General features: G+C 60.3%; 5 protein-coding genes and 1 long non-coding RNA gene across 35 annotated transcripts; 3 read left to right on the top strand and 3 right to left on the bottom strand.

The window, feature by feature from the left end:
• Positions 1 to 12,120: 12,120 nt before the first annotated feature.
• On the bottom strand, positions 12,121 to 27,728 carry IDUA (alpha-L-iduronidase). 6 transcript variants are annotated; one of them, XM_086404424.1, is made up of 16 exons: positions 27,473 to 27,728; positions 26,623 to 26,763; positions 21,496 to 21,642; positions 20,776 to 20,927; positions 16,574 to 16,659; positions 16,312 to 16,419; positions 15,942 to 16,037; positions 15,640 to 15,842; positions 15,374 to 15,520; positions 15,079 to 15,295; positions 14,624 to 14,836; positions 14,412 to 14,533; positions 14,195 to 14,320; positions 14,036 to 14,112; positions 13,571 to 13,671; positions 13,185 to 13,449 (listed from the first exon to the last, which is right to left on the bottom strand). In XM_086404424.1, the coding sequence occupies exons 6-16, from the start codon at positions 16,406 to 16,408 to the stop codon at positions 13,343 to 13,345; spliced, it is 1,506 nt and encodes a 501-aa protein (XP_086260550.1). In that variant the 5' UTR covers positions 16,409 to 16,419; positions 16,574 to 16,659; positions 20,776 to 20,927; positions 21,496 to 21,642; positions 26,623 to 26,763; positions 27,473 to 27,728; the 3' UTR covers positions 13,185 to 13,342. The 6 variants fall into 6 exon arrangements, with proteins under 6 accessions (XP_086260544.1, XP_086260550.1, XP_086260549.1 ...); XM_086404423.1 differs by lacking the exons at positions 26,623 to 26,763; positions 27,473 to 27,728 and adding an exon at positions 22,040 to 22,081 and having other exon boundaries at positions 15,374 to 15,553; XM_086404418.1 differs by lacking the exons at positions 20,776 to 20,927; positions 21,496 to 21,642 and having other exon boundaries at positions 12,121 to 13,449; positions 15,374 to 15,553.
• Positions 18,956 to 26,927, top strand: SLC26A1 (solute carrier family 26 member 1). Of its 3 annotated transcripts, XM_086404417.1 has the most exons (4): positions 18,956 to 19,038; positions 19,565 to 19,647; positions 23,269 to 23,887; positions 24,311 to 26,927. In XM_086404417.1, the coding sequence occupies exons 3-4, from the start codon at positions 23,297 to 23,299 to the stop codon at positions 25,838 to 25,840; spliced, it is 2,121 nt and encodes a 706-aa protein (XP_086260543.1). In that variant the 5' UTR covers positions 18,956 to 19,038; positions 19,565 to 19,647; positions 23,269 to 23,296; the 3' UTR covers positions 25,841 to 26,927. The 3 variants fall into 3 exon arrangements, with proteins under 3 accessions (XP_086260543.1, XP_086260541.1, XP_086260542.1); XM_086404415.1 differs by having other exon boundaries at positions 18,977 to 19,647; XM_086404416.1 differs by lacking the exons at positions 18,956 to 19,038; positions 19,565 to 19,647 and adding an exon at positions 22,219 to 22,377.
• Positions 27,729 to 29,415: 1,687 nt separating the features above from the next.
• Positions 29,416 to 39,896, bottom strand: LOC147370132 (uncharacterized). 2 transcript variants are annotated; one of them, XR_015165047.1, is made up of 4 exons: positions 38,539 to 38,778; positions 38,142 to 38,338; positions 37,217 to 37,309; positions 29,416 to 30,409 (listed from the first exon to the last, which is right to left on the bottom strand). It is a non-coding gene; the product is annotated as an uncharacterized LOC147370132 (long non-coding RNA). The 2 variants fall into 2 exon arrangements; XR_015165048.1 differs by lacking the exons at positions 37,217 to 37,309; positions 38,142 to 38,338; positions 38,539 to 38,778 and adding an exon at positions 39,639 to 39,896.
• On the top strand, positions 39,001 to 51,588 carry DGKQ (diacylglycerol kinase theta). 6 transcript variants are annotated; one of them, XM_086404411.1, is made up of 23 exons: positions 39,001 to 39,413; positions 41,053 to 41,132; positions 41,714 to 41,813; positions 42,165 to 42,250; positions 42,320 to 42,445; positions 42,648 to 42,801; positions 42,877 to 42,948; positions 43,047 to 43,147; positions 43,231 to 43,451; positions 43,540 to 43,630; positions 43,730 to 43,784; positions 43,884 to 43,945; positions 44,224 to 44,374; positions 44,689 to 44,727; positions 45,305 to 45,420; positions 48,247 to 48,398; positions 48,499 to 48,647; positions 48,727 to 48,905; positions 49,102 to 49,202; positions 49,301 to 49,447; positions 49,584 to 49,695; positions 50,058 to 50,135; positions 50,356 to 51,588. In XM_086404411.1, the coding sequence occupies exons 1-23, from the start codon at positions 39,140 to 39,142 to the stop codon at positions 50,455 to 50,457; spliced, it is 2,748 nt and encodes a 915-aa protein (XP_086260537.1). In that variant the 5' UTR covers positions 39,001 to 39,139; the 3' UTR covers positions 50,458 to 51,588. The 6 variants fall into 6 exon arrangements, with proteins under 6 accessions (XP_086260537.1, XP_086260536.1, XP_086260539.1 ...); XM_086404410.1 differs by having other exon boundaries at positions 49,983 to 50,135; XM_086404414.1 differs by having other exon boundaries at positions 39,005 to 39,413; positions 42,211 to 42,250; positions 49,983 to 50,135.
• Positions 50,936 to 72,297, bottom strand: TMEM175 (transmembrane protein 175). Of its 10 annotated transcripts, XM_086404427.1 has the most exons (11): positions 71,952 to 72,297; positions 60,577 to 60,737; positions 60,410 to 60,448; positions 58,889 to 58,986; positions 57,074 to 57,125; positions 56,916 to 56,951; positions 56,339 to 56,422; positions 55,601 to 55,765; positions 53,883 to 53,961; positions 53,608 to 53,743; positions 50,936 to 52,570 (listed from the first exon to the last, which is right to left on the bottom strand). In XM_086404427.1, exons 2-11 carry the CDS (start codon positions 60,727 to 60,729, stop codon positions 51,898 to 51,900), a joined length of 1,515 nt encoding a protein of 504 aa, XP_086260553.1. In that variant the 5' UTR covers positions 60,730 to 60,737; positions 71,952 to 72,297; the 3' UTR covers positions 50,936 to 51,897. The 10 variants fall into 10 exon arrangements, with proteins under 10 accessions (XP_086260553.1, XP_086260559.1, XP_086260554.1 ...); XM_086404433.1 differs by lacking the exon at positions 53,883 to 53,961; XM_086404428.1 differs by lacking the exon at positions 56,916 to 56,951.
• A 129-nt stretch (positions 72,298 to 72,426) lies between these two features.
• Positions 72,427 to 120,423, top strand: GAK (cyclin G associated kinase). Of its 8 annotated transcripts, XM_086404404.1 has the most exons (29): positions 72,427 to 72,666; positions 83,050 to 83,111; positions 83,784 to 84,025; positions 84,361 to 84,508; positions 84,714 to 84,862; positions 86,860 to 87,002; positions 89,557 to 89,682; positions 90,574 to 90,663; positions 91,823 to 91,958; positions 92,176 to 92,288; positions 93,828 to 93,885; positions 95,209 to 95,332; positions 101,774 to 101,823; positions 102,293 to 102,441; positions 102,763 to 102,885; positions 103,681 to 103,814; positions 106,594 to 106,788; positions 107,141 to 107,258; positions 107,581 to 107,660; positions 110,813 to 111,006; positions 111,440 to 111,583; positions 111,671 to 112,063; positions 112,293 to 112,466; positions 112,921 to 113,031; positions 114,058 to 114,174; positions 118,202 to 118,426; positions 118,876 to 119,024; positions 119,643 to 119,819; positions 119,924 to 120,423. In XM_086404404.1, the coding sequence occupies exons 5-29, from the start codon at positions 84,847 to 84,849 to the stop codon at positions 120,023 to 120,025; spliced, it is 3,441 nt and encodes a 1,146-aa protein (XP_086260530.1). In that variant the 5' UTR covers positions 72,427 to 72,666; positions 83,050 to 83,111; positions 83,784 to 84,025; positions 84,361 to 84,508; positions 84,714 to 84,846; the 3' UTR covers positions 120,026 to 120,423. The 8 variants fall into 8 exon arrangements, with proteins under 8 accessions (XP_086260530.1, XP_086260526.1, XP_086260528.1 ...); XM_086404400.1 differs by lacking the exon at positions 84,361 to 84,508 and having other exon boundaries at positions 83,784 to 83,843; positions 84,748 to 84,862; XM_086404402.1 differs by lacking the exon at positions 84,361 to 84,508.
• Positions 120,424 to 126,258: the final 5,835 nt, after the last annotated feature.

Raw genomic sequence — 126,258 nt, 5'->3', positions numbered from 1 at the left:
CAGACGTGTTCCCACCGCCCACCTGGCGGTTTGCGGCCTCCTATCCGCTAGCGATGGTGTGCGTGTGCGCTCAGTCGTGTCCGAGTCTGGATTGTAGCCCGCCAGACTTTTCTGTCCATGGGATTTCCCAGGCAAGAGGACAGGAGTGGGTTGCCCTTCATACTGCAGGGGATCTTCCCCACCTAAGGATCAAACCTGCCTCTCTTGGGTCTCCTGCGTTGGCAGGTGGATTCTTTACCTCTAGCACCAGGTGGGAAGCCCAGTGAGGGTAACACAAGGATATTAATAACTCAGCACCACCTTTAATCCTCATAATCAGTCAAACGTCTTGCTGTCACCGTGCAGATGAAGACATGCAGGCATGGAGAAAGCAAGTAGTTTACCCAAGATTCCCCGGCACTTGGGATGCCCGGGACTGGACCACGCACTGCAGCGTGCCCCTGCCCTGTGGCTCTTCTCCACCTTGCCCCACTGCCCTTCCCTTTCCTATTCAGCAACCGACATACACTGGCCCCCATGACTGCCCCCCTTCCGTCCATCACCTGACCACACCCAGGCTCACTGGCCTGAATCACTGGGCCAGTCTCCCCTGGCTTCCCCTTCACTGTCCCGTCACTGAAATTGAGAATCATCATTTTTAAAAAACATATTTTAAATTTATTAATTTCCTTTTTGGCTGTGCTGGGTCTTCATTGCTGTGCGAGGGCTTTTCTAGCCGTGGCTGGTGGGGGCTACTCTTCTGGGGGTGTGCAGACTTACTGTGGCGGCTTCTCTCGGGAGCACAGGCTCTAGGTGTGCAGGCTTCGGTAATCGCGGCACATGGGCTCAGTACTTGGGGCGCGTGGGCTTAGTTGCTCCACAGCATGTGGGGTCTTCCCAGATCAGTGATCCACGCACCCTACATTGGCAGGCAGATTTTCAACCACTGGACTCCAGGGACGTCCCAGACTCATCACTTAAAAACACAATCCTGATGCATCTCTGGCTCCCCAGTGCCCTCAACACAAACCCTACCAGCCCGGAGGCCCTGGATGCCTGGGCCCTGCCCAGTCCCACCCCCACTCCCCCGTAGCACTCCCCGAAGCCCCTCTGGGCCTCTGCTCCTGCTATTCCTCTGAGAACCCTTTCCGGAACAAGCGCTCTCCTCTTGGGGTTCCCTCTTCCAGGAAGCCTTCCAGGGAAAACTGGAACTGGAGAGGTCTTGCAGGTCAGCATCCCCAGGGCAGAGGAGAGCTGGATGAGGGGTATGAGCCATCAGGGTTTTAGCCCGTGGAGACCCAGGCTGCCCACTCCTTCCAAGCCAGCGATAGGCGGTTCCTCAATCCTGTCTCTGGGCCTGTAGGGCATCCACCTTGTGGGGGGGGTGGTGGTGGTGGTGAGCTGGGTGCTCACCATCCTGCCTGTATGCTGAGTGGAGGCCCAGATGCAGACCCGAGTAGTCCTCCTGCAAAGACCCATCTAGTCAAAGCTATGGTTTTTCCAGTAGTCATATATGGATGTGAGAGTTGGACTGTCAAGAAAGCTGAGCACCAAATAATTGATGCTTTTGAACTGTGGTGTTGGAGAAGACTCTTGAGAGTCCTTTGGACTGCAAGGAGATCCAACCAGTCCATCCTAAAGGAAATCAGTCCTGAGTATTCATTGGAAGGGCTGATGCTGAAGCTGAAACTCCAATACTTTGGCCACCCGATGTGAAGAACTGACTCATTGGAAAAGACCCTGATGCTGGGAAAGACTGAAGGTGGGAGGAGAGGGGGACGACAGAGGATGAGATGGTTGGACGGCATCACCGACTCAATGGATATGAGTTTGGGTAAACTCCGGGAGTTGGTGATGGACAGGGAGGCCTGGCATGCTGCAGTCCATGGAGTCCATGGTGTCACAGAACTTTGGACACGACCAAGCGACTGAACTCAGCTGAACTGGGATTCAGGCTCCGCAGCAGCGGGCAGGAAGCCAGGAGCGGGCTTTCAGCGCCTACCCGAGGATGGTGCGGCAGCGCGGTGGATCGCAGACAGGAGCCCTGGGACAAAGCGGGCAGGTGGGCCCTGGGGGCGCCGCGCAGGGCCGCGCGGGGAGGTTTGTGGGGAGACGTCACAGGGTGTGCAGAGCTGACACAGCGGGGAGGCTGCCTGCAGCAGGTGTGGGGAGGTGGGTGTCGGAAGCAGGAAGTGGCCGAGGCGGCCCCGTGCGCGGAGGGGATAAGGTGGGCGGGGGGAAAGGGTCTCGCCGGGGGAGCGGCCGCAGGTGCGGGCGAGGGTCCCGGCCGGGTAGGGCTTCTGCGCGGGGAGGCGCTGCCCCCTGGCGGAGGCTCGGGGCGCGGTGGGCCGCGAGGTCGCCCGAGTCCCTCCCCACCCCGGACCTTGGCCTCCCTCTCCGCCTGGGAGGCGGCGCTCCCCACGCGGCGCCAGACCGGCCTGCGCGCGCTGCCCGAGCTGCCGCCTCCACCGAGGCCTCCCACCAGCGGCCCCCGCTCCCCCTCCGTGAGACTGGCCCCGGAATATGAACACTTTTAAAACTGAGATCTGGGCAATTAGCTAAGCTCCTGGTCTCAGTCGTCTCATCTGCAATCCGAACTCGTTGAATGATCTTGGGGACTGCAAGTTTCCATATCCCACCTGCTGGACACAGCGAGCCCCAGGAGGTATTAATCTGCTGCTCTTCTTACCATCCTCTTTCCACCAGGACAAGCTGAGCCCTGGCTGTGTGCCAGAGGCTGGGACAGGTGAGGGTGGGCAGACAGGGCAGGTCCACAGCCTGGAGCAATGGCATCTCAGGAGCAGGTGTAGGGGCCGAGAATCACCTCTGAGGATGGGAAGTGCTCACCAGGGAGCTGAGGGCCCTGACACGAGCTTCTGCTCCCCATGAAGCAACAGGGACCAGAGTTACATGCTCTCTGCACGTTAAAAAATATTTAAACTTTAAAAATTCAGAATACTCCCCTGATGGCGCAGTGGATGAGAACCCACCTGCCAATGTAGGGGACACAGGTTCAATCCCTGGTCCCAGAAGATTCCACGGGCTGGAGCAGCTAGGCCCAGGCACCGCAACCACTGAGCCCTCTAGGGCCTGCGAGCTGCAGCTGCTGACTCCCCGCACCACAGCTGCTGGAGCCCGGAGCCTGTGCTCCACAGCAGGAGAGCCACCACAGGGAGAAGCCCGCTTGCCACAGCTAGAGAAGGCCCGTGGGACTCAACAAAGACCCAGTGCGGCCAAAAAGAAATAATTTTTAAAAATTCAGATATATATATGTGTGAGAGAGAAAGAGAGAGCGAGCCTGGATCTCTCTTGGCTGGGGACGGCAGCCAAGACGGGAGCAGACAACAGGAGATGGCCATCCTCGAGAGCTGGGTCACGAGTCACCGCTCCCTCCCTCCCTGCGGTTTCCAGAGCAGGCCAGGGGGCCCAGGCAGAGCCCAGAGGGAGGGCGGTTCCGGAGAACGTGATGGCTGGCATTCAAGGGCCAGAGTCATGGAGAGGAGAGAGCCGTGCAGACAGTGCCCCAGGGGCCCACAGAGGGTTGCCTGGAGGCTGCAGCTGAGGACCGATCAGCCCAGGAGTGGACAGGAAGCATTGGAGGCTGGGGAAGAGCCTCCCTGAAGGCTGGGAGCCCGCAGGCAGGAACAGCGCCTGCATCCAGCAGCCAGAGCAGAGACCCCCGCTCACTCTAGGAGAAATAGAAAATCTGAATATATTTATTAAATAATTTGAATTTTTAGTTGGAACCCTTCCCACAAGGAAAACACCAGGCCCACATGGCTTCACCAAGAAATTCTACAAAACATTTAAGAAGGAAATAACACCCATTCTATGAAAACACTCCCAAAAGGGGAGATGAGGGGCTACCTCCCAACTCAGTCCATGATGCTAAATCCAGAAATCCACAGAACACCATCAGGCATGAACACAGATGCAAAATATCTTAAATGTTGGTTAATCAAATCCAACAATATATATAAAAAAAGGATAATATATGATGATCAGGTGGGATTTATCCAAGGATGCAAAGTTGGTTTAACATTTGAAAATCAGTCACTGTAACATACCATATCAACAGAAAGAAAAAACATGATTATCTCAAGAGATGCAGAAAAAGCTCTGGACGGAATCCAGCACCTGGTCCTGATGTTATTTTAAAAAAAAACCTCTCAGCAAACTGGCAAAGACAAGGCCTTCCTCCACCTCACAAAAGGGATCTGCGGAAACATTCCAGCTACCATCACACTTGACTGTTAAAGAGTGATGTTCCCCACTTACGTCAGAGCCAGACCTGGGGTTTTCTCTTTCCCTGGCACTCAGCATCATGCTAGAGGGTCAAGTCAGTTCAGACTGGGAAGAAAGAAGTAAAGTCTTGATCTGTAAATGACACAATCACCTATGGGAACAAGTCTATGGAATTGACAAGACAAAGTCACCAAGATGAACAGTATTGGTGAACATAGCAAGGTGGTGAGACATCCCAGCACTCAACACCATTGGCCTTGGAGCAGTGAGCTGCACACACACAGCTGAATCAGCAAGGTTTTAAAGAGCCAAGCACACATCTAATCAGTCGTATGGCCCGCTTCCCAGTTCAGTTCAGTTGCTCAGTCGTGTCCTACTCTCTGCGACCCCACGGACTGCAGCACGCCAGGCCTCCCTGTCCATCATCAACTCCTGGAGTTTACCCAAAATCATGTCCATTGAGTCGGTGATGCCATCCAACCATCTCATCCTCTGTCGTCCCCTTCTCTTCCTGCCCTCAATCTTTCCCAGCATCAGGGTCTTTTCAAATGAGTCAGTTCTTCTCATCAGGTGGCCAAAGTATTGGTGTTTCAGCTTCAGCATCAGTCCTTCTAATGAACACTCAGGATTGATCTCCTTTAGGATGGACTCTTTTTTTTTTTTTTTTTTAGGATGGACTCTTAAACTTTAGGTTGGATCTCCTTGTAGTCCAAGGGACTCTTAAGAGTCTTCTCCAACACTACAGTTCAAAAGCATCAACTCTTTGGCACGCAGCTTTCTTTACAGTCCAACTCTCACATCCATACATGACCACTGGAAAAACCATAGCCTTGACTAGACAGACCTTTGTCAGCAAAATAATGTCTCTGCTTTTTAATATGCTGTCTAGGTTGGTCATAACTTTCCTTCCAAGGAATAAGTGTCTTTTAATTTCATGGCTGCAATCACCATCTCCAGTGATTTTGGAGCCCCCAAAAATAAAGTCAGCCACTGTTTCCCCATCTATTTCCCATGAAGTGATGGGACCAGATGCCATGATCTTAGTTTTCTGAATGTTGAACTTTAAGCCAACTTTTTCACTCTCCTCTTTCACTTTCATCAAGAGGCTTTTTAGTTCCTCTTCACTTTCTGCCATAAGGGTGGTGTCATCTGCATATCTGAGGTTATTGATACTTCTCCTGGCAATCTTGATTCCAGCTTGTGCTTTATCCAGCCCAGTGTTACTCATGATGTACTCTGCATATAAGTTAAATAAGCAGGGTGACAATATACAGCCTTGACATACTCCTTTCCTGATTTGGAACCAGTCTGTTGTTCCATGTCCAGTTCTAATTGCTGCTTCCTGACCTGCATACAGATTTCTCAAGAGGCAGGTCAGATGGTCTGGTATTCCCATCTTTCTCAGAGTTTTCCACAGATTATTGTGATCCACATAGTCAAAGGCTTTGGCATAGTCAATAAAGCAGAAATATGTTTTTCTGGAACTCTCTCATTTTTTTGATGATCCAGTGGATGTTGGCAATTTGATCTCCAGTTCCTCTGCCTTTTCTAAAACCAGCTTGAACATTTGGAAGTTCATGGTTCACGTATTGCTGAATCCTGGCTTGGAGAATTTTGAGCATTACTTTGTTAGTGTGTGAGATGAGTGCAATTGTGCAGTAGTTTGAGCATTCTCTGGCATTGCCTTTCTTTGGGACTGGAATGAAAACTGACCTTTTCCAGTCCTGTGGTCACTGCTGAGCTTTCCAAATTTGCTGACATGTTGAGTGCAGCACTTTCACAGCATCATCTTTTAGGATTTGAAATAGCTCAGCTGGAATTCCATCACCTCCACTAGCTTTGTTCGTAGTGATGCTTCTTAAGGCCCTCTTGACTTCACATTCCAGGATGTCTGGCTCGAGGTGAGTGATCACACCATCGTGGTTATCTGGGTCATGAAGATCTTTTTTGTATGGTTCTTCTGTGTATTCTTGCCACCTCTTCTTAACATCTTCTGCTTCTGTTAGGTCCATACCATTTCTGTCCTTTATTGAGACCATCTTTGCATGAAATGTTCCCTTGGTATCTCTAATTTTCTTGAAAAGACCTCTAGTCTTTCCCATTCTATTATTTTCCTCTATTTATTTGCACAGATCACTTAGGAAGGCTTTCTTCTCCTTGCTATTCTTTGGAATTCTGCATTCAAATGGGTATATCTTTCCTTTTCTCCTTTGCTTTTCGCTTCTCTTCTTTTCATAGCTATCTGTAGGGCCTCCTCAGGCAGCCATTTTGCTTTTTTGCATTTCTTTTTCTTTTTCATTTCTTTTTACCCCAGGTCCAAGGTAAGAGAAACCCCACTAAGACGGTAGGCGTTGAGAGAGGGCATCAGAGGGCAGACTGAAACCACAATCACAGAAAACTAACCAATCGAATCACATGGACCACAGCCTTGTCTAACACAATGAAACTAAGCCATGCGTGTAGGGCCACCCAAGACTGGTCATGGAGAGTTCTGACAAAACATGGTCCACTGGAGAAGGCAATGGCAAACCACTTCAGCATTCTTGCCTTGAGCACCCCATGAACAATATGAAAAGGCAAAAAGATAGGACACTGAGAGATGACCTCCCCAGCTCGGTAGGTGCCCAATATGCTACTGGAGATCAGTGGAAAGTAACTCCAGAAAGAATAAAGGGACGGAGCGAAAGTGAAAACAACACCCAGTTGTGGATGAGACTGGTGATAGAAGCAAAGTCCGATGCTATAAAGAGCTATTGCATAGGAACCTGGAATGTCAGGTCCATGAATCAAGGGAAATTGGAAGTGGTCAAACAGGAGATGGCAAGAGTGAACATCGACATTCTAGGAACCAGCGAACTAAGATGGACTGGAATGGGTGAATTTAACTCAGATGACCATTATATCTACTACTGCGGGCAGGAATCCCTCAGAAGAAATGGAGTGGCCGTCATGGTCAACAAAAGAGTCCAAAATGCAGTACTTGGATGCAATCTCAAAAACGACAGAATGATCTCTGTTCGTTTCCAAGGCAAACCATTCAATATCACAGTAATCCAAGTCTATGCCCCAACCAGTAATGCTGAAGAAGCTGAACGGTTCTACGAAGACCTACAAGACCTTTCAGAACTAACACCCAAAAAAGATGTCCTTTTCATTATAGGGGACTGGAATGCAAAAGTAGGAAGTCAAGAAACACCTGGAGTAACAGGCAAATTTGGCCTTGGAATACAGAATGAAGCAGGGCAAACGCTAACAGAGTTTTGCCATGAGAACACACTGGTCATAGCAAACACCCTCTTCCAACAACACAAGAGAAGACTCTACACATGGACATCACCAGATGGCCAACACCTAAATCAGATTGATTATATCCTTTGCAGCCAAAGATGGAGAAGCTCTATACAGTCAGCAAAAACAAGACCGGGAGCTGACTGTAGCTCTGATCATGAACTCCTTATTGCTAAATTCAGACTTAAATTGAAGAAAGTGGGGAAAACCACTAGACCATTCAGGTATGACCTAAATCAAATCCCTTATGATTATACAGTGGAAGTGAGAAATAGATTTAAGGAGCTAGATCTGCTAGACAGAATGCCTGATGAACTATAGACAGGCCTGCTTCCCACTCATAGGTATTTACCCAACAGGAAAGGACGTATTAATACGTGTCCACTCAAATATTTGCATGCAAATGTTCACAGCAGCTTTATTGGTAATACCCCCAAACTGGGAACCACCCAAATGTCCATCAACAGGCCACAGGGCCAACCATTCTAGGTCCCTACGAGGAGAGACACAGCAATAAAAACAAGAACCATCTGTCGACACAACGCAGGTGAGTCTCAAGGCAGTCATGCTGGTGGGAAAGATGTGGGTACCATGCAGTGGCGTCTGTACCACATTCTAGAAAGAGGTAGGGGTCCACAGTGATCGAGGCAGAGGTTGGGGCTGCCTGTGTGGGTGCTGGGAGGGGGCCTGAGATGACCCCTGGGGGTGAGGGAAACATCCAGTGTCCAGATTGTGGTCATAGTGTCAAGGACATAGGTCAAAAGTTACCAAATCATATGCTTTAAATAGTGTCAACTTTACCATAATAAAGGTATTAAAAAAAAAAAAAACAGGTTGACCTGCTGGACAGACTAGAGCCCTCCATGGAGGGCCCTGGGGGGTGGCCGAGGCCACAGGAGTCAACACGCGTGGCCCCTCTGACTGCAACTGCGGAGTGAGCATCACACCCAAATGGGGTGACATCAGCTAGACTTTGAAAGGCTCCAAAGACCTCTTTTTGGCTTCACCTTCTCTACTGAGACCCTCGTGGGAGGGACCCTCCATCCTGGGGGACACCGGTGTGTTGCTGGTGACTCAGATGGACACCGTAGGCGTGGGCAAGCTTGGAAGGGTGGCCCCTGGTCGAAGCTTTGACCTAAGGTCTGCCCAGAGGGTGAGCTGCCCCACAGGAGCTCACGGGGTATGGACATGACCCAGGCCTGCTTCACAGCGGGTGGTTATAGGACGGGACTGGAGTTGCTGGATGTGGCTGCTGGGCAGGACTGCAGGCCAAGCGAGTCCCGCCAGCCGGGCTGACCAGCGCCCCTGCCAAGATTGGGCCCCACTCCTGCAGATGGGCACCTCCGAACCCCCAAAGTCAGAGCAGGACACTGGTCATGCCAGCCCGTCCTGCCAGCTCTGTTGGGTGGAGCAGCCTCCCTGGTGGGGAAGCCTGGCCGGCCACCATCACTAGCCTGCCATGTGGCAGTCTGGGGGCGAGGGCTGAGTCAATGCTGGCATCCATGGCCTCTTCTTGCAGCAGGGGTGCCCGCCACTCGCTTTACCTTGGGCAAGGAGGGGCTGCTCCCAGCATCCTGTGCCGACCCAGGTGGGGCCCCTTGACCAGGAGGCTGCAGGGGGATTCTGCCCCGGTGCCCAGAAGACAGCTGGTCTCCCGCACGGTAATGTGTAGGCGGAGGTAGGCACATGAACCCCAGCCGCTGCGCTCAGGACTCTCATCCTGGGGAGGTCCCATCACAGCAAAGGGCTGGACCTCATCTATGCACCCCGCTGCCCACACAGCCCGGGGCCCTCTCAGGGTCATGGGCGAGGGCACCAGGCTGCCTCCCCTACAGCCCCTCATCCCCAGAGGCCCCAAGAAGGGCCCCAAACCCTGCTCGCAGGGGGCCCACTGCCCCCCTTCCTGTGCTGGGCCCAGGTCACCCCTGGGTGTCTGGTGGCACACCAGGAAGGTGCCTAAGGCTGGGGTCCGAGGTCGCAGGTCCGTGGGCAGCCCATTCTTCCTCTTTCGTGCCTGGGGGGGTAGTGCCCACCTCTGCAGGGGACCCTCTGGGGTCTCCTGCTCCCCAGGACGAAGAGCACCCAGGGTGGTTGGAAATGCAGTCTGGGACCCCATCCCAGACAGACCAGAGTCAGACCACCTTTGCCAAGCCCCCAGGTGACTCACACATGTGAGCGTGTGAGGCCGTGGGCTCCTGGGGCCCTTGGCAAAGGTGAGAAGGCCGATTACATGCAGAGCCCTGAGCAAAGAGACACACGGGCACCTTCTGAGGTGCTGCTTAAGGCACAGGCAGCAGGAGGCTGTAGGTCTGTGGGCGGGGCTCTGAAACTGCGTCCGGGACCCAGAGCCTCTATGGAGGGAAGGCTGGGTGCCCGTGCAGTCAGGAGCCTGCGCCCCCAGCTGTGGGAGGGGCACCCGAGGCACCCAGTGACCGTCCAACGGAGGGGAACCCTCAGACATCCTGGGGGCTCCCGGGTGACGGCTCTGACTAGAGGCAAAGCCACACTCCTGAAAACCGCCGGTGCCGGTCAGACGGGGCTCTGGCCTGAATCTCTGAGCCCATGGGGTGCAGCCCTTCCCTTGGGCATCCCCGTCTCCCCAGAACATAGGCTGGGGTGTCCATACTCAGCCAGCGGCAGTTCCCCCATGGCCCCCTGGCTGGAGGAGGGGGTGTACCGTGGAAGCCCCCAGGCCTGCCAGCCACGTTGGGAACAGTGATTAGGTGCCACATTAGAAACTGAGGACATGTGACTGAGGGACTCCTCTGGTCCCCGTGTCACTTGCCAGACAGGTGTGGGTAACCCATGATCACAGTGTAACCCGTGGCAACACCCATCAGCTGACACCTGGACATGCACCTTTACTGGACTAACTCACAGCCCGTGGCACTGATATGCAGCTGACTGGCAAGTGCTTGCTTCTCAGCCCTCGTGGACGAGACCAGCAAAGCCCTCAGGTGGCCAGCATGGTAACTCACCATCAGAGCTTACCTGCTGGCCCCACCTCTCCCAATGTCTTCATTCATTCAGTCCAGGGATCTCAATGGCATTATGCCCATCAGGGCGGCGGAGCGATGATACGCACCCTGGAGGCCGGTCCTCCCGAGGGAGGTGGAGGTAAGTGAGCCCCGTGAGAGTCCGGGTGACTCCAGGGGAGTCTGCAGTCCGAAGGCTGGCCGTGCCGGGGTGTCCTTGAAGGTGGGGTACTGGCAGTGTTGGGGTGTCCTGTGGAGGCAGGGTACTGGGAGTGTTGGGGTGTCCTGTAGAGGCGGGGGTGCTGGCAGTGTTGGGGTGTCCGTGAAGGTGGGGTACTGTCAGTGTTGCGGTGTCCCTGAATGTGGGGTACTGGCCGTGCCGGGGTGTCCTGTGTAAGTGGGGGTGCTCTCCTGCTCTAGGACCACTTCTGGGAGCCCAGCACTTGCTGGGGCTCGGGGTGGGGTGCAGCAGACACTGCATGTACACGTGCCGTTCTGACCCGTCCCCTGGCCCACAAGCCTGCTGGCCAGGGACGACACAGGTCCCGCCTGTGGGTGGACAGCCCGCAAGGGCCCTGCTGGCAGGAGCATCTGAGGCTGACCCCCCGCAAGTGCTCTCGTCCAGGACCCAGCATCCCGGAACACAGCTGCCTCCTCATCGGTCAGGACCGACTCTGCTCTCGAGAAGCCGCTCCGGGGCGGTTCCAGCCGCATTTACAGAGGAGCACGACCCCAAGGCCAGTGAGAAGCCAGTGCCCGCAGCATGCGTCCAGAGCCTGGGCCCCGTATGTCTGGAAGCAGGAAGTGTGACCCGGAGGCTCCCCGCCACGTGGGCCCGCTCTGGGAGCCTCCAGCGGCCCTGGAGGGTGGTCCGAGGGCACGCCCACCAGCAGCAGGACCGAGGCGCACGTCTGGCTCCAGCAGGCCACGCCCAGCGGGCCAGACTCAGGATGACGAAGACGAGACACCTGGGGACAAACGCCTGGGGAGGGGGGCAGAGAGGGCTCTGCGTCCTGCAGGAAGGCCGCACGGGTCCAGGGAGGGACCCCTGCCGCCGGACAGGGCAGCCTCTTGCCGTCGCGGGCCGTTCCACGGCACACATGCGCGACGGCCATGGCAGCAAGGATGATGAAGACTGTGCAGGGGCCCAGGACGTGGCCTTCCAGAACTCCCAGCCTGGCTCCCAGCCCAACCCCGAAGCAGCAAGGACCAAAACATGGTCAGAGGGCAAGGACATGCCCGCAGCTTGGGGCTGTTTGATGGCACCCCAGCCACGGTCCAAGTGGAGATGGTGACTTGCCCCTGGAGACAGCCAGGGCTTGACCATCCCAATGAGACCCAGGGGCCAGGGCCAAATCCCCACTGATGGCTGTGGAGCCACAACTGTCTCCGAAGGAGGTGCCCTCTTCCCGGCAGCCAGGCGGCAGCGGGCTCCTGCCGGGAGACTGAGGAGGAGCCTGGGCCATTGCTCTGGGCCTAGAAGGACGGGCAGGGGGTGATCTCTGCTCCCTGGAGGCTAGGTGGGGCGCACAGTGTCTGAGAAAGGAACCCGGGAGCCCGGTACCCCTCCCAGGATGCTGAGAGCTGAGATGGCCCCTGACAGTTGGGGTGCTCAGGCCACCGAGCCAGCAAGTGGAGAAGAGGCTGCTTTAATGCTGGGGTGAGGTGTTCCCACCACAGAGAACAGGGTCAGGGCTTGCTGCAGGTAAACTGCCTCCCCCAGTTCAAACACTGACATCCTTACCCCCAGGACCTTGGAATGTGAGTGCTGTTTGGAGTGGGGGCCTTTAAAAAGGCGACTGGTAACAGTGGGGCCCTGGGCACCAAGCCCTGAGGCAGGGGGATGGGCGCTGATCTTGGGGTTCACATGGAGAATGGCCAAACCAAAACCCTTGCCCAGGATAAGGCAACTGGTGGGCCCGGATACCTGTGTGCTTCATGTGGACGGGGCAGCAGGTTCAGGGCGGGTCGGGGGACGACCAGACCTTGCCTTCCATCTGCTCAGCCAGGCCTGCACTGCCCCCCGCCCCCCGAGCCGAGGCGGCTCTGGGAGGGCAGCAGATGGCGGGGGCAGGGGTCGGGCCCACTTCTGCTGGGGGCGCTCCTCTCCTCACCGGGGGCCTCTCCACACCTTGCTCTGCGGGCTCCATCCGTCCTGGGATGCAGGTGAGGTGGGGAGGAGCCCCAGGGTTCTGCACCACCCCTGTGGCTTCCCTGCCCTCTGCCCACACGTCCGTCCACGGCCCCTAGGGTGTCCTCGTCTGGACATGCCATCTGTTTCCTCTCGGGGCCAGATAAGCAGCCCAGATGGCCGTGGAGTGGACGCTGTCAGCCTCTCTCCGCTGGACAGTCTGGCCCAGGCAGCCTGGAAAGCCCCGCCGGCGGGTCCAGGGGGCAGTCTGGCTGGGCCTCAGGAAGAGTGACTCTTCTGGGCTCTGTCTGCCCCAGGCCACCCCCTCCGGCAGAGCCTCAGGTCCCGCCCTCCAGGGGACACGGTGGACCCACTACAGCCAGTGGTGACAGCGGAGACCCCAGACAGGCAGGGCAGGCACTCCAACTCAACACTTGTCTGCATCCCAGCCGAGCAGAGTCCTGCTCCCACGGGTGGGCAGAGGCCTCGGGTGGGCCGGCGGGGATGGCCGTGCTCCAGCCAGGCTGTGCGTCCCCAGTGCCCACCATGAAGGCTGTCCCCAAGACTGTGAGTCGTAAAGCACTTTAAGGGGTGAGTGAAGGGTGGGAGGAGACCAACAGAAGGGAGGACTGGCTGGCAGGCTGTTGGCAGTTGGGCCCAGCCTGGCTCCTGGCCGCCCAGGCTCATGGTCAGCACAGGCCCAGTCGCTGGGCAGCAGAGGCCCTCAAGAGGCAGGGGCCTCCAGGTACCGCATGGGGCTGGAGAAGGGGCCTGGCCGGGCCCAGTAGTCCACAGCACAAACCCGATAGGAGCCGGAGACCACAGCTGTGTCTGCAGACAGAGGTACATGCCTGTCTGTAGCCTGAACCCCTTATCCCCCCAAACTCCAGGTGTCAAAAGGCCCTGGACCACCCCACTCCCCCCAGGGATTGTGCTGAGGTGGCGGGCACACCTGGGCTGAACACGAACAGGTTAAAAGTCGAAGGCTTCCTGCTGATGGGAGCGAACACCCCACCCTCCGGGCAGAACTGGATCTCATAGGTCCACAGGCACCTGGGGAGGTCAGACCAGGGCTGGGGTCCAGGGAGGTGCAGAAAGGGCAGCCCCAGAGCCCTTCCCTCCCCCTCCCAGGCTCTGAACACTCTCCCTGCAGTGACGACGGCCACCCTGGCTGGGAGCAGAGAGCTGGAACACAAGTGTCACAGGCAGGTCCCCTGAAGGCGTCCCTACCCTACTACATCAGACAGGTGCAGAGCCATGGGCCTTGGTGCCAACAGTGGAGGCAGGTGAGTGTGGGGGACAGGGGCATATCCTGCCGGGAGCAGTCCGAGGGGCGCTGGGGCCCTGCAGCGGGGAGGACTTGGGGGCTGAGGCGGGGTGGAGGGCAGAGGTAGGGGCGGTGACCGCACTCACGCACTTGGAACCCACACGCTCATCCGACCAGACCAAAAGCAGCTGCCCGCGGGTCAGGGGCAGAGCACGGAGCCGAGTCACCTGGGGGAGCGAAGCACAGGGTTGGCGGAGCGGGGCGCCCGGGGCGTGCGGCGGGGTCGGGTGGAGGGGAGCGGCCGCTTGCCTGGCCCGGCGGCTCCTCGGGGCGCGCGCACACGTGCACCAGCAGCAGCGAGGGCAGAGCGAGCGGAGGGCGCAGCGTCAGGCGGCCGCTGCTGGGGAAGGAGCGCGGTTTCACGGCCGCAGGGTCCTGGGGACAGAGTCGGACGCTCGGGACCCTGGGACCTCAGGAGGCGCCCCCGCCCCCGCCCCGCCCCCCGCCCCGCCCCCGCCCCGCGGACCTCGGCCGCGCGCATGCGCCGGAGCTGCGCTGCAGAGGGGAAGACCGGCATGCCCAGGCGCCGCCACTCGCCGTAGGGGTTGCAGAGCCAGTTGTCCACGTAAAGCTCGACAAAGACGACCTCTGCGGAGCCAGATGCTGGGGCCGCGCCTCGCCTCCTCCAGGCCCCGCCCGCCCCAGGGCCGGGGTCTCCTCCCCGCGACCCCTACTCACCGGGGCCCGGGGGCACCCCGTGCAGGCTGAGAATCAAGGGGACCGTGCGGTTGGCGTGGGCGCGGGTGTCATCGCTTCCGTAGACCAGCACCGTGGCGCGCCAGGCGTCGGCCGGGCCAGTGGGGCGGTGAACGCTGGCCAGGACGCCCACCGTGTGGTTGCTGTCCAGCACCGTGCCGCCCCGCGACACCTCGGCCCAGAGCTGCTCGCCGTCTGCAGGCACGCGGGGGCGGTCAACACGGGGGTCTTGGCCGCTCTGCCCTCCCGGGCCGGGCTTCCCACCGTTCGCCCTCCGCGGGAGGTCCCCGGCCACGCCACAACCTCCTTGGCCCCGTGAGCTAGGAACAGGGCGCGGAGGGGCGAGAGAAGAGCTCCCCGCTCCGCAGCAGGGTCCGTCGGCCCTCGGGCCTTTGCACAGGCTACTCCTGGCCTAGAGAGAGCGGCCCGCCGCTCACCCAGCAGGGCCAGCAGCGCCATGGCGGTGAGCACCGGCTTGCGCAGCAGCTGCACGTGCGGCGGCCGCGTGTCGTTGACCTGGAAGCGCGCGGTGAGCGTGCGCTGGGAGAACTGGTGCGGGTGGTAGCTCAGGAAGGCGTTGTCGTTGCTCAGGAGCGCGTAGCGGACGGCGGAGCTGGTGTTCGCCAGCAGCAGGTTCTGGTGCTGCGCGACGACCTGCGGACGTCGGGCGTCTGGGACCACGCCGGTGGGGCGCCCACCCCTCCCACCCGGGGCTCCCGGGGGCGGGCCCACCTTCACGACCATGGCCGCGTAGGTCACGTCGGCCCTCCAGGGCTGCGGCAGGGACCAACCCACCAGCGGGTCGGCCTCGTCGTTGTAAATGGGGGTGTCAGCGAACTTGGGGAAGAGCCGCTGTATCTGCTGTACGACCGCCGCCTCCTGCTCTAGGATGAAGATGGAGCTGCCCGCGCCCTGCAAGCGGCCGCTTGAGCACCTCAGGAGGGCCGCCGGCGGGGCGCGGGGGAGGAGGGGGCGGAAGGGCGGGGTCCCCAGCCTACCTTCTTGTGCAGGGCGATGTAGTCCAGCCGCACGCCCACCTCCCCGGTGAAGAAGTTGCTGCCGTTGTTACAGTGCCCCAGGAGGCCCCAGCAGAGCGGCGAGCGGGGCGGCGCGTGGAAGGCGTCTCCAGGGCCGCCCAGGCGCAGAGCCGGGCTGGCTGCTCTCAGACCCTCGGAGCAGGCGTCGTAGTAGTTCAAGAAGCCTGGTTGGGAAGGACACAGAGTCCATACCGCGGGGCCAGAGGGGCCCGCTGCCAACCCCCTCGCAGATCCGCAGGACCCCAAGAGGCCGGCTCACCCACCTTGCAAGGTCATGGACACGTTGTCAAAGTCGTGGTGGTCTGGCTCGTTCCACGTCTCAAAATTCCACTTGGAAACATGCTCGAGGCCATACCTACCTGTAGAGGGTCCTCGCTGTGGCAAGAGGGCCCCTCCTCTGGGGCGGTGTCACCAGCCCATGGAGCCCTCCAGGGAGGGGCAACCATGGCTGGGAGGTTTGGATGTGATGGGATGGTCTGGGTTCCCGGGAGCTGGACCCCCCTGCCCTGTCCCTCGCCCATCAGGAGGCTTTGGTTTGGTGACTTCATGAGAAAACCAGGTGAGGGGGTGGGACGGAGGGCAGCCTGCCCAGGAGTGCCCGCCCCGTCCCTGCAGGGCATGGGCCCTGCCCACCGATGTATCTCCTGGCGAGGAGAGAGACCAGGTTCCTCCACTCGAACACCTGCTGCTTGTCCTCAAAGTTGGTGAAGCGTCCAGAGGGGCTGCCCATCAGCTCGAAGCCTGCAGCAACGAGGGTGGCGTCCCACCGCTCACCTGCCTGGTGCAGCCAGGCGGGCACAGAGGCAGCCCCAAGTGGGCAGCCAGGAGGACCCAGAAGAACCCGCCCAAGGAGAGATGGGGAGGCCAGTGGCACCAGGGCGATGTGGCAGCTTACCTGGGACGAGCTGGTTCTCCCTGAGAAGGTCCAGGTACCGATCCAGGTGGGTGAAGTTGTAGCGCAGGCCCTGCCCGACCAGCCCCCTGTGGAATGATGCTCAGTGTCAGGGTGGGGAGGTGGGCCGGGGGCTGAGACCGCGGCCACACTCAAGCAGCTCGGGAACCAGCAGGGCGCCCTGCAGGACTAGGCTCCAGACGCAGCTGGCCTTTCTCCTCTGAGAAGGTAACCGTGTGAGCCTAGTGGTCACTCACAGCCTAGTACGCACGGGTGTGTCTGTACTGGAAGCCCACCCTCAAGCCTTCAGGAACTCAGAACAGCCTGGGGCTCGGAGTAGGAGGGAGCAGGCATGTCTTTTGGAAAAGGTGCCACAGGATGGAGGCGGGGAGAGCAAGACAGCTCACAGCGAAGGGGGAGGCTGTGTGGTGGGCCTGGCAGGACACTGCACCACCAGATCCTGCACCTCCTGGGGCCAGGGGCCTGGATCTGGCTCCACAGGACCCCTGCACCCCCCTACTGTGAGATACTGTGGACACAGCACCCCTGCGCCCTCCCGCTCTGAGCGATACTGTGGACACAGCACCCCCCCCAACTGTGAGAGGTACTGTGGACACAGTACCCCATCCCTCCCACTGTGAGAGGTACTGTGGACACAGTACCCCACCCCTCCCACTGTGGGAGGTACTGTGGACAAAGCACCCCTGCACCCTCCCACTGAGAGGTACTGTGGACACAGTACCCCACCCCTCCCACTGTGAGAGGTACTGTGGACACAGTACCCCACCCCTCCCACTGTGAGAGGTACTGTGGACACAGTACCCCACCCCTCCCACTGTGGGAGGTACTGTGGACAAAGCACCCCTGCACCCTCCCACTGAGAGGTACTGTGGACACAGTACCCCACCCCTCCCACTGTGAGAGGTACTGTGGACACAGTACCACCCCCCTTCCCACTGAGAAGTACTGTGGACACAGTACCACCACCCCCTCCCACTGAGAAGTACTGTGGACACAGCACCCCTGAACCCTCCCACTGTGAGGTACTGTGAACACAGTATCCCACTCCTCCCACTGTGAGAGGTACTATGGACACGGTACCCCCACCCCCTCCCACTGTGAGAGGTACTGTGGACACAGTACCCCATGCCCTCCCACTCTGAGAGGTACCATGGACAGGTCCCCTGCCTGCTTCTACTTGGAGAGGTACTGTGGACACAGCACCCCTGCCCTTTCCCCATTCTGAGAGACAACCTGGCCACAGCACCCCAGCCCCATCCCCCTCTGCCAGGCACCCTGGATAGTATACCTGCCCCCTCCCCACTCTTCCAGGCACCATGGACAGTACCCCCGCATCCTCCCCCCTCTGAGAGGCACTGTGGACAGCACCCCTGCCTCTTCCTACTCTGAGAAGCAATGTGAGCCCCCTTTTTTTCCTTCATATGTTTTTGAGGCTTAATTTTTTTTAGCGCACTTTGGATTCACAGCAAAATGAGAGGGAAGTAGAGACTTTCCCATTTACCCTTGCCACCCTACAGGCAAAGCCCCCGCCCCCATAATCAACTCCCAGAGTGGGACATTTGTTACCATTTTTGAACCCACACTGACATAATCACCCCAAAACCACAGTTCTGGGTGGTGGTGTGGAGGTAATGCGAGGGAGCCGAGCGGATGGATTTAGGAGGAGGAGGGGCAGCACGCTCTGACTGAGGGCGAGCTAGGAGGGGAGTCCAGCCACCGGGGTTTTGCTTGAGGACCTGGGTGGGGGGCGGCTGCAGCAGGCAGGGGCAGGAAGGGGGAAGCTGAGTAAGATGGGCCTTGGCCATGCTGGTGTGGCGCGGCGGTGAGCATCCGAGGGGAACCCGGCTCGGGGGCTGGCAAAGGGAGCCGGTGCCCGCTGGTCACGCCGAGGCGTGCAGGGCGGGCGGAGCAGAGAGGGTCTGAGGCCCGCCGGTCCAGATCGTAGCGGGAGGTGCAGCTGCGCCCCCAGCGGCTCCCTCCCGCGCGCGGCGGCGGCGGCGGCGGCGGGCCGAGGATGAAGTCCTGGGAAATCCTGCCCTGCCCTGCTCTGTTCTGTCTCACACCGGTCTGGGCTGACCAGCGCTGAGCCCCGGACGGAGAGCGAGCGCTTGGGCAAGTCAGCACCTCCCTCCCGGGCCTCCGGCCCCCCACTCTTCTCTACACAAAGTCAAGGCCAAGCCACCACGCACCCAGGTGCCTCTGGCTCAGGCTCGGTCTTCCCGCCTCCGGGGGGGGGCCAGACCAACGGCACGTGCGCAGCGGTGATCCGCCCCCTCCCCCCTCCAAAGGTCACAATCAGCAGCAAACGGAAAAAACCTTAAGCAATAGGGTAAAAATTAAATGCGCGGCAGGGGGCAGGTTCCAAAGTCCCGCAGGTGGGGGTGGGTGACTCTGAGGAGCGGGTGCCAGGCTCTCTCTGCGGATCCCGCGAGCGAGGCAGGCTTCGGGTAAATGCTGTTCCCGCGTTCTGATCCCGGGCCAGCAGGGTGCCGCTAGGGGAGCCCCAGCCGCAGGGCCGATGCCAGCCCGTCACTCCGAGCGGACCTGAGAGTCCGCTGACCCGTCCGGCGTCGGCCCCCGGAAATGCCCTGGGGGTCGGGACACTTGCTCCTCGGGGACCAGAAGACCCAACATTGGGGGATCCCGGGCCCAGAATCCCGGAGGGGCGGCCCTTGGGCCCCACTGTTGGTACCCAGGTCTCCATCCGTCTCAGCCCCCACTGGCGAAGGAATGGGAGCGATCAAAGCCAGCGAGAGGGCTGAGGCAGCGCTGCAGTGCGCGGCCCAGCCCAGCGACCCCCTGCAGGGGCCGGGGTCACCGACGCAGTCGCCCCAGCTCCTCTCCACCCTGCCGCCCCGCAGGGGCCAATCCTGGGTGGGAGGCACAGGCGGGGTCGCCTTCCGCTCCTGCAAGGGGGCCGGGCCGCGGCGGGCGCACAGCGGCGGCTGCACAGCAGCTTCATTCATCGCGCAGGCGGCCAGCGGGACGGCGCCGAGCCCACCCCCGCCCCTCTGCCCGAGCGCGTGCGCCGCGAGGACCCGGCGGGCGGCGCGCAGGTGAGTGCTCGCGTCCGCCGGGCGGGGCCCAGGCCCCTCTTGTGGAAGAGTGGGGACGCCGGGTGGGGATGCCCCCCCCCCCCGCCCCCGGCTGGCGCGGGAAGGGATGCGCGGGCAGGCGGGGGCGCAGGGTGGGGCCGGGGTTGCTCGGCTTGGGGGGCGGTGCGGAGTGGGGGGCGCACTCGTGAGGGGGGCGACGGGCAGACCATGTGTGGAAATGCACGCGGCGGGAGCCCGGGCTGCTCCTGCTTGTTGCGGGTGGGACGCGCGGGATCGGCATGGGCGAGTGCGCAGGGCGGGGCCGAGAGCGCCGGTCGGAGCGCGCCCTACGGCCGGGCCTGCGTGCGACTGGGCAGTGGGGAGAGGAACCGCGAGCTGCGCCCTGGAGATGAGGATGGGCTGGCTCTTCTCACGTGCCGTGGGGATACAAAGCTCCTTTCCAAATACGTGAACTCAGCTATGGAGACGGTGATTTAAGGACCAGTATTAAACAACTGTGCACAGGATTGGAGGAGGCAAACGAAGGGCGGTCCACCCCCCGACCCCCGCCCTCCCCGTGCCCTCTGTGGTCCAGCCACGCGCCAGGTCCAGACACCCTGCTGTCTCCTGCCCACGCAGAAAAGTCTGCAGTGGGCTTCAGCCAGCAAGGCCCCGGGCCCCAAGGCAGTGCCTGTATTCCTGCTTAGACCACAGTGAAGAACACGGGCCTCAAAGCACAGGGGGCAGACGGGCTTGGCTCAGGCCCGGGGGGTCCTGCTGGTCTCGCCAAGGACAGGAGCGAAGCCTCAGCTGTATCTCCTCACTTGCTTAGAAGCAGGGGCTGGGGGAGTAGAAGGCCCAACCCCACCACCACGACAGCCAGGCCAGCCAGGAGGACAGCCCTCCCGGATCGTCTCCACCCACCCAGCCCCCAGCACGGTGCTCCGCACTGGTCGGTCCCCAGAACGCCCGCCCGCCTCCAGGCTCCCCTCCCCTCCCCACACCAGCTCCCGGGCCCATCACATCCCACCACTGCCACTCCACGCACTCAGGAACCCCCATGTGCACAGCCTGGGCCTTACCCCCACCCAAGGAGACTACCAGGGTGGGCAAAGCACCCCTTCCCCAGGCTGAGGCCCCCAGTTTCACCTCTGCCCACGTGGCAGTTCCCGCACTGCTGGTAGCGGGGTTGGAAGATAAGCACTGTGACCCGGAGGCTGCACTCTCTCCAGCCCAGAGAGGACTCTTATCTGCCCCTGGGCAGCTGTGACTCATCCTGCCTGCTTGTTGGCCAGTGGCTCCTGTAAATAAACCACATCCTTGGGCAAACAGCTCCCTGCTAGGGCCAAGTGGGCCCTGGGCAGGACTCTGGGCAGTGTGGGGGGGGGCATGCTGGGGTGGGAGGGGGCACACTGAGGGGGGGGGGTGCGCTGGGGTGGCCCAGGCTCTGGCGGAGTCCTCAAGGGCAAGGATTCTGTTGAGCTGAGCAGTGGGGCCTGGGCGCTGACCACACTGCCCGCTTCTGCAGATGTGGGGAGACCTCCCACTCTCGGGCGTTCCCCTGCCCATTCTGGGGTTCCACCCCCATCTTTGCCCCCAAATGGGGCCCCGGGCTTCCCCAGCCAGGCTGTGGATGTGAGAACAGGGCACACCTTTCAGGGGGTTCTGGGGGAAGGTCCCAGAGTGAGTGTTAGGAACCTGGAGAGATCTCTGCCCGCCCCCCATCACCCGGGCCTTGGAGGACAGCAGGCCCAGGCCAGCTCTGCCTTGCAGCCCCATCATAGCAACCCTGGCCCAGCGCCCAGGGTGGAGGACACTCACGGCCCAGGAGATGGGCTCCTCTCCCCACATTGCTCCTCAGACACCCACCTGTTCCTTTTCAAGGTGGGAGAACTGACGTTCCGAGTGACCTTTAGGGCAGCAGCACCCACAGTTCACTGTGTGTGGGACGTGAGGGTAGTTCTCCAAAGTGACTGTTTACCTTCCCACTGGCCTCGAGAGGCAGGTCCCACCACCCTGGAGGAGCGGACAGAGGTGTGGTGGGGCCAGACACCCGCCCTCAGGGTCAGCACCTGGCTGAGAGCCAGCCGGTTGGGCTCCAGAGGGCAGACCCAAGGCCCCCGCCCCCCCAGCAGAAAGGACACGCTCGGCTGGTCATCGGATCTCGATACCGGCAACCCTGGAGTCCGAGGGCCTGCACTCCACACAGACCCAGGGCAGGAGCCGGGCCGTGTCTGCCTGGGGCCCAGCCAGCTCCGGCACGGACCAGACCCACCTCTTGGAAGACGGGACGTCCAGGGATGGCGCTGGGAGACGCGTCCTCCCTGCAGACCCCCACCCTTGCCCACGCCCCGAGCTGAGGGCTCACCCTGCTGGCTGCCCCCCGCCCCTACCCCAGCCGCCCTGTCCGCACCTGGAGCCCCGCTCCTGGGAGGCTGGAAGCTTAGGAAAGGCCCACACAATTGTCACTCTCTGAGCCTCTGATTACAGAACTCCCCGGATTAGCCGCTCAGGTAACGCTCATCTTGGGGAAACCTGTGACTCAGCAGTCTCTGAAGTAAATGATTTAACTGCAAGCCCAGCAAGCTGGGCAGTCAGATGCTGAGCACAGACCACTGCCTGCTGGCCAGCGCGGGCCAGCTCAGCCTGAGCCCACCGCTGCACGCCCCACCTGCAGACTGAGCCAGAGGGTCCCCGGGACAGACGCGCCAGGCCTGAACTACCCGCCGAGCCTGGGAGGGGGTCCCTCAGGTAAGAGTCCCCCAGGGCCCGCTGCAGGACAGCGGGGCTCTGGACTACCTAGCCACAGCAGAGGTCAGCGCCCCCGTCTGCAGAGTGGCAAGGCCCGACCCCAAGGTTTCCTCTGTGGACTCCCAGGCGTTCAAACAGTCCTCAACCGACGCCTCTGGACCCCGGAATTCTGGCTGAGCTCAGGGGACCCCATGTGGTGTGCTCACCCAACAGAGCCCCCAGGGGCAGCGCCCGCCTCATGCAGGGCCGGACCTGAACCCACCCTCCTCACACAGGGCCGCCCCAGGCCCCAGGGCCCAGCCCCACGTGCACCTGCCGGGGTGACCAGGCTCTGAGCGGGCAGAGACCATCACGAGGGGGGCATCAAGAGCAGAAGGCCGGAGGGCCCTCAGGACAGCTGGGAACAGTGCCCCGGTGCTCGCTGAGCAGGCGGCAGGTCGGGCTGGGCCCGCGCGGCAGGCTGCCCTCTGGACGGTGAGGACAGTTGGCACACGCTTCCCAAGGTGCCCGTGGGGTCTGAGCCAGAACCCAGCTGCGTTAACTCGCGCTGGGAAAGGGGGCCTGCCATCCAGGACCCCCTGGCAGGCGACAGGCGTGTAGCCTCACTGCCCCCGCAGCTGCACCACACACACAGGAGGTCTGCCCGAGGAGCGGCCACGGCAGGCGCTGCTGCAGCATGGACTCGGGGCTCCGGCCTCTGCAGGGCCCCTCCTCTTGGCCTGGGCCAGGTGTCCGCATATCGGGTGGAGCGGCCTCTGCTGTGGGCGCGGGCCGCTGGGGCTGTGTGTGCACGGGAGCCCGGTCCGGCCGTGCGTCTGGCTCCCACGAGGCCCCCTGACCCTGACAGCTTGGCCACCCCGACGGCGACACCCACCTCCGCCCGCTTTGCAGGTTCTCCCAGGGGGCCCACTGCCCCACGATGGAAGCGTCCCCCGAGTACACGGAGTGGGGCGGGCAGCTGGTGCTGGTCCGACGGCGCCCCCCGCCGCCCCCAGGCCTGGGTGAGGCCCTGAAGGCTGGGCTGCGGCGGAGCTGCGCCTGCAGCCTGCAGGGCACCTGGGCGCAGCTGCAAGCCCTGTTCCCTGCAGTCCACTGGCTCCGCCAGTACCGGCCCCGGGAAGCGCTGGTGGGCGACGTCATGTCCGGGCTGGTCATCGGCATCATCCTGGTGCCACAGGCCATCGCCTACTCGCTGCTGGCTGGACTGCAGCCCATCTACAGCCTCTACACGTCCTTCTTCGCAAACCTCATCTACTTCCTCATGGGCACCTCACGCCACGTCTCCGTGGGCATCTTCAGCCTGCTCTGCCTCATGGTGGGCCAGGTGGTGGACCGCGAACTCCTGCTGGCTGGCTTCGACCCCGCCCAGGATGGCCTGGAGCCTGGGGCCAACCGCAGCAGCCTCAACGGCTCAGCCGCCGCGCTGGTGCTTGGGCTGCAGGACTGCGCGCGGGACTGCTACGCCATCCGCGTGGCCACCGCCCTCACGCTGGTGGCTGGGCTTTACCAGGTGAGGGGCTGCACCTGCGCCCACATGGGGAGCCTGTCCGGGCAGCCGTGGGCTGTGGCCCCGGGCCCAGGCATGCCCCACTGCCCCACCTGGCCCCAAGTCCCCCCTGGCTTCCTGTCCCAAGTGGGACCCTGGGGCCCACCTGCCTTCCCGAGGCCTCCCCGGACCAGGGCACCTACCTCTTCCCAAAGGTCACCCCAGTCCCTGCCCTCAGCTCTCCTGGGAGGGGAGTGGCGTGCCTTCAACGCCTGGAGTCCCTGTGCGTGAGGCCCTGCTGCGCCCCGCGGCCACGGCGTGTGCTCCAGCGTCTGCTGGGCCTGTGTGCGCGCACACGTGCGCAGGCCGCCTCGCGTGGGCCCCAGGGAGACAGGCAGTGTGAGGGCGGGGTGGGGCTGTCCACCTGCAGCTGCGGCTCGTCCACAGGTTCTCATGGGCATCCTCGGGCTGGGCTTCGTGTCCGCCTACCTCTCGCAGCCGCTGCTGGATGGCTTCGCCATGGGGGCCTCAGTGACCATCCTGACCTCCCAGCTCCGGCACCTGCTGGGCGTGCGGGTCCCGCGGCACCAGGGGCCAGGCCTGGTGGTCAGTACGTGGCTGAGCCTGCTGCGCAGCGCCGGGCAGGCCAACCTGTGTGACGTGCTCACCAGCGCCGTGTGCCTGGCCGTGCTGCTGGCCGCCAAGGAGCTCTCGGACCGCTTCCGGCACCGCCTGAGGGTGCCCCTGCCCGCCGAGCTGCTGGTCATCGTGGTGGCCACGATCGTGTCCCACCTCGGGCAGTTCCATGAGCGCTTTGGCTCTAGCGTGGCGGGCAACATCCCCACCGGCTTCATGGCCCCGCGGGTGCCAGACGCAGGGCTGATGTGGCGGGTGGCGCTGGACGCCGCCTCCCTGGCCCTAGTGGGCTCCGCTTTCTCCATCTCGCTGGCGGAGATGTTCGCCCGCAGCCACGGCTACGCTGTGCGTGCCAACCAGGAGCTCCTGGCCGTGGGCTGCTGCAACGTGCTGCCCGCCTTCTTCCAGGGCTTCGCCACGAGCGCCGCCCTGGCCAAGAGCCTGGTGAAGACGGCCACGGGCTGCCACACGCAGCTGTCCAGCGTGGTCAGCGCCGCCGTGGTGCTGATGGTGCTCCTGGTGCTGGCGCCGCTGTTCCGGGACTTGCAGCGGAGCGTGCTGGCCTGTGTCATCGTGATCAGCCTGCGTGGGGCCCTGCGCAAGGTGCGGGACGTCCCACGCCTGTGGCGGCTCAGCCCTGCCGACGCGCTGGTCTGGGTGGCCACGGCGGCCACCTGCGTGCTGGTCAGCACCGAGGCCGGGCTCCTGGCCGGCGTCCTGTTCTCGCTGCTCAGCCTGGCCGGCCGCACCCGCCACCCACGCACTGCCCTGCTCGCCCGCGCTGGGGGCTCCAGCTTCTACGGGGACCCGGCAGAATTCGAGGGCCTGGCCCCTGAGCCCGGCGTGCAGGTGTTCCGCTTCACAGGGCCGCTCTACTACGCCAACAAAGACTTCTTCCTACAGTCGCTGTACAGCCTCACGGGGCTGGACGTGGGCTACGCGGTCGCCAGGAGGAAAGAGAGGGGCCCTGGGGAGGGGGCCGGTGAGGGAGACCCTGTGGGGGGCAGGGACCCGGGCTCCGGGAGTGGTGCGGCCTCGCTGGTGCCCGCGGTGACCCACTTCCATGCGGTGGTCATCGACTGCGCCCCGCTGCTGTTCCTGGACGTGGCCGGCCTGGCCACGCTGCAGGAGCTGCATCGAGACTATGGGGCCCTGGGCATCAGCCTGCTCCTGGCCTGCTGCAACCCCTCAGTGACGGACACGCTGAGAAGAGGCGGCTTCCTCGGGGAGGACCAGGGGGATGTGGCCGAGGACGGGCAGCTGTTCCCCAGCGTGCACTGTGCCGTGCAGGCGGCCCGCGCCCGCCACCAGGAGCTGGCAGCCGCCAACTCCATCCTCTAGCGGAGCCAGCGCCCGCGGCCAGCCCCCACGCCCACGCCCGTCACGGCCCCCCTCCATCGCCTGGTTCCTCCGACCCAGAGAAGCCGGGGAACCCCAAACGGGACGGAGGGCCGCACTGGGCACACACAAGGACGCATCCTGCACCCCGAGACAGACGCTGCCCCAGTGTCATGCTGGGCACGGTGCTGTGTGCCCACGGTCCACGGAGCCAGTCTCACCCTGGCGTCCTGTCTTACTTGGAGGACCCTGAGGCAGTACCTGGCGTCCAAGGTGCCAAAGGACATCGGTCCCTTGAGCCGCCAGCCCCCACCCCCCGGTGAGTGCCTGCAGCTCTGGCCAGGACGTGAGGGTCTCTGTGTCTAGGAAACCCCACACTGCATACACCCAAGTGTCTCTCACACCGTGTACCTCAGCCCCGCTGGGCCTCGCGGGGCCAAGGCAGATGGGGCCAACATGACTGCAGCCTGGGCCTGACGGGCAACCCCGCACAGCCCGAGCAGAGCAAGCGTGCCCACTCGCCGCTGCGGGGTCCAGCTGTGCCTCCAGGGTGCCCTTCAGCAGGAAGCCCGCTGTGCCCGAGGCAGGGGCCGCTGGGAGGAGGCCCTGCAGTCCCGCCCCACGGGGTCTTTGCCAAGAAGCAGAGGGCAGTGGCTCCCGGGTGCAGGACTCCCCCTCCCTGTGCGCCCACCAGGGCCCGTGCTGCACTGTCCTCCAGCCCAGACGCCACCTCCTGTCAGTCTCGTCTGGACTCCGCCCAGCGGCCGAGCCCCTCCGTCACCCACCTGGCCGTAATGAGGTCCAGCAGCCAGTGGGTCCGAACCTGCTCAATGCCTCCGTGAGGGACCGCGCCCACGTAGGCCAGGTTGAGCTGCTGATCCCAGCTGAGGTCATAGCGGTCGGCCTGGCCGTGCGGCAGTGGGGGGCTGGGCACAAAGCGAGGGGGAGTGGAGCCATCAGTCCCCAGGGGAGGGGCTCGGGGAACAGCCTCCGCACACCCCCCACCCACAAACCCAGGGAGGGCGTGGGGTGTGCCTTTCTGCCCGTGAATTTTACTGTCCCTGACATAATAAATCGGTCCCTAATGCCAGGACTGGGTGAAGCCTCAGGTTTATGGGGTCAAGGGCTCCCGGGGAGACCATATCCCCACCGTCAGCGCCAAGCCTGACAGAGGCCACCAGGGGCACCGGGCACGGGAACGGGTCCCACTGTGGAGTCGTGGGACACGCTGAGGTTGCCCCCTTGAGACCGTCCTAGGTCACAGCCCCTCCTGCAGCCTGGGGTGTCCCGGGCGGCCACCAGGCTCTTCAGACTCCTGAGGGTGACCAGGCATCCCTGGGACCCGCCCCCAGGCCCTGACCGCAGGGGCAGCTGCTCAGCTGGCAAACCTGCGGCGCCTGTGGAAGCCTGGCACAGGGCCAGCAGACAGAAAGGCGCGCCCCACCCTGACGGCGGCCCGAAAGGAAGGAGGGAGCCGCCGCCCCCCTCACTCGGGGCGCCTGCTCCAGCTGCGACTAGGGGCCCCGGAGGCCCAGGGCGGGGCGCGAGGCCGCGGGCCATTTGGGAGGAGAGCGCGGCGGGCAGGCGCTGGCTGGCCGGGCCGCCGCGACCTCGGCGTCCCCGCGCGGAGCTCACCAGAAGCCGGTGCTCCTCCAGAAGGGCCGTAGGGGCCGCAGCGCGCGGGCCGCGTCCACGCGCACCAGGTGCGGGGCCTCGGCGGCCACGAGCGCCGCCACCCAAAGCGCGCCCAGGACGGCGAGCAGCGCGGCGGAAGGGCGCGGGGGACGCATGGCGGGGGCGCGGGCGCACCCCAATCTCTGCAGGCGCCCCCGGCGCTCTGCGCTCCGAGAGCCGAGGTCCACGCCCGGCCGTCCGGTTCCGCCTCCGGGTCGCGCGCCACGTGACCGCCGGCGCGGGGAGGGAGCTCGGCAGGACCCCGGCAGGCGGGGTCAGCTGCGGGGCTGGCGTGGTGGCCGGGGCGGGGCCGGAGCGCGGCCGGAGGGGCGGGTGGGGACGGTCCCAGTCCCGGTCCCGGGCGGTGGGCGCCCGCAGTCGGAAGCTAGAGCGCGTCTCTAGGCCGAGGGCTGTGCCCTGCTCCCCCGTCTGGAGCCCCTCCCGGCCGTGTGCGCCCCTCCTTCCCCTCCGGCGGCGGGAACCGAGCCCCTGCGTCCCTTCCCGCGCGCGCGGCGGGCACTGGGCGGCTCTTGGAAAGCGCTTGGGGGGTCGTGTCAAGGCTTCGGAAGGTCGTCCCGCTGGCCGGGAAGTAGCCTAACGCTCCGGCCGGGTAGCTGCTCCATGGCTGAAACGGCGACGACTGGACGGTGCAGGGAGGTGACCAGATGTGGACCCGTTTGGAAGGTGGGCTAGTGGCTCTTAGGAATTTGGCCAGAGCTGCGTGGGGACCTGCGGTTTTTCTGAGAGAGGAGCTGTTGTAAAGCAACCGGGGTGGTCCGGGGTCTACACTGCTTTTGAGAAGTGCAGCGGACATCTCTGTGGACGGCTGGGCAGCCTGGCCTGTGTGTTGGGCGAGGTGGGGTCAGCAGTGTAAGTGTTTCAGCTTCGAATCGCACACGCACACTGCGAGTTTCTGTGCCACTTCACTTCCTCCACCAGACACCTCGGGGCTCAGGGAGGGGCCTCCGGCCCCCACATTGACCTCCTTCGACAGCAGAGCCCGCCCGGAGTCCACCCTTGTCTGCTGTCCCCTGGGGTGAAGACATAGAGGAGCTGATCACTTTCCAAGAGTGACCGACGCCATCCAGCCACTGCATGGACCCGAGCTGCGCAGCCGGAGGAGAAGGACAAAGACAGCAGAACCCAGAAGCGTCCAGGTGAAGTGCAGATGGCAAAGCCAGAGGGGGAGCCTTAACGCAGCTGGAGGAGAAAAGGACCCCTTACCTCAAAGAGCCAGACAGCGAGAAGAGCACCGAGCTTCCATCAGAAGCTACCAGAGCCAGAGGAAGGGAAAGGAAAACAAAGTCGATTGCTGTCAGCCAGGTCGTCTAAACCCAGCAAAAAGTGTGCTTTGAGACGAGGTCAAAAGAGACACTTCCCAGGGTCCAGCTCCGAGGACATTCGTCACCACCGACCCTCCTTGATGGTAACTGGTGTCCTTCCAGGGGGTCAGGGATCCTCATGGGAAGGAAGAACGTGTGGCAGAAGTGTCTGTCGTCCGCAAACCCGATGGAGAGTGACCCCCACACACAAGAGCGCTCGTGAGGCTTGAGACAGGTCCTGAGACGGAAGCCCCTAAACACAGTTGCCAGGAGTTGCGAGGGGCACAGCGGTGTGCGGGTGGCTGGCCGCCCTGTGCCCTGAGTGGAGCTGCTGCCCGAAGGGACTTCGCGGCTGCGATTGAGTTAAGGGTCTTACAGTGAGGAGATGATCCTGGATTATCTGACTGGGCCCTAATGTCCTTGTCGGGGGGAGATTTGACATGACAGAGGCCCCGTGGGGACTTCAGAAGAGAAAGCCTCCTGAAGACTGCCCTAAACTCTGTCCTTGGGACTTGTTTCAATCAGGCGTGGTTAGATCAAAGGACACAGACCCCAGAGAAAAGAGGCAGGCCCACACGGGGAGGCCAAGAGCAGAGGAGCATTATTAAAGAATCCCACGTGCAGGGCATCTCGAGTGCCCAGCAGCAGCACGCGTCCCCTTTAACAGAGGAAAGGGCAGTGGAAAGCTTTAGAAGCTGGCATGGGGGTGAGTTGGCCAAGGTGCTTGAATAAAGGGAGATTCAGGCCTGGAACGAGACAGAGACCCGCCTGGAGGCCCACTTGCTGGACTGGAGTTTGGAGAAGGCTGCCCGAGGAGGCCCGTCTGTGTCTCAGCTCAGCCCTCTGGGCGCCCTCAGGGCCAGGCTGTGAGACTGACCCTTGTGTGTGTCAGCCCGAAAGAACCAGCTCTCCCTGACCCCGTGCGTGGCCTTCGTGCGCCTGGAGACGTGCAGGATTTCAGTGTATTCGTGTGAGACCAGAGAGTCCTAAAGTCCTTCACTCCTAAGCGGGGGTTTTAGGCGATGCTTGGACAGTGTGATTGTGTGGGAACAGGCCACTCGGGGGGCCCGCTGCTGGTGGGTTGAGCTTGGATTCGTTCCGTCACCAGGGCTGAGGGCCAAGGGCAGCGGGGCTGCGTGGAGCCCTGTCACAGGGTGGGACGGGTGGTGTGGCTGGAAGCTCCCTTCGCAAGTCCGGGGATGCCCACACTGAGACTCCGGTCGTCCCCCAGGTGGCTGGGAGGTCTGGGGGGGAATGCGTTGCCCCCAGACCCAACAGAGACTGAAAGACGCTGGATCTGTGTGTCCCTCCCCGTCCTTGGAGGAGGGCGTTGCCATGGTGAGGCCTCACCTGTGCTTGGAGGAGGGCGCTGCTCTGGTCCTGGGCTCAGGGCCAGGCCTGCCCTGGGCAGCCTGGAGCAGTGGAGCTGTCCCTGGGAGTGGAGCCAGTGGTGGGAGAGGAAATCATGCTGGTTGCTGGCGGCTGAGGCCTCGGCGCTGACGCTGTAGAATTTCGGGTGTGGGGCCCAGCAGCAGGACCACTGCGGCATGGCGTGCTTTTTCCACCTGAAATTTTCCTGGGAAAAGAACAGGCTGAATTAGGCTTCATTCTCCCCTCGATGCCCTTAGGTTGGTTTTTTCCTTTCAGTCTTTTCTCCTTCTTCATTTATTTATTCATTCGTTTTTCTGCTAGGATTCTTGTCCCTGCCTCTGGCTGGCGAGAGGGCCAGGGGCCCTGGAAGCGGCACCAGCAGCCTTTCCGCTTCTTCTTTCTCTTAAACAGAAGTCTGTTTTCCCTCTTAAATGAGCCCGGCCTCTGTCTCAAGCAGCTAAGAACGGTTTGCTTTGATCTGCCCCCATCAATCTCTGACTGTATTGACGATTTTCGCTCATTTCATGTGTTCTTTCCTGGAGAAGGGAACCAGGGTTCTGGCCTGGAGAACCCCCACGGGTCGCAGAGTCGGCCGCATTGAGCGACTTTGTCTCACTTTCCCTGTGTTCTTGGTGCTCTGGCCTCTGGGGCCTTGATCCTGGAGAGGCTACCCCCCAGGACTGCACCCCCTTCCCAGACGGGTCCAGAGCCCTCACCCCAGTGGGCCCTTCACCTGCACTCATGCGGTGCCTCATTGTGCCCCCAGTCGCCCCCAGGCTGGCAGTGGACAGCCAGGGGCTGCCCGCGCTCAGGCCGGCCTGAGCCATTCAAGCCGCCCAGCCCCGAGTTTCCTCCGTGGTCCCGTGCTGCTCGCCTCTCCTTCCTGCAACCCCCTGCGAAGGCGCTGGGCCACGCTTTCTTCGCTTCTGCCTCCTGACCCAAACCTCTACTCTGGACGGGCTGCCCCTTCTCTCAAGCAGTGTGAATAATAAATTCTTCGTCCAGAGGCAGTGTCTCCCTCACTTTACCACATGTGATTAAAACAAACCCTGGGCACAAATATTCGAACAGAGATGTCGTGCTGAGGCTCTGACGGTGGAGGAGGGGGCCTCGGGCTCCAGAATGCTGAGAACAGGGCTCGGTCACTGGGCGGGAACGTGGACCTGCCCACAGCCTGAACACACACAGGGGCTCCTGCTGGACGAGATTGGACCGTGACACCGGAGCAATGGGACTGCGTGGCACTGGGCAGGGAGGGACAGAGGCACCAGGGAAGGTCCACGCAGCAGCCTGGGTTCACACAGGGCCTCAGCCACATGCCCACGAGGCTTTGTAAAATTCGCTAAATGCCATATGTAAAGTAGACAGCCAATGGGAATTTGCTGTATGGCTCAGGAAACTCAAACAGGGGCTCTGTATCAACCCAGAGTGGGTGGGATGGAGAGGGAAATGGGAGGGAGGTTCAAGAGGGAGGGGATCTATGTACACCTATGGCTGATTCATGCTGAGGTTTGACAGAAAACAAAATTCTGTAAAGCAATTATCCTTCAATAAAAAAATTTTTTTAAAACTTGCTAAATGAAGACAACGTGACCATGGTGGTTCGCACACTCTCTCGGGTGCCCCGTCACACTGTCCTCTGGCTGGAGTGGTCCTGGGGGGCACTCTGGGGGTCTGGCCAAGGGGAAATTGGTTGTGGGAACATCAGTTGGGGGTCAGTGGGGAAGCCACTTGCTTGGGAAGTCACGGCCAGACATCCTGGAGTAGAAAACAGCTTCCAGGAACTCCTATCGCAGCTGCCCAGCAGGAAGGCGTGAATCACACCACCTTTGGGAGAGGATTAAACATCAGCTGACTTAACAGGAAATACTGACATCCACAAGATACCGAGGCCCCTGCCTGCCAGCGACAAGGACATAACGTAAGGAGCTCCGTCAGGTCTGCGGGGGCATTTAGATTAGTCACAACCCAAGAAAGGACACAGCCCTGAGGCTTCCCAGCTTACAGATGAGAGAAGTTGACAAAGTTCTCTCCAGGTGTTTCAGCAGTCTTAACTGTTCACATGATACAATCAGTAATGACTCGTCAAGGAAAAGTCTTGTGAAATAGCAGCCACAGGACTCCCCTGGTGGTACAGTGGATAAGGATCCACCTGCCAATGCAGGGATCCGGGTTCGAGCCCTTGTCTGGAAGACGCGCGTGCCTCGGAGCGACTGAAGCCTGTGGGCCGCGACTCCTAACCCAGAGCTCCAGAACTGCTAGAGCCCTACTCCACAACAACTGATCCCCCGCTGTGAGAAGCCACGAGCTGTGGCTAGAGAGTGTCCCCTGCTCCTCAAAACCAGGAAAGCCAGAGCACAGCACAAACACCAGCACAACCAAAAATAAATATGCAAATAAGCCCCCAAAGTGGCCATCACTGTTTTCTGATCAGTTATGCCAGAGGGACGAAATTATCTCTCTCTTTTCTCCCTGGACTATGATACTGTTATAAAGAGAGACAATAAGAAAATGCAGCTGAGGGAATTCCCTGGTGGTCCAGTGGTTAGGATCCAGAGCTTTCACTGCCCAGGGCCTGGGCTCAATCCCTGGTTGGACAACTGAGATCCTGTAAGCTGTCAGTGCAGCCCCAAACACTTTTAAACCGTGGATGAGAGAAGAATCACAGTGGGGTAGCAGGCAGTTATGAGTAACAGTTGTCTTTCTCTAGATTTTGTGATGTTTTGTGCCATTTCTTGATTTTTTTCATGTTTGATTTCTTGTGATTTTTTTCTTCACATTCTAAATAAGTATGTTTCTAATGTTATCAAACTGATTTTGCCTTTTTTGAGTTAGGGTCCCATCGACTTCAGATTACCCCGAACCTGTGCAGGCCCAGCCCCACACTGACCCGGTCACGTGTCGGCCATCTGGCGATAGGCACCGTGCCTCCCGCCCACTGCCCTCTTCCTGGGTCTTGGGCACTTCTCGGCCTCGGTGTGGGCAGTGCTCAAGCAGGATGCAGAGGCCCTCCCCAGAAGGCAGAGGCTGATGACTGGCCGAGAGGGAAACACAGAAGATCGCTCACCACCGAGTGGCTGGAGGGCCAGCCAGGTGAGGGGAGGGTGCAGACGGGGCCCCTCCCAACATTCCCAGGTCCTGTCTCTGCGAGCCCGCCTGCTCGCAAGGCCCCGCTTGTCCGCGCCATCGGCACTGGGGGGCCAGCGAGGGCACCGCAGATGGACGTGAGCAGAGCCGCGGGAGCAGTGCTCCCCCCACTTCCAGAGGAGCCGTCTTCCTGCCCCTGTGGTGCGTGTCTCCGCTCTCGTGCTTCTGGGGGTGACTTTGCGGTTTTCGTGGCCCCGGCCGAGAGCTTGTTGCACCCAGTGACCTGCATGCAGGAGGCCAGACGGGCCCCATTGTGGAGCCCCTGTGCCAGGCGGGCTCCGTCCAGGCCACACGATAGTGCTGCCTGCGGGGTCAGTGTGGCCAAGCCAGCAACAGTGCGCTCGAGTTGGGGAAAACACTATGATCCAGGAAAGTTGAGTCAGAGTTCCTGGAGACCACATAGAGCATGACTTTGAGAATATTGAGAACTGACTGTAACCAACAGAAGAGCCATCTCCAGAATATATAAAGAACTCCTGCAAATCAATAAGAAAAGGAGTCTTAATAGAAAGTGACCAAGACATCTAACCATGCCTCACAGGAAGTGCTGCAGATGGCACAGAAGTCCTATGAGGTGCAGGCCTCCCTTGCCATGCCGCAGGGCAAGAGCCAGAGCCACGTGGACACTCTGCACCCTTGCCAGAAAGGCTGACGCTGTCCAGGCTTGGTAAGGCTCCTGCACTGCTGGTAGGAGTATGAACCTTTATTTTTGTGTGAAGTTTTGGAAAGCTGTTTGGGATTTTCTTCTAGAAGTGAATATGGCATGTTCTACTTCAACAGACAGGTGGGCATGTGTATGTGTGTATCCAAACACGCAGATGAGGATGTTTCCAGAAGTATTTTCCATAACAGCCAAAGTCTGGGGCCAACACTCAAGCTTGCTGGCATGGGTCTGAGTGATAGCACAGAGACGCAGAGCAGACCCCCACATGCCCCCAAGCGTGAGCAGCAACAGAAAGGCCTGCAGTGGGACTCAAGACAAGGCATTGGGAGAGGACGTCCTGGCGGAGCAGAGGATGGGAACCTGCCTGCCAACGCAGGGAACATGGGCTCCATCCCTGGTCTGGGAACCACATGCTCTGGGGCGACTAAGCCGGTGTGCTGCGACTACTGCGGCCCACGCACCTGGAGCCCGTGCTCCGCAGCGAGAGAAGCCACCGCAATGAGGAGCCTGTGCACTGCAACTGGAGAAAGCCTGTGCAGAGCAATGAAGATCCAGTGCGGTCAAAAATAAATAACATAAATAAAATTAGAAAAAGAATTGTTGGGACACCTGGCAGGTCTCTGTATTCTGTCGCTTGCCTAGGTTCCCGCACAAAGCGCCACAAGCTGGCTTAAACAACACTGACTCCCCACTGATTAAACTCTAGCCTCCATGGAATGGTATCTGGGGCTGGGCCCTTGGGGATAGTCAGGGTTGGAGGTCATTAGGGTGGGGCCCCACGACAGGTTGTCCCAGGAGGCCTTACAAATAGCTGAGAAAACAAAAGACACGAAAGGCAAAGGAGAAAAGGAAAGATATACCCATTTGAATGCAGAATTCCAAAGAATAGCAAGGAGAGATAAGAAAGCCTTCCTCAGTGATCATTGCACAGAAACAGAGGAAATCAGTAGAATGGGAAAGACTAGAGATCTCTTCAAGAAAGTTAGAGATACCAAGAGACCATTTCATACAAAGATGGGCTTAATAAAGGACAGAAATGGTATGGACCTAACAGAAGCAGAAGATGTTAAGCAGAGGTGGCAAGAATACACAGAAGAACTGTACAAAAAAGATCTTCACGTCTCAGATAACCACCATGGTGTGATCACTCGCCTAGAGCCAGACATCCTGGAATGTGAAGTCAAGTGGGCCTTAGAAACCATCACTACGAACAAAGCTAGTGGAGGTGATGGAATTCCAGTTGAGCTATTTCAAATCCTGAAAGATGATGCTGTGAAAGTGCTGCACTCAATATGCCAGCAAATTTGGAAAACTCAGCAGTGGCCACAGGACTGGAAGAGGTCAGTTTTCATTCCAATATCAAAGAAAGGCAATGCCAGAGAATGCTCAAAGCACTGCACAATTGCACTCATCTCACACTCTAACAAAGTAATGCTCAAAATTCTCCAAGCCAGGTTTCAACAGTACATGAACAGTGAACTTCCAGATGTTCAAGCTGGTTTTAGAAAAGGCAGAGGAAGCAGAGATCAAATTGCCAACATCTGCTGGATCATCAAAAAAGCAAGTATCTGCTTTACTGACTATGCCAAAGCCTTTGACTGTGTGGATCACAACAAACTGTGGAAAATTCTTGAAGAGAAGGGAATACCAGACTTGCCTCCTAAGAAATCTGTATGCAGGTCAAGAAGCAACAGTTAGAACTGGACATGGAACAACAGACTGGTTCCAAATAGGGAAAGAAGTACGTCAAGGTTGTATATTGTCACCTAGCTTATTTAACTTAAATGCAGGGTACATCATGTGAAATGCCAGGCTGGATGAAGCACAAACTGGAATCTAAACTGTCAAGAGAAATATCAATAACCTCAGATGTGCAGATGACACCACTCTTATGGCAGAAAGTGAAGAAGAACTAAAGAGCCTCTTGATGAAAGTGGAAGTGGAGAGTGAAAAAGTTGGCTTAAAACTCAACATTCAGAAAACTAAGATCATGGCATCCGGTCCCATTGCTTCTTGGCAAATAGATGGAGAAACAACGCAAACAGTGGCAGACTTTATTTTTTGGGGCTCCAAAATCACTGCAGATGGTGACTGCAGCCATGAAATTAAAAGAACTTACTCCTTGGAAGAAAAACTATGACCAACCTAGACAGCATATTGAAAAGCAGAGATATTACTTTGCTGACAAAGTTCCATCTAGCCAAAGCTATGATTTTTCCAGTATAGTCATGTATGGATGTGAGAGTTGGACTATAAAGAAAGCTGAGTGCCAAAGAATTGATGCTTTTGAACTGTGGTGTTGGAGAAGACTCTTGAGAGTCCCTTGGACTGCAAGGAGATCCAACCAGTCCATCCTAAAGGAAATCAGTCCTGAATATTCATTGGAAGGACTGATGCTAAAGCTGAAACTCCAATACTTTGGCCACCTGATGAGAAGAACTGACTCATTTGAAAAGACCCTGGTGCTGGGAAAGATTGAAGGCAGGAGGAGAAGGGGACAACAGAGGATGAGATGGTTGGATCGCATCATTGACTCAACAGACATGAGTTTGAGAAAGCTCCGGGAGCTGGTGATGGACAGGGAAGCCTAGAATGCTGCAGTCCATGGGGTCGCAAAGAGTCAGACATGACTGAGCGACTGAACGGACTGAACCACGACAGGATTAGTGTCCCCTCTGCTCCCCAAGTCAGCCAGAAGATGGTGTCTACAGGCCAGACACTCACTCACGTGAACCCACCACGCCAGCTCCCTGATCTCCGAGTTCTAGCCTCTAGAACCAAGACAAATAAGTATCTGTTGCTGAAGCTGCCTGTCCAGAATTTTAAAAGTACCAAAGGTTTAGATTTAAGTTTTGTCTAAGTAGTGAAGTATTTGTTGTTCAGTTGTGTCTGACTCTCTGACTCTTTGCAGCCGCATGGACTGTAGCCCTCAGGCTGCTCTGTTCATGGGATTCTCCAGGCAAGAATACTGGAGTGGGTTGCCATTCCCTTCTCCAGGGGAAACTTCAACTAGAAGCTGCTAATTATTTTGGAAGGTACTCTAAGAAGGTCGTAGGACGGTGTGACAGAAGTGTGTTTGCCATTTTATTTAATATGCTGGATCAGAAAGCAGTTGAAATCTGCAGAAATGGTTGGATGTGAATTTTTCTTTTCAAGATGTTTTCCCTGCTTTCCCCGCTTTCTCACAAATAGAAAACCTACCTCCTGAAATTCTGTGTCCTTGGGAGTCAGCTGGTTTGGATTACGGGGGGTGGGCTTCAGTAGAAACCTCTGCTTCTCATAGGTTGAGGGGTGCTGAGGACAGGAGGGGGCAGGCAAGGCTTCAGGTTGTGGGGAGGGGGGAGTCCTGCATGAACTACATGCTTCAGGACGCAGGGGCGGTCTGCGGAGCCCTGGGGCGGGGTGTCCTTGCCTTTGCAACGTCACCACCCAGGGCTTTGCCCCTCTTTGCCCCTTTGGATGTCTGTCCGGGTAGCTCAGTCCTGGCTCCTTCCATCCGTGGCCAGGCACCACTAAGTGGCATTTCCCGGCCCATTTTTCAGTTTGTTGTTGTCTGTCTGCCCCAGAACTCTGCCCAAGGGGGGCAGGGATGCCAGCCTGGCGCCCAGTGCTCTAACAGGATAGGAGTGCCCCAGCAACCCAGGAGTGTGCCCCTCTTTGGGCCGGTCCCCGCCCCGCCCCGCCCCTGCCCCGGCCCTGCCCCGCCCCGCCCCCGCCCCTCCCCAGTCTCCTGCCCCGGTAGCCCCTCCCAGCTGGCCCAGCACTCTTCCGGGCATTTCCTCCCTACTGCGCCCTCTCCCGGGACATTGCTCCCCTGGCTGCTTCCGTGCCCGTTTTCCTCCTGCAACCCTTGCTCACCCTGCCAGGCAGGGGTCTGGCTTGATGGAGGGCAGCCAGGCGGGTCCCAGGGAAGCCCCTTGGCCCAAGACGCCCATCTTGGCAACTTGGGTGACAATCCCCCGTCAGGCCCACAGGGGCAGGAACTCTGGAGCGCGGGTGGCCTCTGTGGACACCACCCCGACACATCCCAGAGACAACGCTGGGGGCAGGGTGAGGGCTGGGATTCACTGCCCTAACTGGGAGTGCGGTGGGGGGCTGGTCTCCAGGAGGCCTGGGGTAGGGTCACCTGTTGGGTCGCCCGGATGGAAGGAGGCAAAACCCTTGGGCTCCGCAAGGGGAAGATGAGGAGGGTGCTCCTCCTGCAAGGAGAACACGCGAACGGGCGGGGCAGCAGAGTCCCCTTGGGTTGAAGGCCCTGGCCAGCGCTGGCTGGGAGACCTGTGGTGATAAGGACGGGGGCCGGCGTCCGCGTCTCCGAAGACCCTGCAGACAGAGCCGCCCACGCACAGCTGGTGGGAGCACGCGGGAGGCCGGCCCGCCCAGACCCACGGCCATATCCTCCGCCATGCACACCCAGACTGGGGCCCAGGACCTCACCCTGGGAACAACCCCCCCCCCCCTCCCGAGACACCAACACCTTCCCCGCCCCTCTGACTCCACATGGGGTCCCTTCCAGGCCCTACTCTGAGTACTTGGGGCTGTGCCGCACGCTTGCCGGGTCGCACGGAACAACGGGCAAGATCCCAGGGCCGGTGGGAGGAGTCCGTCTGCACAGGCACGCGCCTGAGCCCCTCAGGTGCAGACACCTTGCGTCGGTGGTGTGGAGGTCTTGTGCTTGCTTCGTCGGACCACCCGACCCATCCACCCGCCGGCCGGACCCAGGTCGTGAACCGGCTCCCCGGCTCCGCAGGTCGGCCCCGCCTACCCCCCGCCCACCCACAGGGCCCACCCCCGCCCGTCAGGCCCCACCCCAACCGGCCCCTTCCCAGGGCCGGCCCCTTCCAAGGACCCGCCCACCCCGCAGGCTCCCCCACCCCCATCCGGCCCCTTCCCCGGGTCAGCCCCGCTTAGGTCCCGCCCACTCAGCAGGCCCCACCCCGTCCGGCCCCTTCCCCGGGCCGGCCCCGCCCCACGGGTGCGCGCCTGCGCAGTGAGCACGGGCGCAGTCGGAAGCCCGGCGCGGACCGCGGGGACCGCAGGGACCGCGGGGACGGCAGCCCCGGTTGCCCACAGCGCGCAGCCCGCAGTCGTCCGCCGCCGGGGCTCGGGCCGCCCTGGCTGGGGATGGCGGCGGCGGCCGAGCCCGGGGCCCGAGGCTGGCTTGGCGGCGGCTCCCCGCGCCCTGGCAGCCCGACCTCCAGCCCGGAGCTGGGCGCCGGAAGCCGCTCGAGATCGGGGCCGGGGTCCGGGCCGGGGTCGGGGCCGGAGCGGTCGGGCTCCAGGCCCCCAGGGCCCGCCGCGCCGAGTCACAGCTTCAGGAAGGTGACGCTTACCAAGCCCACCTTCTGCCACCTCTGCTCCGATTTCATCTGGGGGCTTGCCGGCATCCTGTGTGACGGTGAGCGCCCGAGACCCCACCGCGGACCCCACCCCCTGCTCTCTGCACTTCCAGCAGGGGCCTCCCCGGGACAGAGCCCCTTGCCCTCGGGGCAGGAGCTTGCCAGGCCCAGACCTCCCTGCGGAGGCTATGAAGACCAGCTCCTCGCGGGGTCTGGGGGCGTCAAGCGGCCGCGGCCCCTCCCCAGGACGATGAGGGAAAGAACCGCTCCCTGGGCGTCCTCACCTGGGTTGGAACCGGGTGAGGGAAGAGCGCGGCAGCCGCGCAGGGCCGGTGCAGTGACTGGGGACGAGGCCAGCCAACCCTGGGCAGGTGCAAGGGCCAGCAGCGTGGCCAAGCAGGTCTGGCCTGGGCCACTGGCTCCCCAGGGCTGCTGCTGGTCTGCTCTCTCCTGGGTGTGTGCTGCTGCCCACAGGGCTGCCCGGGTTCAGACTCCCAGGGAGCTGGGCCAGGCCTGCCACCCCGAGTGTGACGTGCCCCGACAGGGCCCCAGCCCAGCCGCCAAGCGAGCCTGGTCGGGCGGGGAGGCGCTCCGTCCTCCCGGCTCCTGGGCGGCTGACACACGCGTCTCAGCAGGGGACGGGACGGGGCGGGGCGCCTCTGCCCTGCCCAGGGAGACAGGCCCGTGGCTCTGGGGACTGAGGGGCCTGGGGCCTGGTGTGCTGAGGAGGCTAGGCTGGGTCTGGGTGGAGGACCTGCCAGGGAAGTAGCCGGTCCCCCTTAGAGGTAGGACCTCCTGCCAGTGGGTGCTAGGTCTGAGGCGTGAAGGAGCTTACGTAAGGGAAATGGGGGTGATGTGCAGACACTCTCCCCAGCTCCGGAGGGTGAGCTGGTGACCTCGGCACGCAGAGAGGCCTGGCAAGGGTGTGGGAGGAAGAGCACCTTCCCCTGCCAGGGAGCACCCAGGATGTGTGAGGGGCAGGGGCTCTCTCTGTAGGCCAGAGGAGGAAGCTGAGCGCCACCTGTCCAGAGCTGCCGCCTTCCGAGGCTGTGCCAGGCGGGCCCTCACCCTGCTGCATGCCTCCCCAGGAGGGAGGGTGCCCCCTTGCTGCCTCTGTGGGCCTTGTGAGCACAGCTCACGCCCTGGAGCCTCTGGGCCATCTACCTCTCTGGGCAGGGCATCCTGGTCCGTCAGACTAGCTCTGGTCTGGGCAGGCACCTCGTGTGTGGGAGGGGTAATTAGGGGTGTATGCAGTTGTGGGGAGCGAGAGAAGGGTGTCCCTGGAGAAGCTGGTCTAGGGGCAGGCAGAGATGCAGGAGCTGGCCAAGTCCCTGCCTGTCTACCCACTGCCAGTAGAGACTGGAAGGAGCTGGGCCTCTGTGAGTCGGGGGTGGGGGTGGGGGGTGGACAGGGCCCGCTCAGGACACGAGAGCACATGGTCATCCCAGATGGCCAGAGCCACCAGGCTGCTCCTCACTCAGCTCTCGGGGGTGGGGCCGAGGACCAGGCTGTTTCCACGCTCTCTCCCTACCCTGATGGCCAGGGCTTAGGCTCAGGAAGGTCTGGGAAGGTGCGAGGGTGGGCCCACTGTGATAAGCTGTCTGCCCTGGCGTGGCCTCCCTCCCGCATGCCAAGCCCTGGAGTCTCTTGATTCCTGGGCAGGACAGGGGCCAACTCACAGGGCTCTCGTTCCCACAGTTTGCAACTTCATGTCCCATGAGAAGTGCCTGAAGCACGTGAAGACCCCCTGCACGAGCGTGGCTCCCAGCCTGGTCCGCGTGCGTATGGAGCTCAGCAGCCGCACCTTTGGGGGGAGGGCGCAGAGGGTCTGGGGGCCCAGCTCCTGTGGTGGGGGCTGGGCTGGGAGTGCCTCCTCGCACTGCATCCCTGTCCCCAGCCCCTCCCAGGGCAGCAGGGGGCCTCCCTTCCCCAGGGCTCTGACCCTGTCTTCTCCCGGGTTCTTGGTACCCAGCAGCCTGTGGCTGGGCTTCCCTAGGCCTGTACTCCATCCAGCTGGCCCCAAATGTATCAGCAAGGGGAACAGGCCTGGGGGTGGCCAGCACCTGTGCAGCTGGGTCAGGCCTGGGCCAGGCCAGCTGGGCCTGAGCTGCAGAAGGGGCTGTCTGAGGTCACACCCTGGGGCTGCCCCAGTCAGTCCCGCACAAGGAACGGAGGAGTCGGCATGCCGGCTGGTCCCCAGCAGGATCCCCTGGGAGCATAGAGGGGCCCAGAGGCACACACAGCACCCCGTCAGCAGGGCTCGGGAGGACTGAGGGGCCAGGGCTGGTGATGGCAGCTCCCTGGGCAGAGGAAGGGGGGCCTGGGGACCCAGGCTGAGGCCAAGCTCTGTCCCTCCCAGGTCCCGGTGGCCCACTGCTTCGGCCCCCGGGGGCTCTACAAGCGCAGGTTCTGCTCCGTGTGCCGGAAGGGCCTGGAGGCGCCGGGCCTCCGCTGCGAAGGTACCGCCAGCCTCCCGCTTGGCCCCGCTCCAGGGGCCTGGTCTCTGCGGCCCGGGCGGCCCCGCCCCATGCGGTGGGGCCGCAGGTCTGGGGTGGGGGGCGGGGAGGTGGGTGCGGGGCATCGCAGGGCCGCCCCCTGCGTGCAGAGGTGGGCTGGGCGGGAGAGACGCAGAGAAGCTGGTTCCCATCCTGCCGCGGGTGGGGGTTGGGGGGTGGTTCCTGTCTCTCATCACGGGCCCTCAAACATTCAGGAAAGTGAGGTCCGGGGAGGGGCAGACCCCGGCCCGAGCAGGGGGCGGGCAGGGTCGGTGGGCAGCGACCAGAGGCCCCCTAACCCTGCCCGCCCCCCAGTGTGTGAGCTGCACGTTCACCCCGACTGTGTGCCCTTCGCCTGCAGCGACTGCCGCCAGTGCCACCAGGACGGGCACCGCGATCACGTGAGTGCGCGGGACCTGGGGGAGGCCGGGGAGCGCGGCCTGAGGAGCCGCTGACGGCGCTCTCCGTAGGACGCGCACCTCCACCACTGGCGGGAGGGGACCTTGCCGTCCGGCGCGCGTTGCGAGCTCTGTCGGAAGACTTGCGGCTCCTCGGACGTGCCGGCCGGCGTGCGCTGCGAGTGGTGCGGCATCCAGGTGGGCGCGGGGCGTGGCCTCTGCGGGGCGGGGCTGGCGCGCGGGGGTCTGGGTCTTGGGCACAGCTCGTCTGGATCGCGCTGCCTTCCGGCCTTTGAGGGTACAGGGTAGACTCAGGTCTCTGGTTGGGGGCACTCGGTGTGGGTCCGCCTGGCCTTCTGCGTCGGAGCCCCGCGCTCGAGCCGCACCCGCTTCCCTGCAGGCCCACTCGGTCTGCTCCGCGGCGCTCGCCCCCGAGTGCACTTTCGGGCGCCTGCGCACCCTGGTCTTGCCCCCCGCGTGCGTGCGCCTCCTGTCCCGAAACTTCAGCAAGATGCACTGCTTTCGGATCCCCGAGAGCGCGGCGCCGGAGCCCGGTGAGTGGGGCGGCGGGGAGGGGTGGCCGGCGCGGGGCCGGGCCCTGACTGAGGCCGGCTGTGACCTTCCCGCAGGGGACGGGGAGGACAGCGCCGACGGCAGCGTCCCCGCTGGCCCGGGCCGAGAGGTGGGGACGCCTGAGTCCGGTAAGTGCCCCTTGGCTGCCCCCGCTCCCACATCCCGAGCCCGACTCCCCCGACCGGCCCTCACTCCACGGACTTGCACGCACTCCCCTGCGGCCCAGGCAAGCAGACTCTGAAGATCTTTGACGGCAGCGACGCGATGCAGCGAAACCACTTCCGTGCAGTCACGGTCCCGCGCCTGGCCCGGAGCCAGGAGGTGCTGGTAAGAGGGCGCCCGGCTGTGGGGGACCGCGGGCACCCACAGGCCTGGCCCCAGCAGGCCCTACCTTTGCTCCCCTCTCACAGGAGGCGGCTCTGCGGGCTTACTACATCTCCGAGGACCCTCAGGGCTTCCAGCTGCAGGCACTCCCCACGCCTGTGCAGCTTGGCGACACCGCGGCCGCGGGAAGGGTCTGGAGCGCTGGGCCCGCTGAGGAGGAGGGCGGCAGAGCGGCTCCCGAGGCCTGGGTCCTCCGTGCTCTGCCCCGCACCCAGGAGATCCTGAAGATCTACCCGGCCTGGCTCAAGTGAGACCAGGTCCCAGCAGGGCCGTGGCGGGTAGGGGGGAAGGAGTGCGGGCTTTGCCTCCGCAGCTCCTGAGCGTGTCCCCTGCAGGGTGGGTGTGGCCTACGTGTCCATCCGTGTGACCCCGCAGAGCACTGCCCGCAGCGTGGTGCTGGAGGTCCTCCCGCTGCTCGGACGGCAGGTGTGTGCCCGCCCCGCCCCACCCATGTGCCCTCCCTGCCAAAGTCTTGGGGTGGCAGGGTCCCATCCAGGCCTGATACCCTGAAATGTACCCCCGCAGGCCGAGGGGGCCGAGGGCTTCCAGCTGGTGGAGGTGCTCATGGGCAGCAGACAAGGTGAGGGGGGAGCCTGTAGCCCACGCCCTGACCGCGTCTGCCCAGGGGCTCCAGGACACCTGGGTGTCTGGGGCTAACGGTGGCGTCTCAACCCCGCAGTCCAGCGCACGGTGCTGGCGGACGAGGAGCCCTTGCTTGACCGGCTTCGTGAGATCCGGCAGGTCAGTGGGTGCGGCCACTGGCTCCCGGGGAGCCGCTAGCCTTGGGGCATGGCCTGTCCCTTGTAGAGGGGGAGCCTGCCCTGAGGACACCAAGTCCGCGCTGGCCGGCAGCTGGCCATCCTGGCCCACAGTGCCTCCCCTCCCGACGTCCCCGTGTGTCCCTCCTCTCCTGTCCTCCCCTTTTCTGGGGGCTCTTGGCCCAGGACGTCTCCCCTTTGGCCCCTGTGGGAGAAGTGGGGGGTGTCCCTGGTGCTCCGCTCAGCGTCCCCTCCCTGCAGACGTCCCTGCGGCAGATGAGCCAGACGCGGTTCTACGTGGCTGAGAGCAGAGTGCCGGCCCCGCGCGTCTCTCTGTTTGTGGGCGGTCTGCCGCCAGGCCTGTCCCCCCAGGAGTACCGCAGGTTGCTGGATGAGGCCGTTACCAGCAAAGGTGCGCCTGCCTGGACTGTCTCCCTGGGGGCAGGCCAGGAGCCCTGAGGGGGGCCCTCCTGCTCCCCGCTCCCCCAGTCACGTGCCAGAATGGTTCCTGACAAGAGGATCTCTGTCCTCACGTCTGAGGCCCAGGGCCTGTTACTTCCTCTGGAGGGTTTCTGAGCCTCCTGATCTGGGCCCTGGGGCTGCCCGGTGCTTGAAGTAGGCGGCACTTCTGGGAGAGAGAGCTTCTCTCTGGTCTGGGAGGCTGGGTGGCCACAGGCCCTGGGGGCGGGTCTCCAGCGTCCAGTCACAGTCCCCCCATCTTTGCAGCTGCCCTGGTGACCGTGAGCCACGTGTATTCCGCCCAAGGTGAGCCACCGCAGATGCAGACTGAGGCCAGGTCTGGTCAAGGTCACCCCCAGAGCAGGCGGGGCAGACCCGCCCTCTGGCTGCACCTCGTTGGGGGCCCCCGGGGTAGGGGAACCTTGGTGTTTGTTTCCTGGCTCCCAGCTGTGAGGCTTTTGCTAAAACGTGACTGAGGTGCGGAGAACATTCTCACCACAGCCTGTCTTGCTCGGGTTCCAGCGTTTATCCTGGGAAACTTTAGATCTCCCCAGCAGGACAGTGTCGTGGGGCATGTTTCCCCCCCTGGGGGCCAACAGCAGCTCCCAGCACCCTCCATGGCTCCGTGGGCCCTGAGGTGTGTCTGCCCCACCCCACCTCCAGTAGCCTTGCTCCATCCACCCAGCATCTCCCGTCTCTGAGCCTAGCCATCCTTGAAGGCCTCCCCCAGGGGAAGGAGTCATGTGTGCCTTGGGACAGGCTGGCCCAAAGTAGGCGTGGTCAGAACTGGGGTCACTCCCCCGCAGCTGGGGCCCTGGCCCAAGACACTGTGGGGGCCGGGACCTTCAGACAGGCACCCGAGCTCACCGCCCACCCGCCACAGGTGCCGTGGTGCTGGACGTGGCATGCTTTGCAGAGGCCGAGCGGCTGTACATGCTGATCAGGGACACAGCTGTGCGTGGCCGGCCACTGACTGCCCTGGTGCTCCCGGAGGTGCTGGTGAGTGGCGCCAAGGCGGGCCTGGGGGTGTGGCTCCCATGTGGTTTGTCTTTATCTTGGGCCGTTGGAGCAAAGTCCAGATGTCTGCTGCAAGGCCAGCTCACTCCTCTGGAGGGGCTGAGGTCTGACCTGACCCCGGCTGGCCGGCCCTGCAGGGCGCATGTTCTCAGGCTGTCACGTGTGTGACTGAGCGGGCAGCCCTGGTGCGGTCGTGGGCCCTGGCCCCGCTTGCCCTGCCCTGGAGGCCCCCAGACCCTGCTCGAACCCTGGGCCTCCTCAGTAGGTGGTGCTGTCCTGAAGTCCCAGCAGGGCCCCGGACCCTGCCCTCTGCCCTGTGCCCTGGTCCACCTCTGGTCCTCAGCCCTGCTGGCTGCCAGGGGCACCTCCCATCACCAAGGGTGTCTGTGGCCCCCGACCTAGCTCAGGTCAGGCAGAATTACAGCACAAAGAGTTCAGGCTGTGGCTGGGGGGCCACACCTTTTGGTCTCTGCTGCCCTGGCCAACCGTCCAGACAAGGGCATGGAGATCGAAGGCCCTCCTGGGGATCCTCCGCCTGCACTGTGGCCAGAGACAGGTGGGTCCTGCTGGCCCTCTCCCCTGGCAGCTGCCTGCCCCGGCGAGCAGGTGAGTGCTGCCTGCAGGCCGCCCTGTCCAGGGGCTCACACGTGCTCTCAGTGCACCCACGGCCTCGAGCCACGGCAGAGCCGAGTGCCCTCACTGCCCACGGTGTCTGTGCTTGTCTGTCCCTCGTCACCCAGCGGCCCCTGTGGCGGGGGCCCCAGCCCCCCACCCCCACCGTGTGGAGACCCCAGCCCCCCTCCCCCACCGTGTGGAGACCCCAGCCCCCCTCCCCCACCGTGTGGAGACCCCAGCCCCCCTCCCCCACCGTGTGGAGACCCCAGCCCCCTCCCCCACCGTGTGGAGCCCCCAGCCCCCCACCCTCACCAGCTGGGGACCCCAGGCCCCCTCCCCCACCGTGTGGAGCCCCCAGCCCCCTCCCCCACCGTGTGGAGACCCTAGTCTCCCTCCCCCACCGTGTGGACCCCCAGCCCCCACCCCCACTGTGTGGAGCCCCTAGTCTCCCTCCCCCACCGTGTGGAGACCCCAGCCCCCCTCCCCCACCGTGTGGAGACCCCAGGCCCTCTCCCCCACCGTGTGGAGACCCCAGCCCCCTCCCCCACCGTGTGGAGCCCCCAGCCCCCCACCCTCACCAGCTGGGGACCCCAGGCCCCCTCCCCCACCGTGTGGAGCCCCCAACCCCCTCCCCCACCGTGTGGAGCCCCCAGCCCCCTCCCCCACCGTGTGGAGACCCCAGCCCCCTCCCCCACCGTGTGGAGACCCCCAGGCCCCTCCCCCACCGTGTGGAGCCCCCAGGCCCCTCCCCCACCGTGTGGAGCCCCCAGCCCCCTCCCCCACCGTGTGGAGCCCCTAGTCTCCCTCCCCCACTGTGTGGAGCCCCCAGCCCCCTCCCCCACCGTGTGGAGCCCCTAGTCTCCCTCCCCCACCGTGTGGACCCCCAGCCCCCACCCCCACTGTGTGGAGCCCCTAGTCTCCCTCCCCCACTGTGTGGAGCCCCCAGCCCCCTCCCCCACTGTGTGGAGCCCCAGCCCCCTCCCCCACCGTGTGGAGACCCCAGGCCCCCTCCCCCACCGTGTGGAGCCCCCAGCCCCCTCCCCCACCGTGTGGAGCCCCTAGTCTCCCTCCCCCACTGTGTGGAGCCCCCAGCCCCCTCCCCCACCGTGTGGAGCCCCTAGTCTCCCTCCCCCACCGTGTGGAGCCCCCAGCCCCCTCCCCCACCGTGTGGAGCCCCCAGGCCCCTCCCCCACCGTGTGGAGCCCCCAGCCCCCTCCCCCACCGTGTGGAGCCCCTAGTCTCCCTCCCCCACCGTGTGGAGACCCCAGGCCCCCTCCCCCACCGTGTGGAGACCCCAGGCCCCCTCCCCCACCGTGTGGAGCCCCCAGGCCCCCTCCCCCACCGTGTGGAGCCCCTAGTCTCCCTCCCCCACCGTGTGGAGCCCCCAGCCCCCTCCCCCACCGTGTGGAGCCCCCAGGCCCCTCCCCCACCGTGTGGAGCCCCAGCCCCCTCCCCCACCAGCTGGGGACCCCAGCCCCCTCCCCCACCGTGTGGAGCCCCAGCCCCCTCCCCCACTGTGTGGAGACCCCAGCCCCCTCCCCCACCGTGTGGAGCCCCAGCCCCCTCCCCCACCGTGTGGAGCCCCTAGTCTCCCACCCTCACCAGCTGGGGACCCCAGCCCCCCACCCCCACTGTGTGGAGCCCCAGCCCCCCTCCCCCACCGTGTGGACCCCCCAGCCCCCTCCCCCACCGTGTGGAGCCCCAGCCCCCCTCCCCCACCGTGTGGAGCCCCTAGTCTCCCTCCCCCACCGTGTGGAGCCCCAGCCCCCTCCCCCACCAGCTGGGGACCCGCGCTCTCAAGTGCTGTTTCTGCCCTGTGTGGGGAGGGCCTTCACCTGTCGCTGGGGTGAGGCGTGGGGTGGCCCTTTGTGCCCATGTGCCCCTCCTGACTGCCGGGTGGGTCCTGGTGGGCTTCCTGCCTGGACTCATGGGCCCGTGGGCCAGGCGGGGGTGGGGCCTGAAGACACATCATGGCAGGGGGCGCCTTGGCCATCGGTTCAGGGCTGCAGGCACCTTCCCTGCCCGTTGGCCAGTGGTCTGTGGGTGTTCTCTCTACTGCCGGGGGTGGCCGCATGGCCTCCCTCCCAAGGAAGGCTGGCCCCAGACAGGCGTGGGGGGTGGGCTGTGGTTGGGGGAGGCCCGGCTTCCCCCAGGGGCCGTCCTGCAGCCCCTGACACAGCCCGCATCTGTCAGCACACGAAGCTGGCCCCAGACTGCCGCCCCCTGCTCGTGTTTGTGAACCCCAGGAGTGGAGGACTCAAGGGCCGCGACCTGCTCTGCAGTTTCCGGAAGCTGCTCAACCCCCACCAGGTCTTTGAGCTGACCAACGGGGGGCCGCTGCCTGGGTGAGCACACCTGGAGGCGCGGGGCACCCCCCTGCCCCGGGGTGGCCGAGCCCCACTGGTCTGTGGTGGTGGCGGACATGCCCTGTCTCCCTGCCGCCAGGTTCCACGTGTTCTCCCGAGTGCCCTGCTTCCGGGTGCTGGTGTGCGGCGGGGACGGCACTGTGGGCTGGGTACTCGCCGCCCTGGAGGACCTGCGGCACCACCTGGCCTGCCCGGAGCCTGCTGTAGCCATCCTGCCCCTGGGCACAGGTGGGGTCGCTGGCCTGCCGGGGGCGGGGGGCCCGGCGCGCGGGGCCGGTGTGGAGGCAGCCTGTCCTGTGGTTCCCAGGGAACGACCTGGGCCGGGTCCTGCGCTGGGGCGCGGGCTACAGCGGGGAGGACCCGTTCTCCGTGCTGCTGTCAGTGGACGAGGCGGATGCTGTGCTCGTGGACCGCTGGACCATCCTGCTGGACGCTCACGAGTCTGCCTGTGGGGAGGACAGCGAGGCAGACGCAGAGCCCCCCAAGGTACCGGCATGCCCCGGGCGAGGGCGCGGTGCCCTGTGGGAGGCAGTCTGTCCTCATCCGGGCCACGCCCCAGTGTCGCTGCGAGTGCGGTTCCCAGGATGGGCAGCTGAGAGCAGGGTCATGGGTGCTGGACTTGCGGGAAGCTGGGAGCCCCTGGGGGTCGACAGGGGCCAAGGGAGACACGTCCTGGCCCCAGATCGTGCAGATGAGTAACTACTGTGGGATCGGCATCGACGCAGAGCTGAGCCTGGACTTCCACCAGGCGCGGGAGGAGGAGCCCGGCAAGTTCACAAGCAGGTTAGTGCAAGGGCAGTGCGGGCTGCCCGGAACTTCCTGGGGGCTCAGCAGCTATGACCGGGGGCTGGGGCCCCTTGTGACGCTGAGTCCCCTGCCAGGTTCCACAACAAGGGCGTGTATGTGCGGGTCGGGCTGCAGAAGATCAGCCACTCCCGCAGCCTGCACAGGGCCCTGCGGCTCCAGGTGGAGCAGCAGGAGGTGGAGCTGCCCAGCATCGAGGGGCTCATCTTCATCAACATCCCCAGGTGCCCACGCGGCCCCTGCCCTCCTGCCCAACCTCCTTCTGACCTGCATGCCCCCCACACATAGGGCTCCCAGGCTCTGGCCCCCGCCCTCCTGTCCAGCCTCCCTCTGACCTCTGTGCCCCTCCCTCTCGTGCAGCTGGGGCTCAGGGGCCGACCTGTGGGGTTCCGACAGCGACTCGAGGTTCGAGAAGCCGCGCATGGACGACGGGCTGCTGGAGGTGGTGGGGGTGACGGGCGTTGTGCACATGGTGAGTGTGGGGTTGAGACCGGGTCCCGGGGTGTGCACACAGGGAGCGTGGGGACCGGGAGACCGGGGCCTGGGGTGTGCACACAGGGAGCGTGGGGACTGGAGACAGGGTCCCGGGGTGTGTACACGGGGAGCATGGGGGCATGGAGACAGTGGCCCGGGGTGTGCACCCTGGGAGCGTAGGGACCGGGAGACCAGGCCCGGGAGGTGCACACGGGGAGCGTGGGGGCTGGAGACCAGGCCCTCGGTGCCGCCTGCGGCCCGCTGAGCCTGGTCCCCCTCCACCAGGGCCAGGTCCAGAGCGGCCTGCGCTCGGGCATCCGCATTGCCCAGGGGTCCTACTTCCGCGTCACTCTCCTCAAGGCCACGCCCGTGCAGGTGGATGGTGAACCCTGGGTCCAGGCTCCCGGGCACCTGATCATCTCAGCTGCGGGCCCTAAGGTACATCAGGGTGGGTTGGGAACAGGGCTTGTGGCTGGTGGGCAGTCCAGCCATGGCTGGTTCTTCTCTGACCCTGAGAGGTCACGGGGCCGGATAAGGCGGCCAGCCCTTAGCCACCACTCTGTCCCCTTCTGTGAAACTGGCTGAGACGGTGGTGGCAGCTCTGGGACCTGTGGCCAGGTGGCCTGGGTTGTGACAGCCCCTGTGTGCCCTGGGACAGGTCCACATGCTCAGGAAGGCGAAGCAGAAGCCCAGGAAGGCGGGGCCCGCCAAGGATGCACGAGCAGATGGGGCGCCGGCCCCTGAGGGGGACCCCAAGTAGAGGTGTGTCCTGGAGCAGTGGTCAGCGGCGGACAGATGTGCCCACAGCCCTAGCCTCTGGCCTTCCTGTCTCTTCCCCATGCCACGTGGAGACTGCTGGGTGGGTGGTGCGGGGCTCCCTGGGGCCCAAGTCGCTGTCTTGGAGGACACGCACCCCCTGGGGCCCCTCTGCCACCTCTGGGCCCCTGAGCTGGGCAGCACCAGACCTCAGCAGTGACCCGAGACACCCCTGCAGGGCAGCTGGCTCTCTGGGCCTTGGGGGTGCCCAGCGCAGTCACGGGACACCCCAGCCACTGGCTTCCCTGGCCACGTGGTGTCTGGCTGGCCCAGTCTGGAGTTCTGCGGGGACCCTGGCATGACTGGGCTGGGAGAGGCAGGCCCTGAGGAAGCTGGGTGGGCCAGGCCCCCAGGAGGTGTGTGGTGCCCGGGAGGCAACAGGAGCTGGCCTGGCTGGGACCCCTGAGGAAGTGAGGCGAGTGTGCGGCGGGAGAGTTTTAATCGGCTGGGGAAAGCGCCTCGCCCCCCACGTGTTAGCAGTCAGCACGCGGGTTTTGTGTCCACCGAGCAGACTCATCTCTGTGCTTCTCCACATGGAGACAGGGGACGCAGATGGGCTGCCAGGCGGGTCACTCAGAGCCCCAGAGTTCAGCGGCTCCGAGCCCTGTCTCGGCCCTGGAGGAGCCTGGCCCAGCTGCCTGGGGACCCCGAGGCTGTGAAGGAGGGTCTGGAGGCCCCTCTTCTGACTGTTCGGTCCCTCTGCCTTGGCACTGGCTCTGCCAGGCCTTCACCCTGGGTGGCAGCCTCGCCCTGACACTGGCCTCGACCTCAGACACGGCCCCGCCCAGCCCTATACCCGCCAAGCTCGTGCCAAAGCTACCCGGACATGGGCACCACGAGGGCTGCGGGCCTCCAGTGCCCGGCGTGCATCCCTCAGGCCTGCGTCCGGGGGTGGAATCAGCTTTTGCTTTGCAGCCGCACCGACTGATGGGAACTGTCACTGTCGTTCGGGGGGACGAGTGCTCTGCGTGTAAACGAGTCTGAGTCTGTGTGAGCTCTGCACCCGTTCGTGTGTAATCTACCCCTTGAAGGTGACTGTAATTTATATTTTGGACAAATAGAGTCTGGGCATCCAGCCCTGCTGCTGTCCGTCTCCTGCGTCGCTGTGCCCGGGGCGAGTCGTGGGGGTGCTCTGGCAGCCTGCTGGGGCCTTTGCACTGGGGTGTGGACTGAGTCCTGGGAGGGCCTGGGCCCGCTGCCCCAGGGCCCCCGCCTCCTGCCAGCTCTCTGGGGCTCATCTCTGCTGGCTCGAGGAGACAACAGGCACAAGCAACACAGTGAAGCTGCCGTGAGACTCTTCTCTGCAAAGTGGAAGTAATCCGAGGGTCTGAGGCAGAACATGAATCTTCACGAGGCCCTCGAGGCGGGGCGGGGTGGGGCGGCGCTAGCAGGGGGCAGGGAGCAGTGGGGACTGGGCCTCGTCTGCGGCCCCAGGTGCCGGCCGCGCCAGCACGGGCCCCACCAGGCCCCGCAGGGCCCTCAGGCCGGCCAGCGCCAGGCGCACCAGGAGCCGCAGCAGCAGGAAGGCGAAGGGCACCGCGATCTGCATGGCGTGGAAGATGGCCGTGCTGAAGCTGCTCAGCACGCAGGTGCAGGCGAAGGCCAGCAGGCTGGCGCAGGGGTACAGGGCGAGCTTGGCGAACATGAACGCGTGCTCGCGGCCCCCAAAGCGCGCCGAGGGCTGCAGCGTCTCCCCCTCCTGCAGCAGCGCCGTGGTCCAGATGGCAAACTGGAAGATGCTGGCCAGGAAGATGATGGCGCAGCTGATGCGCACGCTCTCCAGCTCATCGCGGGGCTGCTTTGTGAAGGCCGACGTCTGCTGGTAGGCCAGGGGCAGGCCGCCCACGAAGGCCAGCGAGAGTGTGTTGAGCAGCCCCATGGGCTGCGTGGCTCTGCGGATGTGCAGGAACAGTGAGTGGTGGGCGAACCAGAGCAGGCCCACCGTGGCGAAGGAGCCGAAGTAGGCCAGGAAGTGCGGTCCAGACTCGCCCAGCGCGGCCACCAGGCTACCCTGGAACTTCTCCTTCACGTCCTTGGCGTCCGGGACGTTGTCCTCGCTGAGGGGAGAGACACACCAATCTGTGGGGGCCCCGCCTCTGGCATCCGGTCAGCGCGGCCGCCCCCCGCACACTCGAACTTTAGATGAATGAACAGCACATGCGGAGCTTTTGCGGATCTGTGTTGACACACGCAGTGCTGTTCACCTGAAGTTCAAGTTCAGCCGCAGCCTTTGTTGTCTAGGCTGACCGCAGCCCTGCCCACCAGGCCCCAAGCCCGCAGCCCCTCTGGCATGCACGGGTGGTGCTGTGAGGTCTCCACCCCCCTGCAGGGACCCATCCGTGGGGCGTGGCCCCGCAGGCCTTAGGGGCTTTGCCCGGGCCCAACTTGACTGTAAGAAGAGTCAGGCACACAGGAGGTCGTGGACAACAGCCACAGCCTGGACAAACCCAGTGGCCACATGCACGCTGGTGTGGGTGGGGGCAGGAGACAGAGCCTGGGGGCTCCCAGGGACCCCCGTCTGGGTTCTCGGGCTGTGCCTCTAGGGGGAGAAAGGAACCCTGACCCATGGGGCGCCCAGCCACAGCTGCCCCTCACTGCCACCCAGCAGGGACGAGGCGGGCAGGGCTCTGGCTCAGGGCAGAACCTCAGTCTGAGCCTCAGAGATTTGTGCCCATGGACATTTGCTCCTAATTTTTAAAAATTCACAAGTCACAGTAAGAAAAATCTAGTCAGAGAAGCTTAGGAGCATCAAGACTTCACATGATCAGATACAGAACATAAAATCAGAGTGTTTAAATGTTAATAAAATATGAATGTACTGAAATATGGCCGAGGAACAAAAAAAGGCTTTAAAAAGGATGGAAGATTTGAAAAAGGAGTAGATAAAACACTTAGAAACGGAGATACGACAACTGAGGCTGGAACTCTGACAGACACAGAGGCTGCCTGGCCAAGCGGCAGAGCAGGGGACAGAAAGCTGGGGGCCGCCCGCCACCCGCCGCAGCTGCCCGCCGCCCGCAGCTCCGGGGGGGAACCGGCCCTGTCTGGGGCCCTCGGGTGGGAGCCCCTTGGGAGGGTGGCCCACGGCTCTCACCAGATGTCCAGGATGAGCAGAGTGGCCACGATGGCGTAGACCCCGTCACTGAAGGCCTCCACCCGCTCCTTGCTGAGCGGCTCGTGCAGGTCAAAGGTGAAGACCTCCACGCTGTGAGCCGGGGGCTCTCTGGGGCCTGTGGCGGGCCGGGGAGGGGTGGCCAAGCCCTCAGCGATTTGGGCCAGCAGGGGGCCCTGCAGGGACGCCCGGCCCATGCTCCGCGGGCCCTGGCAGCAGCCCCGAACCCCCCCAGGACAGTCCCACCAGGCACCTACCCACAAGCTGGGCTCTGCACCAGCCAGCGGCCTTGCTCACGTGGGGCAGGACAATGACCATGGCCATCAGCAGGTATGACTGTGCAGAGAGAGCGCTTCAGGGGAGTGCTGGGGCCCGGGGGAGCACGACCACGGCAGGATCAGGGCGCGTGTGTGTGTGTGTGCGTGAAACAGCAGGCCGAGCAGAACCTGAGCTGGGTGTGGGGTGGGGGCTGCCCAGGGCCAAGGGGTGTTAGCCCATGGGAGGAGCAGGCCCTGGGCCCGAGCGTCAGCACTGGGGGAGACGGGCCAGACGGAGGTGGGGATGATGGGCCAGGGAAGTGACCGTGCTGGGAACTGGAAGGTGGGCCCAGGACAGCATCCTGGATCGGGGTTGGGGGGTGGTGCGGTGAGTGCCTGGGAGGATGGCCGAGGGCTCACAGCAACCGTGGTGGGGACTGGAAGGTGGGCCCAGGACAGCATCCTGGATTGGGGCGGGGGGCGGTGAGCACGCCTGGAGGATGGCCGAGGGCTCCTGGGGAGCAGTGGGGACCAGAAGGTGGGCCCAGGACAGCATCCTGGATTGGGGCGGGGGGCGGTGAGCACGCCTGGAGGATGGCCGAGGGCTCCTGGGAGCTGTGGGGGCGCTGGGCAGGGGGCTCTCCCAGGTGGTGACGGGCAGGCGCCCCAGGCAAGTGGGTGAGGGGATGAGGGGCCAGACCCCCGCTGCAGGAAGGTGGGACATGGCGGAGGGGCGACCTGGGCCCCAGCCCCACGAAGACCCTCCCCGCTTTGTGGCAGCCCAGTGCCCACCCCCCCTTGCTGTTACCACGCAAGGGTCCAGTCACCTCCCTGCCCAGGCGCCTCATGGCACCCACAGTGCCCGCCCAGGGGCCTCCGCTCTGCCTGATCCTCACCCAGGCTGCTCATTCCACACCGGCTGGGCCCTCTGTCCTCCACACGACAACCTCCACTGCCTGAGCCCAGCCAAGCCAGGGGCTGACTGACCTGCAGCGCGGACACTGCAAACCCCAGTCCTGCCCTCTGTCTCTGAGCTTCACCCCTGCTGGCCTGCCCTGTCCATGGGGAGCGCCCACTAAAGGCCACGGTCAGGGTCACTGCGCCTGGCCCCTGACCAGCAGGAGTGGGGGCCACTGGGAGGTGCAGCCCCCACATGGTGAGGGGACACGTCATCTCCCCTGCCCCACCCGTGGCCTGAGCCGGGGACCCTGGACCCTGGGCCCAGCCCCCAGCTCCACCCTCCAGGCTGTGGCTCTGCGGCCCTTGCCAGTCTATTTTATTTTATTTTTTTTTAGTCTATTTTAAATTTGGAATTCTCTTGAAACATTTACTAGACAGTTAAAATGCACTCCTTCACACTTCTTGTGATGCTTGGGTTTAAGGGTTCACTCTGCTTCACCAGAGAGCAGGTAAAGGCAGGAGCTGCCCTGAGTCGCCGCTGGTGGGGCTTATATTCCCACCCGTGTAAGTGAAGCGTCTCCAGCTGCAGCTCAGCCAGGACAGAATCAGGCGTCTCCCTACGCTCCGTCTCCCGGCACTCTGTGGGGCCAGCCCACCGTGCCTGCAGCTCCCTTTCCTCCACTTCTGTCCTTCCTGGCTCAGAAGGTCTTTCCACACTTCCTCTCTCAGTGGGTCACAGCCCCACACGCGTGTAGAGGGCCACCATCCCGGGCCCGCTGGTTTGCGCTGTGGTGGCGCTGGGCAGGCGCTGGACTCACCGCGGGGTAGAAGAAGAGGGAGAAGCCGGCGGCGGCCAGGCAGAGCGCGGGGCCCCGCACGATGATGCCCAGGACGCGCTGCCGGTAGAGGCCGCGGTGGGCAGAGCGCTCGATCTGGGGGCTTAGGAGGTGCGGGAAGTGGAAGGCGTAGAGCACGATCAGCGCCTGTGGGAAACGCTGCAGCTACAGGTGGGCTCACGCGGGCGCCACAGGAGGGCCGGGGGTGAGGGCAGTGGGACCCTCGCGCTGCTTGGGCGGGCATGGGGTCTCAGCCCAGCCTGAGGGCGCCGGGCCCCATCTCATTCTCTGTCCACATCAGGACGGGGGCTCGGGCCCCAAGCGGGTGCCTGGGGCAGGCGCGCCCTGGCAGGTACGGTCTGCACAGCCCCTCAGCAGGTGGCCCGAGCCCGTGGTCTGCACAGGCCCCTCAGCGGGCGGCTCGAGCACACGGTCTGCACAGCCCCTCAGCGGGGCCCGAGCCCACGGTCTGCACGGCCCCTCAGCGGGGCCCGAGCCCACAGTGTGCACGGCCCCTCAGCGGGGCCCGAGCCCACGGTCTGCACGGCCCCTCAGCGGGGCCCGAGCCCACGGTCTGCACGGCCCCTCAGCGGGGCCCGAGCCCACGGTCTGCACAGGCCCCTCAGTGGGCGGCCCGAGCCCACGGTGTGCACGGCCCCTCAGTGGGGCCTGAGCCCATGCCACAGCTGTGCCCTGAGACACAGAAGGCACGCATCCTACCTGCACGGCCCCAATGGCGATCACACACATGCAGAACAGGAAGATGCCCAGAGGCACCTCGGGGAAGGTCACCATCAAGGAAAACTGCAGCCAGAAAAACCCATATCAGGGCCCCCGCGAGTCCGCTGGGCCATGCCTGGGCCACTGCGGAGCCATCAGGGAAGGGAGCGTCTCTGCTACAGGAGCCCTTGGGCCGAAGCTTGAAGCCTTTAAAGCTGAAGGTTTTCAGGCTCATAAAGGCTCCCCAGACCCCAACCCTCTGTGACGCACTGCGCTCAGAGCATGGCCCTCCCTCCGAATCCAGGAGCTGCTGGGTGAGCAGATGGTGGGTCACCTGCAGGGATGAGCCCAGCTCGGCCAGGAGGCCGGGGGCTCCGGGGGCTGGGCCGGCGTCTCCCCACCCCCACCCCAACCCGCGCCCCGTGACGGGAACTGGCCGGCTCCCGGAAACCTCTGCAACCACATGGTCCAGGCCGACTGCCCACGAGTCTGAGAGCTTTAGGAGGGCGTGTTCTGGGGTCAGTGGAGGGCGGCTGGGCCCGGGGTGGAAGTGGGGCCGGAAGCCCCTGTGACTCACGGTGAACGGCAGGAAGGTGATGGTCATCATGCAGGCCTGGGAGGGAGTGGGTGTGGCTGAGGGCGGCCGTGGGGCCAGCCCTGCACACCCAGGGCTGACCACCGGCCCTGGCTCCTGGAGGGTGGAGCTCTAACCCAGGAACCGAAGGAAAGACTCACCAGGTTGAGCAGGGCAAGCGTGTCGTCTATTTTCCCAACAACTTGGAACAACCTGAACAATTCAAGGAAAAGAACAGAAGTCACTGTGAATAAATGTGGCTCTGATGGCGTGAGACACAGACACTCTCCCGATGGCTTCACACTGAGATGGGAAGAGCCCCGAGGATGCGGCCTGCTCCCCTCAGGGAGGTCTCTGCTGGGCCAGGGCCCAGGGCGCCCGAGGGCCCAGGTGCTTCTTTCAGTCAGAAGCCCAGGCCGCGGCCCCTGCGTCAGAGAGTGGGGGCGCTGCTGAACCCCAGACAGGCTGCTGCTGGGCTGACTGGCACCGGCCGTGCCCACGGCCTGCGCGGCTCCTGGCAGGACTGGGACGGGCAGCCCCTGGGCTGCCTCACTTTCTGTGAATAAGGAGGCAGGGAGGGATCCCTCGAAGCCTTGACAGGAGTCACCTGTGCCCACCAGAGATGCCCACTCTGCTGGAGACACACGTGCAGGACGGTGTCGCGAGAAACTCGCAATCCGCATGCCGCTGCCTCGCAGGCTCACCTTCTTGAGCCCCCAGCATCCCAGCGGGGGGTGTCTCCACCCCGGGGGCCTCCTGGACCCCCAGCCTGTAGGGCTCATCACCACAGCCCCGGGGCCTGGTTCCCTGGGGTCTGGGGGCCTCCTGGACCCCCCACCTGTGGGGCTCATCACCACAGCTCTGGGACCCTGCTCCCCTGGGGTCTGGGGGCCTCCTGGACCCCCTATCCATGGGGGCTCATCACCACAGCTCTGGGGCCTGGTTCCCCTGGGGTCTGGGGGCCTCCTGGACACCCCACCTGTGGGGCTCATCACCACAGCTCTGGGACCCTGCTCCCCTGGGGTCTGGGGGCCTCCTGGACACCCCGCCCATGGGGGCTCATCACCACAGCTCTGGGGCCTGGTTCCCTTGAGGTCTGGGGGCCTCCTGGACCCCCCACCTGTGGGGCTCGTCACCACAGCTCTGAGACCCTGCTCCCCTGGGGTCTGGGGGCCTCCTGGACCCCCTGCCCATGGGGGCTCATCACCACAACTCTGGGGCCCAGTTCCCCTGTGGTCTGGGGGCCTCCTGGACCCTTTGCCTGTGGGGGCTCATCACCACAGCTCCAGGGCCCAGTTCCCCTGGGGTCTGGGGCCTCCTGGACCCCCCGCCCATGAGGGCTCGTCACCACAGCTCTGGGATCCTGCTCCCCTGGGGTCTGGGGGCCTCCTGGACACCCTGCCCATGGGGGCTCATCATCGCAGCTCTAGGGCCCAGTTCCCCTGTGGTCTGGGGGCCTCCTGGACACCCTGCCTGTGGGGGCTCATCACCACAGCTCTAGGGCCCAGTTCCCCTGGGGTCTTGGGCCTCCTGGACCCCCCGCCCATGAGGGCTCGTCACCACAGCTCTGGGATTCTGCTTCCCTGGGGTCTGGGGGCCTCCTGCACCCCCCGCCCATGGGGGCTCGTCACCACAGCTCTGGGATCCTGCTCCCCTGGGGTGTGGGGGCCTCCTGGACCCCCCGCCTGTGGGGCTCATCACCACAGCTCCGGGGCCCAGTTCCCCTGGGGTCCTGAGGATGCTTTTCCTCAGTGCTGTGCCCAGCACCCTGTCATCATCCAGGCCTGGGGTATGCTGCCGTGGCAATGTGCCCATGAAAGCAGTGGTGTGCAAGAGGCCTCCGTGGGGAGTGGGTAGGGGCGGCCATCCACCCGTGCACACCCGCCCCCAGCCTGACCCTGGGCCAGGCGAGGCCACACCCGCTGGGCGCACATCCCACTGGCTGCCTCCCGAGCACAGGCCCCAGCCCGCTGTACCTCGTGTGGGCTGCCCAGGCCACAGTCACGATGAGGAAGGTCATCAGGTAGACGGCAATCCTGGTGGCGAGGAGCCTCTGGACACTCTTGTCAAACTCCTGCAACAGAAGTGCCTCCCACTGATCCCATTTGCCTGGGACAGCGCTGCGCCCTGGGACACACCCAGGCTTAGCCTCGTCCAGGCTGGCCCTGGGGCCCCTCCTGACATGCAGCCCCCTGGAATGCCTGCTCTGGAGGCAGAAAGGCCTCAGGCCTCTCCCAGGACCTTGGCAGCGTGACCACGAGCCTGGCAGCCACAGAGAGTTATGGCATTGCCAGATGAGTGGTCCCAGGGCTGTGTGAGGCCTGGCGAGAGGCTGTGTGACCGCACGCCAGGCAGCACAGGAGAGGGCTCACGCATCACCATCATTGGAAAATCCAGACGCAAAACCAACGCCTCGTCCTGTCCGCAGGTCCTCTGAGCCCATGTGAGCAGTCCTAGTTTCCGGATCCCCGGGTCCTGTGGTCTCAATGAGCCTTCTCCTTGGCGCCGGCTGCCAGCCACAGGGAGCCTGCCCCAGCCCACGGCACCCACCCTGAAGGACTGTCCCAGCCACAGTCTGGCTCAGAGCCCTTCCGGGCCAGTCGGCACGCAGACTGGGGACTTCCCCGTGGCGGTCAGCAGCAAGGCGCTCCAGGCCCACAGGTCCCCGTCACCTTCGGCATCTCCCATAAACACCTGCCTCCCTGTTCTGAAAGCGGGGGCACTGGAGTCCCCAGAAGGTTCCAGAGCAGCAAGAGCGCCCAGGCCCCGCGGCACATGGCTTTCCTGAGCGCAGCCCACGGGCCCCCGTGGGGAGGCGGCTCCCTGGAGCAGAGAAGGCCGCATGGCCCTTTGCCAAGGCCATCGGGCTCAACCCGCATCTCGGTCTCGTTCAAACTCCGTGAGAAGCAACGACACCACCTCTCTGAGAAGATTCCCAGCAGCATCCAAGCTGGAGCCAGACCGCGGCCCCACGCTGGCCCTGCACAGACCAGCGCCAGAGTGGCCACGAGGGGCTGAGTGCGGCCCTGGGCATGCACACGCCCAGGGACTTGTCCCCTCCCGGGTCAGCGCTGGCCTTGGAGGGGCTGGACGTGTCGCTGTCTCACTTACCCGGTGGAGACGCTCCAAGCTGACTAGCAATGCGAACGTGGCCTTACCTGCTTTCCCACTCTCCTCCCTGCTCACACGCTGGCCCCTCTGCTCCCCAGCACCTGCTTGTTGGGCCACCCCAGGGGCCATGGCACAGAGCAGGGGGAGTGTGCATGCCAACCACCAGGTGCCCCCACCCTTCTCAGGTCTCCTCAGGGCTCAGACCGAGGGCACCGCCTTCATTCACAAGCCAGGATGGGGCTGGCAGGCTCTGGGGGAGAGGTGGCGGACAGCCTGGCCCCAGCCCCCCAACCAGGTGCCCCCAGCCAGGAGCCCAGCCTTGAGCCCATGGGCTGAGCCTCCTGGGCCCCGCCTGCATGCCGTCACTGCAGACCGTTCCCAAGTACCTGCTCTGGGGAGATCTCTGTGTGGGTCACGGGCAGGATCTACAACAGACACAGCGCGGGTCCAGGGATGCTCCCTGTGCACCAACCGCTCCCTGGGTGCCCGTGTTGGCACTCGGGCTGGCCCGACCGCCCCTCCCACCCCTCAGCAGCCTGGGGCCCCCACGGACCATCACGGTGGCGATGATGGACAGCAGTGCGTCGCTGAAGCTGAGCATACGGTGCGAGTGCTGGATCCCCTCGGCCGCGTCCTCGTCTGGAGAGCCCGCGGAGGCGTCTGCCTGCCCCTCGAGCGTCGGCTCCGGAGCCTGGGGCCCAGACATGGTGGAGCCTAAAAGAAGCACGGGTCTGAGCCAGCGCGGTGTTCCTGGGGCGGGTGCCTCAGAGGGGTCTGCTGGGCCCTCCGCTACGTCAGCTTTACAGGAAACTGCCAAACCATTGATGGGGTTTGCACGCCCACCGCAGCGAGCGCTGCAGCTGCTCCCCTCCGGGTTTGGAGGCTCTTCATAAGTTTGATGACTTTTCAATCTTAGCTGTGCTGACAGACATGCCATGCACTGTGGTCCGACCTGTGCTTCACACTGACCAGCTGAGTGTCCCCACGTTCCCACTTTTCACCCGTGCACCTTTTGTGCCTGCTAGAGTCTTCAGTTCACTTTTTTGGGGGATTATTTGTATTCGTGTTGAATTTTGACAATTCTTTCCACATTGTGGTTAGAAGTCCTTTGTTAGAAGTGTAATCTGCAGACATTTTCTCCAAATCTGTGACTTGCCTTTCCTTCTCTTACCAATCTTCAGGAGGATGTAAGTTTCTTTTTTAAAATATTTATTTGACTGCCTCGAGTCTTCACTGCATCATCCAAAACCAGGGATTGAACCTGTGTCCCCTGCGCTGCAAGGAGGATTCCTATCCATCAGGGAAGTCCCTAGAAGAATATAAGTTTTAAATTTTGATGAACTCTAACTTACCACTTTTTCTTTTATGGATTATTCTTTTGGTGTCATATCTAACAATTTTTAGATATGCTGAAGCCAAGATCACAGAGATTTTCTGTTTTCTTCTAGAAGTTTTAAAGTTTGAGGTCTGATGATCAATTTTGAGTTTTATATAACATGCAAAGTACAGTCAAGTTTCCCTTTCCTGCAGATGGATGTCTGATTATGCCAACACTTTTTGTTTAAACGACTGTCCCTGCTCCACTGAACTGCCTTTGCAGGCACCTTGGTCAAACACTGACAGACACATTCGCGGGGTGTCTCTGGGAGCGCCCGTCCTGCCGGGGATGAGGCGCCCGTCCTTTGCGGCATCACACTACCTTCATGCAGCCTCACGTCAGTCCTGATGTCTGCTCGAGTCCTCCAGCTTTGTTCCTGTCCAGACCATTTGGATGATTCTCGCTCTTTGCCCCTCCCTCGTGGTCTCCCGCTTGTCGGGGCCCCACCCATAGCTCCTACAGGCAGAAGAACGGCTACAGCGGCCCTCACTGCCTGGCTCACTACTGGAGCCGGCCGGGGTCCAAGCCAGAGGAGGACTGGGAAAGCCCGAAGCCTCAGGCGGGCGTCACTCGTCAAGGTCCAGCCCCTTTTCAACGTGTTGCCTTTTGTGCACGTTTTCTTCTAATATTTTGCCCAGAGTTTCCACCTGTCATCAGCGGGAGGAGCTGGCACTAACAGAATCCTTTTACTTTACAAAAGGGAGGGCGACGGAGCAGGGGAAGGTGGGAGGGAGGGGCGTCTGACAGGCAGGACCGGCCGTGGTAGGCTTCTTTGGGGCCAGCTTTGGGGACAGATGCCCGTTACATTGCTTCCTGCACTTTTTGCATGTTTAAGTTGTTTTCAATTAAATTTTATTCAAAAAGTCAGTAAAGATCAAATATAGACACAGAAATTCTCAACAAAATGTTAACAAATGGAATTCTGTAACATATAGAAAGAATTATATATCATGCCAAGTGGGATTCATTCCAGGCATGTAAGGTTGGTTTAAAATTAAAAAATCAATTACTGTAACACACCATATTAATAGAAAAAAAGACAAAAACCATCATCTTAATAAATGCAGAAAAAGCATTTGACAAAATCTAACACTTCTTCATGATAAAAACTATTCGACAAAATAGGAATGTAAGGAAACTTTATCAACCTGATAAAGGGCAAACATCATACTCAGTGGTGAGAACCCTGAGAAACGGTCCCATCTCAGACCAGTGGCGTGACAAAGGCCTCTACTCCCGACGTTGTGCTGGGTCTTCCAGACATGGCAGCTGAGCAAGGAGAACGAGCCAGAAGCACACAGAAACCGTCTTTCTCTGCAGACGATGCGATGCTGTACAAAGAGAACCCCAAGGAACCCACACGAGGAAGCTGTTAGAGTAAATGAGTCCAGCAAGGCTGCAGGAACAAGGGCAACGCGTAGAGCAGCTGCATTTCCACTCACCACTGATAACCAACCCCACAGCACATTTAAGAAAGCAATCGCATTTATAGTAGCATCAAAAATACCCAGGAATAAATTTTTTAAAATGAATGTAAAACATGGTTGAGATTAAAGAAGGCCCCAATAAATGGAAGACATCCCCTGTCGAAGGATTAGAGAACTTAATATTGTTAAGATGGCAATCCTTCCCAAATTTACTTACAGGTTCAACGCAATCCCTCTCCAAATTCCATCTGCCTTCCACGTAGAAATTTACAGTTCAGTTCAGTTGCTCAGTCGTGTCTGACTCTTTGCGACCCCATGAATTGCAGCATGCTAGGCCTCCCTGTCCATCACCAACTCCTGGAGTTCACCCAAACTCATGTCCATCGAGTCGGTGATGCCATCCAGCCATCTCATCCTCTGTCGTCCCCTTCTCCTCCTGCCCCCAATCCCTCCCAGCATCAGAGTTTTTTCCAATGAGTCAACTCCTCGCGTGAGGTGGCCAAAGTACTGGAGTTTCAGCTTTAGCATCAGTCCTTCCAAAGAACACCCAAGATTGATCTCCTTTAGGATGGACTGGTTGGATCTCCTTGCAGTCCAAGGGACTCTCAAGAGTCTTCTCCAACACCACAGTTCAGAAGCATCAACTCTTCGGCATTCAGCTTTCTTCACACTCCAACTTTCACATCCATACATGACCACTGGAAAAACCATAGCCTTGACTAGACAGACCTTTGTTGGCAAAGTAATGTCTCTGCTTTTGAATATGCTATCTAGGTTGGTCATAACTTTCCTTCCAAGGAGTAAGCGTCTTTTAATTTCATGGCTGCAATCACCATCTCCAGTGATTTTGGAGCCCAAAAAATAAAGTCTGACACTGTTTCTACTGTTTCCCCATCTATTTCCCATGAAGTAATGGGACCAGATGCCATGATCTTAGTTTTCTGAATGTTGAGCTTTAAGCCAACTTTTTAATTCCCCACTTTCACTTTCATCAAGAGGCTTTTTAGTTCCTCTTCACTTTCTGCCATAAGGGTGGTGTCATCTGCATATCTGAGGTTATTGATATTTCTCCTGGCAATCTTGATTCCAGCTTGTGCTTCTTCCAGCCCAGTGTTTCTCATGATATACTCTGCATAGAAGTTAAATAAGCAGAGTGACAATATACAGCCTTGATGTACTCCTTTTCCTATTTGGAACCAGTCTGTTGTTCCATGTCCAGTTCTAACTGTTGCTTCCTGACCTGCATATAGGTTTCTTAAGAGGCAGGTCAGGTGGTCTGGTTTTCCCATCTCTTTCAGAATTTTCCACAGTTTATTATGATCCACACAGTCAAAGGCTTTGGCATAGTCAGTAAAGCAGAAATAAATGTTTTTCTGGAACTCTCTTGCTTTTTTGATGATCCAGCAGATGTTGGCAATTTGATCTCTGGTTCCTCTGCCTTTTCTAAAACTAGCTTGAACATCTGGAAGTTCACGGTTCACGTATTGCTGAAGCCTGGCTTGGAGAATTTTGAGCATTACTTTGCTAGCGTGTGAGATGAGTGCAATTGTGCAGTAGTTTGAGCATTCTTTGGCATTGCCTTTCTTTGGGATTGGAATGAAAACTGACCTTTTCCAGTCCTGTGGCCACTGCTGAGTTTTCCAAATTTGCTGGTATATTGAGTCCAGCACTTTCACAGCATCATCTTCCAGAATTTGAAATAGCTCAACTGGAATTCCATCACCTCCACTAGCTTTGTTGGTAGTGATGCTGACTAGAAATTTACAAGCTGACCCGAAAATTCATATGGAAATGTAAGGAACCTTTGGGTATTTAAGGAGCAGCCAAAACAGTCTTGAGAAGAACACCGCTGAGAACTCACACTTCTCAATTTCAGCACTCAGTGCAAAGCTATGGTAATCAAGTCAGTGCAGTAACAGTGTAAAGACAGACGTACAGATCAATGCACGAGAACTCAGAGATCAGAGGTAAACCATTATGTTCACACTCCACTGACTTGCAATAAGTGTGTCATGACCATTCAATGGGGAAAGAACAGTCTTTTAAACAAATATTGCTGAGACAACTGGATATCCACACACACAAGAATGAATTTGGGTATTACCTCATGCCACATACAAAAATTAACTAAAAGTGGATCGAATGCCTAAATGTAAGAGCTAAGACATTGGAGAAAATCTGCATGGCCTCACATTCTGCAAAGAATTCTTAAATGTAACACCAAAAGCACAAACAACAACAATAATAAATTGGAGTTCATCAGAATTGTGACTTTGGTGTTTAAAGGCCACTATTAAGAAAAAGACAACCCACAGAATGGGAGAAAATATTTGCATATTATGTATCTGGTAAGAATCTAGCATCCAAAATATAAATAGAGTTCTATTTATAGCAGTAAAAAGACAGCCCAATTCAAAAAACAGGCAAAGGATGTGACAAGACATTTCTCCAAAGAAGATATTTCATCGGCCAATAAACACATCAAAAGATGTTCAACATCATTTGATTGTATTGAGAAAAGCAAATCAAAACCACAAGACATTCACCCCTAGGATGGCTATCACACAGATAAATGAAGGACAGCAGCGACTTTTAGTGAGAACTTGGAGAAAACAGAAGCTTAGTGCACTGCTGGTGGGAACATATACAGTGTAGCTGTTGTGGAAAATAGGACAGAGGTTTCTCAAAATTTTAAACAGAGAATTAACATTGTTGTTGTTCAGTTACCAAGTCATGTCTGACTCTGCAACCTCATGGACTGCAGCATGCCAGGCTCCTATTCTTCACTAATTCTCTAAGTTTGTTCAAACTCACGTCCACTGAGTCAGTGATGCCATCCAACCATCTCATCCTCTGTCGCCCCTTTCTCTTCTTGCCCTCAATCTTTCCCAACATCAGGATCTTTTCCTGTGAACTGGTTCTTTGCATCAGGTGGCCAGAGTATTGGAGCTTCAGCTTCAGTCCTTCTAATGAACATTTAGGGCTGATTTCCTTTAGGATTGACTGGTTGGATCTCCTTGCTGTCCAAGGAACTCTCAAGAGTCTTCATCAGCACCACAGTTCGAAAGCATCAATTTTTCAGCTCTCGGCCTTCTTTATGTCCAACTCTCACATCTATACATACTACTGGAAAAACCATAGCTTTGACTATGTAGACCTTTGTTGGTAAAGTGATGTCTCTGCTTTTTTTTTTTTTTAATACTTACAATGTATATTTATTATCATGCCAGGCTCCTCTGTCCATGGATTTCTCAGACAAGAATACTGGAGTGAGTTGTCTGCTTTTTAATACGCTGTCTAGATTTGTCATAGCTGGTGGCTCAGACAGTAAAGCGTCTGCCTACAATGCGGGAGACCCAGGTTTGATCCCTGGATCAGAAAGATCCTCTGGAGAAGGAAATGGCAACCTACACCAGTACTCTTGCCTGGAAAATCCCATGGACAGAGGAGCATGGTAGGCTACAGCCCATGGAGTCGCAAAGCGTCGGACACGACTGAGCGACTTCACTTTCCTTTCCTTTCTTCCAAGGAGCAAACATCTTTTACTTTCATGGCTGCAGTCACCATCTGCAATGATTTTGGAGCCCAAGAAAATAAAATCTGTCACTGTTTCCACTTTTTCCCCATCTATCTGCCATGAAGTGATGGGACCAGATGCCAGGAGGATTAATATAGGATCCAGTAATTCCACTTCTGGGATTTCCACTTCCTCAGACTGGGAGGTGCACCTGAAGTAAGCCAGGACTAAGTCACAAAGAGCATTTCAGCTCCTTCACGAGTGTGGAAATTGCTGTGAAGAGTGTGCAGGGCTCATGTACTTCTCTCTCTCTCTATATATATATACACATTGTATTCCATATACAAGTACATTATCAGATATTTTCTCCCAGAGTGGGCTGCCTTTTCATTCTCTCTCTCATATATATGTGTATGTATGTGTATACGTACATATACGTATATATTTAGAGCTTCCCAGGTGGCTCAATGGTAAAGAATCCACTGCCAATGCAGGAGACACAAGAGATTCAGGTTCTATCCCTTGGTGAGGAAGATGCCCTGGAGAAGGAAATGGCAACCCACTCCGGTATTCCTGCCTGGGAAATCCCATGGACAGAGCAGCCTGGCAGGCTACAGCCCACAGGGTCAGAGTCAAACACGACTGAGCACGGACGCACATACACATTCAGGTCGACAGACTGCTTTTCAAAGCAGTTTTGAGTCTGCAGAATAACTGAAGGGAAAGTGCAGAGAACTCTCAGTCACCAGTCCCCCTCCCCGACTGTCCCCGTCATTAACATCCGACGTTAGCGTGGCTCAGGTGATGAGCCAACATGGACACATCATTGTGTTGTAGCTTTAAGGGTGTTGACAAGTGCACGCCTGTGTTCACTGTCACAGCGTCACACGAAAGGGCTTCAAGCCCTAAGACCCCCGTGTGCTGCCTCTATTCATCCCTCCCCACCCCAAAACCCTGGCAACCACCGATGTCTTCACTTGTCTTCAGTCTTGCCTTTTCCAGAACATTGTGGAGCTGGAATCCACAGTACGTGGTGCTTTCAGAGTGGCTCCTTTCACCTGGTGGTGTGCTTCTGAGGTCCTCTGTGTCTTTTTTGTGGCTTCTGGCTCATTTCTTTTTATCCTTGCATGATACTGTTTTATCTGTGTACCAGTTCATGCACTCACCTGCTGAAGCACGTCTGCAACATACACTGTGAGGTCCCTAAGTCTGGTGAAGTCCTGTTTATCGACTCTTGTTCTTCATTTTTGTTGTTTATCTACTTTTTTACGGCTTGTTCTTTGGTGCCATATTAGAAACTCTCACGAGTGGCTTTCTAGAAGTTTTATGGGTTTTTTTCTGTATATGATGCAAGGTATGGATTAAGTCTTTTTTTAAACATGGATATCCAATTTTTCCAGCATCATTTGTTGAAAAGACTATCCTTTCTCCAATTAATTACCTTTATTCAAAATCAACTGACTGTATTTATACTTGTGGGTCCACTGATCTACTTATGTATCTTTACAGCAAAACCACACTATTTAGATTACTGTACTTTTACAAGAACTGAAGTTACATAGTGTAAGTCATAAAAATTTGTCCTTGTTCAAACTTGCTTTGGCTATTCTAGCTCTCTGCTGTTCCAAATGAATTTTAAAATGTGTCAATTAAAGACATATGATAGGATTTTAACTGGGATGACATTGAATGTGTAGATTGATTTGATGTCCTAACAATACTGAATTTTCTAAATTAATGAATACTGTGTAACTTTCCACTTATTAAGGGTTTTCAGAGCAAAGTTGCCTAGTTTTCAGTTATAAATCTTGCATCTCTATTACAGATTATCTTCAAAATTTAATATCTGTTGACACTATTGTAAATAGTGTTTTTTCTAATTTCAACTTCCAATATTTGTTGCTAGCTATTTGGAAATAGAACTTTTTTGTTTACTAACCTTATATTCTATAACTCTGCTAAAACCATCAGTTCTAGTAGCTCTTTTTGTAGTTTCCATGGATATTTTTCACCTAGAGTAGTGACTCTCAACTGAGGGCAGTTTCCCCTTAAGGGACATTTGCAGTGCCTGGAGACACTTTTGGCTGTGACAGTGGTATGTTACTGGTATCCAGGGGGCTGAGAGAGAGGTGCTGCCAAAGGCCCTATGGTGCGCTGGAAACATCCCTCCTCAACCCACTATCTGGTCCACAATGTCCGTGGCCAAGGTGAGGAAAGTCTGACGTGGACGATCATGTTATCTTCAAATAAACATCTTACTTATTCCTTTCCAACCTGGAAGCTTTAATTTCTTGTCTCATTACACCGGCTAAAGTTTCTAGTATAATGTTGAATACTTGCTCCTCAGTCTTTCATCATTCCATTATGTCAGCTATAGATATTTCATAGATGTCCTTATCATGCTGAAAAAGCTTCATTTTACTCCTAGCTTGCCGACAGTGTTTTTTTCTTTAAAAAAATCAGGAATGGATGCTGAATTTTGTCAAATGCTTAAAAAAAAATTTTTTTTTGGCCACACGGCATGTGGGATTGACCCTGCACCCCCTGCAGTGACGGCGTGGAGTCGTAACCACTGGATAACCAGGGAAGTCCCCATCAGATGCTTTTCCTGTGTCTTGTGTGTGTTAGTTGCTCAGTCGTGTCCGACTCTTTGAACCCCATGGACTGTAGCTTGCCAGGCTCCTCTGTCCGTGGAATTATCCAGGCAAGAATACTGGACTGGGTTGCCATTTCCTTCTCCAGGGGAATCTTCCTGACCTAGGATCAAACCAGGGTCTCCTGAATTGCAGAGATTCCTTACCATCATAGCCAGAAAGAAGTCCCTAAATCTCGAGATGAGATTTGGAAACCCATTTGGTTTCCTTCTTCACTGTAATAGTGTAAATTACATTAATCCATTTTTGAACATTAAGCCAACTTTGCATTCCTAAGATGAACTTCACTTGGTCAACGTTGTATTATCCTTTTCATATAGTGTTGCATTCAGTTTGCTAAAAAATGTTTTATAAAAATTTTTATTTCTGGTATGAGAATACTAGTCTGCAATTTTTTTTTGTTGTAATGTCTGTGTCAAATTTTGGCATTAGAATAATGCTATCCTTATAGATTGAGACGGCAAACATTTCCTTCAGTTTAAAGAACCCCTAGAAAATTGGTAATATTTCTTCTTTAGTTTGGTGGAATTCCCAGGAAAGCCATCTAGGTATGGAGTTTTCTTTGAGGAAAAGTTTTAAACTATAAATTCAATGCTTTAATAGTTATAGGGCTATACTGGTTTTTCTATTTCTTCTGGAGTGAGTTTTAGCACTGTCTTCCAAGGAATTTGTTCCCTTGGTGCAAGTGATTGCATTTATCGGCAGAAAGTTGTTCGTGTTCTCTGATTACCCGTTTAGCAACGACATCATCGTGCTCACTCATGACATTGTCAGTCTTTTTTCCCCTTGTTCAACCTGGCAGAAGTTACTCATTTTATTTATCATCTCAAAGAATTAGCTTTTGGTCTCGTTGATTTTTCTCTATTGTCCTTTATTTCTGCTCTAATACTTATCATTTCCCTTTTTGTACCTAAGAGTTTCATTCACTCTTAGTTCTCTAGTTTATTAAGATGAATGATTTGAGACAACTTTTGAAATGCTGCATTTTCATTTTTTCCGTTCAGTGTACAATTTTAATTTCCCTTTTGATTTCTCCTTTAATATATGGGTAATGTACAAGTGAGTCAACAGGTTTTTAAATATTTGGATGATTTTCCAGATACATGCTATTAATTTCTAGCTTATTCCATAGTAGTCAGGGAACATATTTGCCCAGAACATGAAACATCTTGGTAAATGTTGCTTATATATTTGATAATGTGTATCCTACAAATGCCCATTAAATCCAGTTGGTTGATGGTATCACTCAACTCTGCCACATCCTTGGTCATTTTCTGGGTATTTGTTCTGTCATTACCTGAGAAAGTAGTATTGAAATTTCCAACTACAGCTGCGGGTTTGTCTCTCTCTCCTTGCAGAACTACTAGTTTTTGCTTCATGTATTTTGAAGTTTTATTATCAGAGACAGAACTGTTGAGGATTGTTACATGTTCTGATGAATTTACCCATTCATCATTATTAAATCTTTCTAACTTCTGATTGTAGTCTTTGTTATGAAATCTACTAGAGGGACAGGTTTGGTGACAAAGACTGTGCACGCAGCCTTAGGCGTGCATATGTGAGGTGAGCCGCCTCAGAACACAGGGCTACGAGTCCAGGAGGGATGTGGTCCAGAGACACAGAACTGGATTAAGATGGTGCTACTGCAGCTCCTCAGGCAGCATGAGTATCAAAAGCGCTCCAGCAACATGAAATACAAAGTCTGAACAAACTCTCGTCCCCAAGGGAGTCACACTGTCTAGAAATCTGCACCTGGTTGTAGGTTACACCAGCACAACCCACATCCTCTGAACTCAAACACACCCTGGGCAACATCACGCTTTCCTCTGTGATTCACTAGGTCTCCCACAAAAGCTACTTTAGATCTTTTTCGCACTGTTTCAATCTTAGCTCCCTTCTCAATTTCAGTGGATGTTTTCTTCTCCTTATTCACAGTAAGAAGAGAAGTCATTAGAGAATTCCTTCACTTTAATTCCAACAGACATACAAAGGTACTACACCTTCCTCCATTTCCTTTTACGAGGAGAAGCGATTTTCCAAAGCAAATGCTTCCCTATGCTCTGAACATCATCCCCTCCCACCTTCTACGGGAGCCCTGGGCACCTGCCCCGCCCCTGCTAGCGGCTGCAGGCTGCCCAGTCCCCACCATCACTCCAGCCAAGGCACTGAGTTACCTCCACTTACCATCTGTCTTCCTTTCTATGCTCCTCCCCTTAGGTTAAAGGGAGCTTTGCAATGAAACAATGTTATTCTTGGCAAGGTCACCAAAGATCTCATTGTTGCTAAGTCCAACATACAGCTTTCACTCTTTTCCCTACTTTTAAAGGGGTATGTGTCACTTCTCATTACCCTCCCTTCCTTCCCCCCATCTTCCTGTGGCCCTGGGATGCAATGCTCTTAGTTTTATTCCTGCTTCCTTGGCTGTTCCTCCCCTCTGAGGACCGCATCCTCTTTCTAAAACCACCGTGTCCCCCTCAGGGCTCTCTTCAGCTGCCATCTATATGCTAGGGACACCCAAACACAGCCTGACTCCTTCCTGAGCCCCCAACCCTTGTATTCCATTTAGCAGGCGAACACTGGCTGGAGAAGCCGTGTGACTTGTGTGGACTTCAAGCTGGATCACTAACTGTACCCAGCAGACCCCGGCCAGCTGGCCGTGTAATGCCACTGCGGAGCACGTTTTGTCACCTCAAAGGCGGGGTGGGGTGGGGTGGGAGTTCTCCGAGATGCTCCAGGGTCACTAAGGCGAACACTTATAAAAGGATGTGGCAAGCAGTAAAGCCCTGTACGCACTAACCTGCTTTATTACAAGGATAACACACACTAGCCTGTCTGGAGAGACATCTCGGTGAAGCTCCGGGCGGGTGACGATGCTGTCTGGGGATCCGGCTCCAGGGCCCCGCGCCGGGACCAGGAAGCGGCCCAGGGGCCAGGCGAGCGATGCTGTCTTACCTGCGGGGGCAGCTCTAGGTGGTGGGTGACACCCGGGAGTCTGGGTCCAGTGCCGCCAGATCTGACTTTTTTCTACAGAAGCTACCAATCTCGGTTTCTAAAACTGAGCTTTTCAGGTCTTTAGTGGGAGCAACTAAAAAAGATGGACATTGCCAGCGCCCTGGCGCTCCGCGCACACAGCCCGCAGCTCCCGCTGCGCAGCCAGGCCCCGGGAACTCCCGAGCGCCAGCTTCCGCGGAAACGGCCAAGCGGGGACGGTTGGGCGCGCCAGGCCGGGGGCGACACCTCCGAGGGTCGGGCGCCTCAACCAGCAGGCGCGCGACCCGGAAGCCCCACCGAGGTCCGCAGGCGCGTGACCCGGAAGTCCGCTGAGGCCGCGGCGCCGCGCACGCGCGGCCCCGGCGCGGCGGAAGTGCTGCGCCGGCGCTCTTCCGGGCGGGTCGCGCCCCCCGCGCCTGCGTCGCGGCGTCGGGCGGAAGCTGGTGCGGCTCGCGAGCGGCGGTTGCCGAGCGGACCCGGACGCGCGCGGACCCCGAGCCCTCGGGCCGGCGCCCGCCGCGGGCCGCCGCCATGTCGCTGCTGCAGTCCGCGCTCGACTTCCTGGCGGGCCCGGGCTCCCTGGGGGGCGCGGCCGGCCGCGACCAGACGGACTTCGTGGGGCAGACGGTGGAGATGGGCGAGCTGCGGCTGCGGGTGCGCCGGGTCCTGGCCGAAGGTGAGGGCGGCCGCGGCCGGTCGGGCGGCGACTGCGGGGGAGGAGGCCGGCCGCTGGTCGGGCTCTTCCGTGTCGGAGGCTCGGGGTCGGGCCGGGCCGGGCCGTGGCAGTCTCGCCGGCGGGTGTGGGCCGACCCCCGGCCCGGGCGGAGGCTGGCCCGGCGGGCGGGACCCCCGCGGCTGGAGGCTGGAGTCTGCAGGCGGGCGGTGCGGCGGGGGCAGGCGAAGCCGTGGCCCCTCTCGCTCCGAGGGCCACGGTGGGTCGGCGGACGCAGGGCCGGCCCCCTGGCTGCCAGGAGCTCGGGCGTGGGTGGCTGTAGTCCTGGCCGCCTCAGGTGCGGGTACACACTGTGCGGTGTCCGCCAGCCGCGCTGCCTCTTCGCCCCTGAGCGTTCCTCTCCCCGACCTCCGTCTGAGACCCCAGGCGAGTTTCCACAGGACGAGCCAACAGGTGTGACCGCTGCGGACCTTGCTTGGCAGGCCGGGCAGGGCCGTCTTTGGTACTTCCGCGTGCCCTCTCTGGCTTCCTGAATGTCCTCTTTACTTCACGCAGAGTTTCTCGCCCCTGTTGGCGCAGCCCTGCTCCCTCGGCCAGATTTTGCTCCTTTGTCTGGCCAGGAAGATTCCCTTAGCCGTGGCACTTAGCAGCTGAACGCGTGGCTTTGGGGCCGGTGCTGAAGCCGGAGGTACCCCCCTGATTTCGCAGCCTTGCTGCCACCTGTGCTCAGTTTGAGCTGGGGAGTGCTGACTGTTCTGGGGCCCTCCTTCCTAAAGTCCTCAGGTGGCACTAAGGCCAGAGCACCACCACACAGTATTTCTCCACTGTCAGAAACAGATTTTGGGTGTGACTGGGTGAGAAAACCTCAGGCTCTTCTTTTCGAAGCAGAGGCCAGTGTATCTAGTAATGAGAAGTGTCCCCCCCCCCCCCCCCATCAGTTCATTTATTCTGAAAACACCAGGCAAGTGTTTTGATTCTTTAAGAAATTCGCAGTGCACAGTACATGGTTTCTACCTTGTGGAAGTTCGGGTGAGACACACGCTCTGATGACCAGAGGTCAACAAAGTGTCTACCCTGGTGGGTAGACAGTGGGCTCAGCTGCAGGGCTGGCGGAGCAGGGGGCCTGGGGGAGGGTTGGGGAGGTGGCTCAGGGAGAGAGGAAGTCCTGCTGGTGGCTTGACCCCCAGGATGAAGAACTGGGAGAGCGAGTGCCCTGGCTGTGCAGCACGTGTTCCTTCGTTCTCCCAGCAGGTCAGGAGCCGTGGATTTCCTGCCCTTAAGCTGGAGTGGTAGCCTAGGGCTTGTGAGGCTCATGAAGCTGTTTCTGAACTGGGCCAGTAGGAGACCGGTCTGAAGTCCTTCACATACAATAGCAGCCTGAGGGCATGGGCTTCTTCCATAAACACGGAGAGGGCACCTCAAGACTCCTGGGCACCTGTGTGGACAGTGGCAGAATGTTTCAGGTTCTAGAAAGGTAGAATGTAGCCTGTAGGTCCTGGGATACAGCGCTGAGAGTTGGGAAACAATCGCGCCATCAAATGTACTCATGTTTAACACTCCTGTAATTAAGTAAGTATTCTCACTGTGGGGTAATTAGGTCTTTAAATAGCCTCATATCAGTTCATGTCAGGGTTGCCCCAGCTGAGTTTCTCATCAGGTTTTGCTCTCAAATGATTTTCCAGGCAAGAGTACTGGAGTGGGTTGCCTTTTCCTTCTCCATTATGTCTTCTCGACCCAGGGATCGAACCCAGGTCTCCTGTGTTGCGGGCAGACGCTTTACCCTCTGAGCCAAGCTGATGTATAATTAGGTCTTCAAATAGCCTCATATCAGTTCATGTCAGGGTTGCCCCAGCTGAGTTTCTCATCAGGTTTTGCTCTCGAATGATTTAGGGAGAACATGGGTTTTCGTAGCTTTTGCAGTTGATGGCCTGAAATGGGTTGCTGGGTAGAACTGTGGAGCTAGATAGCTTTTCAGAGTTTGTTCTAAATTTTCACTTTTTAAGAACAAATGGGCTTCTCTGGTGGCTCAGACCGTAAAGAATCTGCTCACAGTGCAGGAGACCCAGGTTCGATCCCTGGGTCAGGAAGATCCCCTGGAGGAGGGAATGGCAGTCCACTCCAGTGTTCTTGCCTGGAGAATTCTGTGGACAGAGGAGCCTGGTGAGCTATAGTCCACGGGGTCACAGAGGGTCGGACGCGACTGAGCGACTGACACGCACACAGGCACACTACTGCGCGTCCGCGGCGTCACGGGCGCCGCTGAGCGATGAGGGGCATCCACGGGGCCTGTCCTGACTGCAGGAGGGCACGGGGGTGGTGTGTGCTGTGGACTGAGCTGGGTGTGATGGAGAGGACTGGCCCTCTGCAGGGCCCTGCCGCGTGGTGCCTGGGGGGCGTGGCGGGCCCTGTGGACCCCCCCTTTCCTCTTGGGAAGCGTGACTGAGCCCTGAGCCCCATAGCTCACCAGTCTTGTAGCTCTTGTCTTCTCGCTTGAACGCTGGGGTCTTGTCATCCCTCTGTCTTTGTCCTTGACACTGGACCTGGAGGCCTGAGTGCGGGGACCCTTCTCTGCCAGGGAGGGTTCCAAGTGGATGTTTCTTCCCTAGACCTTGCAGAGCACACAGCCAGGTCTCCACCGCAGGGCTGTGGGCCCAGGCGGCCACTTGTGGCCCTCAGGATGCAGTGGCCCCCGTCTCATGTCCCTCTCAGCTGGCCCTACCCCTGTCATGTTGGTGGCTTTAAGGTCAGCCTTTAATTGTGGCGATAGTGCCCAGCATAAAACAGTAGTGACCCCCACGGCAGCACTTGTGGGGTCCTGGCTGCGTGGGGTGGTCACAGTGGCGGTGCTGAGCTCAGGGTTGTTGGGAACTTGCCAGGCCACCAGGGGTGACGGTAGAGTCGGGCGGGAGCCCACGAGAGGCTTTGGTCCGAGGGAAGGCGTGGGTCCGTCTCAGGTGTGTCCTGCAGGAAGTGGTGTCCAGAGGAACTCCTGGTAAAAGCAGCTGCTGGCGCGGGGTCGCTGGGGGCGGCCGGGAGCCCAGTGCAGAGGCCGCTGCGCTGCGAGGCCTGCGGTCCTTCCCCAGCACACGTCTGCAGACGCCTGGGGGCCAGGGAGGTCACCCTGGGCGGGACTCCGCGGGGAGGCCCGCTCCTCCTCCTGCTCTCTGGGCCTGCTCCCCTCCAGGGCCCCCTGTCTGCGTGAGCGTGCCTATCCCTGCATCCCTGCAGGGGGGTGATGAGCGTGTGTGTAGTGGGGCTCTTGGAATTCTGCTCCATGGAAGTGTCTGCTTCTCAGCAGCAGTGCTGAGAAAGCGTGTCAAGGTCACCTGATCTGCTTCCCGTGCTGCGGCGCCACCCGGCCTGGGGCTTGCTGTCCCACCAGCGGGCCCCACCTCCCCTGGCCCCTGTCTGTGACCCTGCGCTGTGGGAGGGACGGTCACCTGCTGCCTCGGAGGCCCCCCCAGATTCCACCCGCCCCCCCCTCCTCATTTTAGCTGGTGTAGGGAAAGAGCAACTTAAACTTAACCAGGATGGTGGGGTCAGCCTCTCGCCCCATGTTTTGTAAATACGTGGTTATACAGCAGCCGGGATCACGTAAGGAGGTGCACACACGCGTCATGATACGCGTGTCACGATGCGCCCGTTTGGCCACGGGCTCCTTTTGGATTATAAGCATATATAAGCCCCACCCAGCCCTTTCGTCTGCACTGAGGCCAGCCCAGAGAGAATAAACGTGTCTCTTGTTCCTGCCGCTCCTGGACTTTTCTTCCAGCTTCCCTGCTCACACCTTGCCCGTCCTGGGTTCAGGAAACACTGAGATACAGCAAGACAGTTGGCGTAGGCGGCAGGGTGCCCAGTAGCAGGGGAGCCTGAGGCTCCAGTGAATGGAGGAAGCCGGTGGCCCCCGCAGAGCAGGCGGTGCGGGTGGCTTCGGCCTCTCGGTGTGGGCCGTGGCGGCCTCGAGAGTCTGGAGCTCGGTTCCCTCTCCCGCTGTGGACCTTGGTGTGTTTCCTGCCTGGGACTGGCGTAAATGGAGCTCGCGAGGACAGTCCACTGTGTGCTCGCGTGCACGTGGTTTCCGTTCTTTTGTGTAAAATGCCCGGGAGTGGGTTGTGGGCTTCTAGTCGGACGGAGGGTTGACTTTACATGAAACAGCCACACGCTCTCCACTGGGGCTCTGCCACCTCCTGCCCCGCGGCCTCCCCAGTGTGTGATTGTCCTGATTATACCCGTTCTCCGGGGCGTGCAGTGGCTGAATCTGCATCCTCTCCATGGCACTATGTTGAACATTTTTTCACCCAATAATTAGCCACTTGTGTATCTTTTTGTGTGTGAAATGTTTCTTAAAATCTTTTTTCCATTTTTTGGGGGCGGGCAGGAGTTGTGGGAGTATTTTTTTTTTTTTTAACTGTGGTATAATGAGAATTTCATGACTACTCATGGATAAACCTGGGAGTATGTATTCTAGATCCAAGTCCGGTTTTTATATAACACACATACACAGAGACACACACGTGTGTGGGGAAGAGAAGGTAAGCTGTTTCCTGATTCCAGAACATCAGTTCAGTTGCTCAGTCGTCTCCGACTGTTTGCGACCCCATGGACTGCAGCACGCCAGGCCTCCCTGTCCATCACCGACTCCTGCAGTTTACTCAGACTCATGTCCATTGAGTCGGTGATGCCATCCAACCATCTCATCCTCTGTTGTCCCCTTCTCCTCCTGTCTTCCATCTTTCCCAGCATCAGGGTCTTTTCCAGTGAGGCAGTTCTTCACATCAGATGGCCAAAGTGTTGGAGCTTCAGCTCAGCATCAGTCCTTTCAGTGAGTATTCAGGGCTGATCTCCTTCAGGATTGACTGGTTGGAACTCTTTGTAGTCCAGGGGACTCTGAAGAGTCTTCTCCAACACCACAGTTCAAAAGCATCAATTCTTCGGCGCTCAGCTTTCTTTATAGTCCAATTCTCACATCCATACATGACTACTGGAAAAACCATAGCTTTGACTAGATGGACCTTGGTCAGCAAAGTAATGTCTCTGCTTTTTAATATGCTGTCTAGGTTGGTCATAGCTTTTTTCTCAAGGAGGAAGCGTCTTTTAATTTCATGGCTGCAGTCGTCATCTGCAGTGATTTTGGAGCCCCCCAAAATAAAGTCTTTTACTGTTTCCACTGTTTCCCCATTTATTTGCCATGAAGTGATGGGACTGGATGCCCTGATCTTAGTTTTCTGAATGTTGAGCTTTAAGCCAGCTTTTTCACTCTCCTCTTTCACCTCCATCAAGAGGCTCTTTAGTTCCGCTTCACTTTCTGCCATGAGGGTGGTGTCACCTGCATATCTGAGGTTATTGATGTTTCTCCCGGCAGTCTTGACTCCAGCTTGTGCTTCGTCCGGAACATACCCAGTCACAGCCGTCTCAGCGGTGCCCAGCACGGTATCCCTTTATGTGTCTTATGTGCTAGTGTTTCTATTTTTTAAAAACTTTTCCTTTTGAGGTCATTGTAGACTTACGTGGAGTTGAAAGAAAAGATGCAGACAGGTCTAGGCACACTGCCTGGTGGCAGTGTCTAGAAAAACTGTGGTTACAGCTAGGATTTGAAGTGTCCATCCCCATGGGGATCCCTGTGGACCCTTGGAGAGCGTCGGCCTGCCCCCTCTGTCCTTTGTCCTCTGGAGAGTTCTGTGTAAACGGGGTCACGTGCGGCCTCTCAGAACTGGCTTCTTTCACCCCGTAGGATTCTCGGGGGACCGTCCACGTTGCTATGTCCTAACTTATTTTGTCTCTGCAGAGCAGTCCATGGTGTGGATACACCATAGTTCGCTCAACTTTTCTCCCACTAAAGGGCATCTGCGTTGTTTCCAGGTTTTTTGATTATTTGAAATAAAGCTGCTGTAAGCATCCACGTGCAGGTCACTGTGTGGCTGTGTTCATCTTTCTGGAATAGGTGCGCAGGGGCTGGTCACGTGGCAGTTGGCGCCTCGTTTTTAGAGAGCTGCCTGCCTGTCTGTAGAGCTGTGCGCTGTCTGCAGAGCTCCACGCTGTCTGCACTCGCCCGTTGGAGCAGGGGCGCCTGCTTGTGCTCGGCTGCCGCAGGCTGCAGCCTGAGGTCAGGGAGCGGGCAGGCGCCTGGGAGCTCTCTCCCCTTGGCTGTTCTCACTCCCCTTACTCTCAGGACCCCAGTCCTGTTGCATCGGGACCCCACCTTCTGACCTCATTGAACGCCAGTCACCTCCCTGCACACCCTGTCTCCAGATACAGCCACGTTGGGGTTAGGGCTTCAACTCGTGACTTCTGGGGGGACGCAGTTGAGTCTGCTGCGAAAAGGGCTCCGTTTCTCTGCGTCCCTGCCAGCGTTTCGTGTTGTGTTTGGTGGTCATTCTGGCAGGTGCGTAGTGACGTCTCATTGAGGCTTTAGTCTGCGTTTCCCTAAACGCGCTCACAGGTGAAATGTCTCTGTGTCCTCTGCCTCTTTTCCAGTCATCTTTCATTGTTGAATTTTGAGAGCTTCTTGAGTCCTCTCTCCAGTGTGGTTGCCAAGTGTTTCCTCTCAGGCTGCTTGTCTCTGGCGTCTGAACAGGGTCTGTTGTGGATCAGAGGCTCTAACTTTGATGAAGTCTGTTCTGTCGCTTTTCCCTCCTGAATCCTGCTCTCGCTGCCTGGTCTGAAAACTTTGCTGAGCTGTGCATCTCCAGGATTCTCTCCTGTGCTGTCTCGTGGTTTGAGACTTTATGCTCTGAGTTATCATGTAAGGTTTTTATTTACACGATAGTGTGATAAAAATAAGATTTTTATTTACACGAAGCTCTTTATTTTGCCTGGAGTCGTCCAGTTGAAAATACCGTCCTTCGGAAACTGCTTTTGCAATTTGGGCATATTTGTGTGGCTCCGTTTCCAGGGCTTTTCTCGTTTGTCCATTGATCTGCCGTCTTTGCCTCCACCAGTACCACACAGCCTTCAGTACTGCAGCTATACAAAATTTGAACTTTTTTTTTGGTTAGGAAAAATGTTTTAAATGCAGAAAAGTAGAAAGAGCAACAACAGAGCAGACGCCTTTGTCCCTGCTCCAGGATTAATAAACACTAGTTTGAAAATGGATTCCTCGTAACCCAGTTGATAAAGAATCTGCCTGCAATGTGGGAGACCCGGGTTCGATTCCTGGGTGGGAAAGATCCCCTGGAGAAGGAAATGGCGACCCACTCCAGTGTTCTTGCCTGGAGAATCCCATGGACAGAGGAGCCTGGCGGGCTACAGCCTGTGGGGTTCAAAGAGTCGGACACGACTTAACCACCACCAGCAACTTTAAAAAGGTCATCTTTGGTTCCAGAGCTTTTCTAGACAGTGAAGCAGCACAGATGCTGTAAAGGCTCCGCTGACTCCCTGCCCCCGCTGCGTTTCTGTCTCTCTAGAGGCAGCCAGCGCCGTGAACTAGTGCACGCCCTTCCTGCTCGTCTTTGTACTTCCGCTGCGTGTGCTGCGTTCACACCGTGCGTAATCTTGCTGTGGGGTGTTAAATATAAGTGACTGTGTTTTCATCTCTGAAGAGTTTGTCGTAGTGATCTGGTTTGCTCAGCACACTGTTCTGGTTACCCACCAGACACTGTCCTGGGTGCCTGTGATGGAGATGCCGACAACTTGGACAACATTTGTGCTTCGAGCTCACAGCCTAGTGGGAGAGACAGTGAAGAAGTATCCAGATAGAACCAGGTATCAGAGGATGCTGGGGAGGAGAAACGGCGTGGGGGGCGTGCGGGGCGAGTCAGGGGAGTGAGGCGCGGGCCAGTCGGGCCGGGCCCTGCAGGGCTGCGGCCAGGGCGTGGCCCCGGCAGTCATGGGCCTGGTGGCTGAGGAGGCGCGGTGGTGTCGGCCTGGCTGCAGCGGAGGTCGCCCTTCTGTCCTGGGCGTTTCTGGTGGAGTCCTTAGGAGTGTTTGCTGCACAGTCTTACCGTCTGCAAGTAAAAGCAGTCTTAGCTCTTCCGGTCTTTATTTTTCTAGCTTTTTTGCACTGTTAGGCTCACCGATGAAATGTATTACAGTTCTGAGAACAGGAGAAACCCTTGCTTTGTTCTGGATCTGAGAGAGGACCTTTCAGTCCTGTGTTAGCTCTTAGTTTTTCGTGGTTGCCATTTCTTAGATTGAAGAAGTTTCTGCTTCAATTCCTAGTTATATGAACATTTTTTAAAATGTTACTGTTTTGAAGGATCATGACGGCGTTTTGCATGTGGGCGGAAGCTTTCTCGGTGTCTGTCGAGGTGCCTGCCCTCCCTGTGTACGGTGTGTACACAGAGTGTGTACACAGTGTGTGTACAGGTGTACACAGAGTGTGTATCATAGTGTGTGTACACGGTGACTGTTAGCCTTGCACTCCTGGGTGGCCATAGCATACTGTCCTTGCTGCAATTACTCCTAGTGTTTTCTGATCATTTCTGGTTTCTCTGTTAATGAGTGATTTTGATCTGTAATTGTGTGCGTATTGTTTTCTCTGCCTCAAAAAAGACTCTGGGAACTGTTCTCCCCTCTTGGCACAGACTTCGTGGAAGGTTGCTGTACTTCCTTCACTTAGATGTTAGATAGAATTCGCCAGTGGAAGCCATCTGTCTTCCTGTTTCTGTTTTCTGGATTTTCATTTATTTCTTTTCATCTGTTTTTACATGGACTTACTTCATGCTCTAGCAGCTGTGTTGAAATAAAAGTGGCAGAGTGACTGCACGCATGTCACAGCACTGTATGTCCTGTGTGTGCGTAAGTGTGTGTGCATGTGCGTCTACAGCTGTCACTGTGAAGGTGGTGAGCAAAGCCAGCGCCCCCGCGGTTCCTCCCCCCGGGCCACTGCTCCTCTGCTCTCTGCTACTGTGGTTGCTCTGCTCACTCGGCCTCCCGTGCGTGAAGTTGCGTGCGTGCTCCTTTCCTGCCTGCCGCTCCTCAGCGCGGCTGCTCGCAGTCCTGCTGCTGCGTGTGAGCAGCAGCGCATCCAGCCACGTGAGGACGGCCGCTCCATCCACTCGCCGTTGACGGACACGGGTTCTTCCCGCTGGGGCTGCTATGAACATGCATGTACGAGTCTTCGTGAGGACGTGTGCCTTTATTTTTCGTGGGTAAATACTCACAATGTGATGGCCGAGCTGTAGAGTTGGTGTGTGTTTAGCTTTTGAAGAACTCTGCAAAGTGTCTTCCAAAATCATGATACCGTTCTGAATTCCTGTGGGCACTGTATAAGCATGCAGTTGCTCCACACCTCAATCAGTATTTGGTAGGTTGGTTTTACAATTTCTAGATGCTCTAATAGGTGTATCGTAGTGCCCTTGTGGTTTAAACGTGCTTATCCCTGGTGGATAATGACATTTTTTCATGTGGTTACTGGCCGTCTGTTTATCTTGGTTGAGCGTCTTTTCATATATTTTGCCCCTTAAAATGCTGTTGAACTGAACTTTGGATTTTCTGTGTATTTTCTGGATAGAGGTCCTTTGCCAGATGTGTGATTTGCGAAGTCCAGTTAGGGACTTATCTTTTCAAGCTCTCAACAGTGTTTCCAAAAACCAGTAAAAACCCATCTTTAATGAAGTCCATTTATCATATTTTTCATTTATGGATCATACTGTTTGGCTAACGTAGGGTTTGTCAAAATGGTTGACTTTTTTTTACATCCCACAACCTTCCTAAACTCAGTTATTACTGATAGTAGCTGGAAGGAGTAGGTATCAGCTTGTCTACGTAGACAGTCACGTTGTTTGTTGTCTCTTTTCAGTCTGGATGCCTTTTATCTCTTCTCTTGTCTGATCGCACTGGCCAGCGCTTCCAGCGTGGTACTGAATGGCAGTGGTGAGGACAGTCCTGATGCCTGCCTTGCCCTGGTCTTGGAGGGAAGCGTCAGGCCCCCACCCTGAGTGTGGTGTTGCGGAGGGGCTTCCAGAGACGCCCTCAGCAGGCTGAGGCACTGTCCTTCTGCTCCTGTTTGCTGAGAGTTTTAAGTTGCGTGGTGAATCTCTCCCTGTAGGAAGCCAGAAAAGACCGAGAACTCGGACTAGAAGCGGTGGGAGGCGCCGGTCAGACCCGCTGCGCTTGGTTGTGACGTGTCACCCTTCCTTGTCATCGTTGGGTTTGGTTTGCTAACGTTTTGTTTTACGTGGAGTTAACCTTCTGTCAGGAGTCGTCTCCTCCACGCGTGTGTGACACGAGGCACTTGTTTCCAGAGAACTGGCGTCGACTGTGTTGATTTTCTTGCCCTGGTCTCTGCCTGTGAACAGGGTGTGTAGAAGGCGGTCACGTAAGCCAGGGCTGCCATCACGGCGGGACACAGGCTGCTGGCCACAGTCCAGTTTGTACCTTTCTCAGTCAAGGTATTTTTAAAGCTAAATGTTAAATAAAACTGATATCTGTTTTTCTAATTTTCAGGAGGGTTTGCGTTTGTGTATGAAGCTCAAGATCTGGGAAGTGGCAGAGAGTATGCATTGAAGGTAATAAAGGGGACAAAGGTTTTGTGGGTTTTCCTGTGTTTTAAAGGAAATAAATCTCTAAGTGACACTGTTTCCAGAGGTTTATCCCCACCCCTTTAGTTGATGTTTCTTTTTTACAGTCTGGGTCTGTTTGTTAAACTTGTTTCTTCTGCAGTCTCAGAGGACTTGAAAGCTGTGGGTTTCAGCTTTGGGGAGGCCAGAGGAGGGGAGTCAGAGCTGCCAGAGTAAGGGTTCCAGGCATACCAGGCGTGTGAAAGCAGCCGTGTGAAGTGGCACGTGCACAGTGGGTCTGTGAGCCGGGCTCTCGGGTGGGCTGCTGCCTGCGCCCCGTGGTCTGTCCTGAGACTCTCAGGCGGCCTGTTTGGCCTCAGCGGCAGTGGCCATCTTGGGGTGTGGCTGGGCTGGGGCGCGCACTCGGTCTCCGGGGCCCCGAAGTAGACCCACATCTCTCATTTTCCTCCAGCCTGTTGGGTGAGAAGCCTCCTGCTTTTAGTTTTTCTTACGTCCTTGGATCACAAAGGACCATTTCTGAGGCTCTCTAACCTGGCAGGTTTCTCTGTGGGTCAGATGGTAACACACAGTCAGGCGGGGGCAGCCCTTAGATGCTCTGTGCTCGGTGAGAGCAGACAGGTGAGGCCCTTAATCCTGCCTCTCCACTGTTTCCCGCTACAGAGACTGCTGTCCAACGAAGAGGAGAAGAACAGAGCCATCATTCAGGAAGTGTGTTTCATGGTATCCTTTTCCAGGGACTGAGCCCGAGCCGGGCCCGCCGGGAGGCCCACCACCAGCTGTGGCTGCCCTCGGCTGCCCGCTGCCCAGTGACGCCCTCTCTGTGTTTGCTTCATTGGACTTGCCCGTAGCCCGTGTCTAGTAGGAAGGAGTTTTCTTCCTTGTTCTTTACTCTGAGAGTAATGGTAAGAGATGTACAGCATTGGGAGCAGTAGTGTCATTCCTGCCAAGAGGTCTCAAGCTGGGGTGGGCAGCTCCCTGCCTCCGCCCTGCTGCTTGCCCAGTGACCTCATGTGGTGCCCGACTCCCAGCCAGTGGTTCTGTCCTCAGCTCCCTGCCAGCCCTGGCTCCCGTGGGCTCCGTGTTGTCCTCTGAGCAGCCCCCTGGTGCCTTCACCCTTCCCAGAGGGCAGGGGCCCTGGGCGTCCTTGCATGGAGCCTGGATCGGCGGGCTTGTTTGGCTTGGCTCTCCATTCCCACATGCGTGCCCCTGGAACTGGGGTCTCGCCCTTTGCTGTCAGAATCTGTTCTCCATCTCGAACCTCTGTCCACTGTGAGCCTGCCAGGCCCCGGGCCTGAGGGTCCTCACCGCGCTGGGCTTCCTGTGGCCTCCTTCAGCCTCACCTGCGCCACACCCTCTACCTGCTACCCCACCCAGCCCCTGGCCAGGTGTGTGGCCGGCAGGGGGGCGGGGGGGGGGCTTTTTCAGCACCTTCCCTTCCCTTGTGTCCCGTGTCTTCCTGTCCTCCTGGCTGCCTTCCACCTGCTCCCCATGCTGTTTTTGTGGTCATGCACTCAAATTGTCCTTAGTTGGAGTTAGTGTTCTGGCTTCTGTGTCTTAATATCATGTATATATTTGTTTTTAAATATGCAGACTTACGCATTCTCCTTTAACGAGACACCTGCAGAAAAAACTTTCAGGCCACCCAAACATTGTCCAGTTTTGTTCTGCAGCATCGATAGGAAAAGAGGAGTCGGACACTGGGCAGGCGGAGTTCCTGCTGCTCATGGAGCTCTGCAGAGGTGAGGTGCCTGCGGCTGGGCACCACCCAGCAGGCGGGACGGCTCCTGGGGTCTCCTCTCCGGAGACGCGGTGGTTGTCAGGGAGAGAGTGGCTCCGTCTGGCGGGAGCTCTCTGAGTGGCTGCACCCCCTACACCCCCCGTGCCTGGCTGAGAGCAGAGCTGGGGCTGCGGAGAGGCAGCTGTGCCCTCGGGGTCAGGCAGCAGGAAGCAGCCAGCAGCCGTGGCCAGAAGTGGGCGGGGTGGGCGGGGCCGCAGAGGTGGGCCTGCGCCCTTGCCAGCTCAAGGCGGTCACTCTTGCTGTGCTCTGAGAGGAAGACTTCTGTCCACTGACAGCAGCGGGGAGCCGGTGCTTTCTCACAACTTCTTGGGGCAGAGTGGGCAAGTGGGCGGGCAGTGGTGCCCAGCTCCCCAGGAGAGGTGAGGCTTCTGTTGATGGCAGAAGCAGGGTCCCCGCCTGGAAGGTCGGGCTCCTCTCATCCCCCCACTGAACCTCTGCCCTGTGCTGGGCCCGTGTGGGCAAGACAGCTCTTGGAGCTGGGCAGCACTTCTGAGGCCCGGCAGGCGCAGAGGACTGGCCAGAGGGCCTGGAGCTCGGGCAGGGGCTGCCAGATGCTCTGCTTGTCCATCCGCCACTGGTAGTGCGTGGGGCTGCCGCGAGGCCAGGGGAGAGCGGGGAGACTGAGGCAGGGGCTCCCCGGAAGGGAGGGAGGAAGGCACCCTGAGGGGTCACAGCCTCCAGAGGAGTGTCCCAGGACGAGGGCGGGGGCTGTGAGTGCGGGCGTCCTTCTGCAAAGAAGAGCAGAAATGGGATGCGGTGGTTGCTGGGGGGCTGTCTTGGGGACCACAGACAGGAGGAGTACAGGATCCCCACCCTGAGTGGAGGGGACCGGGACCCCATCCCAGGTGGAGAACCCAGGGCCCGGGGTGCAGGGTGCTTTTGTCCCAGCAGCGTGGGCACCTGGGCTCCCGTGGGCACTGGTGTGTGGCATCCTGTCCGGCGCTGGCCATGCTGCAGGCACCGCTCCTGGGTGCTCACAGTGCGGTAGGGCGCTCAGCTCGGTCAGGCACTTGGTTCTTCAGCTAACTGGTGGTTGGCATCACTGTCTTTCACCTGCAAGAAAGAGATGCCTGGTAACTGAAGACAGCATAACGTGTGAGCTTATAAAGCAGGCTGCTGCCTGCAAGCCTGCTGCATCTGCACCCCGCATGTTCACATGCGCCCCCGGGAGGTGTCCTGGGGGCGGGACTGGGGTTGCACGGGGGTGGGGAGAGTGCCGGTCACGGGCCTTGTGGCTGTGTGGTACTGCCCTTTGGTTCCACGTCGAGTGGGGCCAGGGGTCCCATAACGTGCGGAGGTCACCTCCGGGAGCGGAGGCAGCCTGGGGCCCTGGACGGGGGTGTGCAGGCGGGGCTCTCAGAGGAGGCTTTGGGATGTTCGGGGCAAGAGCAGGGTCAGGGTACCAAGGCAGGTGAGTGTGGCTCCTGGGAAGCTGGCCCAGCGAGGACAGCACATGGTTGCGGAGGGAGCCCCTGTGGAGAGGGCCGGCGGCCCCGGGCTCCAGCCAGTTCCAGCAGGACTTAGGTCGCTGTACCAGACAGGAAGGAGCGCCTTGAGGTGGGGACCCCTCGGGGGACAGCCTGGGGTGGGGCCCAGAGCCTGGCCACCCTTTCTGTGCCACACGGAGGGCGTATCCACTGAGATGTCAGGCGAACAGCCAAGGACCGCTGTTACCTAAGGAGGCTCAGCGGCGTTTCTCCAGAGGTGTCTGCCAGGACGTGCACGTTCGGGTCATGGTCCCTGTGGTGGCTGCATCACGAAGGCTCCGTGGTCGGAGGCCTCTGCTGCTGCGGGGCAGACTTCTCCTCCAGGGCTCTGTAACCCCAACTGGGTGCTGGCCAGAGGGCAGGGCAGCACCACGGCGGGTGCAGGAGGGCAGCAGGCCCGGGCGCTCGGCTTCGGCAGTTCCCTGGTGATGTGAGTTTGATTCTCTTTTAGGGCAGCTGGTGGAATTTTTAAAAAAAGTTGAATCGAAAGGTCCGCTCTCGTGCGACACCGTTCTGAAGATCTTCTACCAGACGTGCCGGGCGGTGCAGCACATGCACAGACAGAAGCCGCCCATCATCCACAGGGACCTCAAGGTGCGGCCCCGCCTGCCCTGCTTGCCGCATGTGGGGCCCGCGCGCTCAGCCCGCGCCCCGCTGCCCGGCAGCCCTCCTATCCCCAGCTGAGTGCTGTCATCTGCGGGTGAGGGTGTGGACGGTCATGGGCGCAACCCCTGCGTGGAGCCGAGAGGAGGTGACGTCCCCTGGGCTGCTCTGGGCAGGCATGCTGCCCGCCTGCTGCTGGGCACCGAGCGGGAGCGCTTCCTGTGGGGCCGCCGTGCGCCTGGGTGCACACGGAGGCTGCTCTTTTCTTCCTGGTGCCGCCAGTGGCGGGGAGGGGCCTTCGTGGTCATGACTGGGTTTCTGGTTTGACGATGTGTGCTTTTGTGTGTTTATACTCATCAGAGTCCTTACTCTTTAGTTAACTGGGTGTCTTTTGCCTTTTTTCTATTGTCTATTGGTTGGTTTTTGTATATTCTTACAACAGTGTTTTTTAAGTGGAACACGCTACAGGTGTTTCCCGTGGTCTCTGGCTTCACTTTAACAATACCCGGCACCCACGAAGCCAGGCCCGACTCTCCCCACGGCTCAGGGTGGCGGCAGCCCCCTCTGCCCTCCCCGGCCCGACTTGCTAAAAGCAGACCCCAGATACGCCCCTTCCTGCCAGGAACCTCCGTTTGCTTCCTGCACATCCAGCCTGTGGCCAGCTTTCCCGTTTCCTCTTGGGGCATCTTGAACCTTGGGAACGCCCCAGCACTGGGAGGTCCTCGGGAGGTGGCGGGCTCCTCTGTGGCTCAGGAAGGTGAAAAGCTTGAAGGATGACAGCTCGGCCTGGGGTGGACTGCTCAGTGCCTGTGTGCTGGGTCCACGGCTGCTGGTACCGTGTGGGGACCCCCTCACGAGCTCCCTGTGGTGTGTCCACGGGGGTCTTGGAGTAGTGCTCCGTGGAGGGGCAGGAAGGACCCGGGAACCCCGGGTGCGAGTGTCAGGCCCGGTGCGCGTCCCCGGCTGTCACGGCTGTGTGCCCTCTTCAGTATGGGGTTCCTGGTGTCCCACCGGCCATCATGCGAGTGGAGCCCCACAGCCTGTATGCTCGGCGTCATGATTTCAGCCCCTTCCATCTCGGTGCTGGGCCTGGCCCTCCGTGCCCCCTCTCCACACCGTGGTGGCCCCTGTCCCAGGACACCCTCGTTCCTGGGTGCTGGAGGCTGTCTCTGCGATGGACACCCCACCACGGCCCCTGTGCCTGCGCGTGGCCGGCCCCTGGTGGGGGGTGTGTGTTCGGCTGCCTTTGCTCCTGGCGCGGGTTCCTGCCTCGCCCCGTCCGGGGGGACCCGGTGTCCTGTCTGGCAATCCCGTGTCTGCGCTGGCCCGGCAGACCGCACTCCTGTGGCTGCTCTCTCACTCCCTCAGGTGTCCCTTACGTTTGGTGTGAGTCGTCTCGACTCCTCCTGAGGGTCTTCAGTGCCCAACCTTGCTGCTCCCTGGCCTCTGTACCAGAGCGGGTCCCCCGGCCCGCGCGGCTCTTGGCAGCTCTTGGTGTCTCTTCCCGAGCCGGGACCCCGCAAAGCGAGCCGTGCAGGCACCCTGGTTCCCAGCGCCTCTTAGTCACGTTCCTACTACTCTGGGGTCTGTTAACGTGCGGCACGTTATGCCCGAAAGACAGTGTCCATCTTTTCAATTAAAAATACTTGATTGCTGAAAATGCTGACCGTCATTGGAGCCCTTCAGTGGGTCTCACAGTAACATCAAAGGCCGTTGATCACAGATCCAACAACACGATAACGGCGAGACATCTGAAGCGTTTCAAGGATTATTGGACGGGACACGGAGACAAACACACAGTGAGCAGGTGCTGTTGGGAAAAGGCGCCTACAGACTTAAGGACGTGGGGCTGGCACAGACCTGCCTGTGTGAGAAGCGCAGGGAAGCGAGGCTGGCCTGTGAGTGTTCGGCTCAGAGTGTCGGCTTCTGGTTGAAGTTGCCGTGACTCCCGCTCCGAGAGAGGGGCTGACAGGCTGGAGACGTCCTGGCTGCTGGGTTGGTAAAGGTGCTCTGACCTGGGTCGTGGAGTGCTGGTCTCCTGATTCTTCCCAGGCAGCGGAGGAGTAGAGCCCCCGTGGCGAGTGGGCTGGTGGTGGGGCCCGGGGCCCAAGCTGCGGGCAGGTCTGTGCCCTCCTCTTGGGAGGAGAGTCCCGGTCCCTGTTTGACGCGGATTTAAGGTCTCATTTATTCACAGTTTCTGAATAAGAGGTCTTCTCTGTATCTTCTGTTGGGTTTCTTCCTCAGTCATTAATGTCGGTGACGTTTAAATGGTATGTTAATTTTTTTCATCTTTTAAGTTTTCTAAGGGTTCTTATTGTATGTATCCTACATTACTAGGTTATGTTTGATCTGTGGTGGATTTTAACTTTGTTTATCTGAATGTCCCATTTTAAGGTACACACACCGATTTTGGTCAGAAAGGAGTGTCCCCTTTGCCCAGAAGACCCCCGGCCAGTCTGCCCTTAGGGCCCTGCCAGCCTGGCTCCGTGCTGTCCATAGCGCAGCCTGCAGCCCGGCCTCACAGACCGTCTCCTGAACTTTGTAGGTTGAAAACTTACTGCTTAGTAACCAGGGGACCATCAAGCTGTGCGACTTCGGCAGTGCCACGACCATCTCACACTACCCAGACTACAGCTGGAGCGCCCAGCGCCGGGCCCTGGTGGAGGAGGAGGTGAGTGTGGCTGCCGGGACACCACCGCTGACCGTGCCTGCCCCGGCTGGCTCTTGCCTTGTTTTTCTCTTGATGTAGCAAAGCATGCAGCATAAAATTTCCCACCGTAACCGTTTTTAAGCATGCAGTCCAGTGGCCCTGCGTACATCCACGTCGAAGTGCAACCATCACCTCCGTCCATCTGCAGGGCTTTAGTCATCCCAAACGTGGCGCTTTAAAGCATCACGTAAAAACTTGTCTTCAGGGTGGTTTGGCAGTTAACCACAGGAGCCCCCCGGGAGACTGGTGGGTGAGTTCAAGCCCGTGTGAACAGCAGGTGCCACTGAGTGGGCACAGACGCCCCCAGGCCGGGCGGCCGTCTGCATACTCACACTGTGCTCTCGTGCTGGGTGCACGAGCTCGCAGACGCGGCCCCAGAACACGCAGTGGCAGAGAGCAGCTCGAGACGAGCAGGCAGGGCCACCACAGGCAGCGCCTACTCCCCGTCGCCGCTCTTCACGCTCCCTGGGGAGCACCCGCGTCTCAGAGCCGCAGACGCGTCCTCTGCCTGCGGGTGGGCAGTGAGCCCTGGGGCTGGTCTGTAGCTTGCCCTGGGGCTCCGGGTCATAGCGCCTGGAGCAGGTCCTGAAGCCTTGCGACCCCTGCCTGCCACGCACCCTCCTCCGCTGTCGGTGGTTCACGAGGACCCCTGGGCAGTGCTGTCGCGGTTGCCGATTCTTCGCGTACATGGTGCTGGTCCCGTGTGCTCAGCACGCTCCGGGGCCCCCGTGCAGAGCCTTGTGTGACCGCCCCGGCCAGGCCTCCTGACCGGCGCCAGGCCCTGTGGCCCGGGATTGCCACAGCAGCTGTGACGGGCCTGTGCCTTTTCCTCTGACACATTCTCCTCTCTAGATCACCAGGAACACGACTCCCATGTACAGGACGCCGGAAATTGTGGACTTGTACTCAAACTTTCCGATTGGCGAGAAGCAGGACATCTGGGTAAGATAGCTGGCCTGTGTCCCTGGGCAGCCTGACTGGCCCCCCGGGGCCCTGGGTGAGGCTGCGGCCGCCCGGCCCTCGGCTTCCCTTCCTCTTCCTTGGCTCTTCTTTCCTCTGGTGGTTCTTTCTCCTCTTCTGCGGCCCTTGTGACGCTGTTAGTGGACAGGCGCTGACGGCAGGGTGCTGAGGGGTGGAGGCCGGTGTTGCCTAGGCCCAGCCCAAGACAGGGCATTCCTGCATGCCTGGACCTGAGCTCACATGGTCCGAGCCCCTTTGTCAGCCAGGGTTCACAGAGCCACAGTCTTCGTGGCCAGCGCTGGGCCTTCCGGATGGCCTTGCAGCTGTGCACTGACCTGGTGATGCCGGAGCCGTGAGTGGGCCCGAGGCCCAGGGTCTCAGGAGGAGGTCAGGCCCGTCGTCTAAGACACGTCCCGTCGGCGTAGGGTGGCCCTGTGCACGCTGAGCGGGGCCTGACTGAGCAGGTGTCTGCTGATCCCTTGGTTCAGCATGAGGGCTTGGAGCTCGGGGAGCACTGCTCCTGCCCATCCGGGGTGCCCTGTGGCCTCCCTGGTGCCCTGAGAGCAGCACTCGGGGGCCCTGAACCCCCCCCTCAGGGCTCCCATCCAGGCCCATCAGGCCCGCGACCCGCAGCACTGCCGTTGGGGGGGAACCCTGTGCTGGTGAGTGGAGACTGGTGGACATGCGTGAGCTGGTCGACCCCAAGTGGACACCCTCAGCCTGTCCCAGCCCAAGGACCGCATGCATGAGCTGGAAGGCGGGCCTTGGCCTGGTCTGGGCCCCACTTGCCCCTCACCGTGCTGGACAGTCTGGGTTCCCTGTCCTCCTGTGGCAGGTGCCGTGCTGGAGGCAGGGAGGGGACACTGACGTTTGGGTGCAGGGTTGGCAGCCCCTGACTCGTCCTGGCGCTCAGCTCGAGCCCAGAGGAGGCCCTGCCACTCGCCCTCAGAACGGCCACTTGGCAGATAGATCCCACCCTGGGGTAGGAGCTTGGTGTCTCGAAAGGACCTCATCAGAGAACGGAGGGTTGGGCTTTGTTGGCTGCGCTGACCTGGCTGGTCTCTGCGCCCCGTGAATGTGGACCATGGCCAGCGGGCAAGGCATGGCCGGACAGAGCCGGCAGGCCTCTGTGTCTCCACAGGCCCTGGGCTGCATCCTGTACCTGCTCTGCTTCGGGCAGCACCCCTTTGAGGACGGAGCGAAGCTTCGCATCGTCAACGGGAAGTACGCGATCCCTGCTGACGACACGCGGTACTCCGTGTTCCACAGCCTCATCCGTAAGTCCCAGCGCAGCACACCCCACCTGAGCACGTGTCCTGAGTGGCAGCTTCTGCTGATCTTGTTCTTCACATCGTCCTTCCCTGCTTGCTTTTAAAATCAGTAGTGTAAGCAAGACACGGGCCTCCAGGGCCCCCTGCCCTGCAGAGCAGGGGGTGCTGCTTGCCCGGGGCCCCAGCCCGGCCGCCCTTAGGATGAGCTCTCTCTCTGCCGTAGGTTCCATGCTCAAGGTCAACCCGGAGGAGCGGCTGTCCGTCACCGAGCTGGTCAACCAGCTCCAGGAGATCGCGGCCGCCCGCAACGTGAACCCCAAGTCACCCATCACTGAGGTGGGCCTCTACGTGCCGCTCGCGATGACGCTGTCTGTGTCGCTTTAGAGCCAGGGGGTCCGGCTCCACTCGGCTCTCGCGGAGGGAGGAGCCCCCGGGGTCGCCTCAGGGGCAGTGTGCCATGCTGTGGGGTTCCTGGAGCCGGGAGACAGAGCCCGGGGCGGGGCTCAGAGGTTCAGAGCAGGTGAGGTTCAGAGAGGCCAGCAGCGAGGAGGAGAGGGTTGCTGAGGCAGGTCGGCCTGGGCTGCCCCGTGGTCTTTCCAGAGAACCTGGGCACCTGGGTGGTTCAAGTCTAGGGTGGTGTTTGGGCCCAAGATCCAGGGGCAGCCAGCCTGCGTGTGCCCCCGAGGATGCTCCACAAGGAGGGCAGAAGTGCCCAGGGAAGGACACAGGCCTCCTCCGCTGGGGCTCACGAGCACATGCTGCTCTCAGTGTATCTAGAGCCAGGGACCCGTGGGCCAGACAGCAGCCCATCCCTACACCCACTGCCTAAGGCCTTGTGGGAGAGAAGTCAGCAGGTCCTTGGGGCAGCGTGGGCGCACCAGCCCCGGTGGACTCAGACCAGGAAAGCACCAGGCAGGAGGCTGGGCTGATGGATAAGCAGGAGCCCATGGGGAAGGGATCAGGAGAGTCAGAGGCTCTGTGTGCCGCGGCCCGGGCCCGGCGCCTCTGAGCACGTTCCCTGTGGCCCGGGCCTGGCGCCTCTGAGCACGTTCCCCGCGGCCCGGGCCTGTAGCCTCGGAGCACATTCCCTGCAGCTTCCGAGGTGGTGTGGAGCCTGCAGTCCTACCAGGAGGTGCTCCGTGTCTTCAGGAAGCTGATGAAACAACAAAATGAAGTTTCTGATTTCTGAGTAAATGACACAGTTGAGCTAAGACACGTGTGCCTGACGCTTCGTGGGTGTTATTTTTAAGACTGTTTAGAGCATTCCATTTATCACTGACCACTCTCAGAGCATCACGTACCACAGAGACCATAATACAGTGTTTCTTAAGTCTAATGTGACGTTAACCTGAAAGCAAAAATGCTCTTTGAAACTCTACAACAGGCTTCAAAGGAAGCGTTGGGTAGCTTGTAGAGAGTGGACACGGAGCTGCAGTTGCTCTGGGCGGGTGAGCGTGAGGCCTGCTCTCGAGTGGGCTCATCTGGGCCCGTCACGGGGTGCCTTGTGTCTCCAGGGCGGTTGTGGTGTTAGGATGGCAGCTGGTGTGGCCTCGGGCTCAGCCCACGGGACCCGCACTGTGCTCTGTGGCTGCACTTCGTGGCGGTCATCCTGCTCGAGCCTCCACGGGTCCCCGTGCTGTGTCCTGTCGACGGCAGGGCCTGCAGCCTTGGTGGCTGGGGTGGGTTCACGGCTACTGCCTGTGTTGTGAACAGAGCCATGTGCCTCGGCGGCCCCAAGGATCAGCCCTGGGGTCCAGGACTCGTCGAGACCCTGGGGGGGTCCTTGGTGGTTCTGTAGTGAGCCAGGTGGAAGAGGGTGGACCCTGGGTGACGTGTCCCAAGCGCCTGGCCTGACCTGAGTTTGCACCTTTCCAGCTCCTGGAGCAGAACGGAGGCTACGGGCACGCGGCCCCTCCCGGCTCCACGGGCAGCAGTGAGTATCCCTGGGACCCTGGTTCACGGGTCCTGAGCTGCCCTAAGACTCAGCAGGGCTGCCCTTTGGTGAGGCTCAGGACCGGCGAGGGGGCCAGAGGCCGGGCCCCTCTGTCCACCCCCTCCCTGCCATCGGGCAGCCTGGGTCCTTCGAGCCCCAGCCTCGCCCGAGGGGCTCTGGGGGGCCTGCATTTGGGCTGCCTCAGCCTCGGGCCCCTGGGGGACTGGGCAGCCACACAGGTCTCCGGCGCACGTGGCCCCTGCCCAGTGAGATGCGGGTGTGCCTTCAGGCCAGCCCGCAGTGACCCTGGGGGTGACCCCGGAGGTGGTGTGTGAGGGAGTAGAGCGGCTGTGTGGGGCCCACAGGGGCAGCGTCTGCTCACCATGAGGTGGCCTCGGGTGGGGAGGTGGGTCTGGCGGTGGGCCGGAGGCCAGTGGACTTGGCTCACAGCTCAGACGTGTTTGCTGAGAGGGTTGCTCTTGATCTGGTAGTTAGCCTGGGGGTTCTCGGGGCCGGTGCAGCCAGCCCTGAGTGCAGCTGGCCTGGAAGGTTCCAGACACGCCTCTGCCCCGTGTCTCCAGGGCCATCCCCACCTCACTGTCGGGGTCATGTTGCAACTCATCGCCTCCAGGGCTGATACTGGCAGCTGGCTGGCCCGTGTCCTGGCTCCTTGTCCACTAGTGTGGCTCTGGCTCAGCTGCCTCCCTGGGGTGCAGTGTTGGGGGCCACCTCGAGGTGCCTGGACAGGCACCCCACATGTGTACGAGGTGCGGGGCAAAGGGTTGGCGTAGGTGTCACACATGCGTTGCCACCCGATCCAGAGGCCGCAGGCCCCCCGCACGGGAGCGTGTGGACCCTCCTTCCTGTCCTCAGCCCGACTTATGCGTTCACGACCGGGGTGCAGCTGCGCCCTGGACGCTGGTCTCAGGGCCTTCCTGTGCCGCACACAGCCCTGCTCCTGCCCCCTCCCCTCCCCACGCACCTGCAGCCTCCGTCTCTGGGCGTGTTCGTACCTTGTGTCCCAGCCTGGTCACCCCCGCTGGACTCCAGCGTGTGTTCGTCAGAGGCGGGGTCCTGTTGGTGCCCAGCAGGCAGTGGGAGTGAGTTGAGTGAATGTCTGGGATGTGGGAACAGCCTCACGCACCCAGAGGCTCTGGCCTACTGACGCACCCAGGTCTTGCTCTGGGCTCACTTCTACCCACTTCGTTCCCGTGCCGGGGCGTGGAGCACAGGTGGCCGTGTGGGGGACGCCTGGCCCCAGTGGAGGGACACGCAGGCCGCTGCGGCGCCCGGAGCTCTGCACAGGTCTCTCTCTGCTTGCAGGTCTGGTGGTCGCTGAGTACGAGCAGCCCTATGGCGGGTTCCTGGACATTCTGCGTGGGGGCACCGAGCGCCTCTTCACCAACATCAAGGACACCTCCTCCAAAGTCATCCAGTCCGTTGCCAAGTGAGTTGAGGGTGCACAGGCACGCGGGTTCTCTGCTGTGCAAGTTTTGAAGCCTTGGGTGCAGACCTGCTTCCAGACGTGCAGAGCCCGCACTTACGGCCGGGTGAGCGTGCGTGCTCAGCGTCTGCTGGCCCCCACGCGAGCTCAGGCGTCACCACTTTTCTGCCCTCGTGCTGGAGGGCGTATGTGGGAGACTGTACACACTGGGTCCGGGCCGCGTCTCTCCTGAGGGTGGCCCTGTCCACGGAGACGGCAGCCACGCACGCAGCCTGCAGTGCCATCCTCCAAGTGATCTTGGCTTTGACCAGGGAGCCCCGGAGAGTTGGGTTCCGTCTGACCTGTGCCCGCCTTGTTGGGACGGGGGGGGCCTGCGTGTCTGTGCTGTGAGCTGCTGCGTAATGCAGCCCCCACGTGGCCACGGAGGCCTCAGGCTTGTCTTCTCTGTGCTGTAGTTACTGTTGTATATTCCCAGCTGCTGGGGACACAGGCAGGGGCTCACGTGCTTTGCATGAGTGTGCGTGCACGAGTGAGTTGGCGTGTGTGTGCGTGCTGTGTGTCCTGTTGGTGGACTCGGTCGCGCCCCAATGCTTTGCCTCTGACGTGACTGTAGAGATGAGAGGAGCTCGGTGTCCGCCCAGTGCAGGCTCTGGCCTGGCAGGGTGCCTGCTTGCTCCTGCGCGGTGCGGCCCTTTGTGGTGCCCGGGCTGCACCTCGTCTCCAGCAGGAAGGTCAGAGGCACGTTTGTCTGTCTGGTACCTGGCTCCCCAGAGTCCTGGTCCGGTCGTTGCAGGCTGCGCGGGTGTGAAGACCTGAGGCCCGGGCGGGGCGTGGGCGGGCGGAGGGCCCTGCTCGGGGCCTCGCTGTCAGCGTCTGTGCTGCTGCGTCCCAGCGGGGGCTGACCTCGCCTGTGGCAGCTGCTGTCCCGCCTGCAGCCCTCCCTGCACGTCTGCTGCCACGGTGCCCGTGGCCGCACTCACTCTCTCCTGTCTTCCTCCCAGTGGGGTTCATTGTGGGGTCTCGGGTGGACCCGGCAGGAACAGCAGGCCGACAGCAGCCAGCAGACTTGAGAGAAGCCACTGGGCCTTGCCGAGGAGAGAGGAACCGAGTTCCCACGAGGCTGAGGTGCGCGCCTGTGGGCCAGCCTTGCTGGCAGCCCGTCTGCGCACCAGGGCCAGGCAGGTAGCCGCCTCCTGCCCGGGTTGCCCCGGAGCTTGTGAAGCTGGTTAAGGTACTGGCGTGAGCACACTTGCCCAGGGGCTCTGCTGAGGCCTGGCGCAGTGATGGCCCTGGACTGCGGCCTGTCACCGCACTCCCTGCGACAGGGCCAGGATGGGGTGGACGGGGCCTCAGGTCCTCCCTCAAAGCAGGGAAGCCACTCCCCGCACAGGCCAATACCGGATGTGGGGAGCCAGCTCAGGACGCTGGCTGGGGGAGGGGCATCCCTGCGGCCACCGGCTCGCAAGTGTGTGGGGAGTGCACCCTGGGCCTCGACCCCCAGGCAAGCGAATGGTCCCCAGGGAACGGCCTTTGTTCTGTGGGTCAGACGAGCATGGCAGCCACGATGCTTGAGCTTGCCAGGGGCTTCCTTTGGGTTTGGCACAGGATCCAGTCAGGGCCTGGTGACAGGGCCCCTCCAGGGCCACTCCGCTCCGGTGCTGCAGGCGAGACCCTTTCTCGGAATGTGCGGACCCACCCTGTGGCCTCTGGCTCGCAGTCCTGATCCTGAGCTCCTGCCCATCTGTAGTCTCTTGTCGGTCTCTCAGCGCTTTTAGGCTCAGGCCCCGTACGTCCATGCGTCCCGGATCCCACACGCCAGGTCTGCACGGCCGCCTCCACCAGGCGCCCTGAGTCCCCAGCGTGCTGGTGCCCTGGCCCCTCACAGGGGCAGCAGGGCGAGCGGCTGGGCTGTGCAAGCCGCCCCAGCAGTGAGCATCCTGTGTGGAGCCGCGGCCTCTGGGCCTGGGGTGCAGCCCTCCAGCCGCATGTCCACGTGGACTGCTGCTCCAGGCTTTGCTCTGCCTCACGACGGGTGCTCCTCTCTCCGCTGACTTTGTGCCACATGCTGTAGACTGCGCATGTGGTGAGCGTGGCCGGCGCTCTCCCCCGCCTGCTGCCGGCGTCGCTCGGGCACAGGTCTGCCCATGCTCGCTCTGCGCCCTCCACCTTCTGCCCTGGAGGTGAGCAGCAGACTGCAGTGGGGACGCCGGCTGTCTGTGAGTTTGGGGGGTTTACATTTCAGAGGTCATGTCGCTGCTTGGTTCGTCTACAAATTCTTTGCTTTAAAGATGAAAATCCTGACACTGTTGCCACAGATTTTGATCTCAAAATTCGCATGTAAGTTACCAAAATTGCCAGCAATGTTTTTAAAAATAAGAACAGAGACAAACCTTATTTTATGTCAATTTTTTTCAAGCATCTGTTGTTAGATGTGTTTAGACTCACCCATGACATATACTTAGGTGGGGTGGTATAATACATGAGCTGTGAGTCTAAAGAAAATAACAGATTAATAAGTTTATGTTAAAAAGAAAAAATTGGATCTCATCTAATAACAGCAAGATACAGTGGGTCTGATCTGTTAACAGATCTGATCATGAAAAGCTGTTTCTTAGGAAAAGCTGATAAACTACAGAGAGATGTTTTTATGCCACCAGAGCAAGAAGTACATCTTAAATGTGACCAAAAGCATGTAAGCCCTGGAGAAGTCGTTAATAAATTAACTGACTTAAAAATTCTCTGTTTGTTGAAAAAGCACGTTTCTTTAACAAGAGAATGTGGCAGTGGGTTGGGAGTAAATACATTCAAACTGTGTGAGTCATGACTGGTATCCATAGAGTTATAATGGGCTTCCCGGGAGGCTCAGTCGGTAAAGAACCCATCGGCAATTTCGGGAGACTTGGGTTTGATCCCTGGGTTGGGAAGATCCCCTGGAGAAGGGAAATGGATACCCACTCCAGTATTCTTGCCTGGAGAATCCCGTGGACAGAGGAGCCTGGTGGGCTGCAGTCCATGGGTCACAGAGTTGGTCATGCTGAGCGACTGAGCGCCTGAAGGTTAATGGCTTCCCAGGTGGCGCTGGTGGTAAAGAGCCTGCCTGCCAATGCCAGAGACAGAAGAGACGCGGGTTTGGTCCCTGGGTTGGGAAGATCCCCTGGAGGAGGGCATGGCAACCCACTCCAGTACCCTTGCCTGGAGAATGCCACGCACAGAGCAGCCTGGCGGGCTACAGTCCATGGGGTCGCAGAGAGGTGGACACGACTTAGTGACTAAACAGCAGAATGAAGTATGAATAAACAGCAGGATGCTCAGTTCCGTGTTACTCGTGGACAGCATCGTTGGGTTGCCTGTTGTGACCCACTCTGACGATCCGTTAGTCGGTGTATGTCGGTCAGGGGTGTGCGAAGGGCTTATTGGCACACAGGCCAGCCTCGCTTCCCTGCGCTTCACACAACAGGTCGGTGCCAGCCCCACGTCCACGAGTCTGTAAGCGCCTTTTCCCAGTCTGCTCGCTTTGTGTCTCCACGTCCCGTTTGGTAGTTCTTGAAACGCTTCTGACGTTTCGTTATCATTGTACTTGTATCTGTGATCAGTGAGTGGCCTTCGGTGTTACTACGAGACCCACTGAAGGGCTCGGACGACAGTTCACATTTTTTAGCAATAAAGTATGTTTAACTGAAGGGATAGCACTGTCTTTTGGGCATAACACACTGCAGGTTAACAGACCCCAGAGTAGTATGAACGTAACTAAGACACTCTGGGAACCAGGGTGCCCACACGGCTCGCTTTGCTGGGTCCTGGCTCACTGCAGGGGACTGGAGCCAAGCCCGCCATGTCTCCACAGCACCTGGGGTTGGATTAGTAGGGATGAAGCACAAGCTGGAATCGAGATTGCCAGAAGAAATATCAATAATCTCAGATACGCAGATGACACCACCATAGTGGCAGAAAGCAGAGAGGCGTGTTGATGAGCGTAAAAGAGGAGAGAGTGAAAACGCTGGCTGCAAACAGTGTATTAAAAAGCAGAGACGTGACTTTGCTGACAAAGGTCCCTCTAGTCAAAGCTGTGATTTTTCCAGTAGTCACGTACGGACGTGAGAGCTGGACCATAAAGAAGGCTGAGTGCCAAAGAATTGATGGTTTTAAACTGTGGTGTTGGAGAAGACTCTTGTGAGTCCCTTGGACAGCAAGGAGATCAAACCAGTCAATCCTAAAGGAAATCAACCTTGAATAATCATTGGAAGGACTGATGCTGAAGCTCCAATACTGTGGCCACCTGATGCGAAGAGCTGACTCCTTGGAAAAGACCGTGATGTTGGGAAAGAGTGGAGGCAGGAGGAGAAGGGGATGACGGTGGATGAGATGGTTGGATGGCATCACCGATGCGATGGACATGAGTTTGAGCAAGCTGTTGGTGATGGACAGGGAAGCCTGGAGTGCTGTAGTCCACGGGGTCGCAAAGAGTCGGACACGACTGAGCGCCTGAACAACAACTGTTTTCTAGTCCTTGTTGCTTTCTTGTTTTTAGTTTTTGGGTTTTTTTTTCCTTCCGTTTCACAGAGGAGAAGTCAGGGACTATATCCCTAGTCACTGTCCCCGTACAGTTCTAGATCGCAGCTGGCCCTCAAGAAGAACAAATATGAGATCTGAAAGGTGAAAGAGAATAAGAAATCTTTATTTCCTCAGAGCAGTGGTAACCAGACGTGCAGGCTGAGATCTCACAGCAGCTTCCCAATAAGCTGATGAAAACTATGCTTTGTGACTCTGCAGTGGGAGCTGGTGGTTCTACTTGATCATAGAAACTATGATCCCATTTTCTCTCCTTGCTCACTGCACCACTTACACGCCCTTTCTTTGCTGACTTCAGTGGTTGCCCTGGCGTGTGCAGGCACCAGCTGACGCAGGTCCGCTTTCAGATAGCACGCTATTCCTTCCAGGGCACGGTGTGCTTCCTGACTCCATAGGAACCCTGCCGCCTCCCTCCTGTCCCCACGTCACTGCTGTTCATGTCTCCTCAGTTCTCGAGGACAGTGTCTCGGGGCACAGAGTCCTGGCTGGTGGTTTTTCTCCCAACACTAAATATCTGGCTTCACTCCTTGCCTGCATGGTTTCTGGGGTGAAGCCAGGCGTAATTGTTATCGTAGCTCCCCCAGAGGTAAAGTGTCCCCTGCCCCAGGCTGCTTTCAGGATTTTGTCTTTACCTTTGATTTTTCTGGAAGTTGAAACTGACATGCCCTAGGGTAGTTTTTCTGGCATTTGTCCTGCTGGGTGTTCTCTGGGCTTCCCCGATCTGTGGTTTGGTGTCTGATGCTGATTTAGATAAATTCTCACTTAAAATGTATGGCGTGTTTTCTGTTCTCCCCTCTTTCCTCCTTTTGGGGTCCCCGTCACGTCACAGGCTCACCACACAGGCCTTGGATGCTCTCTGCTATCCCCCAGCCTGTGCTTTTGGGCTTTCGGGGATTCTGTTGAGATCTAGCTCAGAGGTTCCTCCCCAGCCACGTCCAGTGTACTCAGCATCAAAGGCAGCCTTCTTTTCTGCTCAGGGCCTCCGCCTTGCGTTTCCTTCTGGCTCTCCCTTAGAAGTTCCACCTCTGCTCACTCTCTGTCTGACCCGCACACTGCCAGCTTTCCCCGTCAGCACCCTCAGCACGTCAGCCCCAGCTGTTGCTGGTTTTTACGGCTGCTGGGTCTTCCTTGCTGCGTGGGCTTTCCTCTGTTGCGGCGGGGAGGGCTGCCCTCCGGCTGCGGCACGCAGGCCTCTCGCGGGGCTTCTGCTGTCCCGAGCACGGGCTGCAGGTTGTGTGGGCTCAGCAGTCACGGTCCTGTTCCCAGAGCAGAGGCTCAGTAGTTGTGGTGCTTGTGATGCGCGGTCTTGACTCCTCCGTGGCATGTGGGGTCCTCCCAGATCAGGGACTGGACCCTTGTCCCCTGCAGGCATGTTCTTACCACTGAGCCGCCAGAGAAGCCCCAACCCCAGCTGTTGAAGTTCCCAGTCTGGTAACTCCAGCCTCCCTGCCGTGTTTGGTTCTGACGCGTGCTCTGTCTCTTTACACGGTTCCTTGGCGCTCGGCGCCTTGTGGCCGCTTAGCCGGGCATGACGCACACGTCAGAAGCTCTGCCTGCATTTTTGCCGTCATCTCTCTCCCAAACTTCTCTCAGTGTCCACCTTTAATAGTGAGAGGATAAAGGTCCTTCCTGTCGGGCCCTGCCTCCCCCTCGTGGTTTATAATTTCTCCTTCGCCTCGTGGGTAGAGGACACTGCACACGTGCACATGTACACGCGTGTGCAGTCACCCAGGCCCGTGTGTGCACACTGTCGGGCTGCAGCCTGAACCCTGCAGCCTCTCAAGCACTCGCTTCAGTTTCGGCTCTCATGAGTTAATCGTAGAAATTTCCTTTGCTCACTTAAAATAACCAAGTTCCCTTTGCTTTTAATCCCAGCTATGCGAAGGGAGATCTGGATATTTCTTACATCACGTCTAGAATCGCAGGTACGTTTGCCAGCGTTAGCCATGAGGATGTCTTCTGGTTCCTTCCTGTCTGGTGATGTGTGCCAGGTGCTGGCCTCGGGCGTCTGTCCGTGTGTCCAGTGTGCCTCCAGGCCCTGCAGCCGGCAGTCCTGTGTCAACCCAGGACCCCAGTCAAGCCCCCTCCCTGGTCTGGAACGTTCTGGAAGGCTGAGGTCCTGAGGGAGGTGATGCGAGGCCACACATACTGTCCAGACGCTTGGAGACCCTGTGGTGCTTTGGGCCGTGTAGAGGCCGCGCCTCAGGAGGGCCTTGGGGACCCCAGCCGGGGATCCTTGCGGATCTGACGCACGGCAGGGCAGGGTCTAGGGGCCTCTGATCCCCCTTCTCAGGACCACCGTACTGACGGGCCAGCAGCCGCGAGCAGTGGGGCCTCACACGGCTGACCTCCCGGCCCATGGCTGGAGAGGCTGCAGGGGCTCCTGTCTTTCAGTCATGTCGTTCCCGGCGGAGGGCGTGGAGTCGGCCATCAAGAACAACATTGAGGATGTACGGCTGTTCCTGGACTCGAAGCACCCGGGCCGCTACGCCGTCTACAACCTGTCCCCGCGGACCTACCGGCCCTCCAAGTTCCACAACCGGGTGAGCAGTGGCCTTGTGCCGATGCTTAGGGTCCACCCTGAACGCCGCCTGGGGGTTGGAGGGCGGTTCTCAAGGATCTCTGAGCATCACTGAGCCCGTGGTGCCTCCAGAGGGAACACAAGACCACGCAGTCTATGCTGTCACTCGGCCTGTGGACGCTGTTCACAGTGTAGAGACTGAGGCTGATGCAGCAGTCTGCAGCTCTGGCCGTGTGCGCCGGAGCCTGGCTCCCGAGTCCTGCTGCACACCTGGGGCGGGCAGTGTCGGGTGGTGTGGGGAGGCCCGTGTCTGCACCCCGCTGGCGAGCCGCCCTCCCTGCAGGTCTCCGACTGCGGCTGGGTGGCCCGGCGGGCCCCGAACCTCCGCAGCCTGTACAGCCTCTGCAGGAACATGCACGCCTGGCTGCGCCGCGACCCTGGCAACGTCTGCGTGGTGCACTGCATGGTGAGTGGGCCAGCCTCCCCGGGCACTCAGGACAGAGAGGACCTCCAGGCTCCCGGGTGGTGGCACTGGGGGTGAGACGAGTGACCATCTGGGTGGGCTCTCCCGGGGCTCCTCGCTGAGCTGCCCCACCTCCGGCGACACGGAGCACCAGCTGCCCGCTGTTCTTGGCAGTGGCTCTGCTTGGGCCTGCGGCCATGGCCCAGTCCTGGTGCCCCAGGGTGGGTCCTGTCATTCCAGGGCGGCAGACCTTGGAGGGAACAGCGGCTTGTCGGGGAGGGTCGGGGGCACAGGCCCTGCACCTGCCGTGTCCACACCTGGGCCCCCTGGCAGCAGGGCTTCTGGCAGAAAACCGTCCTCACAGTGGTCTTCCTGCCTCTTTGGTGGAAGACGGTGGGTCCCCTCAGGAAGCACCCGTGTGCGGAGGCTGGTCTGCCTCCTGGGACCCTGTGTCTGACCCCCTTCTGGGGCTGAGGATTTGTGGACATCTTGTCCAGTGGGGTACTTGCTGGAACCTGCCCTTGGAGGTCAGCACTGCCATTCTGGTGTTGGTGACGTCAGGCAGGAGTGACGATGGGGAGTCATGAGGGTGCCCGTGGGTGGCTGGGCACAGAGGTCAGGTGGGGACTGTGAGCATGTGCAGTGTGTGGTCTGCCACCTCAGGCCTTCTCTGGAGCCCTGCATCCCTGCCTCAGGTGGGGTTTTCTTAGCCCCTCGAGGAGCCTTGGCCTTAGGCAGAGGCCATGACCGTCCCGGGGGAGTGAGCACTGCCCGTACGCGCCCCATGCTCTGTCCTAGGACGGGAGGGCGGCGTCGGCCGTGGCCGTGTGCTCCTTCTTGTGCTTCTGCCGGCTCTTCAGCACCGCGGAGGCCGCGGTGTACATGTTCAGCATGAAGCGGTGCCCACCGGGCATCTGGCCATCCCACAAGAGGTATGGTGTCTGCCATGGGGTGTGGGGGTGGCATCGGGGGCACGCAGGCCTGTGGGTACAGTCTGGTGGCTTCACTTCCTGCCCACCATGGCCCTTGAGCAGTACCTCTGTCCGTTCCTGGCACCTGCTTTCCCAGCGTCGTGGCCTCTTGCTTGGTGGGCAGGGGCACGTGGCCTGCTGGCTCCATTTTGCAGGTGGAGTGGCGTTTGGGGGCTCTCTGGCCACACACGAGGGCAGCACCCTCTCTGTGCTGTGTCAGCCACATCAGGGTCTGTGAGACACGTGGGTTTCCAGGCTGCCTTTGCTGACTTACATGAGATGGTTTCCTGGGTCTGCATCTGGGTCTTGCCCACCCGCCGCCTTTCTGGGGCCACTGCCTGCACCCAGGACAGCTTGCCTCGCTTCCATCCACCTCGCAGCAAGAGGGAGCCTGGTGCTCTGTCTGAGGAGTCATTAGGCCCCTGGAGTCCCTGGAGTCCCTCCTCTGTGGGGAGGGCCTTGGAGCGGGGAGAGCCAGGGCCCTGACTGTGGGGGAAACTGGGGAGTGTCCAGGCTGGTGAGGCACCACTGTGGGCATCGCCCTTACTCGGGGTGGCTGCGTGGCCTGGACGGTGGGGTGGGGAGCTTGCCCCTCTCCTGGTTGTCGGCCCAGCCTGTTGGCTCACTGCCCGGGGCAGCACCTTGTCCCTCACCCCCCTGAGAGGGCTGGCCACACTCTGATGTCTTCTGTGTGGCTCCAGAGGGTGGGGGCTGGGGGCCCATCCACTGTGCAGAAGGGGCAGGAGAGCAAGGGCTGGGCTGCCAGGCAGGCTTCTGACCCCTTCAGCCCGTCAGCCTCCCGTGCAGGCACATCCAGGGCTCCCGAGCTGTGCCTGCAGTGAGGGCCCTGCTCAGGTTGTGGTCAGAGCCGGCAGTGTTGCTGCTGGTGTGTGTGTGCCTGGCCCTGGGCCCTAGTAGACCCCAGGCTGCTGCCCTGGAGACGCGCAAGTGCGGAGAGTGTCCGCCCCCTCCCACCCCCTCCCGCCCCTAACAGCTCAAGAGCAGCGCCAGCTCTGAGTGCACGGCTTCTCCACGCCTGTCGGAGAAGCCGCCTTGGAGCCTTCAGCTGGCCGCCAGCCCCAGGAGGGACGGGGCCCACAGGAGACGCAGGCGCCCCAAGGATAGGTTGGTGAGGGAGGCTGCCGCTCAAGGGGCATGAGGTCACCCCGGGGACAGTCAGATGAGGCGGCCTTCACACGAGACTTGGAAGCGTGCCAGGAAGTGTGGGGCCACTGGTCCATGTGTTCAAGACTCTGACAAAGTGGGGGCTGGAGGCCATGCTTGAGCAGGGAGGGAGCTTGTCAGAAGCTCTGTGCCCTGGAGGGATGTAAATGCCATTGGCCGTGTCAGACGACCGGACAGACGCACCCCCGGGGCCCTGTGGGAGACGGAGTCCAGAGGAGGTCCTGATGATTCCCCCAACTTAACGGAAGAGCTCAAGGCTCAGACGCCCAGAGGACACAGCAGGGTTCAGGCCAAATCAGAAGGCGCACCTGGGCCGCTGGGACCCACCACGGGCGCTCTCCACACGGCCAGTGTGGGTGCCGAGAGAGACGCTGAGGCCGCAAGGGGAGCCCCGGGGCGTGCTCGGGTGACCCAGGAGCTCGTGACGGGAAGCATGGGCCGCTTGTTGGGAAGCTGCTTCGTGGCACTGTGGGCCTGCACCCTCATAGAGGTGGGCAGGGGCGTGTGCGGGCCGTGCCCAGAGGCTGGAACCCCAGTCGTGTCGCCCGCCCACTCTCACTGCCCAGGTTGCCTGCTCCTCTCAGTCTTGGGTCTTGAGTCTGCTTCCAAGCTCACTCAGGCTGTGGACGTGGGTCATGGGTCCTGGCTTCTTGCTGTTGGTGAAAAGTGCCCAGATCTCCTGGCACACGGCGGGCGGTCCTACCACAGCTGTCACGAGTGGTGAGAGTGCTCTGGTAACATGAAGTGTGACAGTTGTGGCCCCTGCTTGTTCCCAGGAGACAGGTTAGACCAGGGCCAGAAATTGCGGCGCCACAGAGAGGAGGTGGGGCCTCGCAGAAGGGGTGGAGCCACGCAGAGGGGGCGGAGCCTCAGGGAGGGGGCGGAGCCTCAGGGAGGGGCGGTGCCACACAGGGGCCAGGCCACAGAGAGGGCAGTACCTCAGAGGGGGTGGAGCCATGGAGCCATTGAAACCGGAAAGGAGTCACAGGAGCAGGTTGCAGATCCACAGAGCAGGATGCGGACGGTCTCAGTGCCAGTCAAGCAAGTTGGTGGGTCAGATCAGAGCCACAGCATGTCCCACGATAGAAATGTGCACTTGGAGCCCTTGAAAAGGCCCAGTCTGGGCCCTTAAACTGCAGCAGGTTGAGAACAATAGAAATCGTGTGAGACGTGTTCCCAGGCCATTGAGGAGTTAATCCGGAAATCAGGACAGCAAGACTGCTTTGGAAACCCTAGATGTTTCCAAGGGAAAAAGCCTACTTCTGAGTAGCCGTAAATCAGAGAGGAAGTCTCAAGGGAAATGTAAAGACATTTTGAACTGAGTGAAAATTACGTAAGGTTCATGAAATGACACTAGAACGTTGCTTTGAGGGGAATTTCACGTGAAATGCTAACGTGTGATTGGAAAAAGGTTGATGTCCTGACAGGCTCCAGAGACAGGGAACATGCATGTGACGAACGTGACGTAGCGTGTGGGCTGCACGTGGAGCACGTGGATGATCCCCATGGGCTGAGTACAGAGCACACGTGACCCGGCTTGCCTCCTGCCCTCCAGGTACATTGAGTACATGTGTGACATGGTGGCCGAGGAGCCCGTCACGCCCCACAGCAAGCCCATCCTGGTGAAGGCCGTGGTCATGACGCCTGTGCCGCTCTTCAGCAAGCAGAGGAGCGGCTGCAGGCCCTTCTGCGAGGTCTACGTGGGGGATGAGCGTGTGACCACCACGTCCCAGGAATACGACAAGATGAGGTGGGCTCGGGCGCAGGCCCTTCTGTCTGCGCAGCCTCGTGCTCCTGCAGCTGTGGGAGGCGCCTGTTCTCTGGGCTTGCAGCCGGCTGGTGGGCCTCGGTGCGGTGGGGCTGGGAGACGTGAGCCTGGGTGGGGTGGGCTGGAGGCAGGGCTGGCAGAGCCCTTGGGGTTCCTCCGGGTCTTTGTGCTGAGTGGCTCCTTGGACGTCATTTCCTGGAGCACCCTCCTGCCCAAACCCTGACATAATTTGGTAGAAAAATCACGAGGCAGGAGGAAACACGCTTCGGTCTTCGTCAGCATGTGCGCCTCTTGCTTACGTAAGGGAACTGCTTGTTTTGGTTCTGTTCTCCAGAGACTTTAAAATTGAGGATGGCAAAGCGGTCATTCCCCTGGGCATAACAGTCCAGGGGGACGTGCTCATCATCATCTATCATGCGAGGTCCACCCTGGGAGGAAGGCTGCAGGCCAAGGTAAGCGGGGTGCCAGCGGCCCCGGGCTCACAGGTGAGCTTGGCCCTTCGTGTGCAGTGAGGGCCCCAGTCTCGTCTGTGTGGCAGAGCTGGTCGGCAGCCTGCACCTGCCCTCTGCACGGGCCCGAGGGCCTGCTAGGCTGTGGCCTGGGGCTCCCCTGTGGGCCCAAGGAGCTGCTTGTCAGCAGAGGCACCACCCTGATGTCTCTGTGTCCCCGCCACCTGGAACCCTGCCTGGGGCTCTGAGACCCTGGGACCCATGAGAAGCCTGGCGGGGCCCCCACCCAGCCTGAGGACCGCTGCTCCTGTGCTCCCGCCCGCAGATGGCGTCCATGAAGATGTTTCAGATCCAGTTTCACACAGGGTTCGTGCCTCGGAACGCAGCTACTGTGAAGTTTGCCAAGTATGTTGGTGCCGCGCCGTGGGGGGATGGGAGGGGTTGGGGCACACAGACACCCCCGCCGTGGGTGGGGGGCAGATGCATGCCGCACGGTGGAAACTGGCAGGCGCCCAGGAGGGCCCCTGCAGAAGGTGCCAAGCGGGGGCTGCTCGTGGTGATGGCTCGGGGGACCCCCAGCATCAGTGGTGTGGGCCGGAGGTGCCTCTCGTGTTTCTGCGTGTTGCTGCTTCTTTAAGAGCCTCGAGGCTCATGTTTCCACGTGTTGTTGCCCTTTAATAGCCTCCAGGCACGTTCCCGTCTGTTAGTGTGTTTTCACGTTGGCTCCTAGCGTTCTGCTTTATGTGACAACAAGACAGAGATGAGGAGTGTCACATCTTTAGGCCTCAGGTTTTTCTCCTTCAGGGAGGGTGCCTCAGGGCTTCCATAGGCCTAGCTTCCTGAGACGTGTCTCTTCAGAAGCCAGATGATGAAGACGAGTGAGCAGAAGATGTGCGCACGTCTAAGCTGGGGAGCGGCATTTACTGCCTGGGTCATGTGTGCGGGGAAATACAGGGGTTCTACTGCAGACCTGGAGCAGGTAGACAGGAGGCAGGAGTGACTCGGGGCTGCGGACCGCACGTGTGGTAGCAGAGTAGACGTGGGAACGTGGTGGAGGTGGGGATGTCGAGTGCCGGGGAGAGGCCAGGCAGCCCTGTTTGGAGCCCGAGGGAAAAAGGATACAGTGGAGATCGTGCTGGGAAGACCACTGGCCGGAAATTTCCTGAAAGTGATCTGAGAGACAGCAAACCATAGAATCAGAACTGGAAACCGGGCCTTCTTTTGTGGTCCGGTGGTTAAGACTCAAAGCTCCTGGTGCAGGGAGCCTGTGTCCGATCCCTGGTCAGGGAACTAAAGCCCGTGTGCTGCAACTGAACATCCAGTACAGTCAAATAAAATCAAACCGGAAACAGCAAGCAGCTCTTGGAAGGGATGTCAAACTGCTGAAAACCGAAGATGACCTTTCCAGTGCCCCTGGGGTGGCCTTCAAAGTAAGGAGACCAGCAGCTGCTGTGCACCTGCGCAGTGGAGCCGAGTTGGGGCACTTACGGGAGAAGAGCATCACCAACCACGAAGTCCGTGTCTGGGGGAATCATCCTTCAAACGTCACGGCCGGTCAGAGGTGTTTCCAGGCAACGAGACGTCCGCAGCACGTGTGTCACGCATGGGCCTGTGGGGCCGTGTGCAGGACACGTAAGGAAATGGGGTTGGAAAGAGAAAGCCCCCATCAAAGGTGGGCAGGAGGCTCCTGGCGCTTCAGAGGGATGGCGTCCACACGGCCTGTCAGCTCCTGGGCGGGCTGCCGCGTCCCTTGTTGCCCGGGAAGCAGTTTAGAGCTGTGAAGACAACAAGTAACGCGCTGGGAGCCACGCAGAGTTAGTCTTCTCATGGTGAGAACTCCTCGAGATGAGAACCGCTGAGATCTCCGTCCCAGTGACGTTCACGTGGCAGCGTGGCACCGTTAGCCCTGCCCCAGAGCCTTAGGCTCAGTGGCTCCAGATTGGGAAGAGGCCCAGTGCTGTTGGTGGTCGGGTGGTGAGTGAGACGCGGTGTCACGTCTGCGACCCCTGGTGTCTGCTCGGGCCTCCTTGGGGTCCCCACGGCCCGAGAAGCGGCCACCCCTGGGGGTGTGGTCCTGCTTGTGTCTGGAGAGAGACTGGGTTTACTCTGTATGGACAGGGGAGCTGTGCTTCACTGCAGGTCAGGCCTCTGGAAGTGGACTCATTGGTTAAAGAGGAGAAAGGCAAGTGGTGCCTGGTGGGCTGTTGAAAGAGGACACTTTTCAGAAGGACTCACATTCCTCAGGGGCCCTCCTGTGACGGGGGTGGGGAGCAGGTGTGAGTGAGGAGGGGGCAGTCTGGGGCGAAAGCCAGTGCGTTTGTTCCCTGCCCAGTGGGTGGGGCTGGTCCTTCTGAGACCCCGGCCCTTGAGGGGCGCTGGGGGCTGCACCTAGTGTCATAGACCTCATTGTGTCCTCACTGGCTGTGAAGACCCTGGCTTGGGGGCTGCCTCTGGGCTGGACCGGGCGGGGAGGCGGGGTGGGTGGCCGCCAGCATGCTGCTGAGAGCAGGCCCTGGGGCCCTGCCTCCCTGGAGCTGAGCTTTAGCGGCCTCGCGCCCTCTGTGGGCTGGTCCCCACCTCGTGGACGGGCCCATCCCCAGGCCCTTCACCGCCATTGCTGTCGGGCTTCCCCGCTGTGGTCCCTGCGCCTTCTCCTCCCGACGGCTGACTGTCCCTGTGTCGTCTTCTGGGGGCGCCCCACCGGGACCCGAAGGAGAGCCCCACGGCCCGGCAGCCGCTCTGCCTGCACCCACATGGGCCTGGCCTCACTCCGCAGAGGCCCCTGGTTCCCTCATCACGCAGAGGGGGCCAGGGCCATGAGGAATGGGAAGGACTTACCGGGGGACGTCACTCTGGGGTCACGCGTGCTTGCTCACCCCGTGTTGTTGGGTCGTGACACCTCCGGCCCTCGGGGACCTGCCACTCCTTTTTAGCTCCTCCTCTCGTCGCCTTCCTGTTTTTACACGCACGGCCAGTAAGTAACGCGAACAGAGATCAGCGAAGAACCCGCTGTGGCCCTGCTGCCGGCTGAGGAACTGGGGTGCGTCAGTGCCGTCCTCAGGTGCCCTCGGCGGGGAGGAGCAGGCTGGAATTCCCTGCAGGTGGAGGGCCGCAGGCCTCAGGCTGCCCGGTGAGCTGGCTGCCGTGGCCAGGCTGCTCCCACCCCACGGGGGTAGGCCATTGTTTCTGCAGCAGCTCCCAGAGGTCTTGGTTTGTGGACGTCTGTTCACAGGGGTTTTGCCAGGATGGATGGCATTGTTTTTATTTGAACCTGCATTTTACGACCTGAGAGCCTGATCCGATTTGAAGCCCAGGACCTGAGGGGTGACGGGAGTTGGGCTCCTGCTCTGAGGGTGTGGTCGGGTCTTGCTGCACACAGACCCCGCAGGCCCCTCTGACCTTTTGCTCGGTGGTGGCTTGCATGTCCAGAGCATGAGGTGTGGGTGTGGTGCCCGCCGAGAACACGGCCCTGCCCCGTGCCTGCATCCTGGTGGACGTTGGGGTGACCCCGACGTGCCCGTGGTCCTTCCTAACCTGCGCCTGGCCTCCAACTGCAGGTATGATCTGGATGCTTGCGACATCCAGGAGAAGTACCCCGACTTGTTCCAAGTGAGCCTGGAGGTGGAGGTGGAGCCCAGAGAAAGGCCCGGCCACGAGGCCCCGCCCTGGGAGGGTGCAGGCATGCGAGGGCTGAACCCCAAGATCCTCTTCTCCAGCCGGGAGGAGCAGCAAGACGTCCTGTCCAAGTTTGGTGAGATCCAGCGTTGAGGGCAAGCCTGCGGGGCCCCTGCAGAGGTCATCCTGGTGACCCCCGTCCGCGGGATCAAGGCCTCTTTCCAGAGCGCCTCTGAGTGAGCGCCGGAAGCATGCCGGTGGTGACCCTGGGGCTCCCTTGGCCACAGTACAGGTTGCCTGTGTTCTTGGCGGGCTTTTTCTCCATTTTTTAACGTGAGGTATAGCTAAGTATTCCTAAAAAGCACGTGCACCTCTGTGAGCACATCTGTGTGCATGGGTATACACGTGTGCACACGTGTGACCCAGGGCAGCCTCGGGCAGCAGTGGTATCCATTCACAGATGGGCCCGCATCGGTTGTCCTGTGGGTTCTGGACGTGGAAGCTTGTCCCAGCCCTGGGCCTGGTCCTGGAGCCCTGAGTGGGGGGCCTGACACCCCCTCTTCCTGCAGGGAAGCCAGAGCTCCCCAGGCAGCCTGGGTCCACCGCACAGTACGACGCCGAGGCCGGGCCCGCGGATGCCGAGCCCCCCGAGTCAGACTCGCCGCACAGCAGCGTGGATGCTGACCACTTCCTGCACACGCTGGACTGGCGGGGTGGGTCGGTGGGTCTGGCTGCCCCCTGGGGCTCCCCTCGGCGCCCCCTCGTGCTGAGCCACAGCTGTCCTGCTGTGTTCTTTGCAGAGGACCGGGACTCCACTGTGGGCCCGGAGGGTCACCTGGCCGAGGAGGGTCCCTCTGCTGTGGCCGAGGACGGCTGTGTGAGTGAGCCATCGGACGAGGAAGCCCCGACACCCTCTGCGGAGAGCGGGGACACAGGCGATGAGGACGTGCCCGCCCCCGCTGCCCCACAGGACGACAGCGTGGACCTTCTGGGGCTGCACGCGGAGGCGGGGCCTGTGCCCGCCCCCCAGGCCCCCGGCGGCCCCCCCAGCAACGCAGACCTGCTCGGCTGCCTGCTCGGGGCCCCGGGCCCCGCTCCGGAGGGTGCTGTGGGGGGCCTGCTCGACGGGGATGCGGCCCTGCTCTTCAGCAGCCCAGCCCCCGCGCCTCGCACCCAGACAACTGCCCCGGCCGGTAGGTGCTGCTGCTGGGAGTGCTCTGTCATTCAGGCACCTTGAGCCATTGCGAGGCGGGCGCTGGTCAGCACTAACCCCCACACTCGGGGCCCAGGTGCCTGGGGAGGGTTGTCCCGGGGTGGGCGCCTGAGCTGAGTGTGCATGGCGGTGCCCGCGCTCAGGCCTGCCTGGGCTGAGTGTGCATTGCCGTGCCTGCACTCATGCCCGCTCACTCCATGTCGCCGTAGCTGACCCGTTCGGCCCGCTCCTGCTGCCGCCCGACGTGGACACCCCTCCCAGCTCGCAGCCTGACCTCTTCGGGGAATTCCTCAACTCAGACGCCCCGGCCGCCCAGCCCGCGCCCTTCCCCTCCACCCACAGCGCTCCGCCGCCAGCCTGCAGCACCGACTTCCTGCATCTTGGTGAGGGCAGCCTCTGCTCCTGGGTGTGGGGCGGGCGGGCATGGTCTCAGGTCCTCCCTCCCCCGGGACGGGTGCGCAGCCGGTGTCCACACTGTGCACCCTGCTGGTTCATGGGGTGGGAGGCAGGTTTGGGGGTGTCTGTGTGTGGCTGGCTGCAGCGGGAGGAGGCCCCTGGAGAACCTCTCAAGTGAGGAACCAGACGCTGGTCTCAGCACCGCCCTCAGAGTCTCCACTTGCTGACTCCTCACGCCCTGTCCTCAGCCTGAGGGAACCAGTCAGAGGGCGGCCTGGAGGGTGTGAGCCTGGGGGCCCCCTGCCCGGCCGCCCGAGCAGGGGATGGGGGTGCCCCGCAGACGGGACTCACAGCCAGGCTGTCCCCGGGGCCCTGAGAGCTCATGTGAGGCTGTGTGTCCACCCCACCGGGGACCCTCAGAAAGTGCCATTGTCTTCCCAGGGGACCTGCCCGCCGAGCCCAGCAAGATGACAGCCTCTGCCAGCCACCCCGACCTGCTGGGAGCCTGGGATGCCTGGGCTGAGGCGCCGGCCCCCGCGCTGGCTGCAGACGGTTAGTGGGGAGACTGTGCCCTCCCCAGCCCTTCCCTCCCGTACCTGCGCTGGTTCTGAAGTTTTCACCCCAACTGTTCCTTAGTGCCTCCTGCAGGGCTCCGGGGAGGCTGCGGGCTGTCCTGGTCTGTCCTCCTGGGGCCGGGAGGGCGACTGGCCTCCCACTTGTTACGCGTGTCCTGTAGGAGGCGCCCGTGCTGAATTCTGCTCTGGAGGCAGCGGCGTGTGTGAGGCCCGTGACACGTGACTCTCTCAGTTCTGTTCATCTGTAGGCCGTGACTTTACAGACGTGTGTGTGCATGCTAAGTCACTTCAGTCATGTCTGTCTGTGACCCTGTGGACTGCAGCCTCCAAGGCTCCTCTGTCCGTGGGGTTCACCAGGCAAGAATCTTGGAGTGATTACCGTACCCTCCAGGGGATCGTCCTCCAGGGGATCATCCCAACCCAGGGACCGACATGGGTCTCTCTGGGCTCCTGCCCTGGCGGGTGTGCTCCTAATCACTACGCCGCCTGGGAAGCCCTTCGCGGATGGGACTCTGGCGGTCTGACCGGCTGTCAGCTCTTTCAGTTTGCTGTTTTCATTACGAGTGAGGTTGATTATTGTTTCGTATGGGTCTGCTTATTTGTGTTTCTCTTGAGAACTGCTCCACGTTCTCTATTTCTCTGCATCAGAGATTCACCCTTTTCCCTTTAGTTGATGAGAGCTCTTTCTGAGCTGCCGTCACTTGTAATGACCTCACAGTGATTCCTCAGTGACCCAGGAGTTGGGGCAGGACAGTCTGTAGAGTTATGGAGAGTGTGGGAACGCGCACTCACGCTCTGGATGGGCTCTGAGGGCCGGCGGGGCGGGCCCAGACGATTTGCTCGGGCTGTCAGGGGAGTGCCGCACGGAGCCTTGGGGGTGGCTCCGCTGCACGTGGCCTTGTCCCACGCGAGGTGACTACACCCAGTGAGGCCTTCAGCACGTGAGCTGGGGGAGGCTGTGCCACCCCAGTGCGCAGGTTCTGACGCCCCTGCCCTTCTCCAGGCACCTTCTTCTCTCCTGGAGACCAGCCAGCCCCTTCTGGCCTTCTGGCTGGCCAGACCAAGTCTCAGAGCCAGGACCCGTTTGCAGACCTCGGCGACCTCAGTTCCGGTCTCCAAGGTAACCTAATGGCCACCCGAGGCTGTGGGGAGCACCAGGCCTCTCTGAGGGGGCTCTGCACCCCCCTGAGGCACGTGGGGAGCACCAGGCTCTCTGGGTGGGGGGCTCTGCACCCCCCTGAGGCACGTGAGGAGCACCAGGCCTCTCTGGGGGGTCTGCACCCCCCCTGAGGCCTTAGGGAGCACCAGGCCTCTCTGAGGGGGCTCTGCACCTCCCTGAGGCCGTGGGGAGCACCAGGCCTCTCTGGGGGGTCTGCACCCCCTGAGGCCCTGGAGAGCACCAGGCCTCTCTCGGGGGTCTGCACCCCCCTGAGGCCGTGGGGAGCACCAGGCCTCTCTGGGGGGGGCTGTGCACCCCCTGAGGCATGTGGGGAGCACCAGGCCTCTCTGCGGAGGGCCCCTGCACCCCCCTGAGGCACGTGGGGAGCACCAGGCCTCTCTAGGGGGGGCTCCACACCCCCTGAGGCACGTGGGGAGCACCAGGCCTCTCTGCAGAGGGCCTCTGCACCCCCCTTAGACAAGTGGGAAACAACCAGGCCTCTCTGGCGGTCTGCACCCCCCTGAGGCCATGGGGAGCACCAGGCCTCTCTGTGGGGTCTGCACCCCCCTGAGGTGCGGCCTCACCCAATTCCCCAGGGCCCAGCAACAGCAGCAGATGCCCCTTTGCCTTCTCTCAGGAGCTTGTTGCCAAGACAACGCCAGGAGCTGCCAGAGCAGGCACAGGGACTGGCTCCTCTGCCAGCTCCATGGAGTGTGGGGGCCAGCTGGGGGCTGCCTCAGCCCAGGATGGTGGAACCTGCCTGCCCCGCTTGGAGTGTGGGGCCGGGGTGCAGAATTCACCACCGTCACTGTCCTTTCTGAGAAGCCCTCTAAGGACGTTGGTTCTTTGGAGGCCATGAGTGTGTCTCATCCCTTGGCAGTTGGGAGGCATGTGGAATTTTAGGTGAAAATAACATCCCCAGACACTTCCCGGACTTTCACAAGGTTTCATTGTCTCCCTGAACGTGTTCCTGGAACTGTGGGTGTGTCTGGGCTCGAAAGGCAGGGCCACCCAGAGCCTTTCGGGTGCTGCCTGTGGTGGAAAGGACTTCTTAGGATCCGGGGCGCCTGTTCTCAGGGTGGAGCCCCACCTTCAGCCCGGCACTGTGACCCCAGACGTCCATCACACCCCCCTCAGAAAACAGTCCTGCGTGAAGCTCATGGAGCCGAACAGAGAAACAAACCCACATTCTAGCTGGAGACCTCAGCATCCCTGTGTCAGCACAGACGGAGCCGCAGACGGGGGCCAGCGAGGCCCGGGCTGCCGCGGCACACTGCCCAGCAGCAGGGCCCATGCAGCTGCCAGGAAAGGCCACGCGCTGGGCCGCGGGCAACCCTCAGCAAGGGAGAAAGGAGACCACATGGAGTGTGTCACTCCCCGGCCGGCAGAGCCGAACGGGAGGTCGATGGCAGTGAGGTAACTCAGAAGTTGAGCTTTTCAGAACCAAATGGCACAATTCTGAATGACACTTATGTGGCAAGTCTTAAGGGAAATAAAACTGTCAAACGGAATGAAAGTGAAAACACAACATGGCTAAACGTGAGGTACGCAGCTAAAGCAGTGCCGGGAGGGAGACGTGTGTCATTGAGTGTGCAGTTTGGAAAAGAGGAGACGGCTCACTGGTGTTGTGAGTTCTCAGCTAAAGATGCTTGTAAAGCAAAGTAAGCTCAAAGCAAATAGAAGGAAGGGAATCGTGAGAAGCCCAAACCAGTGAGAAAGAGAAGAAACTAGAGAAAACGGGTTGATCAAAACGTCAGTTCTGAGAAGATCAGTAAAGCTGACAAATCTCTCCTAAGATGGATTAAAAAGAGAGGTTAGCATGAGTTGTCCACAGAGCCTGGAGGCGCCAAAGGAAGACAGACTCACGGCCTCAGCCCCACACCTGGGCCTGCTGTGAGGGGCCACGCCGGGGAGGAGGCTGTTGGAGAGGGTCTGTAACTGTGGTGAACCTGAGCTCAGTTAGAAACCACCCGTGGAGGAGCTCTCTAGGCCCAGCTGGGCTCCCTGGACCATTTTACCAAATGTTTAAAGAACACCAGTTCTGCACGGTCTTTTTAGGAAGTAGGAAGAGGAGGGAGTATTTTGCAGTTGGTTTTATGAGGCTGGTATCACTCTGATACCAAAACCAGATGGAGACAGTGCAGAAGAAAACCAGAGGCCCCAAGGCAGCATTGCTCACAGACAGAGACCAGCACGAGAGCCCGCCACGGCAGGCAGGGCTCGTCCCAGAAGGCACGGCCGGCTCAGCACCTCAAACCCACGAGCAGGGCCCGCGGAGGGAGGGCTCAGAGGGAACTGTGATCATACCCACGGTGCAGAGAAGGTGTCCGCGGAGTCCAGCCCACCGTGGGGAGCACTGCCAACAGTCCGGCGGCTCGCAGCCTGTAGACTTGAGCCAGCACGTCTTCAGAGTCCTGCTGCCTGCCTCACGCTGGGTTTCGGAAGACTGCACGCTCTCCAGGGCTGAGCCCGGCAGTGCATGAAGGCAGGAGAGGGGCAGAAGGGACAGGCAGTGTGGCCGTGTGCAGACAGTTAGGGTTTCCCGGGCAGACAGTTAGCTGTCTGGGAAAGAGCTTCAGGTCCCAGGACGCGGGAGCAACAGACACACCAGGGCTGCTCCTGTTTGCTGGCAGCACCTGCAGGGAGCCCCCAGTTCAGAGCAGCACTGTCTACAGTCGCCACAAAAGAAGAAAGAAGGAAACTCGCGGCTCTTACCCAGCAGGCACAGGACTTGTGAAGCTACGAAACAGATGAGGAAAGAGGTCGGGGAAGGCCTTGGAGACTAGCTCGCCGCCCAGAGACCAGCGAGGGGAAGGCTCTCCAGCAGTGGTCAAGGGGTCAGCTTAGTCCCCACCGGAATTCAGACAGACTCACTGTAGAATTTATTGGAGAGTTGGGGGAAGGGGTCCGTTCAGCCCACCGAGCCCTGGCAGACTCAAGCTACTGGAGTTAGCCCTGCGTGGTGTGGGCAGGACAGACACACGGGTCCTGGGGCAGGATGGAGGACCTGCAGGACAGCGGTGCGAGCCATTTGTAGAGGCGCTGGGCAAGGAAAGTGGCCTCGCCCTGAACTTCACGCCTGAGACAGCAAGTGAGTGACCACTGCTCAGAAGCGGCTGCAGATTTTCTAAAGCCTTGAGAAGAGGAACAGAAAGGTGTGCCACCCAGACCGTGATCCGTCAGAGAAAAATGGGTGAATCGGACTTAGTCAGAAGGTTTTGCTGTGCTGACGGCTGTCAGCAAGATGGACGCTACAGTGGGGAAAGCAGCTCTGAGCCGCGCGCGCCGGCTCCCGCTCACGTGGGGGCAGCAACAGGGAAAACGGAGCCGGACCCGCCCGCCTTGGGGATGAGTGAGCATCGGAGAGGACGGCAGCCCCGCCCAGTGCCGGGGACAGCGCCGGGCGCAGAGCTGGCGGGCGTGGCTCCCCGTGGACCCGACCCCTGCTGCTGTTCACCCTGGAGGCACGTGCGGGCTGCTCGGGGGTCCGGCCCCGGTGCACACGGCTGCCACTGGCAGTGGCCTGATGGAACCTGCCAGAGTCCGCCACCGTGCGTCCACCCGCCAGGCTGCCGGCAACAAGGGGCACCTGGGCATGTCCTGAGTGAGAAGACCCATCTCAAAGGCCACCTGTCCTGTGATTCCACTTCCAGAATGTCCTTGAGATGATGGTCACAGGTCAGAAAACAGGGACGTCTTGACCCTGCTGCGTGCGTGAATTTGTACACACGTGAAGTGGCCAAGGACCATACACGTGACACGCGACCTGCCCACGTGTGCCGGTCGGGGGCTGAGGGCTCTGGGCACTGGTTTTGAGCTTCCTGGACTGTGTCCTGCGTGTGAACGCATGGGGAGGGGAGCCCGCCAGGCGCCAGCTCGACACGGCCTGTCGCAGCCGCCGACCTGGGGCACGGTCCCCAAGGGCTGAGCGCCTGTGGGCAGTCCGTGTGGGCCGTTGCTGATGCTCCCGCGGGAACTGTCTCCCCAGGCTCGCCTGCCGCAGCTGCTCCTGGGGGCTTTGGTCCCAAAGCAGCGCCCCCTCCCAAGGCCAGCAGCTCCTGGCAGACGAGTCGGCCCCCAGCCCAGGGCACCCCGTGGCCCCCCCAGGCCAAGCCGCCCCCCAAAGCCAGTGTACCGCCAAGGCCTAACTACACCTCCAGCTTCAGTGTGATCGGTAGCCGGGAGGAGCGGGGGGTCCGCGCCCCCAGCTTTGGTGAGTATCCCCCTCCGGCCCCGTGAAGTGGGTACAGCAGAGTCACGTCTCGTCTTGTCCGGCTCAGTTCAGTCCTCGGGAAGGGCGTTTAAAGAGACTCCGCTGGTGGGAGCCCCTTGGGACAGAAGTTCACGGTTCCAGACCTGTGTCTGGGTGACCTCTGCCCCTGGCAGGCACTTCAGGCGGCCAGGCCACACTGTCCAGGAGCCTTCTCTGCCTCGCTGGCCAGGCAGCGGTGGCCGGGTGAGACCTGACTGCAGCGCTCGCCTCGGGGGGTCCTGACACCTGCCACCACGCCGCCCGCCCTGGCGAGCTTGCAGCTCGGGCAGCTCCGTTGGCCACTGCCCGTCTCCTTTCTGCGCCTCCATCCGAGAGGCCCTTGAGCCCCTGCCCAGCACGGAGGGGCGGGCGGGCTGCCTGGGCACCCCTGACCCTCTGCTCGCCTGCAGGTCCAAAGCCGAGGGTGTCAGAGAATGACTTTGAAGACCTGCTCTCCAACCAGGGCTTCTCCTCGCGGGCTGACAGGAAGGGGCCGCGGACCATCGCTGAGATGAGGAGGCAGGACCAGGCCCGGGACTCGGATCCGCTGAAGCTGAAGGTACCAGGGGAGGGATGCAGGCAGCTGGCCGCCGGCTCAGACGTGAGGGCCTGTGTGCGGCACTCTGAGGGGAGGGGGCTTCTGTCCACATTCACTGCTCTTCTCAAAGCTTTGGGGTGAAAAATCAGCCATCCCCACGTGGCTGGGACGAGAGGCTTCGTGCTCGTTAAGCTTCTCTCTCCTCTGAGACCAGCCAGGTGTGACGCTGGTCAGGGTCTGACCCGCAGAGGCTCCAGGGTGATGGACATCTGTGTGCTTATGCCCCGGCCGCGGGCGGACAGGTGGGGGACGGGGTTGCGGGGTCCTCTCAGGGGCCCCCTGGAGTCCAGCCTCGTTCCCACCGGGCACTGGGGCCCCAGGCTGGGGACAGGCGGAGGCTGCGACCGCAGGTCACCTGTGGACGTCCTGCCGAGGATGGGGTCCCTGGTTCCGCATGCCATTCTTGTCCACGTCCCGTTCGTCCAGACCTGGGGACATGTTGGCCGTGCCGGGAGGGTCAGTGCAGAAACAGGGCCACACGTCTCTTGGTCAAAGCCCGGCTCTGTGGGGCTCGCCCCAGCTGCGGGGCTTGTGCAGGCCAGGGCCCAGCGCCCCTCAGTGGCACCTTGTCTCCCGCAGCTTCTGGAGTGGACGGAGGGCAAGGAGAGGAACATCCGCGCCCTGCTGTCCACGCTGCACACGGCGCTGTGGGACGGCGAGAGCCGCTGGACGCCGGTGGGCATGGCCGACCTGGTGACGCCCGCACAAGTGAAGAAGCACTACCGCCGCGCCGTGCTGGTGGTCCACCCCGACAAGGTGGGCGCGGGCGCGGGGGCCGCCGGATACGGTTGGCGTGGGTGCCAGGTTGGGGTGGGTGGGTGTGGGGAAAGGCCGCCCTCACAGTGCCATCCGCCCCACAGGCCCGGGGGCAGCCCTACGAGCAGTATGCCCGGATGATCTTCATGGAGCTCAACGATGCGTGGGCCGAGTTTGAGAGCCAGGGCTCCCGGCCGCTCTTCTGACCTGCAGGCACGGCTGCGTGTCTGGCTCTGGAGCCGGTGCTGTGAGCGGCCCTCGAGGGTGGCCAGGGCTCCGGCGGCGTGGGCGGGCGTGGCTGCACCCGGTCGTCGCGTCGTGCCCATGTGCTCAGCGGGTCGGAGCCGATGGCGCTCCCGGCAGGAGAAGAGAAAGCATTCCAAAGCCTCCCAGGTCTCTCCTTTTCTCTCTTGGCCCCAAAGGAAACGTGGCACTCCGTGCTCCCACGTGTGTCACGCTGTGATCTGTTCTGTCCGGTGGCGCGTCCACGAGGTGGGCGGCGCTGCGCTGCGCTGCTAACCTGCAGAGTCTGTCTGTGAGCGTTCATGTCTCCCCTGTAATCAGCCTGGTGACCACTGTACAGAATTAAACTATTTTCTGATGACCCTCGTCTCTGGCTGCCTCTCCACCTCCCCACCCGTCTGCCACTGTCCACGGAGGGGCGGCGCAGGGACCCTGCCCCATGGCTCCAGGCTCCTCATCTGCACCGAGCCAGGCCCCCTACAGGCCCCGGGCTGGGCGGTCAGTGGCGGCAGGAAGGCCGGGCGGTGTGGGCCTGGGGTCAGCAGGTCAGGACGGCCGGCAGCGGCTGTGCACCCGGTGGTTTTGGCTGGAGCTGACAGTCCAACCTCCTGTGAGTGTCCGTACCCCTGGGCTTGTCCCTTCCTGGCCGCTTGGCACCTGTGGCCTGGCTCTGCACACTCTGCCGGCACTGTACCTGACACATGAGTCACTGAGGCAGCTGTGATGCCAGGGAGATGGAGGAGGGTGCCACCGGCCTCAGGACCCACCCCACGCTGCACTCTGGGCACGTCCTCACATCAAGGCTTCACCTGGGAGTCTGGGCAGTTGGACTCTGACCCGAAGCCTCCGAGACCTTCCTGGTCCAGCAGAGGGCGAGCCTGTGGCTCCCGGAGGCCCAGAGGAGGAGGGGGCTCTCGCTTCCCCTCTTGAGGCCCCGGGCCTTCCAGCCTCTGCCCCTGGGCTCCCCCACCCCCATCCTGGGCCGTGGGTCTGAGCAAAGGGCAGCGGAGGAGGCCGAAGGCCCGGCCGCTGCTCTGTCCCCTCTCTGAGGTGGGTGCCTCACCACCTGGGTGGTGGCCCTCCACGGGCTGAGGCCTCCTGAAGAACAGTGAACGACCCCAGTAGGCCCGAGGGTGCACACGCGCGCTCCGGGCACCAGCTCAGGCCCTTGAGGGCCCGCCCTCCCCTGGGTCTGGTGGGCGCTCCTTCACGCCCCCGGCTCTGACTTAGCCCCAGGGTGGGTGACAGCCCCAGTGTCTCCATTCTCCAGAGACCAGGCGTGGCCCCTGCAGCGGGCCCCCGGGGGCTCGGGGAGTGACCCTGGCCCTAAGCCAGCACTGCCAGCTGTACCCCCGCTCGCAGAGGCTGTGGGAGGTGCACCTTTGCAGAGATTAGGTCTGGAGATGGGCCTCCCGTGCCTCTGTGGCCCCAGGACCCCCTAGTCTGGCCACTGCCCGCCCTGTAGAGGCCCCACCCAGTATGTGCCCGAGCATCTGGGTGACGAGTGTCGCAAGGGACACGGTCCTCCTCCCGTGCGGTCCGTTCCTCCCAGCCCATCCCCGGTGGCCTCTTACGCTCCCCAAGTCCCGGCAGGCATTGAGCCCTGAGTCTGGAGAAGGTGGGCGTGTGACTCCTCCGCAGGAAGCCCCCTGATGGCGGACCCTCGTCACGTTCCTGCCGCGTGGCTCTCCTGGCCTTGGGGAGGCCATGCGCTCCCGGGGCTTGTGGGCTGGGGACCCTCGGGTGCCGCGGGAGGCCCACCTGCTTGCCTCCAGCACAGAAGGCGGGCTGGAATCCCGCCCTTGTTGGATTCTGCAAACGCCCGATTGTGGAAAGGACTCATTTCCTTGTGAGCCTCCACCAGCGCCCGTGGAGCAGCCCAGGAAGACAGGTCAGGCCAGCTCAGCTGCCCACCCCCGCTGGCTTCCTTGCCTGCCCTGGTCACTCCTGAGGCCTCAGAGAGGAACTGCTGCTCCCGGCCCAAGTCCGGGCTCTGCCTTGGGGGGCCCAGGGTTAGACCCCCTCAGGCCCTGCAGGGCCCTGGGAGAAGTGGGCCCCTGCTCTTGGCTGTTCCCTTCCCGCCCAGCTGGGGCTGAGCCCACTGCCCATAGGACCAAGCCCCAGACCGCCTGGTGGGCACGGGTCCCTCACAGACCTTGGGAATTGCCCTGTCCCAGCACGTGCGGGGTGACTGTCCCCAGGTCTGTGAACCGGCCCGGGAGAAGCACCTCTGCCCAGGTGGAGTTCGGAGGTGGGAATTCTGACCAAGGGAGACCTGTCCAGCATGAAGCCGGCTTGGGCCCCCTTGCTCTGCAGCCACTGGGCCCCCGTCCCCTGGCGCCCTTGGGTGCGCTGGGCCCTGCCAGGAGCCACTGCGCCTGTCCTGTGCCCCAGTGATGACACAGCTGGGGCCGCGGTGCCGGGACAGCCCCTCCCCAGTGCCCGGCCGTGGGAGGGGGGCTCGCTGCCCAGAGGGCGCGGCAACACACATACAGGACATACACACACCACACACCACACGCACACCATACACAGACACACATGACACACACCACACACCACACACACACTACACACACACCATACACATACCACACACACACACACACCATACAGACACACACCACACATACCACACACACCACACATAGACACACACCATGCAGACACCACCCACACATCACACACACACCACACACACACACCACACACACCAGACACACCATACACACACACACACACCACAGAAACACATGCCACACACAACCACACACCACACAAACACTACACACACACCATACACACACCATAGACACACCATACACAGACACACACGACACACACACACCACACACCACACACACTACACACACACCACACAAATACCACACACACACACACACACCATACAGACACACACCACACACCACACATAGACACACACCATGCAGACACCACCCACACATCACACAAACACCACACACACCAGACACACCATACACACAACACACCACAGAAACACATGCCACACACAACCACACACCACACAAACACTACACACACACCATACACACACCACAGACACACCATACACAGACACACACGACACAGATACACACCACACACCCCACACATACCCAACACACACCACACACACACCATACACAGACAGACACACACCACCCACACACCACACATACCACAGACACACACCACACACAGACACACACCATGCAGACACCACTCACACACCACACACACACACCACACACACCATACACACACCACACACACACCACAGAAACACACGCCACACACAACCACACACCACACAAACACCACACACACAACACACACACCCCATAGACACACCACAGACACACCATACACAGACACACACACCACACACACACACACCATAGACACACAAAACACACCACACACACACACCACGCACACACCGCACACGCACACACCATACACACACACACACCACACACACCACAGACACACACCATACACACACACACACCACACATACCATACAAACACCACACACACACCATAGACACACACCATACCCAAACACACACCATACACACACACACCATACACAGACACACCACACACATACCACACACACACACCACACACGCACAGCACACACACATTATACACAGACACACACCACACACAGACACACATCACACATACCACATACACACACACCACACAAACACCCCCCACACACCCCCACTCCACCCCCACCCCACCCCCACCTTCACTCCCCTGCCCTCGTGCTCCTGGCACACACCCTCCTCCCTGAGAGCAATGTTTCAGGACCAGGAGCCCCCAGACCCACTTGGGGTCAGAGCCTTGTCCTTCAGGGACAAGGGGCTCCTGGGGCACTGGGCTTCCCTGGTGGCTCAGCGGTAAAGAATCCGCCTGCAGTGCAGGAGACCTGGGTTGGATCCCTGGGTTGGGAAGACCCCCTGGAGAAGGGAGGGCTCCCCACTCGGGTATTCTGGCTTGGAGGATCCCACGGACTGTCACAGCTAACGGAGGGGCGGGCCCACGCCAGCCAGGCTCGGGAGGAAGTGTGGGGGCGCAGGTAGATTTGGGGGGACTTGGGCTGGGGCTCTCCAGGAGGCAGATGGGGGAGGGTACACAGGTGTGGGGGCAGAGCCTCGATGCAGGGCGGGGCACGGGGCAGCCACGGGCACTGGTGGGGTGCTGCTCTTCATTCTGCACACCTGGCCCTGGGCTGGGACTGGTCCACAGGCACCCAGGCCAGGAAGGAGGGGTTAACTTGACTCAGTCCCTTCCTGGGCTTCTCCTGGGGGCGGGGGGGAGTCTCTCTCTCTGGTTTGGGATGCCTTCTGTTTCTGTCATTTTTTCCTTTTCTGCATGTGATGCTGTAATTCCCACGTGAATCCTGAAAGTACCTCCGCTGAAGAATTGATGCCTTTGAACTGTGGTGTTTGAGAAAACTCTTGAGAGTCCCTTGAACTGCAAGGGGATCAAACCAGTCAACCCTAAAGGAAATCAACCCTGAATAATCATTGGAAGGACTGATGCTGAAGTTCCAATATTTTGGCCACCTGATGTGAAGAGCTGACTCATTGGAAAAGACCCTCATGCTGGAAAAGATTGAGGGCAGGAGGGGAAGAGAACAGCAGACAATGAGGTAGTTGGATGGTATCGACTCAATGGACGTGAATTTGAGCACCACTCTGGGAAATAGTGAAAGACAGGGAAGCCTGGCGAGCTGTAGTCCGTGGGGTTGCAAAGAGTCCGACACGACTGAGCCTGAACAGCCAGGGATGGAGTCTGGGGAGGGGGGTGTCCCAGGGCCTCAAGGGCTCCCGCCTTGGAGGTGGATGGAGGTCGCACCCATCTGGGCTGGGCCGGCCCCGCCGTCTGCACTGCAGCGCAGGCCTGGAGATCACACGTCTGGGTGTTCCCCCTCCCCCTGCCCCCTCTGCCCCCAGAGGCCGCAGCCTGGCCCTGGGAGGCAGGATGGAGCCCCCGAGCCACCCCCGCCACCCTCAGGCCCTCTGCCTGTCTGCAGTGTGCTGCCTGGGAGGCCACCCTCCCCTGTGACGCATCTGGGGGTGGGGGTGGGGCGCGGGGTCGCTCAGCCGAAGCTAGTGGCCCAGGTCTCTCTGGCCCCGAAAGCAACGGCCCCAGGTCTCTCCAGCTCCAACTGCTCTGACTCTGTGTGGCGCTTGACCCGTCACACGGCCTCACCTGCCTTTCTCAGTCGCCCGCGCCAGGACAGCTCCTGGGGCAGCAGTGGGGCACGTGGTGACGGGCCCACAGTGGCTTGAGCTCTGGAGGGATGAGGGCTCGCCGTCCTGCATCCCCTCGTCGGCCCCGCTGAAGGTCCTGAAGGAGGGGCACATGATCCAGGGGCGGGCCTGGCCCCCAGGCCCCCCTTCCCTCCAGGGTGCTGACGGGTGAGCAGGGTGCCTCCGACCGACGCCGGCGTGTCAGTGCTCTGGCCGCCGCCACGCAGTCACTGGTCTCTGCCCTGTTCAGCTAGATGGTCCCCTGGACTGCACTGCAAGGGCCTGGCTGCTGCAGCCTCGTCCTGAGGCAGGCCTCTGGCCAGCCCTACCCTGGACCTACAGGAACAGGGCCTGAATTCAGCTGCCCACCCCTCCCTGCAAGCCCGAGCTGCTTGACTGGTGCTGCCAGGCCCCCTGGACGTGAGCACAGGAGGAGGAGCCCGACCCAGGACCAAAGGAGGATCCCCGAGTGAGCAGACAGGGTCCCTGGGGCCCTCCTGGCGCACAGGCCCACCATCGGGACCCGCACAGGCCGAGCCTTGCTCAGGTCTGAGTGAGGGGCCGGGAGGGGCCGGGGGGAGGATGAGCCCCGTGCTGGCGTCCTTTCTGGGAAGGATTTCTTGAGCCTGAAGCCCACCCCAGGAGGCCCACTCTGTTGTCGGCCGAATCGGTCCTTGCTGGACACAGGTCACCAGCTAAGGAGCCCAGGCCTGGCCTACATGGAGCGCAGGCCGCTCGGGCCCTCGAGGGGTGCAGGGAGCCCCGAATCTGCCTCTGGTGGCACAGCCCGGGAAGGGCAGCGGAGGCCTCTGGGGTGGGGGACGGCAGAGTGATAGATGGGGTCACTCACAGAGCAGGGACCCCTGGGGCTTCTCGAGGAGCTCACCCTGTGAGGGTCACGCAGC

The sequence above is a fragment of the Bos grunniens genome, chromosome 6, assembly GCF_055505025.1.
Source record: "Bos grunniens cultivar Pamir isolate PY7600 chromosome 6, Bosgru_T2T1.0, whole genome shotgun sequence".
Taxonomy (NCBI): Eukaryota; Metazoa; Chordata; class Mammalia; order Artiodactyla; family Bovidae; genus Bos; species Bos grunniens.
This window is presented reverse-complemented; position numbering and strand designations above follow the sequence as displayed.

Excerpts from the sequence above, each read along its gene's own strand:
- SLC26A1 (XM_086404415.1), top strand. The coding sequence starts at position 19,175 with ATGCCCTGGGGGTCGGGACACTTGCTCCTCGGGGACCAGAAGACCCAA. Across the intron at positions 19,648-23,268 it reads ACCCGGCGGGCGGCGCGCAG|GTTCTCCCAGGGGGCCCACT; the intron begins GTGAGTGCTCGC and ends CCCGCTTTGCAG. Across the intron at positions 23,888-24,310 it reads TGGTGGCTGGGCTTTACCAG|GTTCTCATGGGCATCCTCGG; the intron begins GTGAGGGGCTGC and ends GCTCGTCCACAG.
- TMEM175 (XM_086404425.1), bottom strand. The coding sequence starts at position 60,729 with ATGTCTGGGCCCCAGGCTCCGGAGCCGACGCTCGAGGGGCAGGCAGAC. Across the intron at positions 53,744-55,600 it reads CCCTCTTCTTCTACCCCGCG|GCCCCAGAGAGCCCCCGGCT; the intron begins GTGAGTCCAGCG and ends GGCCCGCCACAG. Across the intron at positions 52,571-53,607 it reads CTGCTCATCCTGGACATCTG|CGAGGACAACGTCCCGGACG; the intron begins GTGAGAGCCGTG and ends CTCTCCCCTCAG.
- DGKQ (XM_086404409.1), top strand. The coding sequence starts at position 39,140 with ATGGCGGCGGCGGCCGAGCCCGGGGCCCGAGGCTGGCTTGGCGGCGGC. Across the intron at positions 44,375-44,688 it reads TGAGGCCGTTACCAGCAAAG|CTGCCCTGGTGACCGTGAGC; the intron begins GTGCGCCTGCCT and ends CCATCTTTGCAG. Across the intron at positions 48,906-49,101 it reads CAGACGCAGAGCCCCCCAAG|ATCGTGCAGATGAGTAACTA; the intron begins GTACCGGCATGC and ends TCCTGGCCCCAG.
- IDUA (XM_086404418.1), bottom strand. The coding sequence starts at position 27,627 with ATGCGTCCCCCGCGCCCTTCCGCCGCGCTGCTCGCCGTCCTGGGCGCG. Across the intron at positions 16,420-16,573 it reads GGAGAACCAGCTCGTCCCAG|GCTTCGAGCTGATGGGCAGC; the intron begins GTAAGCTGCCAC and ends TCGTTGCTGCAG. Across the intron at positions 14,113-14,194 it reads CCGAGGAGCCGCCGGGCCAG|GTGACTCGGCTCCGTGCTCT; the intron begins GCAAGCGGCCGC and ends TCGCTCCCCCAG.
- GAK (XM_086404400.1), top strand. The coding sequence starts at position 72,522 with ATGTCGCTGCTGCAGTCCGCGCTCGACTTCCTGGCGGGCCCGGGCTCC. Across the intron at positions 83,112-83,783 it reads GCAGAGAGTATGCATTGAAG|AGACTGCTGTCCAACGAAGA; the intron begins GTAATAAAGGGG and ends TTCCCGCTACAG. Across the intron at positions 106,789-107,140 it reads CAGGAATACGACAAGATGAG|AGACTTTAAAATTGAGGATG; the intron begins GTGGGCTCGGGC and ends TCTGTTCTCCAG.